The sequence below is a fragment of the Microtus oregoni genome, unplaced genomic scaffold, assembly GCF_018167655.1.
Source record: "Microtus oregoni isolate MIOR12 unplaced genomic scaffold, Mior012 000015F_ref0000493, whole genome shotgun sequence".
Classification (NCBI taxonomy): Eukaryota; Metazoa; Chordata; class Mammalia; order Rodentia; family Cricetidae; genus Microtus; species Microtus oregoni.
In genome coordinates, this window is record NW_024543074.1 from 23,169,340 (window position 1) to 23,286,188 (window position 116,849).

At 48.5% G+C, this 116,849-nt stretch overlaps 4 protein-coding genes across 9 annotated transcripts in view; all 4 read right to left on the reverse strand.

Moving 5' to 3' along the window:
* The window catches only part of Crk (CRK proto-oncogene, adaptor protein), a 27,405-nt gene extending 23,752 nt beyond the window's left edge, over positions 1-3,653 (reverse strand). For both annotated transcript variants that reach the window (XM_041664075.1, XM_041664076.1), the window contains exon 1: positions 3,253-3,653. In XM_041664075.1, the coding sequence (XP_041520009.1) occupies positions 3,253-3,493 (241 nt within the window). In that variant the 5' untranslated portion in view covers positions 3,494-3,653. The remainder of the gene's footprint in view (positions 1-3,252) is intronic.
* Positions 3,654-11,737: 8,084 nt separating this feature from the next.
* On the reverse strand, positions 11,738-35,184 carry Myo1c (myosin IC). 4 transcript variants are annotated; one of them, XM_041664374.1, is made up of 32 exons: positions 35,019-35,184; positions 28,426-28,581; positions 28,215-28,330; positions 27,612-27,810; positions 27,445-27,525; positions 25,638-25,817; positions 25,459-25,557; positions 25,140-25,253; positions 24,985-25,056; positions 24,549-24,668; positions 24,346-24,428; positions 24,039-24,144; positions 23,852-23,932; positions 23,528-23,619; positions 20,036-20,130; positions 19,913-19,959; positions 19,737-19,817; positions 17,159-17,264; positions 16,938-17,055; positions 16,292-16,405; positions 16,139-16,215; positions 15,777-15,845; positions 15,608-15,692; positions 15,348-15,507; positions 15,035-15,118; positions 14,353-14,446; positions 14,195-14,250; positions 13,935-14,070; positions 13,782-13,852; positions 13,600-13,697; positions 13,412-13,511; positions 11,738-13,048 (listed from the first exon to the last, which is right to left on the reverse strand). In XM_041664374.1, the coding sequence occupies exons 1-32, from the start codon at positions 35,091-35,093 to the stop codon at positions 13,022-13,024; spliced, it is 3,192 nt and encodes a 1,063-aa protein (XP_041520308.1). In that variant the 5' UTR covers positions 35,094-35,184; the 3' UTR covers positions 11,738-13,021. The 4 variants fall into 4 exon arrangements, with proteins under 4 accessions (XP_041520308.1, XP_041520310.1, XP_041520311.1 ...); XM_041664376.1 differs by lacking the exon at positions 35,019-35,184 and adding an exon at positions 34,153-34,292; XM_041664377.1 differs by lacking the exon at positions 35,019-35,184 and adding an exon at positions 34,149-34,268.
* Positions 35,185-37,813: 2,629 nt separating this feature from the next.
* On the reverse strand, positions 37,814-59,337 carry Inpp5k (inositol polyphosphate-5-phosphatase K). Of its 2 annotated transcripts, XM_041665568.1 has the most exons (12): positions 58,950-59,337; positions 56,568-56,675; positions 56,172-56,280; positions 52,391-52,507; positions 51,871-52,046; positions 51,203-51,314; positions 49,849-49,958; positions 39,905-40,091; positions 38,806-38,943; positions 38,489-38,572; positions 38,255-38,359; positions 37,814-38,069 (listed from the first exon to the last, which is right to left on the reverse strand). In XM_041665568.1, exons 1-12 carry the CDS (start codon positions 59,003-59,005, stop codon positions 38,010-38,012), a joined length of 1,362 nt encoding a protein of 453 aa, XP_041521502.1. In that variant the 5' UTR covers positions 59,006-59,337; the 3' UTR covers positions 37,814-38,009. The 2 variants fall into 2 exon arrangements, with proteins under 2 accessions (XP_041521502.1, XP_041521503.1); XM_041665569.1 differs by lacking the exon at positions 58,950-59,337 and having other exon boundaries at positions 56,172-56,273; positions 56,568-56,649.
* A 2,806-nt stretch (positions 59,338-62,143) lies between these two features.
* Positions 62,144-103,813, reverse strand: Pitpna (phosphatidylinositol transfer protein alpha). The gene is made up of 12 exons (XM_041664400.1): positions 103,542-103,813; positions 99,385-99,415; positions 92,754-92,902; positions 85,237-85,328; positions 80,355-80,362; positions 79,293-79,367; positions 75,670-75,753; positions 72,994-73,071; positions 72,738-72,848; positions 71,904-72,026; positions 65,491-65,557; positions 62,144-64,224 (listed from the first exon to the last, which is right to left on the reverse strand). Exons 1-11 carry the CDS (start codon positions 103,559-103,561, stop codon positions 65,513-65,515), a joined length of 816 nt encoding a protein of 271 aa, XP_041520334.1. The 5' UTR covers positions 103,562-103,813; the 3' UTR covers positions 62,144-64,224; positions 65,491-65,512.
* Positions 103,814-116,849: the final 13,036 nt, after the last annotated feature.

A 116,849-nucleotide genomic window follows, 5' to 3' on the forward strand; every position in this document is an offset into this window, starting at 1 on the left:
ACCTCCACCTCCCAAGTGCTGAGATTACAGGCCTGTGCCACTAAACCTGATCTGTGTGATACAGGGGATTGAAATCGGGGCCCTCAGTTTTACTAGAATGAAGGCTTCTATCAACTGAGGTACATCCCCAGCTTCTCATACAGTTTAGGACTTTATCAGTCAAAATCTAGTCTTTACTGCTTCAAGCAGAAGAAACTAGTGGATCAATTGTTCCAAGTCTTCCCAAGAAGCTCACCTTAGAGACTATGACCCTTAAACTTGAACGAACTTTCCCCTATGGCTCTGGGGCAGTCAAGATACTCCCAGGCTATAGCAGCAGAGGAGATCATCTGTGGGAACTGAAAAATCTATGGTAAATTCAAATAGGTTCATTGAGCTGGGCCCAATGCCTATAATCCCAACAACATCAAGGCAGAAGCAGAAGGATCTCCGTAAATTAGAAGTTAACATTATCTACATAGTCAGAGCTACAAAATGACCCCATCTCAAACAAAAAGTTATTGGGATAAGGTGATAATCCCCAGCCTATCTTACATGTGGCTTACCCACATGCCTCTTACAGTGTGTATGCACAAGTGCATGAGGCATACATGAATTATGTGTGTGTGTAGGTCAGAGGATAACTCTCTGGAGTTGGTTCTCTTATTCTACCCTGGGATCAAAGGATCAGACCCAGAACCTCAGGCTTACAAGACATGTGCTTTTACCTAGTGAGTCATTCCACTGGCTCTTATCTTTCTTTATTTATTCATTTAAAATTCTGAGCAGAATGCTAGTGAACACCTTTAATGCCAGCACTCAGGAGGCAGAGGCAGGAGGATTTTTCAAAGTCAGCCTGGTTTATATATACAGTTTCAGGCCAGTTAGGGGTACACAATGAGACACTGTTTCAAAACAAAAAAAAAAGCAGCTTCCTATGTGCATTTCAGGGATCCCAGCGTAAATAAACAAAGAATAACAAAACTATATAAGGAGTTGGGTCAGTTCTCAAGTCACAATGTCTACCTCAAATTCTGGTTCAATTATATACTAAATTTGTGACCTTACAAGTTACTGGATTGCTAGCTACTTTTCCAAAAAATAGAACTATTTTAATAAATGAGAATTGAAATATTTCACTTACTATATTGTTATTGACAGTAAATTATTACATAAGGCACACAAAGCACTCAGCAAAGCATCTGGCAGACAAACACCAGTCAATAGTGCTAGCTATTAGTATCATATATGCCTCTCTAAAACTCAAGTCATTCCTGTGTGGCTTTAAAAAAAGGGCTTAATGGGGAGAAGAACAAAGATTAAGTAACCATCATAAAAACAGCAAGTGAACTGACCTAGAGAGAAAATGGGGTACATGACATAACAAATTGCCACAATGCCAATGAACTTTCCACACCTCACCCACAAACTGGCAACCTTTCTCTTAGGCCAACATCTATTTTGAAAAGGTGGAGCTGATGCGATATAAAACCACAATGCCCAGGTATAGAGAAGTACCAAACTAACAAGCCTGCCTGCTACTGGTCCCAAATTTTATAACAAAACACACAGAGAGAAAGCTGAGGACTGAAATTCCCCACTATTGGGAATAAAACCTAGACTGCCCAAATGCTAGGTAAATACCACTGAACTATATCCCAGTCCCACCGCAACCTAACTTTCTATTTTGAGGCACTCTTACTGAGTTCTCCAGGATCGTCTTGCCATTGCCTCCTAGGTGCTGGGATTAGAAGCATGAACTATGAAATGTGGCTGAGAACTGAATTTCAATGATAACACACCATCCTAGTGCTAGTACTGCACTTAACACAAACAGTAGATGGCACAAAAACTAGAATGTATCTAGTTTAGGGCAAATATGCTACATTAATATTCCTGTTTTATTTTATATTATTAAACCAATGAGACCTAGGAAGATCTGATGTGTGAACTAAAGAGACCTCAGCACTGTTTTCCCCTTAACTTGCGTGCCAACCAACAGAACTGTCTATTCCACCGCCTCATCTCTGGCCAAGGTGAGTAAATCTAAGTTAGGACTATCCTAAAAGGGCAACTCTGCTAAGATTACACAAGGAATCTTCATTCCCGAGACTGGCTCAGATATAGGAGGAAAAGGCTTCCACGTCAAACATCCAGAAAGCAAGAAGCTTGGTGCTGTTACATACATACACAGACAAAGGTGATCTCAGAATCACTTTGCATCTCAGAAACCTCAAGTCCTAAATGCATGAACTTCCTTAACATTGCCAAGACAACTCCAATAATAAGGGGAAGACAGTTACAATTCAATGGCCATTGTCAAGGAAGACCCAGTTGGATAACTCAAATTCTTCTTGTTATCTTCCAGCCAGGTCTGTTCTTGTATCCTGAAAGACTGGCCACAGCACCAACTTACTGAGCAAGAAAAGACCCAGGTACATGACTGGCACTGTTTAAACTCAAGGAGAGTGAAGCTCCATTTACTTCCAGGGTTGTTTCCACTGGCTTATACCTGGTTTATTTTCTGAAGGAAAAAAAATCTTGCCTCCACTAATCACTTTGAAACTAGAAGTTCTAGATACAGCTGACAATCTTTTGGACACTTAAAACCTCCGGGACCCAGTTTGCCATCTAGGTTTCAATTACGCTGGGCTGGTCACAGAAGACTTTTTTTCTGTTATCAAGTCACTTAGTTCACCACCTTCGTATTCCATAAGGGAAGAGCACGGTAAAAAGATTTTGGAAAAATGCCCAAGAAAGGAAAAAACCGACCGGCTTCCTGAGGGTGTCTCCATCCCTCTCAGCCAGCCAGTACGTGGTGACTTCCTACCGAAGGCCACCAGGGGAGTATGGCCAAACCCGCTCTAACACTGCAGGAAACGTTTCGAGCCTAAAAGCCACTTGTAGGATTAGCAGATCCATTCTAGGCACCTCTGCCAAATTATGTCCCCGCAACATCCACCTCCCCCCATTAACTCTTTGTCCCCAAATTGCCTGGCCCTGCCCTGCCCTTGGGACTGACCCTGGCGCCCAGCCCCACCCCGGGGCCGCAACAGTTCCCCTTCCCCGGCTCCCAAGGCACACCCAGAGGCCTCGGTGAGCAGCTCCTCCTCCCCCACAATCCCGCTTGTCGGTGGGAACCAGCCTGAGTAGAAGGCAGCTCCCCCGTCAGGGTCACTCCTGCCCTCTCTGCCCACATCCCTCCTCCTGAAGCAGACCAGAGTTCCACGGCCCTCACCCCCGCCCGGGGCCTCCCGCCCGTCGGTCCCTCACCCGGCGGAGGCTGAGCGGGCGACGGAGGCACTGGAGGGCGCGGGCCGCTGCTGTTGATGATGTAGTGAGAGACACGCGAGTTCTCGGAGACGCTGAGCACATAGTCCCCGGGGCTGGTGCTCGAGTCCCGCACCAGGAACACCCCGTGCCGCTGGCCCTGCAATAGCGCCACCGCCTCCTGCCGGCTCAAGCGGCCCCAGTACCAGCTACTCCGCTCCTCCGAGTCGAAGTTGCCCGCCATGGCCGACTCCGCGCCTTCACGCTGGGCCGCCGCCGCCACGCGCGCCCCTCCAGCCCTGGCGCCCGCCGCCCAGCGGACCGGCTCCGGTAGCAGCCTCCCAGCAGCGCCCGAAATGGCGGCGGCGGCCACGGGCCTTCCCCACCGGAAATGACGCGCTCTCTACCCGAGGGAGACTGCCGGGAAGGGGACCGCCGCCCGCCATTGGGAGAAGGGAAACGGAGTCCTTGGGGCCCGCAGTGCGCATGCGGCTTCATGGGCGTCGCCTCCAGGTCCAAACCCTGACAGCCAAGGACCGGGAGGCGGAGTCTAGGACTAAGGGGTGGAGCCTCAGTCTGCAGGCTGACCGATCTGTGTTTGACAGATTGGTGGTAAAGGTCTTTCGCCCAGGACCTACCGAGAGCAACTCCAATGCAAAGGACTGGAGTAGAAAAGATGGTGTGGTCCCGGGATGTTAGCCTCCATCAAAGCTCCCTGACAAGTCTGTCTTCTGCTGTTTGCTTCAGTTTCCCCCGAGACCTGCTGAAGTTCTCGTTATTCAGTAACCATCATAGATATTGTATTTGCTTTGCAGGTGCAGTGGTGACCCAGACTGGGCCATAAGTCACCGAATCCGCAGACCAGTGGGGGGAACCAGGAAACAATTAATAACAAAGGAACATCAAATGCTGTGATGGGAAGCAAGGATACACAGAAATCAACTAAGTCGTCTGTAGAGGGATCCAAGGGACTGGGCAAAGTGACTCATGACTGTAATCTCAATACTTGGGAAACGGAGACAGGAGGATCACTGCGAGCCTGAGGCCCTACCTTACAAAAGCTAAACAAATGACAATAAACGGGAGGACCACAGATGAGGTGGAACGGTTGGGTGTTGAATGGCAAGTGGGGAAGACTCAATACAAAGAAAACAAACTACTCAGCCAGGCAAAAGAATGGTGTTCTCCCTGTTGAGGTTCCCATGTCAACTAGCCAGTTTCTTCCGCATTCTCAGAGGGAGCGATGGCATCTCCTGCTCTCACTTCCTTCGTGATCATGATCATCTTGCTCAATTTTTTTTTCAAAATCATTTTTTTTTTTTGAAGCAGGGTTTTTCTATGTAGCCCTGACTGTCCCGGAACTCACTTTGTGGATCAGACTGACCTCAAGTTCAGATATCTGCCTGCCTCTGCCTCCCAAGTGCTGTGACTAAGACCTGGGCCACCACCGATGCCCTGCTTGAATCCAGGCCGACTCAAGATCCTTTCACTCCAGCCCCCAGTACTGGGATTACAAGAATGCACCACCATGCCTGGCCACAATTGCCAGGATTCCTGTGCACAGCCTGCCTGCTGCTATCTCTTAATTTGGCTTGCCGGATGATACTGCAACAGCCATCAGTATAGATTTTCTAAATACAAATCTGTTGTTACCCCACATAAAACTTTGAAAAGCTTTAAAACTTCCAGTTTAGAGGCTAGAGAGATGACTCAGCGGTTAAGAGTGTTCTTCCAGAGGTCCTGGGTTCAATTCCCAGCATCCACATGGCAGCTCACAACTGTTTGTAACTCCAAAATCTGACACACACACACACACACACACACACACACATACACACACACACACTTTTTTTTTTTTTTGGTCTTTTGAGACAGGGTTTCTCTGTAGCTTTGGAACCTATTCTGGAACTAGCTTTTGTAGACCAGGCTGGCCTCGAACTCACAGAGATCCATCTGTCTCTGCCTCCCAAGTGCTGGGATTAAAGGCATGTGCCACCACCGCCTGGTGAAAATCTGACACCCTTACACAGATATACGTACAGGTAAAACACCAGTGCACATTAAAAAATTAAATTAGCCGGGCGGTGGTGGTGGCGCATGCCTTTAATCCCAGCACTTGGGAGGCAGAGACAGGTGGATCTCGGTGAGTTCGAGGCCAGCCTGGGCTACAGAGATAGTTCCAGGACAGTCATGGATGTTACACAGAGAAACCCTGTCTTGAAAAAAAAAAAAAGAAAAGAAAAAGAAAAATTAAAATTTAAAAAAAAAACCTTGTGGTTTAGCACCCAGCAGAGAATTGGAACCAGCCTCGCCCTACCAACTTCTACTGGACCCCATGTTCTTTCACCCTTCAAGGGCCTCGATCTCAGTGTGTTCTTTTGGGACCACCCTATCACTCCCTTAGCACTACATCCACATTATTTCCAGTATAGCTTTTACCCGTTTTACCCCTGTTTCATTTACAGGCCCATCTGTGGCTCATGCCAGAGTTCTTGAATGGCCAACTGTCTAGCTACGTAAGTCCCACTACTGGAGAGGCTGAAGGAGGAGCCAGAGGCCAACCTGAGCAGCACACTGAAACTGTACCTCAAAAAGCCCAAAGATCTATTCTAGAAGGCCCTATAATATTTTTAAATAACACCTACTTAGCTGGAGAGATGGCTCAGTGAGTAAAGGCACTTGCCACCAAGCCTGAGTTTGACCCCTGGGAACCACATTGTGGAAGCAGAGAACTGACTCCTTTGGGTTGTCTTCTGACCCCTGCGTGTTCCACATGGCACATACACGCATACCTGATGTGGGATTCCCCTCTGTGTACTGTGAATACCGTTGGTTAACAAACTGCCTTGGCCTGTGATAGGGCAAAAGAGTAGAGCTGGGGTGGGGGGAGATGCGACACTAAACTGAATGCCTGGAGGAAGGAGGCAGAGTCAGGGAGAAGCCATGTAGCCCTGTCAGAGACAGCCGTCAGAACTTTACCCTGTAAGCCTGTAAACCACAGCCACGTGGCAATACACAGATTACTAGAAATTAAGATATAAGTGTTAGCCAATAAGAAGCTAGAGCTGATGAGCCAAATAGTGTTTTAAATAATATAGTTTCTGGGTGATTATTTTGAGGCTGAGCAGCCAGGGACAAACAAGCGGACTTATTACAACACATACCCACAAACACACAAATACCAATAAGTAAATGAACTGTAAAATAAATTTTAAAATGTTAAAAACACAACCCAGGTCTCGTTTAGTCAGGTATTACTACCTGGCAAGCATGGATGCTTGTCTAGAGACCTTCACCTCGTTTAGCCCTCACCCCAACCTGAGGGGCTAATATCTTTAAATTGCCTAACTTTAGGCGATTTAAGAGAAGAAAAGTGTAGATCAGAATTTAATCATTGTTTTCTGAAGTGTGGGTACATATACCACAGCACTCACATGGAGGTCAGAGGACAATTTGGTGGAGTTGGTTCCTCCTTCCACTGTGGGGGTCCTGGAGATTTATCTCAGGTCATCAGGCTTGGTGGGCAAGTGACTCTACCCATGACCCATTGAACCATCTCAACAGCATATTGTTGTTTGTTCAGGTTTGTTGGGTTTTTGAGTTGTCTTTTTTTGGAGGGTCCTGTGTATGTGTGTGTGTGTGTGGTGTGTGTGTGTGTGCTACTTTTATAAGATACGGTCTTTCTGTACTCCTGGCTGTTCCAGAACTCACTGTAAACCAGGCTGGCCTCTGTTTTGAGGATATAACATAACAGAGCACTCTCCTTCCCATCTGAATTCTAGCGCTGCACTTAGCAGCTGCAAATATCAAGACAAATTACTTAAACATGGGGTTAAGCTCACTGGGGTAGTGCTTGCCTGGCACGCTAAAGGCCCCAATGTCACTCTCCAGGATCATCTCAGCATGCTGGCACACACCCATGATTTCAGCACTTGAGGTTAGCCTAAGCTACATGAAACCTTGTCTGAAAAATAAGTAACAAGCCCCTGTGTGGCAGTGGAGGCAGATGCAGGTGGATCTCTGTGAGTTCGAAATCAGCCCAGTCTACATAGGGTATTCCTGGCCAGCCGGGGCTATACAGTAAGACCTTGTCTCAAAACAGACAAACAGAAAGTCCAAGACAAAACTAGTTATCCTTGGCCTAGTGGAGACCTCAGCTCTTTTAGGGCTTCCGCCCATTGCCTGGGCCAAGCCTAGGAAAGACCTGTGCTATCAGTGACTCATCTCGACTTAGCTTAGTCACCAGGAACCAGCAACAGAAGTCATTCAGCGTGAATGCTGGCCCTTTGGGGAAAAGGACTATTGGCTCTCCCTTTTCAGGAAAGCTGGACTTCAAGTTGGAAATTTACCCAGAGACTGTCTGGGAAAGCCCAAACCTGCTTCCTAGGATAAACGAAAAGAGAGATTTGTTTCGTTATGTTTGATTGTTTAGACAGGTTGCACTATGCAGCCCTGGCTGTCCTGGAACTTGCTGTTTACTTCAGGCTGGCCTCAAACTCACAAAGATCCACCTGCCTCTGCTTCCTGAGTGTTGGAATCACAGGTGTGAGCCACCACTGTCAAGTATTTTTTTTCTGGAAATAAATATTAAAAAATAAAAAAGCTCTTTCCTAACCCAAATGTACATACCTGTACCCTTGCACTCATAAATGTGGTGCACACACCTGTACCCTAGCACTCATAAACGTGGTGACACATACCTGGTCGGGAGAGAAGGCTCTGCACTCAAGAGCACTTGCTCTTGCAGAGGATCAGAGTTCTCGATTGCCAGCACCACATGGTGGTCCACAACCATCTGAAACTCCAGTTCCAGGGGCTCCAATGTCCTCTTCTGACCTCCACAGGCACCGAGCATACATGTGGTGCACATTCATGGTTGATGGCAAAACAAACACACAAAATAAAACAAATCAAAATTGAGCTGCAGGGAAAGACGATCAATAGAAAAGACTTAGCTGCTCAACTGTGACCTTCCGTGACACAAAGAATCTATAACTGCAAAGCCAGCAGTGCAGGATCAGAAGTCACTCCAGGAGGAAAACTTAGTACAGTCACCTACTCCTTCCTCCTCCTTCCCTTCTCCTCAGGAGCCACAGGATTGCAGTCACAGTGGCAGTGGCCTTTTGCTCCTTGATAAGCCTGAGACCTTCCCTACAAATGGCCTCTGTAGGAAGGGCTCCGGACGTGTGTTGGGGCAGGGAAGGAGGAGAGGGAGAAAAGCGGAGGCAGAGGTGAAAGGAGGAGAGAAATAGAAGACTGTGTACTACCAGGGCAAAATGCACCAAAGCCTTTGACTCTCTACTGTCTAGTAAAAGAAAGCCAGTCCTTATTCTAGTGACAGAGAAGCAGGAGGTGCACCAGTTTGTTTTGTGTCCCCTAAAGTCACCAGGGCTGCACCCACAGTTATGCAACACACAACCCGGAATGTCGGCAGTTGGAGTACTAGTTAAAGTGGTTTCGGGGATAGCGAAGTGGAACAAAGTTAGGACAACAGAAACATAAGGCTAAAAACAAAATATTCGTTGTCAAGGTTAGAAGAAAATATGTGTATACTCACAAAGTTATCACTGGGCAGTGGGGGCACACACCTTTGAGCCCTGAATTTGGGGGGGCAGAGTCAGGCAAATCTCTAAGTTCTCTAAAGTAAGCTATACATAGTGGCTTTAATCCTAGCCCTCAGGAAGCAGAGACAGGCAGATCTCTATGAGTTTGAGGCCAGTCTGGTCTATACACTGTGTTTCAGAACATCCAGGGGCTATTGGAACTTCTGAACCAAAAAAAAGTGATGCCCCACCCATGAAGTTGGTCTTCGTTTTCTTTGTTTGTTAGGGTTTTTTGAGACAAGGTTTCTGACTGTCCCTGAACTCACTCTGTAGACCAGATTTACAAAGATTGTCTTTAATTCTCCCATCTGCCTTCCTTCTTTTCTTTTTTTTGGCCCCCAGTGCTGGGAATCAAACCCAGGGCTTTGTGTTGCTAGGCAATCTTTTACATTCACGTTACAATACAAGACTACCCTTCCCCTTTTTCAAAGTTTCACTGTGTAGCCTGGGTTGGCTTTAAATTGGAGATCCTGCTGCTCAGCTTCCTTAGTGCTGAGATTACAGGTATACTCTACCATGCTTCCCACTCCCCTTAAAAAGAAACAAGTAGCCGGGCGGTGGTGGCGCACGCCTTTAATCCCAGCACTCGGGAGGCAGAGGCAGGCAGATCTCTGTGAGTTCGAGACCAGGCTGGTCTACAAGAGCTAGTTCCAGGACAGGCTCCAAAACCACAGAGAAACCCTGTCTCGGAAAAAAAAAAAAAAACAAAAAACAAAAAACAAAAAACAAAACTTCTTTAAGGTTTGTATTTTATGTATATAGGTGTTTTGCCTGCATGTATGTGTGTGTGTTTACCTGGTATCTGTGGAGGCCTTGGATCCCCTAGAATGGGAGTTACAAATGACTATGGACCATCAGGTCAGTGGTTTTTTTTTTCTCTCTCTTAAAATTTATGTGCATTGGTGTTTTGCCTGCATGAGGGTGTCAGGTACCCTGGAACTGGAGTTACAGACAACTGTGAACTGCCATGTGGGTGCTGGGAATTGACCTGAGTCCTCTAGAAGAGCAGCCAGTGCTCTTAAACACTGTGCCATCTCTCCAATCCCCAGGCCTATGCTCTTAACCACTGAACCATCTTTCCAGACTCTATTTTGATGATTTATTTATTTTGTTTTTCGAGACAGGTTTTTCTCTGTGTAATAGCTCTGGCTGTCCTAGAACTCACTTTGTAGACCAGGCTGACCTCAAACTCAAGAGTTCCGCCTGCCTCTGCCTCTGGAGTGCTGGGATTAAAGTCATGCAACCACTATCACCCGGTGTAAAAAATATTCTTAAGCACTGAGCCAACCTGAATCTTTCCTTTTTTTCTTTTCTTTATTTGGATTTTTGAGACAGGGTCTTACTACATAGCCCTGGCTCAGCACTTGGGAGTTCAGAACACTTAGGAGACTCAGGAGTTCAAGGTCATCCTCTAGTACATACAAAGTTATAGGTCAGCCTGTGTTACAGTGAGACCCTGTCTCAAATGAAAGAGATCAACCAAAATCAGTCATTTTTGCTGACTGGCGGGTTATATATATGGCATTACCAGCATACCTTCCAGTTTACTACAAGTATATAGTTGTAAAGCTGTAATTGCATCTAATTCAGTATCTATCTCATCAGCCTCTTAGAGTCACTATTACTGTTGGCAGAAGGGACAGGTTATTTTGGTGCCTTCATTAGACTAGGCAGCAAGTACCTCTAACTGCTCAATCATCTCATTGGCCCCTCCCTGCCAATTTTTTTTCTGGAAATTAGTTAGGGAGAGGTATTAAATGTAGATATGCTCGTAAGATGCCATTGAGCCCCCGAGAGTTGTACCCCGTGTACCATATTTTCTGGGAACTTGTGCCTTCCAGGCCCTAAGTGGGCAACACTATGCCTTTCCTCTTGCCTCTTCCCCCTGAATACAGTCCACAGCCTCTTGTCAGGCTCCTTAGTGTTCTGCTGCCCAGCCGGGAGCAGGTGGCACTCAATCTTTCCTTCTGCAGAGAGGAAACACGGATTTTCTTTGATGGAGTCATCCCATTCCCATTTTTGGTCCTTGTTCTTGGGTGTGGATCATGCTTTCCTTCTGGATGCAGGGCAGGCATGTGACCCGGACCCAGCCAATCACTATGTTCTAACTACAATGGCTGGGGGGAGAACATCCCATTCACTCTAGTGAAGAGAAAAATCTGTTCAAACTTTCCTTAGAGAAGAAACATTCCCGTCTGCTCCTGATAGAAGCCTGGATCTGCTGGCAGTAGTTGCTCTCACCAGGGTGTGGGGAGCGTGGGTGATTCCTTCAGTCGCACCCAGAGGTTAAGCCTAGATCTGGGCCGGACATGCTTCTAACAATGTCTTTTGAACACCTGGAAGCAACCCTCCCCAGGACAGTAGAATGGCTATTGCTGACAAATGCCCTTTTCCGCCCAAACCACTTTGTACGGGTTCATCATCCACAGGGCTGTGACCGGGACAACTCTCTGAGCTATTTCAAACACCAGCTTCTCTATGAAGCGCTAACCCTTCCTCACCCAAGTCTGTCTAGCACCAGAATAGGCTCTTGTGCTTGTACCACCCATGCTAGGCCTCCTCAGTCAAACCATCCCAGGTGTGTGTTTGCTTAAAGCCAGAGCCCTGTGCTAAGTTGAGCCGTCTTTGGTGGACAGTCCATAACACAGCCACTGGCTCCTCTCTCGTTTTTTAGAGACAGGCTCTTTCTACTTAGCCCTGGGTGTCCCGGAACTTGGTATATAGACCAGGCTAACCTAGAAGTCACAGAAATAGAATCCACCTGCTTCTGCCTCTGGAGCACTGGGATTAAGGCATGCAGTACCATACCCGACTTGGTTTCTCTATTGCTCCTAAGTAGGGCTCCCTCTCTCCCCCCTCCCCCCAGCACTCACAGGGAGACTGTGTTGGCAAACACATATTGCTTTATTTAGTGTTTCTCTGGATTGCAGAAGTGTCAGCAGTGGGCTGAGAACCCCAAAGGGCACAGAGGGGGCTGGGCACACCCAAGGCCCTCTGGGATAGAGAGAAGCAGCAGAAAGAGGTGATGCCCCTGCAGCTCCTCCAAGGCTAGCCCCATAATCCCAGGTCACAGAGGTGTCCAGGCCAATAAAGACCCTACCATCCTTAAATTGGGTCCAGAGTGTGTGTGTGTGTGAGAGAGAGAGAGGGGGGGGGGGAGGGGAGGTTGTCATCCTAAGGCATAGACCCAGGCAGCAGACCCTCTCCCACCTGGTGGCTCCCAAGGGTGATTGCTGGTCAGGGAGCCAGATGCACAGTTAAGACAGGACTCTCACTTTAGGGGCTTCCCTGATCCTGGGAAAGGCAGTGAGGTGTGCTGAGGATAGGGCTTCATTTTAGGATTTGCCCCAACCTGCTAGTAGGCAAGCCTTCCTTTTGTGGCTTGCCTGTCTTCAGCTCTGTGATTCCAGGCGTCTGGACTAGACGATTTCTCTGAAGTTTTCCAAACTCTGAAGACTTTTTCCCACTCCAGATGCCCTCAGACTGAGGTGGAAATATTAAAACCTTTTTTTTTAACGCTGGGAATTGAACCCAGGGTCTCACGCATGCTTAGCACCGGTGCTACCGCTGGGCTACACCCCAGCCCCTAAAAGGGCATTCTTAAGGCAGGAGGATGGGGTAGGCGAAGGTGGTCTTAGCCTCCAGGTGGAGGTCAGAGTGGGCCACAGAAGGTATAGGTGGGTGGACAGACAGACAAGGTGCCAAGGGAATAAAGAGAAGAGGCTTGGCCAGAGAAGAGGGCCCCACAGTCCAGCCCACCCAATCTTTTCGCTACACTCCTTGCCCTGTTTGAGTCAGGAAAACACATCCAGTGTGTTGAGGGTAGGAAAATGGCTTTTTTACAAAAATAGTTTCCTATAAAGCATCAAAAACTCTCAGAGAAAACCTCTGTTAAAATTCCCTTCTCTCAGAGATTTGGCATCAGCAGAGGACTGGCCTGGTCTGCTCAGGCCCCTGCTTTTCTATTGCTCTGGCCCGGCCTGGCCCACTCCTGGGGTAGCTTCCTGGCCCCCATCACCTCAAGAGAAGGTGAGCAAGAGGCAGGAGTCTGCAGGTGGGCTTTGGGGGTGTCTCTAGATCCCTGACTGGAAGCTCAAGTCTTTGGTAACTGGGAAGGGAGGAGGGAGATAAGCAAAGCGTCAGGAGTCGGGGGTCCACTGGTGCCTTCATCACCGCGAATTCAGCCGTGGGGCCACCTATTGGGGAGAAGCCCACTGGTGAGTGGAGGAACTGCAGGTACGTACAGCTCGGGATAGGCAGCCCTGCAGCAGGCTGGGGAGTTGTGTGGCCTTGCCACTGAAGACTTTTCTATTTCCACAGCAGTACTGACTGCTCCAGTCAGAGAATCCCCCCCCCCCACGCCACCACTCCCTGCGTCTTTCCCACACCTCCCACTGCCATTCTTATTATAGCTCTTTTATGGCCACCATAGGGGCCCACGAAGCCCCTCTCCAGCCTTCATGGGCAGGCAACAGGGGAAAAGGGACAGACACATACTCGAAGGAGGACTTGATCCTCAGTGGCTCTACCTTAGACCCAGGCCAGCAAGTCCCACTCACCACAGCCAGGTGGCCGTTCTTAGCCTTGGTGATGAGAAGCTCCGAGCCAGATGTGAAGTCAATGATGCCATCCCTGCCTGGACCCCCTGCAAATGTGATGCTGGAAACAAGGAAGAACACAAGGGCTTGGTCACAGAGATAGATCCCCAGGATCCCTGGGGTCCCTGAGTCACCCTGATGAGCTTTACCTGCCCTGGTTGATGTTGATATTGTTCACACGATCAGCACTGAGGGCCGTCTTGGTTAGCGTCTCAATCACGTGGTCACTCTGCAGCACCACATCCCCCTGGAGAGCGAGGTGCAAAGAATGAGTCAAGTCTTGTTTAGGGCTAGAGGACCCCCCTCCACCTCCCATGTGCTAACGGGATACCTTCTGCTTATTGTCCTCACGCTGCACGTGAAGCACAAACAGGCTGTCACTGAGGCTACTGACGGAGATTCCTGAGAGTGGAGGGCAGAGGTTAGGGAGCAGTGGTCAGAGCAGGGCTCCTTCCCACCCTGGCAGTCCTCAGCTCTGGCTAACCCGTTAGGTTGGCATAGTCAATCCTCTGTTTGACTTTGGCATCCTCCACGATGACCACAGCACTGGGGGTGAGCAGCAGCTGTCGGGAGCGAGGTTTGTAGCCCTTGCGGTCGTATTTTACCACTGGCACGGCATACTAGAGACACAGAACAGTGTGAGGGGCAGGGCAGGGTGGAGGAGTTCCAGGGACAACTTCCTTGCCCACTGCTCTGACCCCTGGGCAAAGAACTGTGAGGGCAAGAGTTGCAATGAGTTCCTACCTGGATGGGCTCAGAGCCCAAGGCCTGCAGCACTCTGGGGCTGATCTCCTCTGTGCCTGCGATCAAGATGGGGAGAAGTAAGTAAGTAAGTAAGGTAAGGCCAGGAGACAGAAAGGTGCTGGGAGGCTCGAGGGATAAAAGGGGGGGGGGGGGCTCACCAAGACGTGTGCTGATGAAGAGTCTGGGGACACTCTGGGGGTAATTGTCCTTCTTGCCCTTGAAAATCTCACTAGCCACAGCCTTCTGCTGCAGCTGAGAAGACAAAAGAAATACAGTGTCAAAAGGCTGGGACCACCTAGGGGGGCATACCCAATGGCGCCCTCATCAGCACCCTAGTGTCCTGCCACCAATACTCACTCCCATCAACTCCTCCCTTCCTTACCCACCGTCCCCACCTAACAGGGCAGAGAGCTCCCCAGGACTGTCAAGTTCCAGGCCTGATTAGGGAAACAATTCCCCTAGGCCCTCAAGTCTGAGACTGGGGTCCAGCTTAGAATCGTGCAGGTAGCTCACTGCTATGCCAGGTTATCTGACCTGGGTGGGGCCTTCCTCCTCCAAAACCTTGTTGGTAAACACAAGGCACATAGACCACTGACCCTAATCATGAGTGTGCATGAAGCTGGGCCAATGAGGCTCCAGACAGCTCCTATCAACCAAAGCAACCTGGCCCACAACACAGTTTTCTTTGCTTCTCCAAACTCACTGCAGCCTGCAATGAGGCTCCAGCATGGAGCAGGCAACACTCCCTCACTCCAGCTAGCACAGGCTAGCACACCTCCTGCTGTTCCCAGGGCCCCTACAACAACACTCTACAACACTCGCTGCCTGTGCTCCCCACACCTGCTGCTTCCACTCAGGGCTGATACTCCGGCAGTATTTCCACACCATGTTCTTCATGCACAGCTCCCGCAGCAGCTCTGAGGCCTGTGTGAAGGGTAGAGTCAGACATTTTCCAGTCTGTTTCCATTCCCGCTGAAAACCTCAACAGGGCCCTCAAGCCTGACAGTCCTTTGGAGTATTTTTTTCTCTGGGAAACTCAATTTCATGGCCCAGATCGACTTCCTCACCCTGCTGAACCCTCCCCTGGCCACCTCTCCAAAGACATGGTAAGAAAATTCCCCCTGCTAAGTGCTCAGTATGGAGGCCCACAGACCTCTCTCAGGGCAGGTGGGGGTGTGGGCCAAGAAGTGTCCAGAACATTCCGGGGTAGTTGCTTCCTCAGGTTAAGCAAAAATGATGTGCGCACGTGGTCCAGGAAGAAGGCATTCTCAGGGCAACGGGGTGCATGGCGTAAGATGAAGCCACGGATGAGTCTGGAGGGCGGGCCAGACACAGCTAGGGTGAGAAACCTGACAACCGATCCCCATATTCACCTTGATCTGTAGCTCCCCTTCACGGCATCCCAGCACTCACCGACGGATAGTCTGGGCTGCCCACTTCCTCTTGGTTGCCTTTCTTCGGCCCAGTGTGCCACGCCACCATGACTGGATACAGATGGCTGTGGATATCACATATGGCTGACTTCTGTCTTCTCACTATGGTGGCCCATCCATCCCTCCAAAAGACCCCTGGGACCCCAAACCTGATCGCTTCACCCGGAGGAATTTCTGCCGCCAATGAAAGCCCCTCCAGGCCGCCTGGATCTGGGTGGCTGTGGTTGTTGAAGAAAATTGATAAGAGTTCAGAACCCCTAGGTAAGGGCCTGGCATGGTCAGGGGCATGAATGAAGAACGGCTGAACAAGGGAGGGACCGTGAGAGGCAAGATAACGAAAGACAGCAGGGAAGTGTGGGGATGGTTTTGGACTGGGGAGGCTGGCGGTCTTCACAGGGGTGGGGAAGGAGGAAGATCGCTGAATGGAGATGGGCAGGTTCCCCGGAGAAAAAGCCCAAAGGCTTTTCTATTCCCCAAGACCCCCATGGGATAGCAGGGGCGAGTCTCTCACCTAGGCTCTGCCGTCGAACTTCCAAGGAATCCTCTGTGGCAAACAGGGTCTTGGGGAATCGGATGAAGATCTTCGTCCTGGGAGGACAGCAGTGATAAGCCTCTGGATGCCACCTCCTCCATCCCTCAGGCACCAGGCTCAGGCCCCACTCACCTGCCCATTTTGTACTCTTCTGGCTTATAGCCGAGGTGTCTGACTAGCACCGCCACCCCATCCTGGGGCTGTCCTGCCCACGTGGGCCACGTCTCTGGGCACAGTGACTTGTACCTGGAGAAGGGACGAGCAGGAACACACTCAAGCAAAGGCAAGCCAGAGTCTGTTCTGGAGGCCCCCTCCGCTGTGCTGGGTATCTACAGGTGCTCCCACACACTGGTACATGGTACATGTGCCTGAGGGCCCCTACTGTAAAGATGGGGACTGAAGTATTCCCATCTGCCTAAGGCAGAGATGGGATTCGTATCCTGGTTGGCTCAGGTCCTGTCCTCTGAATAACTACAAAACCACAGTATCTTCTCTGAGCTCTTGTTCCCAGTCTCTGGTGGCAGCCTGTCAATGTGCTCCTCCTGTGCCCCTCACCAGAGGCTTCAGGAGGGTGGGGTTGTGTGTGTGCCTTCTGTCTTCTCTTTCAAGACTAACATTAGGCCCACAGCATAAAATGGTTCCTGGCCAGGGTCCCACAGCAGCTGAGGACCTCTGAACCCTCATATTTAACTAGAGCTATGAATGCCCCTCCTTCCTCGCAGGTTCCAGAACCTCATTCTCCCACCTCACCCATTCACGGTGGGCTGACCCCACCCACCTCTGTAGGAAAGCCTCATATTTGCGACGATAGGCAAAGCCAGCTCTACGCACGCGCAGATTCTCCATAAGTCCCAGGTACTTCACCTGGTGTCGGATAAGCACCTCATCAAAGCGACCTGCGAGATAGACAATGCAGATGGTCTCAGGCTTTCACTGAAAGGTAGTATCACCGTCCAAGAGGCACAGCTCAATCACTGCTCATGGGGCCAGAGAACCTACCAGGCTGTTTGGCATCATTTGGCTTGATGCAGCGGATATAGGCAGGCTCCTTAGACTTCAGGATCTCCACTAGCTGCAGGAGGCTCGTCTTGAACTGCGTGGCAACCTGGTGAGCCAAGGGAGTATAGAATGTTGGCTGGGGCTGGGGTGAGGCCACCCAGGCCTGCGCATACTGCCCCCTTCCTCACAATAGCAAGGGCCCAGACTTTACCACACTTCCTTTTAGTCAGTCAGAGACCTCAGCTAAGAAAGAAATCCAGCTCTCCTACTCCAGACTCTTGGTAATGCCACAGCCTACCTCCTCTTTTTTTTTCTTTCCTTTTCTTTCTTCCTAATGCTGAAGAACAAAGTAAGGGCCTTATGCTCATTGGGACAGAATCAAACCAGGGAGACATCCTTCTCCCCTCCCCTTATTTTTGAGACGATTGATCAGTCTGAGGTAAAGTGCACTGGGGAAGATCTGGAAATGACCCTAAGGTGAGCCTGTGAGTGTCAGGAGGAGACAGCAAGAGAGAAAGGCAGCCCAGGCAGATGGATGGCTGAGCAAAGGCTTGACACACAGGAAGCTACAATCCTTGCAAGGAAGGCAGAGGCAGTATATCAAAGAGTTACACTGGAGAGACTAGATTTTATCTTTAAGGAAACTGAAAGCCAGTGAGGAATTTGGAGCAAGGGAGTGGCAATGAGATCTGTATGTTAGATTATTTCTACAGCATTTACGAGGAAGATGGATTGGTAGGGGCTGGTGGGAAGCCAGGAAACTAGGGAAGAGGTTGACTGGCTCAAAGGACCGATAACAGGGACTGGCCTGAAACAGTGGTTATAGGGCCAAGGAGCGGGAGCTGAGAAGTATTCAGACAACAGAAATCAGCATCACCCAGCTTGAAAAGTCCCTGGCCCGAGGGACTGGGTGGAGAATGACCCCTGTCCCGAGTCAGGAACAGAAGAGGAAGGGGGTTGGACACGAAGGGGTCCACTTGGGACATCAGTGGATACAGAAACCGGAGGCACACTACAGAGGATGGGTAAGGGAGGGTGTGTAGGTATCCTGAGTAGGGAGATACTGGAATATTACATTAACTGTATAAATATGTGTTACATTTGTTTATCTTGCAGAATATTACTTTAACTATGTAAAGGTGTGTTACATTTGTTTATGCTGCATTTGCTTAATGATATAAAGATGTGTTGCTCTGTCTGCCAAAGGCACCTGATTGGTCGAATAAAAAGCTGAATGGCCAACAGCTAGGCAACAGAGGAATAGGTGGGGCTGGTGGGCAGAGAGAATAAGTAGGAGGACTCTAAGCTCAAGGAGAGAAGAGAGAATGAGGGAGAAAGACAGCGGGATGCCTGGGGCCTGCCAGCCAGGCAGTACCAGCCAGTGAAGATGTGGAGGAAGCAGTGAAAGCAGGACATAAGAACAAAAACAGTCCAGAGGGAGAACACAGACGGGGAGCAACAGGTTAAATTAAGTTATAAGAGCTAACAAGAAACAGGCCTAAGAGCTAAGACCAAGCATTAAGTCTCTGTGTCATGATTTGGTGGCCCAAAAAAAGCCTGCTACACTGGCTGGAAGAGAACAAGGCTCAGGCAGAAGATGGGGAGGAAGAAGAGGAGGCTCAGGCAGAAGATGGGAAGGACAGAGTTAGAACAGCAGAGTCAAGGCCTGGGGAGGCACCACAGTGTCTCTGTGAGCCAGCTGGAAGCACTCTGGTCTTCTCTCCCTCCTGACCTGGAGCTGTGATGCCCTCTTCTGACTCAGCCCAATCATTGCATGTCTGCCCTCAGCTGGCTGAAAGTCCCCTGCATCTGGCACCACCGACCACATATCTGCCTTTTCCAGCCTCTTCATGACTAAACTGTTCTTTTCAACTGTCTAGCTTTCCCTTGGCCTCTGGGTGCATGTGTTGACCTTTTGCTGCCTAAAGCGCCCTCAGACGGGTTCACTTGACAAGCACCTACTCATTTTCTCACCTCAAAAGCTGCCTTTGCCTTGGAGCTTTCCAGAATCCTACCTCTCCAACCCCTCAGGCAGTTTGCTCCCTCTTTCTGGTGTCCAAAGTGCCCATGCACCTGATTGTGAGAGCGTCTTTTTGCTTCTGATATCTCAGAGAGGAGAGATGTCTGCTGACTAGGTAGATACACATAAATGCCCATGTAGGCTGGGGTACCCTGGGTACCCATACAGAGAGTCTACATACAAAGGTGGACACATAGGTATGCACTTAGAAACAAGACATAGAAGGACTAGAGGTGGCCCAGTGGGCAATGACACTTCCTGACAAGTCTGACATCCCGAGTTTGATCCCGGAGATTCATGTGGTAGAAAGAATCTTCAGCCCTCCACTCACACCATGGCACATGTACACACACACACACTCACACATACACACACAAGTAAATAAACGTAATAAAAATGGGGGGACAGAACTAGGCAAAGACAGTCCTGAGAGCAGCCTCTTGTAGACACCTATGCATGCACACACTGGTGCTAAACACGCTCACAGTTGCAGTGCCAGGGAGGCTCTGGTCTGGGCTCAGACACACACACACCACCCTGGTGTCACAGCCTCCGCACCGTCTCTGGCCGCTTCTTGTCACTGAGCTCATTCCTGTCAAAGCACTGGCACATGATGGGGTTCTTTGAGCTGCACATGATCTGCAGGGCAGAAGAAGATGGAGTTGAGCACAAAGCCAGGGACACACACAGAGCTAAGGGTACCCAACCCACCTCGGCCTGCCAGTCTGCCTCACCTCCTTCAGATTCCGGAAGAGAAGGTCGTTGTTTTTATCCAGAAACCCTGAAAGGGGAGAACAGATGAGAGGTGAGGGAGTGTCCCCTCCTTGCCCCACGGGACCCAGCATCAGGATCCTCACCGGTCACACTGTAGGTCACCTCTCCAGCATAGTGAAGAAGGCGGAACTCCCCTCGGCCTAGGGATTTCCTGGTCTTCTGGTCAGCGAGCTTGTGCCTAAGGGTGACAAGAACAGGAAACTACAGAATTCTGACCTGGGGCTTGCCCCTGCCTGTTGAAAAAGCTTTATGAGCCATCCAGGAAGGAGCCAGCAGGCCCTGGGCTGTCCCACAGACTGCACACCATGCGACAGACTGTGCAGGCCTGAGGCCTGCTGCAGAGTTCACAGACACTCAGAATAGACAAACTTGCCTAGAGGACGGCCTAGCTCCAGGAGCGAGGAGCAGGAATTTGGGCTTAAGCCTGCCAATCAGTCCAGGCATAGGGCTATTTTCATTGCCTCTAGCCACTGCCCAGCTGTTTAGAGGGTGGTAAAGCTGTCCTCTCCATTTTCAGAATGGAATCTGTCCCATGAGATTATTTAAATCTTAAACATGCTTGTACCCCCTAGTCCGTGTTTTACTTTTAAGAACTATTCTGAGAAAAAAAAAAAGAACTATTCTGAGCACCTATCCAGAGATACGGTCGCCTTGCTCTCACATCGGAAACCTGGAGGGTGGGCTGCTAGGTAGCTCACTGACTGGACGGGACGCTTGTCTAGCATGTGTGAAGCCCTAGGCCCCATCTTCAACACCACACAAAAACAAAAAACAAAACAGTGGTGTGGTGGTGGCACATGCTTCCAAAGCAGGGGTAAGTGAATGTCTGTGAGTATGGGGCCAGCCTGGTCTACACAGTGGGTTCCAGGATGGCCAGGGCTACACAGAGAAACCAAACAACCACTGGGTGTAGTGGTGCATGCTTTTATCCTTTTACTCTAGAGGCAGAGTAGGCCAGTCTTTGTGAGCTTGAGGCCAGCCAGGCAGCCTGGTTTACCAAGTGAGTTCCAGGACAGTCAGGGCTGTTATATACAGAAACCCTGTCTCGAAAAACTACCAAAAAACAACAACAACAAAAAAAAAAAAAACCAAATCGACCAACCAACCCCGCCCCCCCCCCCCCAAAAAAAAAAAACATAGAAAGGCTGTCACTAGGGCCTTCAAGGCAGGGTAGGAGCTGCAAAGTCCCCATGGGTTGTAGCCCTCGAAGGACAAATTTTGAAGAAATTTTTCCACTGGATACAGGAAAAACCTTAGAACATAACATTATCCCGAGCCTCATACACAGTAAGTCTTTGACTTTGGAAAAAAATGTATAGGAAAAGGCAGGAAGGAAATGCCTGGAATTGTTAACAGTGATGACCTCTGGGTAACAGGGTCACAAGTAGTTTTGCACACATTCCAACTCTCTCTAATGAGCAGTATTATTTTCTTTTTTTTCTTTTTTTTTAAAAAATATTTATTTATTATTATGTATACAATATTCTGTCTGCGTGTATGCCAGAAGAGGGCACCAGGCCTCACTACAGATGGTTGTGAGCCACCATGTGGTTGCTGGGAATTGAACTCCGAACCCTTGGAGGAGCAGGCAGTGCTCTTAACCACTGAGCCATCTCTCCAGCCCCGCAGTATTATTTTCATAATCAAGTGAATTTTATTGTTTGGTATGATGGCCATGCCTGTAACCCTAGCACTCAGGAGGCAGAGGAAGATAAGATCAGGAGTTCAAAGCCATCCTTTGCCACACAGTGAGTTCCAGGCCAGACCGGGCAACATGAGGTCCTGTCTCAAAAAAAAAAAAAAAAAAAATCAAAGCCAGCCAGCTGCAAACACCAAAAATCCCAGCACTCGAGAGGCAGAAGCAGGCAGACCTCTAAGTTTGAGGCCAGCCTGGTCTACAAAGTTAGTTCCAGGACAGCCAGGGCTACACAGAGAAATCTTGTTTCAAAAAACAAAAGAGAGGTCTGAAGAGACAGCGTAGTGGTTAAGAGCACTGGCTGCCCTTCAAAAGGTCCTGAGTTCAACTCCCAGTATCACACGGTGGCTCACAACCATCTGTAATGAGATCTGGTGCCCTCTTCTGGCATGCAGACAGAACACTATACATAATAAATAAATAAATCTTAAAAAGAGAGAGAGAGAGAAAGGCTAACCAATACCAGATATGGTGGTGAAAGCCTTTAAATCCAACACTCCAAAGGCAGAAGCAGGCAGATCTCTAAATTCCAGGGCACTCAGGGTACTATGACATTTGGTCTTAAAACAAACAATAAACTGCCCCACCAAAAAATCCCTTCAAATGTTTTGCCTGCTTCCTTCCTTCTTTCCTTAAGTTTTTCAAGACAGGGTTTCCCTTTGTAGTCTTGTCAGTCCTGGACCTCACTCTGTAGACCAGGCTGGCCTCGAACTCACAGAGATCCATCTGCCTCTGCCTTGAGAGTACTGAGATTAAAGGCATGTACTATCACTTCTGGGCCCTTTCTTTCTTTTTAGAGATAGGAGCTCATACTGTAGCGCAAGTTTGCTTCAAACCTGAAGCCATCCCTCTCCCTCCACTTTTTGAGTGCATGAACCATCAAGAATAACCAGAAACAATTTTTTTCATGTACTGTTTGGTTTTTTTTGAGCACGGTCTCTCTAGCGGTCTGTCCTAGAACCAGGCTGGCCTGGAACTCACAGCAGTCTGCTTGCCTCTGCTCCAGAGTGCTGGATTAAAGCCGTGTGTTTCATGCTTGGCTTCTTGTACTGTTAAGCAAACAATGCTTATGGTGTTTGAGTCCAAAAGCCTGGGACATTCATTCCAAGATCTACAACCTAAATAGATAACCTTGACCAAAAGAGTGAATTTTTCTGAGTTTTGGTAAGATAGAACACAAGCATTATCCTTACGGGGTGTTATAGGCTCAGAGATGAGTGTGCCCGGTTGTGTGCTGAGCTTCCCCACTTCTGTTTTTTTTTTTTTTTTTTTTTTTTTGGTTTTTCGAGACAGGGTTTCTCTGTGGTTTTGGAGCCTGTCCTGGAACTAGCTCTTGTAGACCAGGCTGGTCTCGAACTCACAGAGATCCGCCTGCCTCTGCCTCCCGAGTGCTGGGATTAAAGGCGTGCGCCACCACCGCCCGGCCCCCACTTCTGTTTTTTGTTTTGTTTGTAAATAGGATCTCATGTAGTCTTGAATTTGCTATGTAGCCAAGATGGCTTTGAACTACTAATTTTAATGCCTCCACCTCCTAAGTGTAGGAGATTCCTTATATAGGAAGCAATTTACAAATAAGGAAGCTTAAAAAAAAAAACACAATTTAACAAGTTTCATTCTCAAAAATGATTCAAAGAGGAAGGTCTAACAGTGGCTTTTGGTAACTGTCCCATCATCACTTTCTCTGGTGACTAACTTGTGGCTAGTGGTTTATTTTGTTTTAGGTGCTGGGGATCCAAAAGGAGTCCCGTGCATGCTGGGCAAGCCCTCTATCACTGAGCTATGCCTTCAGTTTCATGGCTGGTGTTGGCACTTTGCAGGGACCCCAGCCCTTTCACAGGTTCTGCCGAATGTGAGCCCCTTGCCCCAGCAGCCCACTCACGTCAGGAAGTGGGGGTGGTGCTTGATAGTGTCCTCCAGCTTCTCCAGGAAGGTCAGGTCTGTGGCCTCCCCAGGACGCAGACACTCTTCATCCTGCAGGGCAGGGCACAAGGTGATAAACATAGAGGACACCATACAAGAAGCCATAGGCACAGGAGAAAGGGGCAGAGCTTAGGGAGCCCTGATAGAGCCGGCAGACTGGGCCAGAGCCTCACCTTACCCAGCCCAACCCCACACACTGCCCCAGCGGACACACTGGGGAAAGAAAGGGGGGAAGGCTTTCCTGTTGCCTCCCAAAATGAGGCTAGAAGAGCAGACTACGTACCAAGATGGAGATGATGCCCTTGAACTTCTCCTCCACCAGGTCACAGATGATCTTGTTGTTGAAATACTGGACAGGTTCCCACTGCACAGAGAGAGGGGGACAGCAATTAGAGGGCTCCACACTCTCTCCTGGGAGCCCCAGGGCCTGGCTTCCCATGACATGCAGGGTGCGCCAGGAGAGCACGTACCGCAATGCCCTCTGCTTCATATTCCTCCTGCTCAGACTTGAGAGTCAACTCAATGAAGAGCTGCTGCAGCTTCTCGTTGCAGTAGTTGATGCAGAACTGCTCAAAGCTGAGGGGCAGTGGAAGAACCCGCAGCAGTGCCAGGAACACAAAGCCGGGGGACAGGGAAAGGACAGGATCAGGCACAAGCAGCCGGGCTGAGAGATGCAAAGCAGGACCATGGCTGGGAATGAGAGGCAGGGGACAAAGGAGGGGGCAGAACACAAACATTAGCAGACAGACCAGCAGGGATTAAAAGTGAAGGACTGACCTGTTGTGCTGAAATACTTCAAAGCCGTAAATGTCCAGGAGACCAAGAACTGTGGTGCTTCTCCAGCTGGGGCTCTCAGCATCCTAGGGCCAGCCAGTCAGCAGAGAGCATGCGTCTCCAGGGTCTGCCCCGGCTCCCAGCCACAGGCCTCTCTGACCACTCTCCCTGCCTTCCTCGGAAGCAGCATGGGTTTGAGTACTCACCTTAGAGGCCAGTGACCTGTTGATCTTTGTGACCAGCCAGGTGAAAGTGCGACTGTACACGGCCTTGGCAAGAGCATCCCTTGCATATGCGGCCTGCTCAAGGTTCAGTGGGCTCAGGAGCTGCCACAGAGGATAAAACAGGAGATGAATGCCGGACACCCTTCTGTCCCACCTCCCCTCAGACTCAGGCATCAGACAAGGATGTTCTCACTACCCCGCCTTCCTAGTGCTATTAAACCAGAGTGGTAGTACTATTTAGGACACCATAGGGAAACTGTTACAGGGGCCTCATTCATGGAGGTGGGAGTCTCTAGGCCCTGCATCATGTCCCTCCGGCCCTACTGAAGACCCTGAGTAGACAGCAGAGAAGAACAAAAGGACAAGGCTCCCCAGGACTGCCCACATCTCCTGTTTCTGCAGCCAAGCCGAGTCTTACCTCTTCCCCCTTGGCGATGATCTTTCTGTGAGTCAGGGCTTCCCTCAGCGTTGTGCCTTCTACACCGAGTAGCTGCCAAGGGTGGAGTGGGCAAGATGAGGGGCTGGTCCTCTCGTCTCAGTTCTCCCTTTCCTTGCCCTCTGACCACCACTCACCCTAGTCAGATACTTGAGCTGGTTCTCAGTAGTAACCTGGGCATTACTGTCCTCATCAGCAGCAAAGTGGATGTTGCCCAAATGTAGGACACTGGCCACGATGCTTAGCAAGTCCTGAGGTGGCAGCAGGGGCATGTGGTGGTTATGAGGTCAGGGAGGTCAGGGCAGCCCATAAGAGCAAATAGGAGATGCTCAGATACATCAGGGGATGGTTGGGAAAGCACTCAGGAAGAGAAGGGAACCTGAAGTAGAAATGGGCTCCAAAAGAAATGGGTGAATTTGGGGTGTGGGGGAGGAGGGTCCAGAGAAGAGCCCTAACCTCCACTTCATCCTCAGTGAAGTCAATGACTGACAGTGCCTTCCTGACGACCTTCCAGTCACTCTTATCATTGATGGAGGAGACTTTGGCACACTGGCCCTGGAGAGAGAGCATAGCTGACTGCCAGCACTGGCACTGTGCCCCCTGGGTGGCGCCAATCCTGCCTGCCAACCACTCACCTTCACCAGGTACAAGTAGCTCTGGGGGTTCCGTTCCAAGCCCAGGCGACGAAGAGTCTCCTCCTCACCCCCCTCCAGTAGCTGGTAGAAGATGTGGAAGTTCCGTTCTCCATGATTCTGGTGTACCACTCGTGACTTTTCCAGGAGGTAACTGAGGATGTGGCCTCCCACAGGGGCTCCCTGTGGGTAAGGTGGGGAACAGGGATGGTCAGCTAGAACCCCTCTTCCTCTTTCTCTCCCATAGTAGACCTGGGCTCTCATTCCAGCTCTGCTACTAGATCAGTGGGCTCAGGCACCCACCCTGGCCTCAGTTTCTTCACTTAGGAAAAAGAGACATAGCTCAGTGGTTAAATGACATCTGTTCTTACCTCTGCGAGTATACACACATGCACACATACACAATTTAGAGAGAGAGAGAGAGACTCAACTCTATCTACTTCCGAGGCATACTTGTATGCCTGCCAGGCACTGCAAATTTAACAGGCCTGACAGTGCATTCCAGCTTTTTTCTCTCCCACACCAACTCCTGCTTGTGCCCTCCCATCTCGATCAGCGGCAGCTCCATCCTGCAAGTTCTTCTAGAGGGTAGGTTGCGGTCCTCCCAGAAACCCTTTTTTCACCTACTTCTTATATCTAAACAAACAGCCGATCCTGCTGCTTTAACCTTGAAAACACCTAGAATCCAACCTCTGCTCTTCACCTGTGACTACCACCACGACCTGAGACGCCATCATCTGTCACCTACATTATTACATCAGCCTCCGAACCGGTTTCCCGGCTTGGCTGGGTTCCTCTATCATCCACTCCCAACAAAGGCAAGAATGACCTTTTCAGTAGGAAAGTTGCATCATGACAGGCTACTATTCAAAACCCTCTGATAATTTCTTTTCACTTAGTTGAAAAAATATTCTCACAGGGCTTTCTCTGACCAAAGTTCTCTATGTAGTCTGTGTTCTTAATATGATTTAAAGTCCTTGGTTTAATTGCCACATTAAGGATGGGGAAAAAAATCTGCAAAGATCCAAAAGGCCCTGGTTCCCCGCTCCTGCTTCTTGGTACCATGCTTCCTCCTCCAGTTTCTGGCTTCACTGTAATCTCTAAACACCCTAAAAACTCTACCTCTGCAAGGCCTTGGCCCTCACATCGACCTGGCTTCCTTCTCCAAGGCATCTGCTATGCCTGCTCTCCACTGCCACCAAGCATTACTGAAATGCCACCTCCAAGTGAGGCCTTCCCTGTCTGCTACAGAACTGCAGGCTCAGATGTGCTGTGCACCCCTGCAATCTCAGCGGCTCAGGAAGATGAAGCAGCACAACCGGAAGCTTCAGAGCAGTCTGGATGACAATGAGACTATCTCAGGACCCGAGAGATGGCTCAGTGCTCAAGGGCACAGCTGCTCTTCCAGAAGACCTGAGTTCAATTCCCAGACCCCACATAGCAGCTCACAACTGTCTGTAACTCCAGTTCCAGGGGACCCGACACCCTCACGCAGACATACCAGAAGGCAAAACACCAATGCACATAAAATAAAAATAAAAAAATAATAAAAAAAACCCACAACTTGAGACTATCTCACTAAAAAAAAAAATCGCAGCAGATACCACCTTTATCTTATTTTATTTCCTGCTACGGCCTAGATTATTCTGTTTCTGTTTATCACCCATCACTCCAGGAGACAAGACTGATTTCACTGCTCTAACAGCAGCACCTGGGAGAGTGCCTGGCACACAGTAAACACTCAACAAATACCAAACCGACTGAATGGCAAGCCCGACCACTCCTAATGCTTCACTCCACCCACAGGTACCTTGAAGTCAAACTGCACATCCATGTACTTCCCGAACCGGCTGGAGTTATCGTTGCGGAGAGTCTTGGCATTTCCAAAGGCCTGGGAGTGGATGGGAATGTGAGAGAAGCCTGGCATTTTCTTCTTCTCCTCCCCTTTCCAGAGATGCTGCCGTCCAGTCCCCTCACCTCCAGCACAGGGTTGCTCTGCAGCAGCCGGTCCCGCACTGCACCACCCCGCTCAGGGGCCGGGCACGTCTCTGCATAGAACTGTAGCAATCTCTTGGTGGCCTCTGTCTTGCCTGCCCCACTCTCTCCGGAAATCATCACCGCCTGGTCCCGCCGCTCAGTTCGCAGCGCCCGGTACACAGTGTCAGCAACCGCAAACCTGGGGCAGAGGTTTGTCAGGGAGTTCACAGGGTGGGAAACCCTTACAGGGTAGACCTCCCCAGCTGAGGATGGGGGCTGGGTTCACTATCACATGGAAGTCTGATCGGGTCACTCCAGGTGGGGTGCTAGCCAGGTGGAACACTTTAGCATAGTTAAAGGAATACATCATGAGTGGGGACTGAGGTTGGGAGCTGAGGGTCCTGGAGGATGGAATCTAGAGACTCGTTCGTCTAATGAGAACGGAGGTAACTCTGGGGTGAGCAATCATGGGATTCCTCACAGTTGTGAACAGTGAGTCACCCGAGGCAGGGGTCAGGAATCATTTCCAAGTGGGGGTAGGGTGGGGTCATCTTGCATGACGATGGGGGAGGTCATTCCTGGAAAGGTAGGAGAGCCACTTACAGATGAGGTGGCACTTCATAGAAACTGACACCACGGTAGCGTTCCATATGCTGACGGCTGTAGATCTGTAGGTCTCGGTAGGGGTTGACAGAAACCAGGACAGGGCCAATGTAGGTCTGGGGGACAGAGAAGGGTCAGCAGCTTTTCCCGAAGGCTCCTGGTGTCTCCTTCACCCTAGGTCTGTTCCCCCAGCGCCACCCACGGTTCTCACATAAATGAGGTTCTCCCGGAATCGTCGCCGCAGGTTCTCAATGAAGGAGGCCTCACTGGTGAAGTTCTCCAGGAGAACAAAGTCCTGCACCCCCACGCGGTCCCGGGCTGTCAAGGCGTTCTCCATGGTCACCCGTACCCCGTCACTGCCTAGGGCCTGTGGAAAAGCATCCACAAGGCAAGGTCAGAGTCTGCAGGTTAAAGCAAGGCCACGTCTCCTACCCCACCTGCAGGATGTGGCAGGCAGAGGCACCTGGACACAGGCTACAGAACATGTTTGGGACATATGTTTGGGTCACATGGGCCATGCACAAAGCCTACAGGAGCACCAGGGACCCAGCAGACACAGAACAAGTGCACGGAATTCAGAGAGGAGTAGTATTGTGTGGAGAAAGGTGGGTCAGAAGGAACTCAAAGGAACGGCAGAAAGAAGGCTGTGTTGACCTTGGACAAATCTCCTTTCTCCGGACTGTTTCCTCCTTGGGAAGAGGAATGAGCTAGTTCAGGTGACCTCAGATCCCTCAGCTGAGTGTTACAGGTGCTTTGGAGAACAAATGGTCTGGAGTGAATTCTGCAGACAGGGACGGGCCATTTCTCTTGCTCCCACAGACCCAAAATCCCCCAGGGGCAGAGTTGTTTAGGGGTCAAGCACCTCCCAGGAGAGGGTTTCCCCATGGGCCACCACCCCAGCTGGACTTGACACCCACCCTAGAAGTGGGTGGCCTGCCCTCCTTCAGCTGGAGCCACTCCCTCCACTCCAGCTGCTACGCTCCCCACACAATTCCTCCATGGTTGAGAAGCCTCAGGAGGTTGGGGGTTCTACCAGGGGAAAACCCAGCTGCCACCCAAGGGTGGGGCAGGTACAGGCTTGGCTAGCCCCTTGTGCCCTGTCCGAGGCTGAGGTTTTCCTTTAAAGAGAGTCTGCGGGTTCTAGAAAGTGCTAAGAGTCAAGGAAGAGGAAGGTATTGGGAGCGGCTGTAAATCCCAGAGAGGTCACTAAGTCTCTCCTGACCCTAGTTGCCCAGGAGCTCTCTGTTCCTTGGTCACCCCTAAGAGTCTGGGGCCTGCTTCCCTCACACCTGCCCACCCATCCCAAAGCTGTTGCCCAACACGGCCGCAGCCATCGCCCCCTTGCCCTTGTGTGAGGGGTCTCAGCCGTCAGCAGGGGCGACCCGCAAGGCTCTGGGTCCTAGCGTTCTGCAGCCTTCTCCGCCTCGGCCTCCTGCCCTAGCAACTTTCAGGGACGTTTTCCACCGAAATTCCTGGGCCGCGCCTGCTTCCTAGCCAGTCCAGGAGACGCTGCGGGCCACCGAGCGACACCCAGGACCCCCCCACCCCACCCGCGCCCTTGCTCACCGACGCCCGGTAGCGCATCCTGCCCGACCTGGCTCCCCGCTCCGCTGCCCGCGCTCTTGGTCGGGGAGCTCGGTCGCGGCGTCAGCGAGGGAGGGGCCGGCCCGCCCCCCGCACCGCCCCCCGCGCCGCCCCCCCCCCAGGCCCTGCGGCTTCAGGGGCTTGGACCCCGGGGTCTCTCTGCGGCCGGTCAGGCCCGGGATGGGTGGGAGGGGGCCACGGGACCTAAGAGGGGGCGCGCGAGGGGCGGGGCCTCCTGCGTGCCGCGGGCTCCGCCTGAGTCAGGTTTTCCAGGAGGAACGTCGTTAGTTCCAGGGTGGGGCCCGGAACCCGCTCGGCCGCCGCGTCTACATGGCCCCGGAACTCACTTCCGGGCTCGTGTCTACAACACGGGCCTGACACCCCGCGAGAGACCAGGACTGAAGCCGGTGGGTCACCGAGGAAGCAGGATTTCCCTCCCCACCCCCAACCTCGAGTCCCGGGAAAGTTAAAAATAGAACGAAATGTCCAAATACGGCCGGCGCGCCTGGACAGGCGGAGCCTCTGTGCGGGGCACTGTCCTCCCCCGTACACACTCCGGGAGGACCAGTTCCATTCTTTAAATCCCTAGGAAAAAATTGTTTGGGACAGGGTCCCACTACGTAGCCCAAGCTGGCCTGGAACTCCAGATCCTCCTGCCTAAGACTCCTGAGTGCTGAGATTACAAACCTGTGCCAGGATGCCCAGGGAGAAAATCTCTCGAAAAGTCTCTTCCTCAGGAAAGAACACAAGCCCTAGGGCCAGGGATGGCAACAGGGTGTGTGCCCTTTCTGCTCAGCATGTACCCTATAGAAGCCTGAGTTTCTGGGTGCGCAGCCACCTTCTGACTTTCCTGCATTTGCAGTCAATACCCTTATGCTCCATCCTGAGCATCTTTCTTCGGACTCAGTGTCCTAGGGGCTTCTCTCATCTCTCTTCCTTTCTGGTCCCTCTAGATCTCCCATTCTCTCTACCCAGGCCATCAGCTGTCTCTCCAGTCTGGCTTCCAGCTGACTCTCTGAAGGCACCAGACCCTTTTAGGCCAGAGGGGTGTGTGTGTGTGTGTGTGTGATGTGGGGTGGACTCTGGCTCAGTTTGCCACCACTTGTAGCATATTGATGTCTAAGGTAAGGCAAAAAGAAAAAGATTCCCGTAACTTCTTAGGAGACAGACTGTTCATCTTTAAAACGAGGTTAATATCTGCCAGAAGAATTGCTGGGTGGCCTGAAATGAAGCACCAAGGCACCGCCAAAGTCCCCAACACCACCACCCTCTTCCTCTTTTTCCCAGCCACGCTCATTCTAATACACATGCTTTGGGTGTGAGTTCACTCTTCTTGTCTAGTGGAGAAAGTCCCCCCCCCCCCCCCCCGCGCGCCTCTATCTGTGACTTGCAAAGGGTTCTCAGGTGCCTTATCTGTTTCTCGCCCGCTGTTAACCTGAAGAATGTACCGCGGATACTGACTTGTTCTAGAGAGGCGAGGCGGAGTAAGAACCCCAAAGCACCAAAGCGCCCCACTCCTTGGACAGGGACTCCCTAGGGAGGTGAGCTTGCGACAGGTGCTGGCTGCAGCCTCGAGGGGAAAGATGGTTCATTACTTCGTGAACAACAGCTCAGCCTGAGCCGCAACCCGGGGGTGGGGGAGGCGTGAGGCGCCAGCTGGGAAATGGGGCCTTTTGGAGAGGGCCAGGGGAATGGGTGCCGCAGGTGGAAGATGGGTGAAAGACACAGGGCAGGGAGAGCGCCCTCTACGATGCCCCGGCTTTAAAAGCATGAAGACACGACTTTCAGCCCACCCTAGAGCATCCGAAGATAGAGGGCGGGAGAGCTTGGAACTGGGCTCGTTCCCCTCCCCCTGCGGCGGCCTCACGGAGCTCCCGCTCTGGCCCGTAAAGTCTGGGTGGGAGTGACGGGCTTGGGGGCGGGGCTTCGAGGTCGCAGTGCCCGCCCCGCCCCGCCCCGCCCCGCCGCGTCAAGCGGCTGGAATGAGGGGAATCCGCGCGCGGAGGGGTCCGGCGGCTTCACCCGTCCCGAGCGGCGCAGTCGCATTCCTGGGATGCCCGCTGGCGCCCCCGCAGCCACCGCCCCGCATCGGAAGGAGGGCGCGTCGCCGCCGCCCTGTGGGCCATAGGCCAGCCACAGTCCGGGCAACCTCTCCTGGCCTGCTCCACCTCTCTGGACAGAAGCGTGAGTCCAGAGAGGGGAAGTGAAGTGGAGGTGGAGAACCGAGGCGACACCGCCACGCCAGGCGCTTCCTGCGTTCTGAGCTTGTGTCACTCCCGTCAGTGCGCGGCGCCACACCATGAGTTCTGTGTTGTTCTATTTTAGAAGGGGGAACTGAGACTAGGTAGGTGAGACGCCTTGTTTAAGATTTCTATACATCTAAGAGGGATGGGTCTGGTACCCAGGACCCCAATACTACCTCCCTGACCCCTAATACTTCCCTGATCCCTCCCAACAGTTAACAGGACTGACAGTTTTCCTCGGTGACCTAGGGCAGGGGCCTCTGTCAGGTGACTACTGATGTGTGTGCTTTAGGTGTGACAATTGAGGAACAGGCGAAGGTCGTTGGGTCGCACAGTGCGACCCTGGGCTTAAGACTCACTGTAGGCTGGAGTACACCTTAAGCCAGTGAGTGACCCAAGACTTATTTCCTAAAAAGCACCTCTGGGTCTCCTCCCACCTGGGCAAATGTGTACTGGGAACTGCAGGGACTAGGACTGACATTCTGGGTCATTCGGTGGGCCCTTCCCTAGTGTTACCAAGCCTGACCTCTGGTAGAGTGAAGGGCTGTGGGCAGCCCCAAATGCTCCTCCAACCTCCAGGGCTACACTGATTTCCACCGAGGCAAACATGGCCTCACCGAGCAGGGAAAACAAAACCACTCAGTGCTGGGCACAAAGCAGATGCTCTTACTTGTTTCATGGCGCTGCCCCATCAGGGACTGTTGGAGGCTTCAGGGAACTGTGAGCAGGGATGGGGAGGGTTTTACTCACAGGGCCTGATACTTTAGCTCCAGAATCATGGATCTTTTGGTCTGCCGGAGACCTTTACCTGTGAGTCCAGCAATAATGAACAAAGCTCCTTGCCCCTGACAGTTTTCATGTTCACTGTCCTAGGTCCTGACAGCCGGTAATCATGAGCCTGCATTCCAGGCCGGTCCTCTTCTCTCCATCCCTTCCACCAGTCGCCACCTCCTAAGAACCTCACTCCTGCCTCCATCCTGCTCTTCTTCTGGACCAACATGAACAGCCCCCTAACTGTTCTCCCTGTCTTCCTCCCAACAATCAAAGTTCCGGTATCGGCCTGTGGCACTTACAAATGCAAATCTGACAGTTAACATCTCAAGTTAACGAGGGAGGTTTATACCGCATAGCTCCCCACGTGCAAAGCCTGCCTTCACACTCACAACTTCCTGTCAAGCCCTTGCGAATGGACTCGGTTTACTCCACCGCTCCTGTATGAATCCATGACTGCACAGGTAGTCAGTCCCCTTCAACCCCTTCTTTCTCCACACTTCCCCCACTGGTACAACCACCACACACAGGAGGTGCTGCTTGTACCAGTGCTGCCAACCACCAACCACATGGAACTTCATGCGTCTGTGGCTTTGCACCTGCAGCTCACTCGGCCTCCCCACCTCACAGTCATCCCTGAAGAATCAGCTCAGACATCACCTTCTCCACAACACCTTCCTAATTTCCCCTAACACACAGCCTCCTCCTCACCAAATCAAGTACTAAACGTCCGTTTCCTTGTTAGACTCTGCCGGGAGACGGCTCCGGTCTTAGGCAAGCACTCAGCTAGGCTTTCGCTGGAGATTCAATAACCCCCCCCCCCTCAGTGGTGGGCGCCTGCATGAATGAATGAATCTCAGAGGCCAGGAGTGTGAGCAAGAGGCTGGCGCATGCCGGAACAGAATAAAACAGTGGGCCAGCCATTCATTCTCCTATTCATCTCTGAGCCCCGCACCCGCCTCATTTCCAGAAACGGCTCGCAAGGATCACGGGCACGCCTGGACTCCCCCGGCGAAGGACGGGAAGGGGCGGGGCTCGGCCAGTTTCTCCGGAACCCAGAGCAGGGGCAGGGAGGGCTGCGGGAGTGGCCCGGAGGGAGCACCGGGTGCCTGGATCCCGCGCCCCCTCTTTACCCGCGTGTGTACCCAAGAAACTGAACCCTAGTGCCTCTAGGTCCAGTTGGGCTGAGCGAATCTTGTCTTAGCAATACCAGGCCAGAGACATCACGGCCACAGCTCTGGTCGCTGAAGGCGCCCAGCCGCCTGCCCCTTCCTCTAGCCAGCTGGCCAACGGAGGCCACCCGGGACCCTGCGGCCGCGTCCCCTCCCGCGCGTACCCACCGACTCTGCTCTTCGTGTGTTCGGGCGGGGGCTGGGCTGAACAGTGTGGCCGCCTCGGGAGTCCGCGGCTCCGGTACGCTCTCCCCGCCCAGGGCCCGCTAGGGGCCGGGCCGCCGCCTATCGTCATTCCCCCGCAAGGCCCAGACTCAGGCGCGCGCGCGCCCCTGGGCCCCGCCCCGTGTTGGTGGCCCTCTCCAGGGCCCAGGCGAGCACCCGCCAAGGCTTAGTGCTGTACTTCTCTACCAACCCGCAGGACAGACAAGGCGCAGCAGTTACACTAGTTCGCGCACACACTCCTCCAGTAGAAGACCAGACTCATGGTGTAGTGCTCGATGGGCGAGAACACTAGATGCGGTTTCTCCGTCCCTAGACAAACTAGACCTTCATTCCACTGCCTTGCGTGCTAGGCCAGTCCTTCCCCATTTCTAATTTTCTCTTTGTCTTCACCCACCTTCTCGTTCCATGCTGCTTAAGTTGAGCAGTGCCAGTTCTGCGTGCCCGGCGGGGAAAGGGAAGACATTATTTGTACTATGTGCCCGCAACTTTTATATGTACTCGTCTTTTGGCATTAGAGCACTGTCCTCTTGTTATCTATGTTTAGTTTCCAGCTAAGCACATTTAAGTTCAGGGAGCTGGCGGAGGAATTCAAATCAAAACCTCCGTTTAAAAAAAAATTCCTTCTAGTAGCCCACAATCCCTTACCCCTTCTTTCCACTTACTCCGTGTCCTAATAGTGTCTGCCCCCATCAAAGTTCAGAACAGGTCCTCACTGCTCATCCCTTTCCAGATGAATGTACTGGAGGCCGCCCAGTCCAGAAGAGACCCCACCACCATTCCTCCCAGCCCACAGTATCACCCCAGCTTACAAGTTTGCATGGCCTGTGGGGGTGAACCACGCGGATGATCTCCCCTGTTGGTATCAGTTCTACTTGGAGTGCCATTCCGCTGTGTGGAGAGCCAGCCTGCAGAAGGCAAAAACTGTCCAGCGTCCACTGGCTTTGGCGACTCAACTGGCTTACGCTGGGACAGCCAGTTGGTTCTGCTTCAACTCCAGCCCCAGGGGATGTGACTGGTCCAGCTTCTCAGGACACAGCTGGAGCAGTCCAGGTCTGATTGGGAGGTCTCTTGGCCAGAGGGTTGGGACAGGAAGAGGAGGGGCTGAAGGATGGAGGAAATGCCTGTTGTCTCAGGTAACCAGAGGAGCTGATGCATCCACCCATGAGACCCTGGGTTCCAGGTCAAAGGTTAGGAGACAACCCCCCACTCCCTTCCCAACAGCTCCTTGGCAGGGCCTCTCAAGCTGCCCTCTCTCAGAACAGCTAGAGCGCCAACTAACCATTCCTCTAAGCAGAGGACACGCGCATCTTTCCACAAGCCAAGAGGATCCGTTACGTGGCATTGCCCCTCTCTCTTGAGGTCCCTGCAACTTGGCTGCTTGTGAAGGTAATGAGTCTTACCCCACTTTTTTTTTCTCTTTTTTTAAAGTTTGAATGTTGTCTAGGCTAGTCTAGAACTCCTGCTTCATCTGAGTGTTGGGAGGACGGGCATCTGCCGACCATTTGACTATACCTTTTTGTTTTCCAGAAAGAGTTTCTCTGTGTTGTTAGGCTGTCCTGGAACTTATTCTGTAGACCAGACTGGCCTTGAAATCAGAGCTCCACCTGCCTCTGCCTCTCCAGTGCTGGGATTTAAGGTGTGTGCCACCACTTGACTACACCTTGTTTTAGAGGCCAGGGCTGGCCATGCTAGGCAGTTGTTAGGAACAGCAAGAGGCCTCTGCCCTACCCACCACTGGAGCCTCAAGGTAGGTTCCTGAGTCCCTTGGGTGTATACTCCCACTGTTTATTTTCAACTGCACCCCCCCCCATACACACAAACACATACACAGTGTTCCTGTTTTTCTGTCTTCATTGTTGCTAAATCATAGCTGACATTTTCCTGGCCTGGGACTGAGCTCTGGGTCTCCAGCCATTCCTTATAGGAAATGAGAATGGGGAAGTCAGGGGGAAACAGACTTTTCCACAAGGAGAGGCTGGCATGGGAGGGGCAGAGGACCCCTGGGACTGTGCTGACACTGATGACCGGGCACCTTCCCTTTTCTCCCTCAGCTTCCCCCCGCCCAGGAAAGACCTATAAAGCTTCCTTCCTCTGGGAAGCACATCTATCCAGGGCAGGCTCATCCCAGTGGCCACACAATTGCTCTTATCAGTCTCGGAGCCAGGCACAGAGACCCAGCACACACCAGGTCTCACATGTTTCCTGTTTCCACCCACCGGGTCAGGGGTGGGCCCAGAACAGCCATATCCTGCCTGGGGCCTGAGAGGGAGCAATCCCCTTCCTTTTTCCGCCTCTCAATCACAGCTGAATTCACCCTTCTCAGTTCAGGAGGGACCCTGCACCGGGACATCAGGGCAGGATTTCTAGTATAGGAAGGGTAGAGGTGAGTCTGTGGAGAAGTATTGGGACTCCTAGTCCCCAGAGCCAGCCCCAGGGCTCCATGAGTCAGAATAGCCATGCTGCTAGTGTCTGAGGAGTTCGAGGTTTCAGCAATGGTTCTTTCACTGACTTGTCAATAGTATATCATTTCTATTTTTCTAGACAACTCAGACTCCTGTGGTGAGGTAGGGTAGGAAGGATCACAGGTGCAGGTCCAGTCTCTAGGCCCATTCCTATACTCTGGTCCTCTCCCCCATCAAAGGAGTCACATACAAGTGTAAAAGCCACATTTATAATTATCCCTCAATGTAACAACTCACACAGAACAGACAGCCGTGGCTCACTAGAAGCCTGGGGGTGGGGGGTAATTCTTAACACATGGTGGCTCCCAGAATAGAATACAGAACCTAGAGTAACTGGAGTGCCTCTCAGGCTCAAGTCACAAGACAGATGTGTGAATTACAGGGCAAGACTCCTGAGGTGTCTTCTCTTGGGAGAAAGGGTACTGAATCACTATTGGCAGTCGGCAATCAGCAGGAATAGGGACAGGCTATATCTGCATGGCACCTGCAGAATGCTGAGGCCTATTCCTGCTAGGTCCTTCAAAATGTCTTGAGCCCAGCTACTCTGCTGCTTCCCATCTAGGTCCCAGTAGGGCCCCGAGAGAGGAGCAATGTTTTGTCAATGACTCATGATAGGAATGGCAGCAGACGAGCTAAAGGACCACCCAACACCTGTCAACCCTTTGTAAAGGCCAGGGTGGGGACATGGGGCCTTACTCACCTGCAGAAGCTAACCTGGATCTATACAATCCGCTGTGCTTAGGCCCAAGAACTTCCTGCTCAGACTCTGCATTACACGGTAGAGGCAGATATACCATCTACTTAGTGCCTCAGCTGCAGACAGGGATCTTAGCCTCCATTCATCCCCATGGGGACAACTATGAGATGCCAAGACTTTTGGAACCCAGTGCCACCTAATTTATGGGGCCTGTACAAATGTGAACACCCCCCCCAGGCCCAAAGCCCAGGATGGCGTGATAGGAATGTAGGCCTGTGCCAAATGGGGCATGTGCCTGGCACAATTACTTGGGTGTGAGAGCGCATGTTTCTGTGTCGGGGAAAGGAAGAGTAAAGAGATGGTATGCAAGCTAGTGGCCTTTTCCGTATACAGTGGACTGCCCCAAGTCTTCACCATTGACACACTACTTTGTTTCAGTCACATCTCAGTAACAAGAACCTGTATTAAATGGCCTGGGGAGAGCAGAGGAGTCTGGCTGAGCTCCCCCGGAGGTGGGGAGCTAGAGGATACTCAGCTGCCTCCTAAGGGGCTGGGCCAGACCCAGCGCTCCTGGCAGTGCTGAGGCAGAGCTGGCTTCCAGCTCTAGCCTCCGCCCCGGATTCATTCACTCCCATCTGGACTCAGATCTGTGGCCCAGGCTCATACAGTGCGTCATCCCTCAAAAAGCAGCGAAGCGGGATCTGCAGGAGTGAAACAAATGGCAGAAGAGGTAAGCAGAGGTCTTACCCACGTTCCTAATGCCCACCACTCAAAAGATACAGCTCCACAGGCACAGGGTGCTTCCCAGGTCTGTGGCCTCAGAGCACTAACAAAGGGCTCAAGTCCTTCAAAGAAACCCTCCCCTTCTCCCGCCAACACCCCTTACCTTGAAAGGCTGACTTATCCCTACTACAGAGTGCAGATTGTTGCTATAATAACAGAGAAGAAATTGATCCTCAGTTTCAGGGACATCACTGATGTTGATGTATACCTGGAACAAAAGGAAACAGTGTCAGCTGTAGGGCCCTAGGCCCTTCCCAGCATAGTGGTAAATTATCCAACACTTTCTTCCTTCCGGAAGACAAGAATATTTAGTCAAGTTTGCAGGATAGAGATGTACCTGGTTTGGGTTGTTGCTAAAGGAGACTTGGTTGTCGCCAACCCAGACATAGGACACATAGTCGTTAATGTGGCGCATCCCTACCTGTGAGCGGAGATGAGACAGTCAGTGGCTGAACAGGGTATGAGAGCTAGAGAAATCCTACTGAGAAGGTGGTCTTTCTGCTGGGGCTGGCCGCTGCACCCTTTCCCTTCCCGGACAGGCCCTAAGTTGGTAAGGATCTCTGGGGTGAACAGTGATCTCTGCCCAATTCCTGTGAGCCCAAATGATGGACAAACCAGAGGATGATGAACTCCCTGCCAAGCTTGCCACATCACCTTGTACAGTCCGATCCAGTCCCAGGGGCTGCTGAGGAACTCTGGAGTGGAGGTGTAGCTAATCAACATGTCGTTCTCCATGGTCCACAGGTATTCAGGCATCATGGTGACCAGTGGGACAGACATCAGGGGGTTCAGCTAAACACAGGGGTAGGAGGTAGACTGAAATCCTTAAGGCACCTTTTCCTTACTATGTCCTTCAGTGTGGTGGGGGCAACAGAGACACCCAGAGCAGTGGGCACAGAACTTTGCTACTCTAGCTGACCCTAGCTGACCAACAGGAAAAAGAAAGGGCCAAAGGGGCCTGTCAGAGGGAGAGCTTGCCCTGCCACAGGAATGGGGTCTAGAAACAGGTAGACAGCCCAGAGCCCAGAGCTGAGGCTGAGTGTGAGTGAGGAAGCAGGAACTGCTCTAAGAAAAGAGATCTCGGGGGCTGGAGAGATGGCTCAGAGGTTAAGAGCAATGGCTGCTCTTCCAGAGGTCCTGAGTTCAATTCCCAGCAACCACATGGTGGCTCACAACCATCTGTACTGAGATCTGGCACCCTGCTCTGACGTGCGGGCATACATCGAGGCAGAATGTTGTATACATAATAAATAAATAAATCTTTAAAAAAAAGAAAAGAGGTCTCAAAGCCGCTCTTTCCCAAGGTTTTCGCTCTGTGGAGAAATGCTGTGGGGAGGAGCTGTACAAAGGGGGAAGGGCCAGCGCTGAGGCTGGGGAGTAGACAGTTAATGTGGCCATGGTAAAGGATGGAGGCTCCCTCTGCAACTCGATCTAGACACAGCGAGGACAAACAAAAGGGAGTTCTATCATCTCACATAGTAGGTAATAAGCATGATGGAACTCATTAGCCTCCAGGGAGCACCCAGAGGAAACAGAAGCCTGCTCACAAAGCACCTAGACACGGGTCTGACAGAAAGAGCCGTCAACAGCTCCTCAGAAACACTGGCTACCTGACCTGAGAGGAAAGGCAATCACGTCTTCCCACAGGTGTCTCCTGCAGATTACCTGACATTACAGCTCGGCCCTAGAGGGCCTGTGGGACAGCCCAACACAGTTCTCCCTCTGCTACGTTTTGGGAAACCCAGAAGCTCACCTCCAGTTTGAAGGTCCCAGTGACAGGCTTATGGTCACTGATGCTGTATGACATGTGGCTGACGTAGCTCTTTAGCGTCAGCGAGAAGTAGGAGGTTGGCAGGCTGGAGGCCAAGGGGCTGGCCTGGGGCTGCCGCTTCAGCCTCCACAGGATGCGGTCAGTCCATGCAGGCTTGCGTTTTTTCTCACTTAGGGTAGAAAAAAGAACGGGAAGAAAGGAGTTGATATAACAGCAGAAATGTGCTTCCACGGACTTGCTTAAAAGTCTACCAGCAGCCCAAGACTTCTGGGCCACAACTGGGAGAAGCACAGTGGCAGGTGACAGGATCCAGTAGAAGCAGCAGGAATCAACCACAGACCCTCTACCTAAGCCCACATTTTGTGAATTAAACCCTGATTAAGGAACATTCCATTCAAGGCACTCGAAAGAAAGAAAGAAAGAAAGAAAGAAAGAAAGAAAGAAAGAAAAAGAGAAAAGCAGAAAAGAACCTAGGCTGGATTTTAGAGTTGTAGAGACTCAGCCATGACTGGGGAATGCTTACCACAGGCCTGTGGTTAGTCTGGTTACCACTCACCCTTTACAGTAGGGAGACTGAATCTGAGAATGGGAGTAACTTTCCCAGAGTTACTAAGTGGTGCAACCAGGACTCAAGGCCAAGCAAGCAGCATGACCACAGAGCACATGTTCTGAACCACCAAGCTAACCCTCTGAGGTTCCAGCTTCCTCCTCTGCAAATGGAGATGAGAACAGTTGTTACCTCACGGGGCTGCTAAGATGTTGAGGTGAGCTGAGTCACTTCTAGATCTAGAGTGAGCTTCTGCATGAAGTAGGCTCTCTGTAGACCTGAGTCACTGTGCTTAGACAGGGGCTCCTGAGTCCAGGCTGGCCTTAAACTCCATAAAGGTTAGGATGAGTTTGAACTTCTCATCCTCCTGCCTTCATCAGTGCTGGGAGTTCAGGTGTGTGCTACCATGCCCAGTTTATGTGGTGTTGGCGATCCAGCTGAGGGCTTCTGTAAATGCTAGACAAGCACTCTACCAAATGAACTACATGCCAAGCTCCCACTGCGATTCTTTGTCCTCAAAAGCCACCAGAAAGTGCTTGACATATGAGCACAAAGGTCTGAATTCAAATCCTTGTAAAATTCAAAACAAAAGATACACAGCATACATGTGTAAAGCCAGTGCTAAGGAAGGTAGAGGGCAGGAGCCGGCCAGTATAACTGAACTGGTGAGCTCCAGCTCAGTAAGCGACCGTTTCAAAAACTGAGGTGGGAGTCATCTGTGGTCGTGCACACTTTTAATCCTAGCACCGAGGAGACCAAGGCAAGTGAATTTCTGTGAGTTCAAGGCCAGCCTGGCCTATGTAGTGAGTTCTAGGACAGCCAGGGCTATAAAAAGAGACTCGTGTAAAAAAGAAAAGAAATTACCGGGAAGTAAAACTATTTGTCACCAAGCCCGACAGCCTGAGTGTGACCCTCAGAACCCACAGGGTAGAAGGCAAAAGTGGGTGGTGGCTCATGCCTTTAATCCCAGCACTTGGGAGGCAGAGAAAGGCAGAGCTCTGTAAATTCAAAGCCAGCCTGGTCTACAGAGTGAGTTCCAAGATAGCCAGGAGTGTACACAAAGAAACCCTGTCTCAAAAAAAAAGTAAGAACCAATTCTCAGGAGCTGTGCTGTTTGCCATTCCAAGTGCATCCCCAACATACACTAAAAATATAAAATGTTTAAACACTAAAAAATGTTTAAAAAAACTTTTTTGGGGGGTTCTTTTGAGACAGGGTTTCTCTGTAGCTTTGGAGCCTGTCCTAGAACTAGCCTCTGCCTCCCGAGTGCTGGAATTAAAGGCATGCACCACCATCACCTGGCTAAATTATTTTAAAAAACGTAAAAATCAACTGAAGAAGACAACAGACACAGACGTCTGACCTACATGCATTCATGTTTATTCTCTCTCTTTCTCCCCAGAAAGTCAATTCAAAGAGTCAGGCATGGTGGCTCATGCCTATAATCCTGGCACTCAGCTGGCTAAGGCAGGAGGATCACTTGAGGTCAGTCTGGGCAACATAAACTTCCAAGCCAGTGTTAACTAAGATTGAGTGCCTGTCTCAAAGAGGGAGGGGAGCACTGGAGAGATGGCTCAGTGGTTACCACAGGCTGTTATTTCAGAGGACCTGGGTTCAATACCCAGCACCCATGTGGTTGTTTACAATTATCTATACTCCAGTTCCAGGGGATCTGATGCCCTCTTTTGATGTATGTGGATACCAGACATCATGTAATGCAGGCAAAACACACATAAAGCTGTGCAGTGGTGACACACATCTTTAATCCCAGCACTGGGGGGGCGGGGCGGAGGCAGACGGATCTCTGTGAGTTTGAGATCAGCCAGGTGTACAATGCAAGTTGGGTCTATAAAGCAAGTTCCAGGACAGTCAGGATTGTTACATAGAGAAACCCTGTCTCAATGTCTCAAAAAAAAAAAAACAAAAACAAATAAAAACCTACACATAAAATAAAAATTAATAAATCAAAATTTTAAAAAAGTATAGAGTGATGAAGACATTGATGCTGGCCTCTGGCCTCCACAGACTCATGCATGGGCAGTGGGCAAGTGCACCCCCATACATGTATGTACACAAATACAAAAACCCAAGCAAAAAAAATATAAGCAATAACAGATAACAAACCCCAAATTTAAAAAAAACAAAAACCACTTTCTGGCCATGGGTGGGGCAAGTGGTACACACCTTTAATCCCAGCACTCAGGAGGCAGAGGCAGGCAGATCTCTGTGAGACCAGCCTGGGCTACAAGAGCTAGTTCCAGGACAGACTCCAAAGCTACAGAGAAACCCTCTCTTGAAAAACCAAAACCAACCAAACAAAAAAAGGCTTTCTTCCTCTAGTGACTTCTGTCACTAGTCAGGCGAGCCTCTGACCCTGTTCAGCTCCACTAGCAGCTTCTGGGTTGGTCATTCACTACTCATCCAGCAAACCGGGACAGGAGGGTGGTCAGGGTCCTGGGAGGGTGGAGGGCCTGGGAGGGAGGAGAGCTGTTAAGAGGACTCCCTTCCCCCACAGTAGTAAAACCTCATCTGACAATTCTCTACTTAAAATCTTTAGATGGTTTCACTGCCTCTAATACAAGTAGGGTTCCAAGGGATTCAGAAGGCTGACTTCCCACCTGATGTACAGACTTATTCTATTGTTGCCGCTCTCAAGTCTCTGCTGGCTAGAACACCCTTCACCAAGGAGAGGTGAAGTACATCATCATAAAGCTGTCCCTATCGTCTTAATCCTGCTTCCAAAGCATTTAACTCCAGTACTTCCACGATATTCTACCCTGTGACTTTGTTTCCCTGGAAGAATATCAGCTAGTGTATGTCTCTGGCGTTCAGGCTTGGCTTCTTGCATCTTCTGGATAGCTTAAGCAATCAAACTTCAGTTTTAGACTCTGGCCCTAAATGTCCATCAGTCTCCTAACTATAAAACCACAAACTCAACCTTTTTCCTCAAAAACGTCCATCCAGAGATAGGCATGGCAGCACATATACACAATCAAGAGGCAGGGGAAGGCAGAATGATTTGTCTCCGAATTCACAACAGCCTGGTCTACATGAGATGCTATCTCAAAAACACCAACAAGATGGGTCTGGTGGCTCACTTCTGTAATCCCAGCAGTTGGGACGTGGGCAGGAGGATTAGGAGTTCAAGGTCAGCCTCTGTGGCCTGGTGAGGTGGCACATGCTTTTAATTCCAGCATTCGGAAGGCAGAAGCAGGCAGATATCTGTGAGTTCGAGGCCAGCCTGTTCTACAGAGCAAGTTCTAGGACAACAGGCTCCAAAGTTACAGAGAAACCCTGTCTCAAAAAACAAAACAAAACAAAACAAAAAAATCAGTCTCTACAATAAAATGATAAAGTGAGTTTGAGGGTTAGCCTGGGTTACGTGAGAGCCTGTCTCAAGAAAACAAAACCAGGGCTGCCAATATGGCTCAGAGGGTAAGGACACCTGCCACCAAGCCTAAAGATGTGAGTTTGATCCCTGAACCCATATGATAGAGGAGAACCAACTTCTGAAAGTTGTTCTCTGATCCCCATGTGTGTACACACAATAAATTAATGTAAGAAAAAATAGAACAATTAAAAATAGAGCACAATGAACAAAAAATGCCTCCAGTTTTAATGTGCAGTCTCCTATGTCCCACTCATTTTGAAATAGTTTGTCTCGTCAGTCGGTGGTGGCGTATGCCTTTAATTCCAGCACTCGGGAAGCAGAGGCAGGCAGATGTCTGTGAGGCCAGCCTGGTCTGTAGAGTGAGTTCCAGGACAGCCAGGGCTGTTACACAGAGAAACCCTGTCTTGAAAAGTCAAAAGAAAACAAAAACAAACCAAAAATCCCCACAAAAACAAGTTGGGTGGTGGTGGCACATGCCTTTAATCCCAGCACTTGGGAGGTAGAGGCAGGAGGATCTGTGAGTTCGAGGTCAGCCTGGTCTATGAGAGCCAGTTCCAGGACAGCTGCAAAGCTACAGAGAAACCCTGTCTCGAAAAACCAAAAAAAAAAAAAAAAAAAAGAAAACAAATAGTTTGTCTCCTGCTTCCTTCAGTCCTGTTTTTTCTAACTCCATCCAGTGGACTGCTGTCACTTATGTAGCAGCACATCTTTCAACAAGGGAGGATGATACCATGGTGAACTGACTCTGGAATCAGAAGCCCACTGGAGGAAAGTTCTGCTCTGCTGACTGGGCGCTATGCCCTCAGGCGAGTGATGCCACCTCTCTACAGCTCAGTTTCTTGAACTTTAAGATGGGACGATAACAGCACTTACTTCAAAGACGCTGAGGCATCAAGGAGTAGTCCAAAAGTGGAAACTCTGGCTAAACCACATTCTGCCCATCAGCTCCTAAGGCTGTTTCCGGACTTACTCCTCTGGCTTTCTGTTGTTTGTTCAGAATCAGGGTCCTGCTATGGACCCCTGCACAGCCTGGGACTCACTGTGGCCAAGATATCCTCAAACTCACAAACTATCCACTTGCCTTTGCCCTCCACCCCCAGTGTTGGGATCACTGGAAAACCACTGATCCAATCTCTCCTTAGTCATCATGAACATGAGGTGCCCAGCAAGGCTTACAACTTGGTAAGAGTCACACAAATGCACTTCTCCTTTAAAGGACACTCTCTGAGATGGCTAAGAACTCAGACCTGAGGCTAGACAGATGGCTTAACAGTTAAGAACACTGTGTGTTCTTCCAGAGGACCCAGGTTCAATTCCTAGCACCCACATAGTAGCTCACAACTATCTGTAACTCCAGTTCCAGGGTAACCAACACTCTCACACAGACATACATGCAGGCAAAATAACAATGCACAGAAGAAATAAAAACAAACCATTACAAAAAAAACCCCAAAAAATTCAACAACAACAAACCTAGACCTTCAGGATTATGATTATCCTCAATCCTGAACCAGAGTCTGCCTCCTTCCTCCTCATTACTCAGGCAGCCCTTCTTATCTTTTCTTTAACATCTGCATTGTTCATCTTTTCCACCAAGGCTTACCATCTGTCAGGTAAACTAAGCAAAATTAAGAAGCAGTGTCAGCCGGGAGGTGGTGGCGCACGCCTTTAATTCCAGCACTCGGGGGCGTGGCAGGCAGATCTTTGTGAGTTCGTGGCCAGCCTGGTCTACAAGAGCTAGTTCCAGGACAGCTCCAAAACTACAGAGAAACCCTGTCTTGAAAAACAAAAACAAAAACAACAACAACAAAAAAATCCTAGTAGAGGTAGGTAAATCTTTGTAAATTCCAGGCTAGCAGAAGCTATACAGTGAGACCCTATCTCAAAATAAAAATCAACCAACCAAACCAAATCAATGAGACTGTTTTTTCCGTCCAGCACAGAACCCAGGGCATGCAGTAGATAACTATCACTGAGCCACACCCCCCAGTTCCCTGAGCTTCTTTGACAAACAAGACAAGAAACAAAAGACAATAAAACATGTTACTGTCTCTATTCTTCAAGTCTACATTTCTTATAATCTGAAGTGGATCTTTAATGCACAACACACTGGCATTGTGACTTCTGTCTTATCAACTGCTTCAATCACTCCAACGATCCTGTCTTTTGTCTTTAAAACAGACTTATTCATTTTTATTGGATGGGTGCTGCCTGTGTGTATTTTTATGTACCACATACATGCAGTCCTCACAGATGCTGTGACACTGGAGTAGCAGACAGTGCAGAGGGGCCAGGTGGGTGCTGGGAACTGAACCTGGGTCCTCTGCCAGTGTAACAAGTGCTGTGAGCCTCTGAAGCTATCTCTTGAGCCCCAGGGTCCTGTCCTACAAGTCACATTTTTTCTAAAGCTGAGAGAGGCTACTCTGTTGTGGTGGAAGTAGGATGCTTGCCCAGACCTGCTGACTACAAAGTCTGTGTGCCTTCGCTGTGCTCCGTTCTGTCCCTCACCTCTGTGAACATGCTAACTCCTTTCAGAGAAGCCAGAATGCTCCTACAGCGTAGATCAACCTCACTAAGGTTTTCTGGATAAATAGTTATAAGAGTATAACTTTCTTAAATGAATGAACATGCCTTCACATTCAAAAAACTAAAGTGACAAGACTCTGCAAGATTCTCTAGAGATTCTAAAAACAAAACAAAACAACACACCAACCACAGAACCAGTCTACTGACCCAGAGTAGCTATGGCCCAGTAGTCTGCTCAGTTTCTGTGTGTGAGAGCACTTCACTTCAGCTCCCTGTGGACAGCTTTAAGTGCCTCACTGGACCCTGGAGCATGGTTAACTGGTCATGCACTTAACATGTCCGTGACACAGTCTCGACTAGCTTTGATTAGAATACCCTCTGCTCCATAGCCAATCTGTATCCATGATTACTGTAACAAGACCCGGCACAATCCCTGACTCTAACAGGATTTCCCGCCCTGCTCTCAGCCCCTCCACCCTCCCCTGTAATGGAGCCAACCTCGTTTCTCATTACATCTTGGCTCAGGGACACCACACAGCCGATGAAAGCTGTATTCTATGTTCTGTACACAAATCATTCACAGTCACTTTGTAAAGCTAGACAGACACATAAGTCACCTATAGTCACTAGGACAGCTACCCAGGCCAGGGTCTTACTCCCAAGGTGCCACTCACCAGTGCTACGGATGGACTTAGAGGGCCTGTCCCTCTTCTCTCTGCCAACATTGTTGCCTCCTTCAGTATACTTTCCTAGGAACTGAGGTGCATATAGCTCAGAGGCAGAATACTTGCCTGGTATACGTGGGGCTCTAGGATTACCCTATCACTGCAAACACAAACAAACCCACCTTTCCTTGACAAGTATAATTGACCCTTCCTGTCTCTGGCTGCCAGCTTCCTTTGGCACTTCGAGTTCTGGAAATGTATTGGCTGACTCCTAACCAAGCTAATCGTGACTATTTGGCTCTCCTTGCCATTGGTAGGTCCCTTTGCTAGACTGGCTTGAATATTCTTATCAGGCTCCCGATTCAAACATAAGCCAGGCACTGTCTTTCTACCTGGGATGAACATTAATTAGATCCAGGTTCTGCGCTGGGTATCATGAGGACAGAAATGGTTCACTACAGGTTTCTTTTGTTTGGCAGTGTTAGGTACCAAACACATAAAGGTCCTACCACTGGGCTACATCTCCTGCCCTTTGGTTTTTGAGAGAAAATTCCATTATGTAGCTCAGAAGACATGATCCTTATGCTTCTGCCTCTCAAGTAGCTGGGATTATATATTTGTGTGTATATATGTGCATGTATGCGGAGGCCAGAAATTGGTCTCTCTTTTCATTGCTCTCCATCATGTTTTTTTTTAAATATTTATTTATTTATTTATTATGTATACAATATTCTGTGTGTGTGTGCAGACCAGAAGAGGGCAGCAGACATCGTTACAGATGGTTGTGAGCCACCATGTGGTTGCCGGGAATTGAACTCATGACCTTTGGAAGAGCAGGCGATGCTCTTAACCGCTGAGCCATCTTTCCAGCCCGTTTTTGTTTTGTTTTGTTTTAAGTTTGCATTACTCTTCTATTTCTTTTGTTACATAAGAGAGAAACTTTTTTTTTGTCTGTTTTTTGTTTTTCGAGACAGGGTTTCCCTGTGGCTTTGGAGCCTGTCCTGGAACTAGCTCTGTAGACCAGGATGGTCTAGAACTCACAGAGATCAGCCTGCCTCTGCCTCCCGAGTGCTGGGATTAAAGGCGTGCGCCACCATCGCCCGGCTCCGTTTTTGTTTTTTGAGACAAGGTTTTTCTGTGTAGCCCTGGTTGTCCTGGAACTCACTCTGTAGACCAAGCTGGCCTCAAGCTCAGAGATCTGCCTGCCTCTGCCTCCTGAGTGCTGAACTTAAGGCATGCTCCACCACTGCCCGGCTTCAGTCCTCTTTTTTGAGGCAGGATCTCTTATTGAATCTGGCAGTTACCATTTGTCTGACAGTAGTCTGGCTGATCAGGTATAGACTTTAAAATGAGTGCTGAGAATCTAAACTTATGTCCTTATGTTTAGACAGCAGGCACTTCACCAACTGAGCCATCTCCTGAGTCCTGGGATTACACAGCACATCTAAGGCTTAGTGTGATATGGGGCAGTGGAGCCCCCTAGCACTTAATGTCTCTACTGTTCTCCAGATGGGTTCAGCAATGTCCAACACAGGAAGTAACGGCTATCACTGGCCCTAAACAGGAGTATTTCAATCATGATATCCACTGTTCCTGCCTAGACATCTTTTTATGGGCTCTAAGCACCACCGAAAATTCATAGCTCTCCATCAGGCAGTCTAGGGTTCAGATTCTTCCTAAATCGCAAAGCTTCTTACTACCTGGCTTAGAAGTACCTGAAATCCATTCTCCTTATTTAAATTTACTTATTATTAGCCTGGTGGTTGTTGTTGGTGTGTAGGCCCATGTTTTTATATGGTATGGCAGCCAGGCTCTCAAGCCATAGTTAGTACCTGAGGTGGTCATGTAGCCTTCCAGACAGGTTGTTGCTACCCTAACAAAGGGTCAGGCTGTTGTTATGCTCCTTTTTGTAATGTGGAGAATGCCTGAATAGAGATGCTAATTCAGCCTATGTGTCAGAGCCAACATATAGAGCAAAAAGATAAAAAGATGTGAAAAAATGGACATAAAAAGGTGTGGTCAAAGGTGTAGACATGACTAAAGCCATTTACCTGGTTACCTAGGAAACAGAATTCTAATGAATTTCCCCCTCAGTTTACATTTTGGTATAAAGGCTGTTTGAAGAATAAATGAGAGAAATTTTTCAGGATGTGAACTCAGGATTTCATGAGGGATTACTGGAATCTCCCTCCCAATAAAGCCATGTGAGTTGTGTCTTTTTTTTTTAGCTTTGGTGCCGTTCTGGAACTAGCTCTTGTAGACCAGGCTGGCCTCGAACTCCCAGAGATCCGCCTGCCTCTGCCTCCTGAGTGCTGGGATTAAAGGCGTGCACCACCACGCCCGGCCTGAGAGTTGTGTCTTTATCCCCACACCTCCATGATGGTCCAGAGAGATAATTTAGGATCCGGGCTGGGGAGTGACCCCGACATAATGGCGCCCAAAGTGGTCCAGGCTGCCACCGGATCACGACAGTGGTGCATGCCTTTAATCCCAGCACTCAGGAGACAAGGGGTCCCTGAATGCTCTGGTGCCTTCCCTTCTAAGTTAGGGCCGTGTCTGCTCTTGTCTACACCTTCCCCTTCAATAACCTTCTACCCAACAGAAGCCTTCTCTTCCACTCTCAGACCAATCTGGGAAGCTCCCACAGCCAGTGCCTCAGGGAAGGGCAGGAGGTTCCACTCCTGAGTTGATGTCTGGGTCTATTCCTGCTTCCCTGATACCTCTGTTTTGTGGCACACCCCGACCTCCACCCTGCTCCCAGGGCTGGCTGGCCTCCTGGGCACCAATTCTTTCTCACCTTGTGTCATAGTTGTTGGAGTGCCTGTCAAACTTGTAGGTGGGTGGGAAGAGCAGGGCACCTTCCTGGAACTCCCGGAGCAGCGGGTCATGTCTCTTGGCAATGTAGAGCTGTGGGTAAAGACACAGTCCCCATCTTCCCAGTCCTGATGCAATAAGTCAGCACCACCCTCTCTCTGTCACTGCTTCAGCAGTCCCTGTAATCTTCTGAAAATGTGGCTTTACAGGACTAGTGGAGGCAGATGTTTGCCATTTTCTATCTATCCTTCCTCTGTGGAGAGCAGACCTTGATTTCCAACTGTCTGGAGATCACTAGAAGGCTTGTGTCAGAGGACATAAAAAAGTCAAGGCCCTCAAAGGGGTTGTATATTATCCTCCAGAGGTAACCTTGTTTGAAACGGGAGAGGCAACAGGGATACAAGCAGGCTGATGCATGTTAGAAGACCAGCACTGGCCAATGCTAATCTGGACCCCCTTCCATGCCTTGTTTTTAAGGAGATGCTAGCATTTCACACTGTAATTTAGACTTGGCTGGAACTTGTGTAGCCAAGGTGGAATCAAAACCACGACAATCCCCTTGTCTGACGTCTCCTCAGTGCTGAGATCACAGGTGTGAGCTGCCAATGCCCAGCCTGGCTCCCTATGCTTGAGAATGCCAATGGTTTCTCTAGGTCAAGATCAGTACTGACAGTATGGCTGCCCCACGCCTCCACGTGCAAAACCTTGCTGGACTCTTCCTACCCAGAGAGAAAGGAGAACAGATTCCAGATAAATGGAGCACTGCTGGTCTCTGAATATTTCACAGACCTCCATGACAGATTCAGATAACACATACACAGCCCAGACCCTCTGCTCTCGCTCTCTCTCACACACACACACAACCCAGACCCTGTGCGCGCCCTCTCTCTCTCTCTCTCTCTCTCTCTCACACACACACACACACACACACACACCAGACCCTCTGCTCACTTCACACACACACACACACACACACAGCCCAGACCCTGTGCTCTCTCTCTCTCACACACACACACAACCCAGACCCTGTGCTCTTTCTCTCCCTCTCTCTCTCTCTCTCACACACACACACACAGACCAGACCCTCTGCTCACTTCACACACACACACACACCCACACATACAGACCAGACCCTCTGCTCACTTCACACACACACCCCCCCACACACCCACACACACCAGACCCTCTGCTCACTTCACACACACACACACACCCCAGACCCTCTGCTCACTTCACACACACACCCCAGACCCTCTGCTCACTTCATACACACACACCAGACCCTCTGCTCACTTCACACACACACACAGACACCAGACCCTCTGCTCACTTGATACCTGGTCCTTCTTCCACAGCTCGTGGTAGTACTGCTTTGCTACACACTCCTGAACAAAGAGCAACCCAAAGTCCTCAATGCGAAAGTTCATGTCTCCAAACCACAGAATGAGGCTTCAGGAAAAAAAGGAGGGTAGCCTGAGGTTTGTGGTGAGGTCAGTGAAGAGCCACGGGTCTGCTGAGCACAAGGGCTGCTGGGGAAGAAAAAGCTGAGAGGACAAGTGAGAAGCTAGACTCTAGGGCAGCAGCAGATGAAAGCAGGGCATGCATGGGTCCAGCAGGACAGTCCTTGGCACCAATGCTATAATTTAAGTTAAAGGACTTGCCCAGATAAGCATATGGCAAATACAGAGCAGGCTCTAGCCCTATTCCCCAACTGGCCACCTGGACAAACTGAGAAATAACCCCTGTGGAAAACTTAAGAACCTAGGTTTTGACCTAGAATGTTTACAAATATCCAGGGTTTCTAGGAAGGACAAAGAGGCCAGAGGATGGTAGACATCAGGCGGGCAAAACTGGGTGGTACAGCAGATGGAACATCAGGAAAGGGGTTGGCAGGGGCTGGGAAATGGAGCACTACTGACTGGTAGCGAAGTAGGCTCAGCAGTCAATGCTAGCCTGGGCTGGCGTGGGGGAGGGCAGGGGTGACAGTTTGCAGCTTCAGGCTCACTCATGGTCCAGGATGTTGGGGATATTGTTTCCCTCAAAAGTCTGACTCTCCAAGATTCGGTCGAAGTGTTGCAGCCGCTGATCATTGTTAGACATATGGGGAGGCAGGTGGCAGTTGACGATGCTGACATAGTAGCCATATAGCTTCAGGCAGATGTTGACTCCCCCTTTGTTCCCCTAGTAGGACGAGTGGGAAGAAGGGTGGGGAGAGACTCTGGATTGTATAAACACCCCTCTTTTCCCATCCTAGGTCTGAGGGGAGCCAGTCTTACCTCCCCCAGGATCTTAGCCATAGACACCGAGCTTCTCAGCTAATTCTTCCATGCACAAAGCCCAGTACCCCAATCTAAGATTTCTGGAATATCCAAGCCCTGCTGGGATGGCAGGCTTTGGGGTGGGGTATGGGGGCAGGTATGCAGGGTCCTAGAACACCCAGACTCAGTTCATTGCCCCTGTTTTGCTTAGCTCCAAAACATCCAGTCCTTGCCAGCTCAAGTCTCAGAAGAGAGCTCAGTCCTTACCCAGTACCCGTAGAGGCCAGTAGGGGTGGATCTTGTAGAGATGATCTGGATGTAGGGCAAATGCTGATACTTGGCAAAGACCAGTAAGAGAAGCCCCTGCATGCGGACTTGGGAGATCTGCAGCAGAGGACAAAGGTCATTCATTAAACTGCAAAGGTCAATTGTATACCTTCTAAGCCTGATCAGGGCTTTTAGAAGAGTCTGGAATCACATGCAAAGCCCTGTCCAAGAGTCTATGGAGCCCAGTTTGAGTCTGAATTTCACTTTTTTTCTTTTTTCTCTCAGCAGCCCAACAGTGCATTCTGGAAGCTACGGCTTTGGTTTCTGCTTATGGTCCTGGGGATTGAGGAGAAGGAAGAGGCTTCCGAGGGGGCCTGCCACTACAAAGGCGGCTCTTCCAGCCCAGCCTGTGCGCAGCTGGTGCTCATTTCACACACGTGGTCCTAAGATCCTCTGTATACGCCCCACCTCAGCCTCTTCTCGTGGATGAAGCAGGAATAATATAACGTTATATACGCTGTGAAGATATTATTTGTTGGCTCAGTGATAACTGAGTGCTTTCATCTGTATTCAGGTGAACACTGCAGAGGTTACTGGGTTGCTGCTCTGTCCATTTCCACCTTATTCCTTTGGGACAAAATCCCTCACTGAACGTGGAGTTGGGTTAGTGACCAGCAAGCCCAGTGATCCTCCTCTGTCCACTCCCTCATAGCGCTAGAGTCAATATGACCATGCCTGGCTTTTCATGTGGGCTGGGATCTGAACTCAGCTCTCGAGGCTACTGCAACATGTGCTCTCTCTTCACCCCACTGTCTTTTTGGAGACAGGGTCTTGATACATATCCTAGGTATACCTAAAATTGACAATCATCCTGCAAGGCCTCAAGTGCTGGAATTACAGGCATTTTTGCTTAGGGATTCTATTTTTGATACAGGGTCTCTCTGTGTTGCCCTGGCTGTCCTAGAACTAGCTCTGTAGACTAGGCTGGCCTCAAACTCAGAGATCTGCTTGCGTCTGCCTCCCAAACACTAGGGTTAAAGGTGTCTGGTACCACCACTCAGCAGCATGGGGATTCTTAAATGTAAGCAAGAACAAGAGAGAAGCTTTCAGAGTGCTGTTTTGAATCCTGAGTTGACTGATGGTAACTCAAATACTAAAATCCACTGACACAACACTTACTTACTGTGCCCATTCACTTTTCTTCCTTTCCCCCCCACAATACTGAGGACCAATTTCAGTGCCTGATACATGCTCGGTAACCATCTGAATATTTTTCTATACATGTCCTAGTTCAGCAAAAAATCACCATGAAATTAATGGTGTGTGTGTGTGTGTGTGTGTGTGTGTGTGTATGTGTGTGTGTTACACATAACTAGAAAGTTAGGCATGATGGCATATGCTGTAATCCTAGCACTCAGGAAGTGGATGCAGGAGGATCAAGAGTTTAAGGTTAGTCTGGGAAACAGGAGACACGGCTGCAGAAATGTGAATGAATAAATAACTTCAGAGTCCGTGGTTCAATGTCCATGAAGGCAATGTACACGGGATGCAACTGAGTACTGAGGACAGGCTCCAGAGCTGGGGAAAGCACCTACACCCACAGAGTGGCTCAAGCTTTCCCACAGCTGTCAGGAATCACTGGTCCTGGCTTGCTAATGTACGGCTGAGATTCTGGTAGGCAGGGGAACTAGGAAGACTGTTTCGGGATTGCCAAAATGTCTACTATTGCTAGCTGTAGAGGTGGGGTGGGAAGAGGCCATCCCTAATGACCCTGCCTCTCAGGCCTGGACTGTGTACACCCACCACTCCAGTAGCTGTTTCCGGAGCATGAGGTGCAAAGGCCAAGGAGGAAATCTCCGGGTGGAGAACTATACTGGGGCCTTCCAGGAATTATGAAACTTGATCCCACAGTCCAGGAGCAGCCCTAGTACAGCAGTAGAATCAAAGTAGGGGGAACCCCAAAGTCAGTACTGAACAAAAGAGGTCTGGGAGCCTGAGTCCTCTGAGGCCACTACAAACATATATACTAATTTACCCTCCACCCTGTCTTCATTTTTTTTTTTTTGTAACAAGAAACAAATCTCTGGCCTAGCATATGTGCTTTCCCACTGACTACATCCCAAGTTTTCTATTTTTCCCCATTCACAACTATCTATAGCAACAGAAGTCTAAGCAGGACTATACTATGAGGAACCAAATTCCGGGTCAGGACAGAAAGCAAGAAACCAAGATTCAGGAGAAGATGTGCATTTACTTCTAACTAACAGAGCAGGTTTAGGCCACTGGGCCTCAACACAAAGTCTAGTTTACTTTATGAGAGAGCAGCAGGAAGCTGGGGAAATAGAAGGGAGTGAGGGCAAGACCCACTGAGACTGGGAGAATGGGTGGGGTTGTGAGGAAAAGCCAGAGCCTTCCAGGGAAAGTTTCAGTGGGAAGAAACTAAGTAGGAGGAGCTAAAGGAGCTGGCAGGAGGCAACTAGACATGGGGCAGCAAAGAGGGCTCCCTGAGTTCTCAACACACAGCCGCCAGTAAATTCCTACCAGGGACTGGCTGTATACAGCGTTTTCAAGTCCAGGTCAGCAAAAGGAAGGAGAGGCATCGGCTTTGGGTTTTAGACCTCAGGCTAGCTCTCAATTTTAGGAGGCCACATGAGTAGAATGGGTTGTGCCCCTGCCACAAGCTGAGCTAATTTCCTTGGCTCCATTTCACCCTACCAATCCCTTGCCAATTAGTCAAGGCGTGAAGACTCATGAAGTCTTGGGAAGAAATGAGCACTGAGAGAGGAGGCTCTTCCCTCCATGAGGAAATAGCTCCAAATCTCCTTGGAGAGTCTTTTCAGTTTGTTTGGGGTGGGGGTGGAGGGAATAGGGAGAAAGGGGCTCTGGGGCTAACATCACCTAGTCTTGTATCTCTCCTCCTCAGAGGGCCACACAGCTCTTGCTCAATCATCCCTGAGCAAACTAGGTAATAGAATTTATACTGAAGAATAAAACTCTCCTAGAAAAGAAACGGAGAGAATTCTAGTGTTTCCAAGCAGCTGGGAACTGGGGACCCTGGATGGATGTTTGTACATTCATTGTGGGTGCAGGGCAGAAATAAACCAGTGACCTAAAGCCTTCACATCATTATGCTATGATATAACTGGTCCCTCAGATTAAGAAGTACTTTCCACTACTCCTTGTCTTCTCTTCCCCTCTCTCAACTTGATATTCATGTCGCCTGTGATATCAGTAGGTTAGCCTTGGGATTTCCTGCCAGACTTAGCATACTCTAGTACAGCAGTAAAATACGACACTTTAGATCACAAGTTCTGAGGTTTGAAAGATCTGGATTCAGATCCCAGAGAGCCTGTGTGATTTCTGAGCTTGGGTTTATCTGTAAAGTATTTCTATGTCAAGATTTAGGATCGTAAAACAACACACACCAGGAGCTTATTCACAGTCTACCACCACACTGAGAGTTCCTGCTGGGCAGCTGCTGAGACTGGAGGCTGGGACAGGAGTAGGCACTGAGATATTAATAAGCCTTGATGCGTCTCCACTAGGAACTCTTCCGGGGTGATAGATATCTAGGTGTGAAACTATCCCTGGAGTCACAGCTCAGACTGGGGCACGAGGCAGACAGAAGGTCTAGGCAGCCGAGTGCAGAGTGAGGTTTCGACCTTTTAATGAATGGGAAAGAGCAGGAAAAGCTAAGTGGAAGAGGAACACACCAGACAAGCGACTGGGTGTCAGAGAAGGGAACACACAGTCCTCTATTGCTCATGAACTTTTATCTCACCTTGACAAAGTTCAGGCGGGAAAGCACATCCATGAAGAAACCGCTCCATGGGTCTTCAAAAGCAGCGTCAGAAAGAAGGCTTATGAGTCCAGAATTCATTTCCTGCAAACTGACCATTCCATATCAGAGGCTCATGCCCTGGCCTGGAGGATACTGCTTCTCCCAAAGACATTGGGTACAGCCTTATCAGACGTTCAGACCTGGGTTCTGATGGCCACAATTCCTCCCTTCCCTAGCTGTGTGGCTGTTGCTGACCATTGCTGACCCAGGACAAGAAACATGAGGCTAGGCCCAGAAAGAATGAAAGTACCTCACCTCCAGACTCCAAAATGAAGGGAGGACAGGTTCCAGCATCCTCCACAGGGGCAGAGGACGAGGAGCCCTTCAGATACCTACCCAATGATATACATGTCCAGATTCAGGTCTTGGTTGTTCAGCTGAAGTAGGTCACTGAGGTCCACAGTGGGAGCTGCTGAGGCCACATTCCATGTCAGAACATGTATACTGTGGAAAAGATATTAAAGAAAGTCACAGAGAACGGAGGCTAAGACCTAGGCTGTTAATGGCTTCCACGGCAGTGATCATGGGAAATGTGTCTGCATGTTTGCTAGATTGTTGTTGTTGTTGTTGTTTTTTAAATATTTATTTATTATGTATACAATATTCTGTGTATATGCCTGAAGGCCAGAAGAGGGCACCAGACCCCATTACAGATGGTTGTGAGCCACCATATGGTTGCTGGGAATTGAACTCAGGACCTTTGGAAGAGCAGGCAATGCTCTTAACCTGAGCCATCTCTCCAGCCCCCTAGATTGTTGTTTTTGAAACAGAGTCCCACTATGCAGTCCTGGCCTCCAACTCCTTATGTAGATCAGGATTGCCTGGAGATCATGGTGTGTGTGTGTTGGGGGGGGGGGGGGAATCAGCCTTCCTCTGCTGCCTAAGTTCTGGGATTAAAGTTGTGTGCCACCATGCCCAGTTTGTTTCTCCATCTTGTAGGAAAAGGGGGAAAGGAGCAATGAACTATAAAGTCTTTGCCTTCCCTTTTATCCCTGAATCAGGAATCTCTTCCTTTGAACTGGCTGCTCTACTCAGGTTCACAACTGCTCATACCCCAGCAGCACCTGACACAGAGGTGCCAAGGGGAACACAAAAGGAGCTTTGGGCCGGGCGGTGGTGGCGCACGCCTTTAATCCCAGCACTCGGGAGGCAGAGGCAGGCGGATCTCTGTGAGTTCGAGGCCAGCCTGGTCTACAAGAGCTAGTTCCAGGACAGGAACCAAAAGCTACGGAGAAACCCTGTCTCGAAAAATCAAAAAAAAAAAAAAAAAAAGGAGCTTTGGCCAGGCAAAGGAACGAATGATGAGTTGGATAGCCAGCAATTTGTTAACGCATTAACTCTTCCAGCTATCTACACCTCATCCATCTTCTGTGGCTCAGCCGGCAACTTTGTCCTCCTGCTCCTCAACCTATAGCTTCCTAAGAGCACCAAGAAGGCATTGGTGGTTGATTGTACCTAATCATGCCTCAGAGCCACTAGATCAGAAAGTTCAGAAAAGAACAAAATAAGCAGCACACTTATTTTATTTATTTATTTATTTCTCACTCCGATCTCACAGATCCCTGGAACACTGCATATTCTCCCAAGGCCTTCAGGGAACCTAAGTACAAGTTTCTAAGGAACAGGCTTATCTATCTCAATAGTCTATTGGGAAACGTCATCAACTGGGGAATAACATTCCAATCTCAGCTCCCTACAAGTCCCAGAGCATCAGGAGAAATAAGAGCAGCTCTAAAAACCATGATATTCTATCAGAAGTTCAGGAAAGCGAAGACTCGCAGAACCCTTGAGTGAGCATGTTGCTATAGCAACGCTCCAAGAGGCCCACACTGTTCCCAGGACAGAGCAAGCAGGAGCTCAGACTCTACAGAGAGGAAGCGTGTGAATTCCAGAAATACTGAATGTCCTGAAGGGGAAGGGCAGGCCGTTCTGTAACAGCTTCTGTCCACCAGACCCTGTCTTAGAGGTGCATGTTCTAAGAAGCATGACTTGTAAAAACGTTTCTTGGCTAGCTTAAAGCAACTTCCTGCCTCTCCCTGTGAATATAAACAAAATACAAAAACCACCTTCTCAGGCCCGCTGAGGGACGGTCTCCCCCTGGTGTCCAACAGAGGATTAAGGCAGGTTTTACTCAATGGCTTCTTGTATCCTCAGGCACTTAAGCTAAGTGGATCAAGAATAAAATTCGGTATTTCTTATCCCTGTTCTCAGTTTTGATCATTAGTAGCAAATCCATGCGCCATGATTTACGCTCACTTGGATGATTAGCGGCGTTCCTCGTGATTAAAGAGCAAGCATAAGACCAGGCTTCTCTCCTAAAGGATCTTATCTAAATCTGATTTCGGATTTCTAGAGATCATAACCGGCTCAAGAAGACCCCGTGATGTACTGCTGATGAGAAGTAGGAAGAAAACGTCTGTTCTACAGCTGAAGAGACGAATGTCTTAGACACTTAGTAGTTTGTGTGCTCTAAAAACCAACTGGACACTTGCTTAGGAAGCTTCTGCAGTGACCAATTCGGCAGTCCAAGTTTAGGGCGGGCATCAGGTCTAACAGCCCATCAACACTGGCCTGGCAGAATCTGGGGGTCCAAACTAGGGTAGCCTTGTGGTCCTGTCCTCTTGATCCCACTGTGGTTCCGTACCCAGCCCCACAAATCTGACTGGACCGAAGACAGCGAACCGCCAGAAACCAACCGGCCTACAACTGCCTGCTTACCTGAGTACACAGCCTTTAGGAGCGTTCGGCCTCCGTGGACACGCAGCCGACATCATTCCCAAGCGGTGACCCCGTAGGCTCGTGTCTCCGCGCTCCAGCCAGTGCGGGCCGGAGCAGCCCTAGGTCGCCGGTAACAGCGGCACTGTTCCCTCCAGGTTGTTTTTCTTCCGGATTCTGACTGTGCGCTTCGGCTTCCGTAGGAGGAGGATCGTGAGCACCCAGGACTGTGGGGTGCGGTTGGGGTGGGAGGAACAGAGGCGAGACTCTCCGGCAGAGTGTGACGCCCAGAGGCGGAGTGGAGACGGGCTCGGAGACGAAGAGAGGCGTGTCCTATGTGTCACCTACCCCCGACGCCACAAGACCCGCATTGACGAGCGAGGGGGCCGCGGCGCGGCCGCCGGGCCCGCACTCCCAGCCTGCCTTGCGCGAGGGCGTTGGGGGCGTTGCGGACGGAAGTTACTGTGAAGCGCGGCCTCGGCTGCCTCGAGACGATCTCTTGGCGTGCGGTCCTCACTGTTGTCTGCCCACCCTCAGACTCGGGGAGTGCGCAGGGTGCGGACGCTGGCCTCACCCCGTTCGTTGGCAGCCTCCTAAGGGTCACAGAGAACTTGCTTTCTTTTAAGTGACTCGCTGGTCATCGCTTGTTGTTATTTCCCCGAGAGTCTCGCTGCTAGTCCTGGAGCTTGTTCTGCAGAACAAGCCGATCTTCCCACTTCAAAGCCGAGGTTACGTGAGTGCAGCACCACGCCCAGCTCGAACCTAGTTTTGCTGAATACAAAGCATGTTTTGGGGCTCCTGGGCTCGGAAAATTAGCCACCAGTGAGTGAAAAACAAGTCGTGGCTCCTATTTGGTGTATACTCGACTGGTCATGATTATTTACTCTGCCAGACTCACTTCGACTTATTTCCTTTAGGTCTTTGGTTCTTAGGGTTTTTTTTGTTTGTTTGTTTTTGTTGTTGTTTTTGAAAGCAGAGGATTGTTTTCAGGGTTCTGACATCCCCCCAGGAAACGCAGTTTTACCAAACTTGATGAGATTCACTCTGGAAAGCCAAGTTAAAGATCCTGCTTTTTTGGCACCTCACGGTGGGTGGGCCACACCTGCTCTATAAAAGTATGTTCTCGTACTAGGAGTAGTGGTGTGTATCTAATCCCAGGACGCTGAGGCAGGATGTTACTTCAAATTTGAGGACAGCTTGAGCTGTCTTAGGTTTCTCAAAACCGACGGGGAGGGGACAACTTCTGCTACCAAGTCTTAATACCTGTGCTTGATTTACTGTGTGTGGAAGGGTAGTAGCACTCCAAGTTGTCCCCTGACTTCTACACGCAGCCATAAACACAGCACTGAAACTTAAAGGACTGGAGAGGATTAAGAGCACTTACAGAGAAACCTGGCTTTTGTTCCCACTACCCACAAAGTGGCTCAAAATCACCCTAACTCCAGTTCCAAGGGATCCAAGGCACTTTTGATCTCTCTCGGTACCAGGCATAGGAAAAACAAAAACAAAGACAAACCAATAATAGTCTTGTTACTGTTGTCTGTCCCTGCTTATAGTGAAATTAGTAAACCTGGTCTAGCACTCTCTTTACACCAGGCTGACCTCAAAACAGATTCACCTGCCTCTGCCTCCCAAATACTTGGAAGAAAGACCTGTGGCGCCATGGCCAGCCTTTAAACAAGATTTTTATTTTAATTATGTGGGTGCAGGTGCCTCTGAAGGTTTGAGGCATCAGAGCCCTGGAGCTGGAGTGACAGACAGTTGGAAACTGTGATGCAGGTGCTGGGAACTAAACTCTGGTCCTCTGAAAGAGCCATCTTTCCAGTCCCCAAAGTGATTCTTTTCCAAAGCCAGGCATGTGTCCCCTGGTTCTTTGGGTTTTTTCACCCTTTCTACCTAACCTCTACACCATGTGGCTGCTCACAGAAGGGTTTTTTTCTTCTTCAAACAGTTCCCAAGATTTACAGCTTGCCTGCCCTGTTGTTCTTCTCCCTCAAAATAAAACTGTCCACTACTTTAAAAAGAATAATAATAGCCAGACTGTGGTGGTGCACACCTTTAATCCCAGCACCTAGGAGGTAGAGGCAGTCAGGTCTCTGTGAGTTCAAGGTTAGCCTGGTCCACAAAGTGAGTTCCAGGAAAGTCAGTGTTACACAGAGAAATCCTGTCTCGAAAAGCCTGATTGAATGAATGAATTGCTTAGTCTACTAAAAGAGACAAAAGTGAAAATGGCTAATTGAGATATGTATTGTTGCTTAAGTAAATTGAACTGACAAGGGAATATTTTAATGTGACTTTTTCATATCTGCTAGGTTAAGTAAGTACTATCACTGAGTTGTTGAATCCCCAGCCCGAATGGAAAATGTAATTGTTTTTTTTTTTCCTTTTTGGACAAGGAATACTTTATTTACATAAAATAAAATTTCAGAGACACCAATTTATCTTTTCATAATCCTACCCTGGTAAATTGGGAAGACATCAGTAGGAGCTTGAAGAGTGCCTAATTTGAAAAATGGACATAGGAACATCACTAATAAGCTGGACTCCAGAAAACTCTGTCTAGGATTTTATTAGACTGCTTTTTCCCAATATACCTGCATTGGAAGATTGAGACAAAAAGGCACAAACTCACATTAAATCAACACGGTTATCTAGTCAGTTCTACAAAGTGTGGTTTGTAAAAGAAGCAGCACTAAGAACCACCCCAAGTAAGTCAGGGTCCCAGCGGGGGCTGGAAAAGGAGAACTTGGAAGGATATACACACGCCCACAACTCTGACCCTGTCCTGTCCCTCCCCAATGCTTCTCCACAGGGAGGCCAGAGGCAAGAGGCCTTTAAAAAGAATAATAATAGCCAGACTGTGGTGGTGCAGAGGCATCACTGCTTTTAGTTTGCTGTAGGGCCCTGGAAGTCTTTTTTTTTTTTTTTTTTTTTTTTAAATATTTATTTATTTATTATGTATACAATGTTCTGTCTGTGTGTATGTCTGCAGGCCAGAAGAGGGCACCAGACCTCATTACAGATGGTTGTGAGCCACCATGTGGTTGCTGGGAATTGAACTCAGGACCTTTGGAAGAGCAGGCAATGCTCTTAACCACTGAGCCATCTCTCCAGCCCCCGGCCCTGGAAGTCTTAATGGGAGTATCACAGACTTGAGCCTCTGAGTGAGAGTCAGGTCTTTTTGTTTTGTTTTGCGGGGGTGGGGTGGGGTGGGGTGGGGAGGGGATAGTTACAAGCCAACCTTGCCCAGCAGCAACACCATCCATGGGGATGGGACAGACCAGGGACATCCCTATTTTGTGTTTATGTGGGCAGGAGCCCTAAATCCAGGCTGATCTCAGGAAATTCTAGTTTGTAACATTTGGATGCTTTCACAGGTGGGCAACAGGTGGGAGGCAGGAGGAGCTAGAGCAAAGGCAGATAAGAACAAGCCTGACTGGAGCTGATGGGACTGATGTGTGGATCACAAACAAGTGCTGAAGGAGACAAACTTCCTCCGACTTCACACCACATAAACAACTGTTTGCTTAGAGTTTCTCTCAAGATAACCCACATCTGGACTTTAACCTAGTCAATGAAGAAGGAAAATCTGTAAGCACAAATATGATTGGCAGGAGCTTGTAGGAGAACTTCTATTTTTCTCTGTTAGGAATGCCTCTTCTCCAGTTTTCCCATACTACTATAGCAGCTGAGATGCTAATCACCAACCAAGATGCCCCAAGTGTGTTCCTAAAGACTCCACAAGGTGAGGACTAATACAGAGGAGGCTTCTGTATCAGGACATCTGGTCTCAAAAGAGCTAACCATTCTGAGGGGCCCAAATCTGTCCACCCTTGCTCCAGGATCACAGGGAAGCATCAATCTGAATGTCACAGGTGCAGTCCTGTGAGATACCTCCTTATTGCACTTAGAAATGAGTAAGGCAAACAAACTGACAAAAACAAGGATCAATTACTCCATTCTACTTCCTCCCTAAGAGAGGCTTGGTCTCTAACAGATACCTAGGCTAGCAAGGGCTTGGATCACTACAGGTTGGGCTGACTGACTAAACAAGGCTTGGGAAATGTCAGGTGACACAACTATATCACATTCTCCCACCAGAAAAGCATACTCAGTTTCTGCCAATCTAGAAAAACTAGAATGCGCTCTAATAGCAACTAGTAGCTTCTATTCCCTACCAAGCATGGGCTTCACCAGCCTACTGTGGGAAGAGTTCTAGGCTACAGTCACCGCTTGCTTTTGATTGTCCAGCACAGAACTCAGCATGGGGCAGGACGAACTGAGTTCTTAATCTGCAAACTCCTCTCCAGGGATTGGAAACAGGAAGAGATGTGTTTGCTAGGGAAGAAAAAGCTTTCGGCATGCTTGTTTTGTGCAGCATGAAAAGACCAGGACTCTTGTATCCTAACCAGCCTCAAAGAGGAGAGGGACCTAAGAAAGCACAGATAGGATTATTGCTGAGTGGCAGCACCAGCCCAAAAGGGAAGAGGAGCATGGACATACAGAGCTCCTCAGGGGTCTGATCGGCGTCTACAGGCCACACTGGACATTCTCCAGGTGGGGACTGATGGGTTTCTTGTAGGCTCTGCAAAGTGATTCAGACAGAGTGGGCAACAGGAGGGCTGAGAAGCCAAGATATCTAAGAATATTAACCAGAGATGCAATGACTTGTGTAGGGGTTATTTATTATTTGCTAAATTTCCTTAGACTGGCTGGGCCTTGGGTACCTTCTTGATACTTAGAGCACTCGAACAAGAGATTACGAGGAGCAGAGGTCAGGATTAGGAAGCCACATTCCTACTGTGTGGAACTGGGGGCAGGTATCTCTGAATTTTTAACTCCTCCTCTCTCCCCAAGTGAATACTTAACATTGCCAAAGATCTGCCCAGGAAGCAAAATAGCTCAGTTTATCCCAAGGCTGAAATAAGTGAGCTTAAATAATATCACAAAAGGCAGCTAGTTTGAAAGACTAAAAATGTCACTTGGAAATAAAGGGGGGGAGGCATACAGAAATGGATCAGGACACAATGGAGAGGGGGTGAGCTGTAAATACAGCAGCGTACACCATATATCTTAGAGGATCAGGCTCCCGCACACACAGGCTTTGTAATACCAGACGGTCTATTTGTTCACAATGTTAAAGGGCATCTAGAAATAGCTACAGTAAGGGACTGAAAGTTGCCTGAAGAATGAGCACAGAAAGGCTGCATCCAAAGACGGCCTGCCACTCAGGAGGGTGGAGCTGCTGGGCCTTCCTGTTGACCACTGTCTTGCAAAACTAGAAAAGAAATAGAAATTATTAAGGAAGCAACAAGGAAAAACAGAAGCATACAATAAATCATGCTGAGTGGAGGAATTTCAGGAGGAAGGATGCCAATTGGTGGAGGCCCTAAGAAGAGAGGGTACTAAGGCTCTGATAGTGACTGCAGAACTGGCATCTACTTAATCCTCCCCCTTTCCATCTCCCAGAAACTACTAAAGAACATGGGTTAGGCTGGGGATACTGCTTGCCTAGCATGCACATGGTCCAGGGTTTGATCCTCAGCACTGAAAGAAAAAGACCACAGAACAACCAGAGAGCAAAAATGCCCTAGGTTTCCTTAGCCTTTTGATGCTACAGGGTGCTCAGTCTTCTTTAATCAAATAGTTTTCTCACAGTCTAACTGGGGGCAGAGTCAGGTGTTTGATTCTGTGTTGCAGAATAAGTCTTGAAGTACACAGGCACATTGGAGAAGAGTCAGCATTGGGCTCTAACAGAAGGACAAGCCTTGAGGAAGAATGACAGGTAAAACAAGGGACACCTATCTTGGCCCTATGACCTGGTAACTAGTCTCACAGCATCTGGAAGATGCTGCCTTTGTTAAGACAGAGTTACTTAGTGTATTAGTACCAGAGGGTATCAAATGTGAATGAACACTATGAAGTAAATGCTACAGCTGCCCAGCTAGTTTTCCAAGGGAAGAGTAGGGAATGCCAGTGTTAGGGAGCTAGAATTGATGCTGGCATGAGTATAGGAAGTACCCCAGCATGCCATCTTGAACTTAGGGTGACTCAAGCTACAAGTGAGGAAGAGTGATGAGTGGCAATGAACTGACCTCCACTGCACACCTCCACTTGTCTCACCCTGCCATGTCCCTCTGCACTGCTCTTTTTAAGCATGCCCTCCAGCTGGGCAACAGTGCCATAAACCTTTAATCCCAGCACGCAGGGAGGCAGAGGCAGGCGGATCTCTGTGAGTTCAAGGCAAGCCTGGTCTACTGAGCTAATTCCAAGACAGACTCCAAAGTTACAGAGAAACCCTGTCTCGAAAAACCAAAACCAAAACAAACAAAAAAGATAAACAAAAACAAAACCACATCTCTGAAAGCTAACAGCCATAATTCCTTTCCACAGAAACCCAGGAGTTCAGTCTTTAGCAAGCAGTCACCACTATTACTAAAGCAAAGGATGAGAAATGATGATTTTCTCATTCCACAGTGAGCTCCGGAGACCTCGAGGACTGTGTTTTAAGGCATGCACAGTGACAATGAAATCCAGTACATACAGTGCAGAAGGGGTGGGTGGCATTAGTCATCTGCTGTCATTCCTTTCACGGGGTCCTTTTGTCTCATCTACAAGAGAAAAAGCAGAAATTTAAAGCTTTTGTTGCTGATAGAACTCCACCATAAATTCACCCTGACTTGTCAGTCTTACCAGTAGATAGGACAGAACATTTGTGTGTGCACACACAAAACAAGAATAGAAGCCAGATAGTAGTGGCATACTCAGCATGCGGGAGGCAGACACAAGCAGATCTCTGTGAATTCAAGGCCAGCCTGGTCTATGAAGCAAGTTCCAGGACAGCCAGAGCTGTTACCAAAAAAAGAAACTCTGTCTTAAAAAACAAACAAAAAGAAGTTTGCATAAACACCACCCCAGACCATCCATTTATAGAACTGTCACAGTCCTACCAGCCACCACAACTTAACTTAGAGTTTGCTAATGTAAAGCCAGGACCTATTTTCTCTCTGCTTTTATTTATTTATTTACTTAATTTTTAATTTTTACTTACTCTTATTTTTGAAGCTCAAGGAGAATTTTATTGGAGTTTAAGAGAAAAATATACTATGGTTTATGTGAAGATCTGGCATTCCAGGAAATGGAGAGAAAAATCATGCCTTTTAAGTTAGGGACAAAAATAGAATAGACTGCTTATTTTATTTTATGTGCATGAATATTTTGCCTACGTGTATATACAATGTGTGTACCTGGTGCCCACATAAACCAGAAGAAAACATTGGATCTTGTTACAGAGGGTCCTGAACTGCTATGTGGGTGATGGGACTCGAACCTTGGTCCTCTGCAATAGCAACAAGTGCCTTAAACCACTGAGCCACCTCTCTGTCCCCTAGACTACTTATTAAGAAAGGAAAAAGCACTCTTAAGGGTGGGAGTGGGCTAGTAAACTGAGGAATTAGCCCCACTGTTTTGTGGGATGTGAGGGTGGCAGTGGGGAATGAAGAGGTAAGAGGACCGCTTTCAGCAGTGGGGTTCTCCCGTTTTTGCACCCACATGGCAGCTTGTAACCCTCTGTAACTCCAGTTCCAGGGACCCTGAATTCCTCTTTTGGCCTCAATAGGCACCCTGTGGTACACATACGTGTAAGCAAAGCTCTCAAAATCAATCTAAAAAAACTGAAAAAGATGCAACTTCCTACCAAAGAATGTGGTGACTTCCCTTCCTGTCAAGGAATGAGGGAGCTACTGAAGTAACGCACTCTCTCATTGTTTGAGGCTTGCAGTGAAATGTCCTCTTCCTGGAAGCCCATATGATATGAAGATTTGTGTTTTGTTTTGTCTTGTTTATTTATTTTCCAAGACAGGGTTTCTCTGTATAACACCCCTGGCTGTCCTGAAACTCACTTTGTAGACCAGGTTAGCCTCAAAGAAAGAATGACCTTTAACTTCTGATCTTTCAGCCTTCGCCTTACCAAATGCCCGGATTATAGGAATGTGCCACCATGCTCGTGTTTGGCTTCAGTTTTTGTTTGACACTTAAATATCACAATAGTTCCAAGAAATTATATTGTATTTAAAAACAAAGCTACTACTGTGTTTTAGTATACTGGTTGGCGTTACATACAAATGGTCTGCTCTGGGATGCATCTCTGCAGAAGCTATGGGGCTCTTAAAAATATATACTGTGTGCGTGTCCCTGTATCATAACTCAAAGTAAGGTCAGAGGACAATTTTTTTGTGTGTGAGTCAGTTCTCTCCTTCCACCATGTAGGTAGGGTCCCAGGGATGGACTTGAGTCATCAGGCTGGCAGCTGGTGCCTGTACTCACAGAGCTCTGCCCACCTCTGCCTCCTACATGCATAGCCATAGCCACCTCCGCCAGGCAAGTCACTCCTATATTCTCGTTTGTCAGCTGCTCTGAGCTAAGTACAGAGTGGATTCTCCTAATCAGCCTAGCCCTGAAACAAAAGTCCCTCCTAACTCAAAGCTTTGGACTCCAGATGTGGTGTCTGCTAGATACTTCAATACAGAGAGATTTGTGTGCTCTCTGGGTAACCTGCCCAGAGGTCAAAACCTAAACTCAAACTAATAGAGAACTAGTAGTCAGAAAGTCCTACACACTCAGAGACAAGCAACCAGAAAGGGACAGCCATGTTGTCCAAGCCTACACACAAGGAGACGGCTACAAGTAGCCTCCCATGTAAGTCACGTGAGCAAGGATGTCACGCAGTCTTTTAGTCAACTTCAGAAGGAATGGGTTGTAGAGGGATGAGAAAAATTATGGGACAAGTGGAGAAGACCCATAGTAGGAAAGAAAACACTACAGAATCTTTTGGGTTTGTTTTTTTGTTTTGTTTTGCTTTTCTTTTTTCTTTTCTTAAGATTTTTTTTTAGATTTATTTATTTATTATGTATACAACATTCTGAGGGTGCCAGATCTCATTACAGATGGTTGTGAGCCACCATGTGGTTGCTGGGAATTGAACTCATGACCTCTGGAAGAGCAGCCAGTGCTCTTAACCACTGAGTCATCTCTCCAGCCCCATTTTTCTCTCACTACATAGCCCTGGCTGTCTTGGGAATGCTCTATGTAGACCAGGCTAGCTTTAACTTAGAGGTCTGCCTGCCTCTGCCTCCCTAGTACTGGAATTAAGGCCATGTACCCCTATGCCTGGCTACTATAGAATCTGAATCACGTTGTTAACCTAAGAGATTTTAGAGTCCAAAACACAGATTTCTTAACATTTTTAAGATTTATTTATTAATTATGTATGCAGTGTTTTGCCTGCATGTATCCATGCCTGCCAGAAGAGGGCACCAGATCTCATTACAGATGGTTGTGACCCATCATGTGGTTGCTGGGAATTAAATCTCTGGAAGAGCAGCCAGTGCTCTTAACCTCTGAGCCTTCTCTCCAGCCCTCTTAAAATGTTTTTAAAGGATTACCAGTGTCAATGCATACAGAACTAATAGCCAAAGGCCCAAGAGGTGTTACTCAGTGAACTACAAGGTGTCCTGAGCTCCCCATCCTTACTTGTTGCTGGCTATAAATCTAACTATGACCTATACTTATGGGTTCATGTTGCCAGCGGAATTTGGTGACATAACTTACATTGCCATGTCAGTCATACAGTAAGAGCTCATTAAACATTAGCATCTATTAATAAGAGCAAATTTATTACTCAGTGGGTAGTGAGTGTCCTAAGAGGTCATCAAGCAAGCATAGCCTGATGGGGAAGCTGCATTGAGAACCCAAGTCTAGATGTATGATTGGACCAAAGGACTCTTTAAGGTGTGCTTCTACTTTTGTCATTTTGAGCCTCCTAAGAGAAGGCAAGGGAGTAAAAGAGGCAGAAGAAAAACGAGAGGGAAGGGGTTAAGGTGGGGAGGGAAGGAGAAAGGGAGGAAGAGCTTGCTTTCTTACAAATAGAATATCCTGGTATTTTTCTTTTTAGAGAAAAGAAAAAAAAATCTCTAAAACTAATCTCTTGATTCCTTTCTCAAATCTTACTCTCACCCAGGAATGATGGTGCCACCTGCAAAAGGACCAGACTTACATCAGTGGTGACTGTGACCCCTAAAAACTAACCCCACAAGCTAGAAAAGAAACGATCCTCTGATCTCCACATGCTGTATACATACATATAAAATAACTAAGTGTAATCTGAGGGGGGTTGTGACAGCAAAAGCTCCTAAAAATATATCTGTATTAAGACTATTATGTATTGGTTTGAAGACAATTGACATGAGACAGTGGAATGAATAAGAAATAATAATGCGGGGCTGGAGAGATGGCTCAGTGGTTAAGAGCATTGCCTGCTCTTCCAAAGGTCCTGAGTTCAATTCCCGGCAACCACATGGTGGCTCACAGCCATCTAGAATGAGGTCTGGTGCCCTCTTCTGGCCTGCAGACATACACAGACAGAATATTGTATACATAATAAATAAATATTAAAAAAAAAAAGAAATAATAAGGCAGGCTGTAAATATGGCTCAGAGGTTAAGAGCATTTGCTCTTGTATAGGACCTGGATTTGATTCCCATCATCCACATGGCAATTCACAGCCATCTGCAACTCTAGTTTCCAGAGGATCTGATAACCTCATCTGATCTCAGACACCAGGTAACATATACACAACCAAAACACTCATAAAATACAATAAATAAATAATACACCTAGCTGAGCTTGTGGAACCCCCCCCACTTTGTGTGTATGTATGTGTGGTTTTTTGAGACAGGGTTTCTCTGTTTAGTTTTAGTGCCTGTCCTAGAACTAGCTCTTATAGACCAGGCTGGCCTCAAACTCACAGAGATCCTCCTGCCTCTGCCTCCCGAGTGCTGGGATTAAAGGTGTACGCCACCACCGCCCAGCAGTGGAACTCACCTTTAATCCCAACACTCAGGAGGCAGAGGTAGGTGGATCTTGAAGTTTGAAACCCTGTTTTGGGGGAAAAGAAAAAGCTTGAGGCCAGCTTGAACTATATACCCTGTCTTTAAAAAAAAAATTATTTTTTCTTAAAGCTTTGTGTGTATGGTATTGCAAATCAAACCCAGTCTTGTACCTCCTAGACAAGTGCTTTACCACCAAGCCATTTCCCAGCCTAACAAATATATTTTTAGATGAGAAAAAAACAAGCCAGGGCTTGAATTAGCACACGAAGGCCTGTGCAGTTGCTAGAGGTTAAAACATTCCATGGTGACATGGATTTGGTTCTTTCTCTGCCATTACAAGTCAGTTTTAAAATTCTAATTCCAAAGAGGTCCCTTGCATCCATACTTCCCCTGGAGGGCAGCAAGAGTCTCAGCTACTGGCACAACCCTGTATAGAATGAAGGGCCATTTCCAGCAGGAGTTGGCATGTGTTAAAACAAAGCCCAACTCTGTGGACTACCAAGTTTGAGCTGTGATGAAGGCAGATCCTAAGATCATCTGGAGACTTCTTCCAAGGATTAGAGCACAGCTAATTTACTGTTTAATTATTTACTTTTGTTTGTTTCTTTGTTTGTGCTGTGGATTAAACCTCAAACCTAACCCATGCTAAGAGTGCCAAAGAACAAAGAATAGTAAATGCTTCCATGAAGCCCAATTACTTTATCCTGGTCATTGCCAGGCAGGAGTGACTGAATATTCCCTGCCAAATCCCAATTAAAATCTTTCTGTTGCTCCATTTGCTAACCTCTCTCTCTCTGTCTCTGTCTCTCTCTCTCTGTCTCTCTCTCTCTGTCTCTCTCTCTCTCTCTCTCTCTCTCTCTCTCTCTCTTTCTTTTGGTCAAGACTAGAGTGACCAAAAGATTCAAGACTCTCTCTCACACAGAGAGAGTCAGCAAAGTCACTTAGGTCTGTAACTTCCTGAGGACCCTTATCTAAGAATCTAAAGACTGTGCCCCAAATCCCGCCACCTGCCTGTTATATGTATGTGGCTAAATGAATAACCAGAGCATCCACCTTCAGCAGGAACCAACTTGCACGCCACTTACCAGTGAGTCAGCCTAGGAAGAATGTAATATCATCCCAGAAGGTAAAAACAGTTCCCTGAGAGGCTCTAGAAGAAGGAAAGGCTTCTGGGCCCTGGTTCAACCCTAGACCAGCGTTGTGAGGTACTGAACATGTGTGTGAGCCAGGCCCTCAGCTGAGGCCCAGCAAGAGAGTCAGGTGAGGCAAGCACATCCTGTCTGGACATGCAGCCAATTGAAGAGTGGTGAATGAACCACAGAAATGGGAGTTCCTGCCTTGAGAGGGCAGAAGGGCCCCGACTAGCAGCTCTGAGCTTTTATGCTGTCACTGCAGGTCACAGTGCAGCAGTGCTTAGGTCTCGGAGCCCCCTTCTCAGCTGACGATACCTTCTCACACTGCAAGGCAGCATATGTACAAGTGCAAAACCAGTGCCTCTAAGTGGCTCTCTTGGGGAAGCTTCCTTAAATGAGGCAAGAGTGCTGGGTCTTCAGCTCCCAGAGAGCAGACTGCCCTCCTCCTGGGATCCATGCCAAGCTCAAAAACAAAACTCCTAAACAAAAGTAAAAAAAAAAAATCCTCCACCCTGCAAAAAGAGCTCACAACCACACACAGCAGTGAGCTTCTGTGTGTCTGCAGCTGACCTCTCTGGGTAATGTGGGTGGCACTTGTAGATCAGCCTAGCCTGCCTGGCCCCAGAGTCACCTCAAGTTCCACAGCCCAGCCCCATCCCCCACACTGAGAAGAATCTCTGCAGCAGCGGCTGTATTACTCACTGGCATCAGGCGCAGACTACCATATTTGTCTCTGTGGCTGTGCCAAGACTTCAGCCACACTATATTTCCACACAGGCTGTTCTCATTATAGTTCCAATACTGCCTAGCTGTAACCTTATCCACAAGAGAGCTGGACTTGTCCTTTAAACAACAGGGTGATGGTAATGATGCCCTTAGACATTCCCAAAGCACCTTAAAAGTCACACTTCTGAGTTCCCTGGCATCCCACTCACCTCATCCAGCTGTCTCTTCGTCTCTTCTTCCATCCTCCGAATGTCATCCATAGTCAGATCAACCCATTTATCGAGCCAGCAGAAGAGCTGCCTGTGAAAGTTTGTAAACAGACGCTTCTCTTGCTATATAAAAGGAGGAAAGGGAGTCAGAACCCAGAAGGTGAAAGCTCCTGCTACAGTCCCAGCTCAGGGGATCCACTAACACCCACAGTTTAATGGGGTAGAGGGTAGGCGTGATGGCTGGCTGCCTAATCTGGATCAGACCCAGTCAGTGACCTTTGCCCTCCTGTTTCTGGCAGATAAGTGTTATATTATAGTAAGGATGGCTGTCTACCTTCTAGTTAAGTCCTCGGACCAAGCCAAGGCCCCTAACAGCAGCATTTCCCACTGTCCCTAGTCCCTAATGCTAGGTTATGACAGCCAGCCACTATGAGATGGGATTCAAAAGTGTGGCTCTAATACATGTGAGAATTAAAGGGCTAAGGACTGTCCAAGTTCTGTAATTCAGGACACTGTGCCTCTTGGCTCACAGTGTGTCTTGCTTTTTTGACATCAAGAAAAGGGAAATGAGTTCTGTTTGTAGTTCAACCACAGCAAATCCTTTCCTGTTTCCTTCTTTCACCTCAGTTTCTTTCCTGGTCACACATGGTGCCCGGAGATGGACAGCATTAAACCGCAGGACAGTATGTGCAAGGGAAAGGAAGGGACCAGCAAAGAGAACCAAAGATCCTACTAATGCAGCAACTGAGGAGACAGGTCACAGTTACTGGGCCAAACTGCTCTTCCCAACACACACAGACACACACATGGGAAGGCCCCATCCTGCATACTTACCTTATGTATAAAGTTTTCCACTTTGTTCTGCAAGCCCCACCACTTGAACTTGACAGTAACCAGTTTGTATGCACACATATATGGGCAGTCTTTCTGATTTACAAGTTCTTGCTGCATTAGAAAAATACCCAGAGGCAGGCTGGTAACTAGAAAGAAAGACCCCAGGCTGTCCGAACCCCACTCACACCCTCCTCCATGAGGAGAGGCCCACCCACAGCATGCCTAGTCCCCTGGTGGTTAAGGGTGCAAACTATACCTTCCAATTTGGGCCCAAAGGTCCTCGTCCTGTTTTGGCAGATTTAAATTTTGCTGGGTCTTCTTCTGCCTTGTAATCCTGAGAATAGTGGAAATGGGTTTGGAAGAGAAAGTGAGGAGAGAGGGAAGACCAAATTTTTCATTAAAGAGCTTTTCATACCAGTTCTTTTTAGTTTGTTTTCTTTGAGACAGGGTCTATGTAGCCCTGGCTGTTCTGCACCAACTAATTAGACCAAGCTGACTTGGAACACACAGATATCCACCTGCCTCTGCTATAGCAATTGTTGAAGTTGCTGGTGTACTATGAGTATGGAAATACTATAGACAAGATATAGAACTGTGTTGTGCATAGTTCTGTTACTGACACAAGCTAAAGTCAACTGAGAGAGGTAACATCAATTAAGAAAATGCCTCCAAGCCGGGTGGTGGCACAAGTCTTTAATCCCAGCACTCGGGAGGCAGAGGCAGGCAGATCTCTGTGAGTCTGAGGCCAGCCTGCTCTACAGAGCTAATTTCAGGACAGCCAAGGCTACATAGAGAAACCCTGTCTCAAAAAAAAAAAAAAAAGAAGGAAGGAAGAAAAAAAAGAGTGCCTCTATAAGATAGGGCTATATTGACAAGTCTTATTTAGTGATTGATAGGGGAGGGCCCAGCCCGTTGTGGACGGTGTCATCCCGGAGCTGATGGTCCTGGGTTCTGTAAGAAAGCAGGCTGAGCAAGCTATAAGGAGCATGGCAGTAAGCAGCACACTCCATGGCCTTCACATCAGCTCTTGCCTCTGGGTTCCTGCTCTGTCTGAGTTCCTGTCCTGGCTTCCTTAATGATGAAGAGTGATACAGAAGTGTAAATCAAATAAATAAAAACTTTTCTCCCCACATTGCTTTGGTCATGGTGCTTCAACACACCAATAGAAACCCTAACTAAGACTGTTTACGTTTGCCTCAAAGTAGAGGTCTGGGCGATTTTCTCTGCCAGGGTTTGTTTGTAACTCTATCAGATTCAAAGTGTCAGCAGACTGTCTGATCAAGCATGGTGTTAAAGACGGTAATTTTTCACCTTAAGTGAGCATCCAAGTTTTTAGGGAAGACTTTCAAAACACAAATTTCTGGGTCATATTACCTAAACCTCAGAGACTTAGAATATCTTCAGTTAAGGACAACATGGATTTTTCTTAGTCCCTGTAGTTAAAAACTATTAATAACTCTAACTCTGCTTCATGCAATAAAACCTTTAAACACAATGGTAAGATGGAGTGGCAGGTAAAGGCACTTGTGGTGGCCAAGTCTAACTAAGCTTCATCCTGGGATCACTCAGTGGAGGGAGAGAACTGGTTCCAGAAGTTGTCCTCTGACTTCACACGCCTGCTGTGGTATATGGATGCCAATACTTAATACACAAACAATAAGTAAATAATGCGTAAGTAAGTGATCAAAGATAAATTTAAAAATAAAAAGTAATTACTGGAAGTGTCCAGTGCACCCTCTTGTGTAAGACTGGGCAGGCTTCATTTACTGATATCTGTACATTCATTTACCTAGTTTGAATTTTCTTGTTGTTGTTTGTTTGTTTATTTATTTATTTTGAGACAAGATTTCTCTAACGTAACTCCAGCTGCCCTGGAACTCGCACTGTAGACCAGGCTGCCTTCCAGCTCACAGAGATCCACCTGCCTTCTGCCTCCCGAGTGCTAGGATTAAAAGTGTGTACCACCACCTCTGGCCTCTAGTTTTGGATTTTGTTTTAGAGGCAGGACCCAATGTAACTCAGACTGGCTCCAAGTTCTCTACATAGCTGAGGATGACCTTTAACTCCTGAGCTGCCTTCTGCCCCTTCCCAAATGACAAATAGGAATTACAGATGTGAACCCACCAACCTAGACTTATCTATTTTTTTTAGATTTATTTATTTTATTTTTAAATGTATGAGTGTTTGCCTGCATGTATGAATATATACCACATGTGTGGCCTGTAGTCCACAGAGATCAAACCACCTCAAACTGAAGCTACAGATGATTGTAAGTCACCATGTTGCTGGCCCAGAAACTTAAGTGTGTGTGTGTGTGTGTATGAGAGTTTTACTTGCAGGCATGTATGTGCACCACGGGCATGCAGTGCCCATAGCAGTCAAACCCAGGTCCTCTGAAGCCTCTTAAGCCCTGAGCTACCTCTTTGGTTCCATGGCCTGGGGAACTCCTAATATTGACTTTAGAAATAGTCATGTCGGGAAATTTAGTGGGACCCAGCATTAGCTGGGCAGTGGTGGCATAGCCTTTAATACCAGCATTCAGGATGTAGAGGCCAGCCTGGTCTACAAAATAAATTCCAGGAGAGCCAAGGCTACACAGAAAAATCCTGTTTTGACAAACTAAAAACAAACAAACAAACAAACAAACAAAACTGTTACCAACTTTAACCCCAGCACTTGGGAGGCAGAGGCCGGTCTCCGAGTTCTAGGCCTGCCAAGACAACAAAGGAAAAGCGCTGGGCAAGTGTCGAGTGCAGAGTTTCTCTAGATGTGGGAGGCCCTGGGATTACCCAGCAGTGCCATAAAAACAACAACAACAAATAAACGAATGATGCACACTAGAGGATGTTCTTCTGATACTAGCTGGGTGAGGTTCCCTATCTCTAACACTTGCAAATCACTTCTGCACGCCCAAGTCTCTTAAGGAGCCCACCTTGCTAAGTACTTGGCTTCGATCAGCAATGTCTATATAAATAGCTTCCACATGTTTCCATGTCTCAGGCTCCAGTTTATGCACCTGCAAGAAAATGGGAGACCACTTGTTAGGCATGTATAGTTCTGTTAGAGACAAGCATCCTCTACCTGAAACAGACAGCTAGAACCAGATCTTCCCATGCCATTGTTGGGCATTCCTACTAGTAAAGAATTACACAAGGGTTAAACATCTAAAATTTGAAAATCCAAAATAATCCAAAATCTAAAGCTCCCTGAGTGAGCTGCCATGATGCCACAAGTAGAAAATTCTACAGCTGATCTCATATGATGGGTCACAGTCAAATATAAGCAGACTAAAATGTGCAAAATACCTTCAAGATGCATATATAAAGTATATATAAAACACAAATGAATTTCATCTTTATACTTGGGTCCTTCCCCCAATATATCTTGTTATTTCCATACATTCCTATGCAAACATTCCAAAATGTAAAGTCTGAAACACTCCTGGTCCCGAGCATTTGAGATAAGGACCACTTAAGCTCACAGTTGGTACAGTTATTCAAAGGGCTAGAGACTGGACAGCAGCAGGACCTGTCTTCAGACCAAGTTCACTCCAGCAGGCTCTGCAGAGGACCTGCCCTGTTCCCACTGCAGCCTGGGTGAGGACTAAACACCCCAGGACTCACTGCCTTTTCACAGATTCAATGTACAAAATGTTACTCTAAAGAGTAACACTTCCTCTGCCTCATCCCCCCAGCCCGACTCCAACTCCAGGAACAGACAATACAGTCTATGTACAGATTTTCCTTTTATACCAACAGTGGCACAAATATATACATGGGTTCATATCTGCTCTTTTTAGATTTACTTAATTTTCATTCATATGTATGTTTGTCTGTGTATCTGTAATATGGGCATGTGTGGGAGCCATCAGAGGCCAGAAGAGGGTGCTGTATCTCTTCTTAGCAAGCCACCCAGTATGGGTACACGGAACAGAACTCAGGTACTGTGAAGAGCAGTAAGAGCTCTTAACTACTGAGCCATCTCTGCAGTTCCATGTCTTGTCTTTTCACACAAGGTCTCACAGCTGGCCCTGACTACAGTGGAACTCACTCTGTAGACCAGGCTGGCTCAAACTCAGAGATCTGCCTATCTCTGCCTCCTGAGCGCTGTGATTAAAGGCATTTGCCACCACGCCCAGCCATATCTTTTTTTTTTATTTCTTTTTCAAATTTTTTAACATACTCATTCCCCAACTCCTGTTACCACTCTTTGCACCCTTCCCATCCCTTCCCACCCAACTTTGAGATTATTTCTTCTTCTTTCTTTATCCAGTCCAGTGTGTTGACTATTCTTGAGGTTGGGAGGCTGCCTGCTCTACTATCTGGTCAACCTACGGGGGTCACATCTTTAGAGAAAATGGGTGGGGCAATGAAGACACACGCCTTTAATCCCAGCACTCAGGAAGCACAGGCAGGTCGATCTCTTTTGAGGCCAACCTGGCCCACAGAGCAAGTGCTAAGACAGCAAAGACTACACAGAAAACCCTGTCTCAAAAAACAAAAAAAGAAGAAAAAGAAAATTGATTCCTCGTGATAGTTATTCTTGGCTGTCTACTTGATTACACCTGGAATTAACTAAAATCCAAATGGCTGGGCACACCTGTGAGGGATTTTCTTTAATTAAATAATTTGAAGTGGGAAGATCACCTTTAATCTTCTGGCGGCAATCTATCTAAACGACGTGGAAGAAGCAAGCTCCTGCTCTTTGCCACTTGCCCACACTTTCTCGCTGGCAATCGGTGAAAGGCCACTGCTTCACTGGCATTAGAGCCTATTCCTCAGGATTCCACGGCATACTGAAGACCAGCTGAGATCCAGCCCTGTGACTGCATGACCACTGGATTCTTCGGCTGTCGTTTGGTAGACAGACATTGCTGGCCTAGCTGGACCATAGCCTGTGAGCCATTCTAACCCCCTCTCCGCTTCTCTTCCCCTCTTGATTCATTCTACCAGTTCCGTTCCTCTACAGAACCCTGACTTCCAGTACTCTCCCCCTTTCAGTAGCAATCAAATGCCAATACTCCTCAGTACGTGGAGGGCAAATCCATGTAGTCCTAACTGTCCCAGAACTCTCTCTGTAGACCAGGCTGGCCTCAAATTCAGAGACCCGTCTTCTTGTGTACTGGAATTAAAGGCAGGCCCCCTCATTCCTGGCTAGTGGTGGGAGTTTTGTGCCTACCTCCCTACCTCTATAATGGGATTTTGTCTGGTTAGAGCTTTCACAGGTCCTGTGTATACCGTCAAAATTGATGAGATTGTATTTGCATCTACCCTTCAGTGTCTGGAAAACACTGACATTATCAGCCACTTTCGGTTCTTACAGTCTTTATACCCATTCTTTGGCCAATACCACTGAGTCCTGCAGGGAGGGATGCAAAGATCCCATTTAGGGCTGAGCACTTTGCAGTCTTATTCTCCGCATACTGACTAGTTGGGGTCTCTGTGTTAACTGGCAACTACGGAGAGAAGCTCCTCTGAGGAGGGTTGAGAGATGCTTTGATCTACGGGTATACAAATAAGTCATTTAATACTATGTCTATTTAGTGGAGTAATAATACTAGGTTCTCCCAGGGCCTGGGACCTGGTTCTAACCCTTTAGTATCCTGTTTTATATACCGAACAATTCTTTTTTCGTTTTCATTTTGGAACAAAGTCATTCTGCAGCCTTGATAGTCCTGAACTTACTCTGTAGACCACACTGACCTCAAACTTACAAGATTCACCTGTCCCTTCCTCCAGAGTGCTGGGATTGTTCACCACCACACCTGGCTTCCTCTGCTTTTTTATTTTGTGTTTTTCAAAACAGAGTTTCTCTGTGTAGCCCTGGCTGTCCTAGAATTTGCTCTGTAGACCAGACTGGTCTCCAACTCACAAGAGATCCGCCTGCCTCTACCTCCTGAGTGCTGGGATTAAAGGCATGCAGCAACCACCGCCCAGCTCCTTCAGTTTTTTAATGGCTACATAGTATGCCACTGCTTGGCTGCACAATTTATTGGTGTCCCATTGATAGGGTCTTACATTGTTTTAAATTTGGGCTGAATCTCTGCGTATGCATTACTTCACATGTGAGAAAATAGTCTCACACACGCCTAGGTGTAGGGTTCTAAGTTAAAGGGAACAGGAGTATACTTTAAATTTGGAGAAGTTCCGCTTTGTTTATTTGTTTGTTCATTATTTGGCTTTTCATGACAGGGTTTCTCTGTGGAACAGCCCTGGCTGTCTTGAAACTTGCTTTGTAGACCAGGCCTGCCTCTACTTCCCAAGTGGAGTACTGGGATTAAAGTGTGGGCACAATTATGATGTTTTAAAGACAGTTTCTGGGTCTTTGAAACTGCATTTTAGACTAATCCTAGCTCTACAAGAAAGCCTAACAAAGAATCTTAGAAATGACATTTTGCAAATCAACTGTATTGTAGGACAGTCTGGAGAAGCATTCTTAGCCAGGCAGAAGAGAAGCGCAGAGAAGAGCCTGGGGCAGGGAACCAGAAGCTACAGGAGCAGAGCCTAAGAGATCCACCAAGGACCTGGACCCCGGGGCTTGAGAGGTGATACTTACATTCTCCTGGGTGCCAAGATCCGGCTTGTGCCAGGTTTCAATTTTAATCAGAAAGTCTTCCTTCATGTACTCATTCTGAAAGAGGGAACAAATAACTTAGTTACCAACAAGGTTGGCACTGGGGGGTCACCACCTCCCATTACTGGGGATCCCACAAGCCTGTAGCTATGAGATTCCAGCTGACCTGACAATAGCTGCCACGCCTGGATGGTCCCAGGACCAAGTCTGTTCACACATATGATCACCTGAGTTTCCAGAAAAGCTTAGGTGACTTGGCTGAGGCTACAGAGCTCACAGTGAGGTCAAAAGTCCCGTTTGACAGAGTTTAGAATTCAGTATTTAAGCAATCTTCCATTTTACCTTATGCACAGCATGCAAATATAACCAGTAGCCCAAAGTCTCCTAGCTGTGGAAGTCTTCATGCTGGCCCCTTTCCTGCATTAAGCCCTCTGTTGTGGCTAGCCCTCCACACTAATTTTGTCCCCTTCCCTTGGTGCTTTTAAAAAATTGCTAACACCTGTTCAAAAAAATTTAGTAAAAGGAGCTACATGAAGGAGGAAAAGAGCCCATTGTTCCCTGACAGGGATTAGTTCTGCAGCAGAGACATGAATTTGAGGGATTATGCTGAAGAAGAGTGAGGGCTTGGGGAACAGGGGCTGGTTCTGGAAGAGCAAGCTTAGTGATGTCACAACATTGCCAATGGTCAGTGCTCAGTGGGGTCAAAGGATGCTAAACTTGGATAGGGATGTCACATTTAGGCTGGCTGTACAGCACGGGGTAGGCATGACCCAAGGGAACAAGGAAGAGCCTCAACTAATTCTGAACCTCTGAGACCCAGAGTCAGGTCTTACCTGGCAAACCCACGAGTCAACGCAGCTAAAGCATTGACTGGCAAGATCAACATCAGCAACATCAACATCAGCAAAGGGAGCCCCAGCATCACCCGAGAGGAACAAGAGAAGAGCCAGGACATCTAGTGCAGGTACACTTTTATTTATCCTTTATTATAAATCATCTAGAACTCCAGTCCTTCTACCCCCCACCCCTGCTGGATATACTTACTGTAATCACTGTTCCACGGCAAGGACATGGAAAAAAGAAAGAAAGAAAGAAGATTAATAAAGTTGAACAGACTACGAAGAGTAAAGACTTCTCCACTCCCCATGACTTCCCCATAGTGACCTCTAGACCCCAGCTTGCAACAGGAAAGCCTCAGTGCATCAACCTCCCCTTCCCCAAATTCATTCAAAGTCCCAAGTGACCAAATCTGGGATTTAATTAAGATGACACCCATGTGGGCTTCTTAGGATTCTCTCTGATAGAACAAGGGATGTTCTCTGATCAGCTGAGACCCTGAGGCCCAATCAATCTCCCAGGAGAGAATTACTTGGGTGCCCCTGCCTCCTGGGGGACACAGAAAAGGGTCTTTTGAGCCAGGTTATCTTTTAATGGTGGCACCCTTCCTCACACTGTAACCAAACCTCGCGTGCTCCATGCTTCTGCCGCGGTAATGCGATCCCTCGGAAAGCACAGGTCAATTATTTATCAGAGAAAATGACTGCAGCTGCCATGTCACTGGGGAAGAGCCCAGCTCTCCTCCTGACGACAGTTCAGTTCATTCTGTACCCTACCTCGTGTGCGATCCCAATTTCTGGTAATGCATACTGCTCTTTTGAGTATACAGAGGGCCAACAAACTCCATCACTCCAAAACCAAACAAAACAACGAACAAAAAGGTAAAACTAACACTCGTGCGAAGGAATTGGGAAGCTAGCAGCATGAGGGCTATAAGTCACCGTGTGGCACAGAGCCTTAAAGAATGTCAGTAATTTCCCCAAGCCCAACCAAAGGCACCAGATTAGGGCTAAACCAGCAATTCCTCTACTAGCATCTTGAGAAAGTCATGTGGGGACAACAGAATTGGTACAAATATGCATCCAAAGATGCCAGTCTGGCAGGGACTCTGTCACACTGTCACAGAGACAGTAGCTTCAGGCTGGCCAGGTGTGATGATCCTGGCCATTAAGCTTCTCCAACCAGCTACCATATTCGGACTCCACATTCTCTAAGACATCCTCTCCTACTCTGCCTCTGTAGGACACAAGAATCTGCTCCCCTAACCAAGCTGACTGCTTGCACCATCACACCGTGTTATCCTAGTTTTAATTTCATTTCCATGTGGAAGATTCCCAAGAGACAAAAGGTCCTGATCGGCAAACAGTATCTAGTTTGAACCATAATTCTGTATTTCACTGTAACTGCAGCTTCCTGAATGCTGGGTTAAAAGTATTTACCACCATGCCCAGTTTCTTAGGGGGATATTTGCAAGCCTGACTGAGTGGTACTGCCCACTGCTGAGGGAGAAGGCAGGGAGACCTATTTCTCCCCTTCCCATTTCCATTGTCAGCTTCAGGAGAAAAGAGATGGAAATAAAGTAAGAGAACAGAAAGACTTGACGAATGGAGCTCCTGAACCTGTTTTCATGGCCCAGAATAAGGCTGGAGCCATTCCAAAGGCAAGGGGAGAGATAACTCCATCTCCTTTATCTACCTTTCCTCAAACTTAGATGTACTTAGGCCAAACTAAAATGTTGGCACTAATAACTTCTGTCCCATCAGCCTCCAGGGAGGATTAGAAAGAAGCCCCCTCCTCTGTTCTGTCTCCTATTTTAAAAGAGGAGGTACCCAAATGAACAGGTCTAGGAGTCAGCACGTTCTTCAGTATCGAGTGCATTCTACTAGGAAGTTGGCACTACTAAGAAAGTAGCCCCCACCCAACCACTGCCACTTCTCTTCATGGAGGACTTAGAAATTATATTTTTCTTTCTTTTGTCAAGGATCAATATGTAAACTAACATTTACTGAGTAGAAAACTGCCATGCCCACTGCAGCACATACTTCCAAGCAGACAGTGGCATTCCTCAGTTGGCACAAGCTATGTACCCAGAAACCCATGCTACGTTTGCCTCAAGCTGACTAAGGTTCTTACAATGCACCTTCAACGTGCCTATTAGACATCAAGTAAAGTCACCTTTGTTCCTATACCAGACACACCCTGCCACACCTCACCGTCTTTTTTTTCCTTTCTAATTTGCTATGCTGGAGATCAAATCCAAGGCCTTGGGCTAGGGTAAGCACTTTAAAACTGAACTACACCCCAAATCTGATCTGGGCTTTTAGGGGTGGGTTTATAGGGAGGAATGGGGACATGTGGGGTTTGGGGTTAATACAGAGTCTTTTTACATAAACCAGGACTGCGGGGCTGGAGAGATGGCTCAGTGGTTAAGAGCATTGCCTGCTCTTCCAAAGGTCCTGAGTTCAATTCCCAGCAACCACATGGTGGCTCACAACCATCTGTAATGAGGTCTGGTGCCCTCTTCTGGCCGGCAGACATACACACAGACAGAATATTGTATGCATAATAAATAAATATAAAAAAAAAAGAAATAAACCAGGACTGGCCTTAAATTTGCAGAAATCCGGTTGTTTCCCAGATGCTTGGATTACAGGATTGTGCTTCCACACCTGGCTCTTGCACATTGCTCTTCAAAATCATGAATCCAAGCTCTTAGCATGGTGCTGCGGGCCTATTACCCAAGCACTTGGAAGGTATGAAGCAAGGAGGATCAGGAGTTCAAGGCCAGTACCAAAATTTAAGGCCAGCCCAGGCTACTTAAGATCTTCTTTTAGGACTGGTAAGATGGCTTAGTGGTTAAGAGCACTGGCTGCTCTTAGCAGGGTGGTGGTGACACACACTAATCCCAGCACTTGGGAGGTGGAGGCAGGAGGATCTGTGAGTTTGAGGTCAGCCTGATCAACAAGAGTTAATTTCAGGATGGGCTCCAAAGCTACAGAGAAACCCTGTCTGTAGGGGAGAGGGGGGGTAAGCACTGGCTGCTCTTCCAGAGGTCCTGAGTTCAATTCCCAGCAACCACATGACGGCTCACAACCACCTATAGTGAGATCTGGTGCCTTCTTCTGGCCTGCAGGAATACGTGCAGGCAGAAGACTGTATTCATAATAAATAAATCTTTAAAAAAAAACAACCTTCTTTCAAACATGCACACACACATACACAAACATGCACACACTCAATTCTAAGCACATAACAGCTTCCTGTCCAGTGAAGACAGTAGTGATATTTGCATTTTCAGTTACAACAACAAAACTGTCCACAGCCTACATTCCACCATTGATTGTGTATCTCCTGATACACAATCCTGATAAAAGGTACTTGAACCTATATAGGGCCATGGAAGACTGGAGTGGGCAATGATTTCAGTTACTCCCAAAGTCCACAAGATAATAACACACCTGGGTCACATAAGGATTACGCCTATCAGATACAATCTAGGGAATAAACAGAAAACAGCCAGTGAAGCAGGACAGGTGAGCAAAGGTAGGACCAGAGCCAGTTACCTGTACCAACAAATGAAGGCTAGCAGGAGCAAAGAACCCCGACCTTGAAGGGGGGTTCAGTGGACATTTAGGGCTCCCTGGCATGTGCATCAGTGCCAGCATAGTCTAAGAAACCTATCCCTAAGCCAGGAGTTGTTGCTCACATCTGTAACCTCAAACAAGAGGTTACTACAAGTTTAAGGCTAACTGGGGCTATACAACAAGTTCTAGGCTGCTGAGCTACAGGCTGAGACCCTTCCTAAGAAAGGAAGGGGAAAGAGAGAGGGAGAGAGATGGGGGAGGGGTCAACCTCTAGATAGTCCCTCAGACCTCAGAATCTTGGAAAGCTGAGTCCATGCTACTCAGAAGGAATCCCAGAATGTGTTCTAGAATAGAAAGTATCTGTACAGAGGCTCCACTCTTTCCTTTCGGAAACTCGAGACCAGATAGGATTTGGCCCCCCTGCTACATAGTGAACTTCCTATGTAGACCAGGCTGGCCTCAAAAGCACAGAGATCCAACTGCCTCTGTCCCATAAGTGCCAGGATTAAAGGCAAGCATCACAAAGTTCAGTGTGTCAGATATTTCTGATCTGTAGTTTATAAAATTCATGGATGCAAAGCCCACTACTGGCCAGCTAAAGATTCATGATAGGTTATTATGATGCTATTATAAATATTAACAAACAATAGGGGTGCTGGAGAGATGGCTCAGTGGTTAAAAGCATTTGCTGCTATTGCAGGACCTGGATTCAGTTCCCAGCACCCACAAGGTAGCTAGTTCATAATGATGTGTGACCCTAGTTCTAGGTGATCCAATACCTTCTTCTAGCTCTGTAGGCACCAGGACTGGACATGGTACAAATACATACATATGGGCAAAACAACATACATATCAAAAAAAAAAAAAAACCTAAACTTTAAAAAAATATCAGCAATTTTTTGCCAGGTAGTGGTGGTGCACAACTTCAATTCCAGTACTTGGGAGGCAGAGGCAGGCAGATCTTTGAGGCCAGTCTGGTCTATGGATCAAGTTCTAGGATAGTCAAGGCTACACAGAGAAATCCTGTCTTGAAAATCAAAAACAAAAAAAATCAGCCGGGCCGGGCGGTGGTGGCGCACGCCTTTAATCCCAGCACTCGGGAGGCAGAGGCAGGCGGATCTCTGTGAGTTCGAGACCAGCCTGGTCTACAAGAGCTAGTTCCAGGACAGGCTCCAAAACCACAGAGAAACCCTGTCTCAAAAAACCAAAAATAAAAGAAAATAAAAAACCCCCCAAAAATATCAAAATTGTCAAAGTAATCCAAATTAGAGGGGTTTATTCTGTGCTGTCTCTGGCTATGACTATCAATTTAGGTAAGTAGTATGGATAACACCAACACACCTATCCAAGCCTTAGGGAGCCTCCTTTAGGGAGCCCCCTTCATCCCTCCACTGGCATATTCTAAAAAGTAAACACAAAGCCCTGGCTCACCCTGCCTCCAGTCTTACTATCCACTTCTGTCCACCTTGGGTCCACATCTCAGCTCTGAGCAGCTCTGTACTCACCGGTTCTGCAGTAAGGGTAGGCATTCCAGGCTTTCTCATGTATATTCAGGGCTCCTTCTGGGGCCAGCATTCGAACAAATGTGGGTACTTTGCTGTAGCAAAAAAAGAGGTGATGAGCAAAAAAAAATGGAGGCAAGATAAAGTAGGTAAAAGGTTTGCACCACAGTCTTCAGCCCACAGCTCCTGCCTTTCAGTGTTTCAGTGACTAAGTTGATAAGTACTTTTCCACAAGATAAGCAGGCTACTGTGTTTAAGAAGCCACCTGCCAGAGCTTGACACCTGGGTTTGACCAGCTACAGATAGCATCAACACCTGCTCTGGCCACTCACCATAACCATGGGCTTAGGAGACCCCAGGCTGCCTGCTGACACTTTACAGACATTTCTTCCTCATTGTAGTCTCCCAGAGCCCACTGGGAAGCAGTACAGCCAGGATTCAACTCACCAGCCTGAGTCTACTGCTGGTGGGGGCCAGCTAACTAACTTAGAACGTGGGCTCCGAGGGCTGGGAAGACGGCTCAGTCAGTAAAGTACCTCCCTAAGTTTGGAGCCCCAGCACCCACATAAAAAGCTAGGTATAGTAGCACTGGTAACCCCAGTGTTTGGGGTAGGGACGGAGACAGGAAGATTCCTAGAGATCACTGGACAGACGGTCTAACCAATTAGTTCAGTTAGAGATCCTACCTCAGAGAGTAAGTTGGAGCTAGGAGCAGTAGCACACTCCTTTAATTTCAGCACTCAGGAGGCAGAAGCAGATGGATCTCTCTGAGTTTGAGGCCAGCCTGGTCTCCACAGTGAGTTTCAGGCCACCCAGGGATACATCTTTTAGGTAATAGAGGAAGGCACCCAATGTTGACCTCTGACCTCTGCCTACACATACATACATAGTAGTATGATATTCAAACCATCTGGTCTGTTTTCCTAAGTTCTCGGAAAACGAGGAGGCCTCGTGGTCATTGACCTCCCAGGAGAAGTACTTCCTTCTCCCTTCCTGCTTCTCCCCTGCTCCCATGTTTGTCTCTGTCTCCTCCCCTGCCACAGAGTCTCATGTATCCGACACTGGCCTCAAACTTCTGATCGTTCTGCCTCTACTACAGGCATACACCACCACACGCAGTGTACATGGTGCCAGGTATTGAAGCCAGGGCCTTGGCATGCTAGGTAAGCTTCCTACCAACTAAATTACATATACAGCCCTTCTTTTAAAACAAAGTAGTTTCGGGGCTGGAGAGATGGCTCAGTGGTTAATTTAAGAGCATTGCCTGCTCTTCCAAAGGCTCTGAGTTCAATTCCCAGCAACCACATGGTGGCTCACAACCATCTGTAATGAGGTCTCGTGCCCTCTTCTGGCCTGCAGACATACATACAGATAGACTATTGCATACATAATAAATAAATAAATAAATAAATAAATAAATATTTAAAAAGTAGTTTCACTCTGTAGCCCAAGTATGCAAGGTGGTTTCTGTCAACTTGACACAAAACCTAGAAATATCTGGAAAGAGGGACTCTTGATTAACAAAACACCTCCTAAAGACGGGCCTGTGGGCAAGTGTGTAAGACACATTTCTTGATTGATGGTTGATGTGGGAGGGCTCAGCTCAATGTGGGTAGTGCCATCCCTGGGCAGGTGGTCTTAGATGTTATAAAAACAGACTGAGCAGGGGGCTGGAGAGATGGCTCAGAGGTTAAGAGCACTGGCTGTTCTTCCGGAGGTCCTGAGTTCAAGTCACAGCACCCACAAGGTAGATCATAACCATTCACAATGAATATATGGTGCCTTCTTCTGGCCAGCAGGTGTACATGCATACAAAACACTGTATACATAATAAATAAGTCTGTTGTTTTAGGAAAAAAAAAAACAGACTGAGAAACCGCTAACCTCTACAGCCTCTGCTTCAGGTGCTACCTTCAGGTCCTTATCTTGAGTTCCTGCCCGGACTTCTCTTGATGACAGACTATAATGTATGAGGTGAAATAAACCCTTTCCTCTTCAGGTTATTTTGGTCACAATGTTCATCACAGAAAAAACAAACAAAAAACACCCTACCTAGGATCCAAGCTACCCTTGAACTCACTATGTAGCCAAGGCTGGCCTTAAACTTAGATGCCCTTGTCTTCTGTTTTGTTTTTCAGGAGAGGGTTTTTTTGTAACTTTGGCTATCCTGGAACTCGCTCTGTAGATCAGGCTGGCCTCGAATTCACAGAGATCCGCCTGTCTCTGCCTCCCAAGTGCTGGACTTACAGGTATGCACAGGCACAGTCATACCTAAATAATATTTTCTTCTCTCCAATTTCTCCACTGTTTCTTTTCTTTTTTTTTTTTTCTTTTTCTTTCTTTTTTTTTTTTTTTGGTTTTTCGAGACAGGGTTTCTCTGTCCTGGAACTAGCTCTTGCAGACCAGGCTGGTCTCGAACTCACAGAGATCCACCTGCCTCTGCCTCCCAAGTGCTGGGATTAAAGGCATGCGCCACCACCGCCCGGCCTCTCCACTGTTTCTAAAGATTTTTTTATTATCTTTATGTGTATTAATGTTTTGCCCATATGTATATCTGTGCTCCATATACACCCACCCAGGAGATAAGGGGGCTTTAGTCCACTAGAACAAGAGTTACAGACAGCTGTGAGCCACCATGTGATGCTAAGAAGCAAACCCAAGTCCTCTGCAAGAGCAGCCAGTATTGTCAGCTACTGAGCCATTTCCTCAGCCCCTTTTATTCAATTTTCCTCTAATGTTACAGGACAACGTATGTACCTAACTTTCTGTAAGTACATAAATTCCTTTTTTAGTCTGTCTCTGTCTCTCTGCCTCTCTCTGTGTATGTGTGTGTGTGTGTTTTATTGGGTCTCACATGGCAGGCAAGTACCCAGGCACTGAGCTACATTGCAGCTCCACCATTCCTAACTTTTAGATGGGAGCTTACATAATCTTCAATAGGCTCTAGCAAATTCATCACCTTTATTCATGCCTCAGGCCTAAGGGAAAGAGCTAGCCCCACAGCAGACATCTAACTCCGAGCCCCCAGAGCAAGCCTCGGAGTCTTTACACATAGATACACATTCGTCTAGGTGATGCTTCTATGTGCCAGGCACTGGATACACAGGAACCAAATGGTCCAGAGGCAGACCACTACTGACAGGTCTGAAAGAATGTGTTCTAATAGGGTGAGCACAGGGCTCTGAGGGAAGGGCACTGCGAACGCATGGTGAGGGAGGCACAAGATTCAAGGCAGGCTCCTCAGGGCAGTCAGAACACAAGAACACATGGAGCAGGGCATGTGCAGGAGGCCAAGACACAGGATGGGAGTGGGGCAGAAAAAGCTGGGAGAAGGAGGAGTTACTGCAAGGTAGGGTGGAGTGCAAGAGAATCCTAGGGGCAGAGTCACAGGCGTTTGTAAATTAAGTGAGCCACTTGAACTTCATCCCAAGGACAAAGAGAAGCTTTACAGCCACAGCCCAGGAAGACAGCACAGATCCTCAGACAGAACACTTGCCACACAGAGAAGTGGAAGGCCAGAGGACAGCTGGAAATTGCTGAAGCAATCAACACCAGGGAAAATGGAAAACAATGTGGATCGTAGAGATGTTAAGGAGATAGATGAGGGATCAAAACCCATTCCAAAAGGCTGTTGTTCTCATGAGGGCAGCTGGTGATGAGCACAGGAACACGCCCCCTTTGGAAATAAGGTGTTCTGGGTTAACAGCGGTAACAACTCGGTGTCTATACTCTTTCGTGCATGGAAGAAGCAAGGAGGGTTCACTCCCCTCATATACAGATTTCTCCTCTGCCACTGAGTTCAGCTGAGTTCACTGAGCAGACAATGGAGGATTCATGCAGACCTCATGGTTTACACTATCCTTTCACCAGAGTGGCAACCAAAGAGAACCCAGGATTTCACTACACAAAAATGAAACTGAGTTCAGCTATATTTAGGGACTAAAAATTAAAATTCAGCTTCTTAAAGTCCGATTTAACTTAATTTAATTTTATGTGTTTGAGTGTTTTGCCTGCATGTATTTTTGTGTGTCTGGTGCCCATGGAGGTGAGAAGAGGGATTCAGAGACCCTGGAACAAGGGTTATCAATAGTTGTGAGCTGCCGTATGGGTGCTGGGAATTGACCTCAGGTCCTTTGGAGAAGCAGCCAGTGCTCTTAGCCACTGAACTATCTCTCTAGCCCCAAGATCCAGGTTTAAGTGGCATGGAAATGTGAATGTACTTAATGTCATTAAACTGAACAACTCAAAATGGTTACAATGCTGAATTTTATGTTACGTGTACTTGACCATAAAAGAAAGATTCAGATTTATTTTTCTCAGTTCTATATAGTATTTTTGTTTTGTTTTGGGTGTGTGTGCATGTGTGTATACAATACATATTTGCTTGTTTGTGTGTGAGTGAGGTTATATGTAGGTCAGAAGTCAACCTCAGGTACCAGTCCTCAGCTTCTCCCTTATTTGAGGCAGGGTCTCTTTGATGTTTGTTGCTGTTTCTGCCATGCTGGTTCGCACATCCGTTTCCAAGTCTCTCCCATCTTACTGTGCACTTTCCTTTGTCCAGCTTTTACATGGGTTCAGGAATTTGAACTCAAGTCACAGGCTTGTAGGAAATGAATACATAGCTCCTTATCCACTAAAAACATTTACTTTATCATTAATTATATGCATGCCTGTGTGTAGGTATGTACACGTAGGTGCAGGTGCCCACAGTGGCCAGAAGGAGACACTGGATTGTCTGGAGCTGGAGTCACAGGCATTGTGAGTGATCAGACATGGGTGCTGGGTACTCCTCAAGAGCAGCATGTGCTCTTAGCTGCTGAGCTATCTCTCCAGCCCTGCTTGACTCATTTCTTAAACAGTCTGGTCGACTCCCATTCCAGCTGGTAAACGCTTACAGCTGGTTTCAAGGCCTTGTGGGTCAGCTCATGGTTTGCTATAAAGTCGTTTAGGTTTGGGATTCAGCAAATAGGTGTGGTTTACTATAAATTCCAGTACACAAGTGAATTCCAAAATTATTTGAAAATACTGGGAAAAAAATCTTTTAAAATTAAAAAAAAAGGGGGGGTGTCTAGAAAGGTGGCTCAGATGTTAAGAGCAATTGCTGCTTTTCAAGAAGACCCAAGTTTGGTTCCCTCTAAAGGCAAGCACACAAATACACACATACACAGAGAGGGTGAGAGAGAGGGGACAGACATAAATAAAAATAGGCTATCTGGGCATGGTGGCACAACCTTTAATCCCAGCAGTCAAGAGACAGAGACAGATGGATCTCTTTGAGTTCAAGGCCAGCCTGGTCTACATAGTGAGCTTTAGGCCAGCCACTGAGACATTTTTGTCATCTCGGAAAAAATATTCAGCCGGGTGGAGGTGGCGCACACCTTTAATCCCAGCACTTGGGATGCAGAGGCAGGCGGATCTCTGTGAGTTCAAGACCAGCCTGGTCTACAAGAGCTAGTTCCAGGACAGGCTCCAAAACCAGAGAAACCCTGTCTTGAAAAAAAAAAAAATTCAAATGCTGAACTAGAGAGATGGCTCAGTGGATAAAGGTGCTTGCTACCAAGCCTGATGCCCTTTGTTCCATCCCCAGACCTACGAAGTGGAAAGAGAAAAACAACTCCTGAAGGTTGTCCTCTGACCGACTCTACACACAAGTAGTACACTACAGTACTACACACACACAAAAAAAAAATAAATGTAAAAAACAATGTTAAGGTGCTGGAGGTGGCCCAATGGTTAGGAAACACTATTTTTGCAATGGACCTGAGTTTGGTTCTCAGCACCCTCATCAGAAACCCACAAGAGCACAGTAACTGCAGCTCCTCCAGGGGATTCAAACCCTTTTTCTGGCCTCTACAGACACCTGCATTCACATGCACATACCCACACATACAAGTAATTCAAATGAAATAAACCTTAAAATGTATTATCTGGACATAGTAGTATGTACCTTTAAACCCAGCACTGGAGGCAGAGGCAGGCAGATCTCTTATCTCTGTGAGTTCAAAGTCAGCCTGATCTACATAACAAGTACCAGGTCAGCCAGGGCTACATCCTAGAGAGACCCTACCCTGTCTCAACTTTCACACTCACACACACACAAACACACATACACACACAAAATTGATACAATTTTTTTAAAAAAAATATTTATATATATGCCTTTGATCAAAAGAGAGGTATTTGGAGCTAGAGAGATGGCCCAGCAATTAAGAGCACTTGCTGCTCTTCCAAAGGCACTGGGTTCAATTCCCAGCACCCACATGGCAGCTCACAACTGCCTATAACTTCAGTTCCAAGGGATCCGACACTTTTACACAGACATACACGCAGGCAAAATATCAATGCACATAAAATAAAAATAAGTCTTTTTTTTAAAAAAAAAAAAAGTGAGTAGCCCAGCAGTGGTGGTACACGCCTTTAATCCTAGCACTAGGAAGGCCGAGGCAGGTAGATCTTTGTGAGTTCAAGACCAGCCTGATCTACAGAGTGAGTTCTAGGACAGGCTCCAAAGCTAGAGAAACCCTGTCTCAAAAAAACAAAAGGAGAGAGTGGTACTAAACTTTCTCTGGCATCTGATTCTACAAAATTAGAATTTAAATACTATGTGACCTAACAAGTACACTTTTTACGCATTTACTACAGACTTATAGCTATATCAAAAGAAGTGTGCAGAAGTAGTTCTGTAGGACTCTTATGTATCTGGAAATCACTATAACATGGATCGCAAGAATGAGCTTCTCAAACAGCTTACAGCGCATGTACAAAATACTATGAGCAACTACCTTCTTGGGTGGGTAACTACTGGCTGTAGGATTTCCTACAGCACTGAGAGATTTTTGTTGTTGTTATTGTTTGTTTGTTTTGTTGGTGGTTTGTTTGTTTTTGAGACATTTTGTAGCCTAGACTGATCTGTAACTAGTTAAATAATCTTAAATGGCCTCACTCACCTTTCTCCTGTCTCAGCTTTCCAGGTGCTTAGATTCTGGGCAAGCACCAGTATGCCAGGTTCTTATGCATGCTTTGAAAGAATAAGGCAGGAGGGAGGGCTCGAAAGGGAGCTAAGGGGCCGACCATAGCCGAGCATAAGTGAGGCTCTGGGCTGAATCCCCAGCAAACAACCAGGCAGGAAATACTGGGAAGGCAGCTATGACATGAAAGCTAACTACAGAGGAAAGAACAGCATGTATAGTATGGTACAATCAACACAAAATATAGGAAAGAGTGCCTGTTTATACACACTCCACACATACTTCCTGTACTTAGGACAATGGAAGAGCTCACAAGATGCCAAAATAGCTCAAAATAGCTTCTAAGGACTGGGAGCATGATAGGGTAAGTGGAGTCACTTTTTTTAATAACAAAAAAAAATCTTTAAATAAACAAAGAAGTACTGCTCACACCCAATCTGAGAGATGAAGCAACTTGGGCTACCAGTTTATAACCTGGGGACACTCCCAATTAGCCAGCGCCACCACTGACAAGGTAGGCCACGTTCCCACCCAGCCACCTGGGGCACGTACCTCTGTAAGTGGTAGATCTTGTGTGTGTACTGGCCTTTCTCACCGTCCTCCTTCTCATAGGGCTCGTTCACCAGGACCTCCACTCCTTCCCCACCACCAGTTTCATTTTTACTGGCTTCAGCCACAGAATACAGCTGCCCCACTTGATACTAAAGAACCAGAGAGACAGGCATTACTTGCAACAGTTACACATGGCCCCACCTCCACCTGTGCCTTCTTCCCAGTGGTCCAAGACAATGGGGAACTCTACACTGCTGCATCTCTCACTTGCTTTCACTTTTTCTTTCTTCTACTACTACTTTTTTTTTTTCTTTCCAGAACTAAGGATTGAACCCAGGCCCTCAAGCATGCTAGGCTCCTCGGTAAGTGCTCAAGCCCTGAGCCTCTCCTCAACCCTCTTTTTTGTTTTCTTACATCAACCTCCCAAGTAGCTGGGACTGCAGGCTCTCTTTAACCATCAGAGGTATTAGCCGGGCGATGGTGGCGCACGCCTTTAATCCCAGCACTCGGGAGGCAGAGGCAGGCGGATCTCTGTGAGTTCGAGACCAGCCTGGTCTACAGAGCTAGTTCCAGGACAGGCTCCAAAGCCACAGAGAAACCCTGTCTCGAAAAAACCAAAAAAAAAAATAAAAATAAAAATAAAAAAAAAAAACCATCAGAGGTATTCAATTTCATCTTCCCATTTTTACAAACCCATGAGTTTAAAGAGAGTACAGACTATACTTAATCTCACAGAACCACCCAGAAACATTATACAGTCCAGGGTGTCTCTTGGCCAGGACCCAGCTCTGATATCAGACCCCAAGACAGGATTTCAGTTAGCTACAAATCCCTCCATTTCACTTATTTAAGCAGACCTTAAAGCTAAGCATAGCATCTCATCCTTGGAATGCAGCACTCGGGAGGCCGGGGCAAGAGACCTGCCATGACTATACTTCAGCCTGGGCCAGTGAGTCCTTGGGATCTCTGGCTACAGTGTGAGACCCTGTGTCAAAAAAACAAAACAGGGCCGGGCGGTGGTGGTGCACAACTTTAATCCCAGCACTCGGCAGATCTTTGTGAGTTAGAGGTCAACCTGGTCTACAAGAGCTAATAGTTCCAGGAGAAGCTCCAAAGTTACAGAGAAACCTTGTCTCGAAAAACCAAAAAAACAAAAACAAAACAAAACAGTCAGGCGGTGGTGGCTCATGCCTTTAATTTCAGCACTCAGGCGGCCAAAGCAGGTGGATCCCTGAATTTGAGACCAGCCTGGTTTACAGAGTTCCAAGATAGCCAGGGCTACAGAGCAAAACCCTATCTTGAAAACAAAAACAAAACAAACAAAAAAACAAAACCCACAAGCAACAACAAAAATAAACACATAAATGATCAGAAATCAAGACTCCGACTTCCTGTCCAAGAAAGCTGTCCAGTGCTGTGTAGCCCACAACTTCTGGCAAAAACTGGCTCAGTTCACTTGCTTTTTCTCCTGGGTGGCTTTTCCTTACCATACAGGGACCTCAGAACCTCTCAAACAAGACATCTCCAGATTTTCCCCATTCCTGGCAGACCGGTCATGCTCCTGCTCCCTGCATTACAGATCCCTTTCCATGGCTATGGTGGCTGTGTGCCCCTCTGTCTTGGCAGCTGTTAGATGGCAAAAGCCTGGTTTTCCTTTATTTGGGTCACATGTCACCCTATCAAGTCACTGGCCTCCTCTAAACCCTTAGGACAGTCTGGCATAGGACTGCTGACTTAGAGACAGTGTCCAAGCCTACCCTACCCCTATTTCTAAGAAAAATTGTCTGGAGGCGGAAAACATACTGAAGACTCTGGCTTGGTGGGCTGTAATCTCAGCACTGAGGAAACAGAACAGGTGGATCTCTGAGTTCAAGGCCAGCCTGGTCAACATAACAAGTTCTAGGTCAGCAGCAGCTAAATTGTGAGATCATGTTTCAAAAACAAAGCAAAAGAAAAAGAAAAAGAAAAGAAAGAAAATGAACTGTACAGAGAAAATGAGCTGTGACCGAGCAGGAAATTACATCTCTTCCAAAAGATGTGTCTTCCTCATGGCTGCCAAGGGCAAGAAGGCCAAGGAAAAGACAGACAACTCCATCACCCCACCTGCGAGGGGTGAACATACAGCTTTCCTTGCCCTCTACACCCTCCCCTGAATCCTGGTACCCCCAGGGGTAAGACTAGTGGTGTTCTCTCCCTCAGATTAAGATCATCTACCACCAACTCTGCTGCAGCACCACTGCCAGCAAGAGCAGTCACGGATGCTCCAGCACAGCCTGAGCCTTCTCCACCTCACCCTAAGCATTGCCAGGAGACACCTGAGTGACACCCAGCGGGGAACACAGTGGCCCACAACAGTTCGCTGCTAACCACAAGCCTAAGAAGCCCGAGCCTCCAAAGCGAACATCACCAAGGAATGCCAAGGTAAGGCTCAGATACACTGTGATCAAGGCTCAGTTAGTTCCACCCAGAGAAACTTCTCTGAGAGAGTGAGAGCCTAGATCTTGCTAATCTTGAGCAATACCAGCGCGGCTTTGGTGACTCATGGAATTCCACAGTAGACCCTGCACCTCTCCAGTCCTATCACCTGCTAAGGCACACTTGAAACCCATATCAGGTGGGTCGGGGACTGGCTGAGCCAAGGCTTCCTCACGTGAAACAGCAGGAGCTCTGCTCCAGAGAGAGTCCTAAGGACACTGAATGTCTGACTCAGCAAATCCTAAAGGGCAGGCTGGGGAGAGGGCCTGTAGACAAGACTAACGCTCCTTGAGGAGGGGCCTGGGGCTGGCAGAGACCTTGGTCTTCAGGGATTCCCTTCAGCTGCAGGAAATCACAGGGCGGGCTCTAAGAGGATCAGTCTGCGTGCTGGCCTCTTACCCTTTAATCTCTCTTGATATTCCGATCCTTTAATCCCAGCGAGACAAGTGAGGCAGTTCGGTTAATCCAAAGAAGTAAAGAAGACAGATCTGCACAAGGCACAAGGTTCCCTCTGGCACAGCGGGCTACATCCTGGGAAGTTGCCAGACTCAAGATTGGGGGGCAGTAAGGGTGGGAGTCAGACCACAAAATCAGATACAGAGCTCCAGGAGACCAGGATTCCAACTTCTTTAGGCTGAAAACAATGTTACATTGCCCTTGAGAGCTGTCCCCTTGTCCCAAAGACTAAGTCACTCAGGGAAGCAAAACAGAAGACTCCACCACTTGGCTAATCAGGGAGCAGGAACCGAGGGAGGTGAAATGTGGAGCAGAAACACTGAATGACACACATAACAAAAACGGCAGTACATCTAGGCTCAAGTGGCCCACACCTGTAATCCCAGCCACAGGAGGCTGTGCCAAAAGGACTGCCATGAATTTAAGGCCATCCTGGGTCAGGTTAGCCAAGAATATACAGTAAGACTCTGTTTAAAAAAAAAAAAAAAAGAAAAAAAAAAGGCAAGAAAAGCAGCACTTTGTTGGTCCACCCATAGAGTTCTGTCAGGCCAGGTTCCACAGAGGAATGATCTGCCCTGTCCACAGAAGGTGGCCAGGAACCGCTGGTGGACACACCCATATCAAACAGCCAGAGCTTTCTTGCTCTGCTACAGGATGCCTGGAAACCCAAGGTAGTGTTATACTAAAGGCTCTGGCCAAACAAGCTAATTCTGCCCCCAAATATCGATTCAGGCCATCAGGATGACTATAAGGCATGACCTTCTCTGTTTCTTTTTTTTTCTCCCCAAATCAGAAGCTCCAAGGAACTCAAGACAGTCTCCAATATAGGAAGTGAATGAGCAGTCACATGATGCTGGGCCGTTCTCATGGGAACGGTGAGTCAGAAAGGGGTTACCGGCGGAGACACTGTTCCTTACTTACTTCTTCACTCTCCCCATTCTAGAATTTTCTGATTATCCAGAACTAAGGTTCAAGCTACCGATGGAGCAGCTTCACCCCTGCCGCCCTGCTGTCTCAGTGCTTTTTTGCTGAGAACAGGCTGACCACACCACACAAACTCACCCTGAACCAGCAAGCACTTCCCAAGCTTCTGCTTGGCCCAGGCTCTCATTACCGAGCTCTGTCTCACCACTTCCTCCATGCTCCAAAACCAAGGCAGCTAAAAACTGCCAGGAGGATGTTCTCGAGGTGGGTATCTCCCCTTCCTGTCACCCATGGCCCACCGTTCTGACTGGGAGAAGACAGTCATTGGACCGCCTAAGTTTCAAGGTAAGGGACAATCAGGCTTTCTGTTAGGAAATCATGTTACATACCCTTTTTGTTTGTTTTTCAAGACAGAGTTTCTCTGTGTAGCTCTAGCTGTCCTGGAACTCTGCTCTGTAGTCCAGGCTGGCTTCTAACTCACAGAGATCTGCCTGCCTCTGCCTCCCAAGTGCTGGGATTAAAATCATGTGCCACCACTACTACACAGGCTTTTTTTTTTTCTTTTTAGGATAGGTTCTTACTATGTAACCCTGGCTAGCCTGAAACTCCCTATGTAGACAAACATGGCATTGAACGCGCTTACTATTCTTAATATTGACAGCAAGGCCCTCAAAGGAGGCCAACTCTCTCAAAGCTATACCCAGGCACATAGTTTGCAGGACCCAGGTCTTTCTCAGGGGGCTCCGTGTATCACAGCATCTACCTAGCCATTTTCTTTTTTCCTTAGGTTCCTCAATGTATGCATGTGTGTCTGTCTCTTCCCTCCTCCCCACTACTTGTTGGTTATTGCTTTGTTTTTCTTTCTCTTTTTTCAAGACAGGGTTTCTCTGTGTACCCATGGCTACCCAGAACTAACTCTGTAGACCAGGCTGGACTCAAACTCAGAGATCTACCTGCCTCTGTCTGGAGTGCTGGAGTTAAACTCAGGCACCACCACACCCAGTCGGCTTTATTTTGAGTCGTTTTTTTTGTTTGTTTGTTTGTTTGTTTTTTTTGTTGTTGTTGTTTTAAGATAGGATCTCACTGTGTAGCCCTAACTAGCCTGGAACTTGTCAGGAAGACCAGGCTGGCCTCAAACTCACAGAGATTCACCTGCCTCTGCCTGGATCTAAGTACTGAGACTAAAGGGCATGTGACACCAAACCCAGCTTCTTTATCATTTTCTTGAAACAGGTTATCACTCTTTCCTAAGACTCAACTTGTAGCTCAGGCTGACTTCAATCATCCTGCCTCAGCCTCCCAAATGCCAAGATTAGAAGTGTGAACTACTGTTGTTTTTGTTTTTTGTTTCTCATTTAGCCTTGGCTGTCCTAGAACTCTCTCTGTAGACCAGACTGCACTCAAACTCCACCTGCTTTTGCCTCCTGAGTGCTGGAATTAAAGGTGTGTGCCACCATCACCCTGCTTACTATTTAATTCATTTATTTTATTTTGAGATGGAATCTTGCTGTATGCCCAAGCTGGCTGCAAACTCTTGATGTTAATTCTTCTGCCACTGGCACCTAGATGTCTCTTTTGTCTCCTAGATCTCAGACCATGTTCAAGTTCACATCTGTCCACTCTCTCCCAGATCTCTGCAGCTTCTATCAAGTACTCAGCACCCCATTGGAGACAACCCTCTCAGAGCTGATGTACAGACATCACTCCTGGGGGTGACTGGTTTCATCTAAAGAATGCTCCCACCACAGGGCTGGAGAGATGGCTCACTGGGTAAGAGCACTTCACCCCATTAGAGGACCTGTGCTTGACTTATACTGGGCAACTCGCAACTGCCTGTTACTCTAACCCCACATACATAACATACACACAAAGAGAGAAACACACACACATTTAAAAAAAAAAAAGTTTAAAGAATGCTCCAGGCTCTGCTATTCTGCTTTCATTTCTCAGAGGCCCAGCTCTATGGAGCTCAGGAGTTTCCCATTGGTCCTACAGGGAAAAGAGATGGTGCCAACAACCGGGGGCTCAGGCTGGCTTTCATTTCACTGGAAGCTGGGGTGGAGCTATGAATTCAGAGGAAAGTCAAGAACAAGCTTGGCCAGGAAAGGAGAAGAGAGGAAGTTCAGAGAAAGGGTGGGACAAGGGAGGCTCCATGACAGTTTTCTGCTATCCAAGAGACAGCTCTGAGTCACAGAGCCTATGGACCTTCTTGTGGCAATGATTGCTGCCAGCTCCACAAGCACAGGGCTGTCAGACCTAGGAACCATAAAAGGGCAGAGGGCAAGCCAAGCCCATTTGTCATCTTCTGCCCTCCATAAAAGGCGGTTTCTGTTCCTTGGTCTTTCCAGCAGTCACCTAACATGTGTCTGGGGACTCAAGAGATTTCTGGCCTTGCTGGTTTGCTTCACAGCCAGAGAGCACCAGTGACTAGAAAACACTGTCCTCGGCCTAGGCATGGAGGCCCCAGACATTCACACACTGAAGCTTGTCAATCACATGTCCCACAGGGTTCAGTCCCAGCAGACGAAGAGCTGCCTTAGTCTCTACACAAAGCTATCCAGCAAGCTTGAGACTGGCTATACTCAGCTACCAGACTCACGACAGACATGCCCTCCTTTAGCAGAAAGTGGCATCAGGAATTTAAGCTGATCTTTAGCTCTGTATTAGAACATAAATGAAAGCTACACAAACAGTGTGGCCACTCCCAGGCCAACTAAGCTAATGTTTTCACAGTATTTATGAACTATGGATGAGATGAGAAGAAAAAAGGACTTACCTCATCTACAGACACAGGCAGGATGACTCGACTGCAAAAGAAGGAAAAGAGCATCAACTCCAGACTCTGAAGCATCACCTCAGTACAGTGGCCCATGCTCTGCTGCATCCAATTCCCCACTCACTGACAAAGTAAGCAGGGAATGGCCCTCTGGATGCTGCGAGACCAGGGTCCCACATGCCCTTTTGGAATCCCATTTAGAACTCTATAATTCAGAGCAAACCTGAAATCCCCACTATCTACTTCACAGACCACTCTCTCACACCTTTCTCGCCTACTCCCTCAACCATCTCTCTCCAACAAGACTTGCCCATGCATCTAGTGGAACGGAAGCTAACTGAGAAGGCTTATCATAAGGTATCAGACCAGAAGAAGGTGGCCCTGTGGATGTGTGCCGGTGGCCCACTTCAACTTCCCAACATCAATCCTCAGGGTCAAAGGCTGTGAAGCAAACAATAGCCTAGAGTGTTACCACTTCTGCTCTCTGCAGGATGCTATCTCTGCAGGATGCCACGCAGCAAAGTTTCCTCTGACCTCCAGGAGCCACCCAAGGCACTTCAGCCCATCACTTTCTTTCCCCCTGCATCTTGACCACCTTCAGTTGTTGGAAGGTACCACAAATAAGCTGATAGAGAAATTGTGGCCAGCAAAGTCCTCAAGAGGGTCAGAATTTCAGAGAGCTGAGGAGACTAGAGGCACTTCCCCAGGTGCCTTGAACTTGTGACAGACCAATGGCTGACCCCCAGTTCAATACTTTGAGGTCAAAGAGATGAAAAGAAAGGCCTTGACTGGACTCAGAAGTCAAGCCACAGCCGGGCGGTGGTGGTGGCGCAGGAGGCAGAGGCAGGCGGATCTCCGTGAGTTCAAGGCCAGCCTGGTCTACAAAGGGAGTTCCAGGAGGCTCCAAAGCTACAGAGAAACCCTGTCTCAAAAAAAAAAAAAAAAAAAAAAAAAAAACCAAACAAACGAAGTCAAAAGCCACCCAGTACTGACAAGGCAGAGGCAGGTGGATCTCTGTGAGTTTGAAGCCAACCTGGTCTATATAGTTCCAGGCCAGCACAAATTACTTACATGGTAAGACCCTGTTTAAAAAACAAACAAGCAAACAAAGCAGGGCACATCTTTAATCCCAGCACTTGGGAGGCAGGGGCAGGCAGATCTCTGAGTTTGAAGTCAGCCTGGTCTACAGTGTGAGTTCCAGGACAGCCAGGGCTACACAAAGAAACACTGTCTCAAAAACAAACAAACAAACAAATCCAAGTAAGGCAAGTGGAAACAGGCCTGGTGGCACACACCTTTAATCCCAAGGTGAGGAGATCTCTGAGTTTGAGGCCAAACCGGTTTATAGATTGAGTTCCAGAACAGCCAGGGCTACACAGCCAGGGCTATCTGCCTCAAGATAAATAAGTAAATAAGATAAATAAATAAACAAACAAATAAGAAGGCAATCAAGGGCCAAAGCTAAGAGTCCCAGTTCTCACAGCCTTGCTGGAACCTGCTGGGCCCTTTGCATCTCTGTGCTCTCACTTAGTAAAGCATGAGCACACCCTCCCTAAGCAGAGGTCCAAGCAGGGCTCTTTGCTCTAGGCTGCAAAACAGTGTGCTATCCCCTCGTTCCACAACGTTCTCCTGGGCAACAAGAAAACACACAGTTTTCTTAAGACCCGAGGAAAACAGCACAGCAAAAGCCGGGCATCTGGCAGAAAAAGCAGCAGGGGGAAAAAATGGGCTTCAAGTTCTTTACTGCCTTCCTCCAGAAAGACTCAATAATGTAAACCCTCCCATTACAGAAAGCCAACAGTGCAGAGAAGTACTTCCAACTTAGAGAGCAGAATTTCTGCACCCTCAGAAGAACCTTCCTAGAAAACAATACGCCTTTTATCTTCAAGAATACAGCAAAAAAATCACATCGAAGAATTTGCAGAAATCAAATCAGGGAAAATTCTATTGGAGGAAGTGTCAGCAAAAGCAACAGGGACAACCTTCAGATCCAAACCTCTCCTCAAACGAGACTAGTTCTGGCCAGTGCCTTCAAGGATGCTCTGAGCCTGCTTCCATTACAGCCACATGGGGACATTTCTCCCTTATTTCCTCAGAACAAAACCACCTTGGCAGCCATGGGACAACTTGAAAGGAGAGGGCCCCAGCCGCCCAAGATCGGAGCCATCCTCACCATGGCATGACCTTCACGCGCATCCTTTGCAAAGCTGCAGCATTGCAACCACAGCCCCTCACTTTGATGCTCTCACCTGCCCTGTTTCTCATCTTGCCCCCCACCCAGAGATGCATGCACAGGGCACAGGTATATCAGGGAGGAAATAGAGATGCCAGACAAGTTCTGCATCACCAGCACCTTGGGCCTTTCCCTGGCCAGGCTTCAAGAGGCGAGAGCAAAGAATGGGAAAGGACTGCCTGCCTCCCAAATTCGCTTCAGCTCCTCAGAAGGCCCTTCCCTCCCTGCCTGACCAGTTCAAAACTACACAGCTCTACACATTGGAGGATTCACGTGGGGATTTTTTTTTAAATCTGAAAAGAGAGAGAAGTTCACTCGTTTGGTCGCTGAGGATTAGAATGCAAAGAGCACCGTGTTCTCCTTGGAGAGCGCTGGCACCCGAGCGGTCCTGTTCTTTACCACATAAAGCTCTGAGCGCTGGCTGGATCAACATTGGACATCAAGAGAGGCCGTCGACAGGCCTCCAAATGATGTTCTTCACAAAAGAGCCAAGGTGGGAGGCCACCTGGCTCGCTGCTTCATTTGCCATTCAAGCTGCACACTGTGACATCTGTGGGGATGGACAAAGTGCCTTCACTGGCAAGAGGGAGAGAGTCCTCTGAGCACCTGCTTGGTCACCGAGAGTTTTACAAGTTTCTATTTGGATATTTTCCATTTCTGAACTTCTGGGGCTTAGGACCCAGTGCTGTCCCCTTGCCCTCTTCTTCAGGGAATCTTAGTTTCCCAAAGATCTGAGAAACTATAGACACATTCAGTCTAGCCTGGAATGTTCACTTGGAACCATGATCCTCAGGAAAGGGTCACACTGTGACCTTTTTGGTTTAGCAATCCAAATAACTCTACCTGTCAGTCAAGACCCTGGGTTTCAGGAGCAAACACCTAGCAAGGCCTGCCTGTCCCCCAAACCAATAGTTCCTCACCGCCAAAAATATTTGTGAGGACCCTCTCAATTCCTCCAAGCAATTTCCTCATCTCTTTGCACCAAGACCCAAAATCCACTAGAGATTGGATGTCCCCGTCCTGGTCCCCACCACCTCTATTAGCAGGCATATCCATTCTTATGCTATGTTTTCTATGCTATCTTTCTGGATGGTCTTGTGCCTTGCTAACTTCCTGCCTTTTCAATCACCGAAACTCCTCACATCACTTCAGAACCTGCCGGTATTTTCTAGACTCCTCATTCAAGTGTTGCCAAGTCCCAGGCAGGCATCCCGAGCTTCTTCCAAAAGCCTCCTCTTTTGTACCTACTACTTAGGGTACCATGCCACTCCAGCTATCCCCGCCCAGCCCTGTTATCTCAGTCCCCTAAGTTCTTTCTCCCTTCCCATCACCTAAGCCTGGCCCTGACTTAAGTCCTTTTTTTCTGCAACCAATTATTACAATCCTTCCTCTGCTGCCTAGGGCGGCCACTGTCCAAGCCCCAGGTTCCGCCTCAGCACTCCTCCTCACCACCTCAACTCCATTCTAGGAGCTACCTAATCTGATCTTCCCTGCCCCTTGGTACGTACAACTCAGCCCCAAACCCCTCCCCACTGTCAGTCAACTCGCCAGCGCTGCCTGCCCTTGTCCCATTGCTCCTCGGTCCCTTACACAACTCCTTCATCCCCCAGCGCCCACTATAGGGCCACCTAACATCCAGCGCTCTCCATTCCTCGGGCCCCACCTCAGGCTCCCTCTGGCTCTCCCTGTCCCCTTGACCCCTCCTCAGGCCCTGTCCGGCCCGCGCCGGTTCCTGGCCTCCTCTCTGGCCTATTCGACCCCACCTCAGGTGCTGTCTGTCACCCTCTGGCCCCTCCGCCCCTGCTAGGCGGCCCAACAGCCCCATCCGGTGTTCTCCATCCCCCACGGCAGGCGATCTGCCTTCGCGGCCGTCATCCCGACCCTCCCTTCCGCCTCGCTTCCGCACAGCCGACCCGACACTCACTACTCCTTGAGCAGCACCATATCGCTTCGCGGCTCGGCGGCTGCCAGCTGCCAGCCCGGCCTTCTGCCCGCTTCCCGGCGGCCGCTCTCCCGGTGGCCCGGCCCGGCCCGGCTGCCTGTGCGCCTTCGTCGTGGTCTGCTCTGTCTCTGCTGCTCTCGCTGCGGTCGCCGCGCGGGCTCCTGCCGCCCTGCCCTGGCCTCGCCACCTCCCGCGCCTCTGCCGACGCCGCCCGGAGCTCCGGTTCCGCAGCGCCGCGCGGGGGCGGGGCGTCTCTGCGGCAACCAGAGCGTCAGACGCAGCAGTGCGCGCTGACCTCACGCGGGGCGGAGCCTTCCCGGGCCCGCCCCACTACCCTTAAATGGGCCTTGGCTCCGGGTCCAAGTGAGCATCCGATCTGGGCCCTTGGCAGGTTCAGATCTCGGGGAATTAAAGGTACACGTCAGGTGTCAATCTCTTTTGCAGCAGCAGCTGATGCGCCTGTATGCCTGGACTTCTCTAGTGGGTGTGTTGAGAGCCAAGCGTGTCAAAAATAAAATGAGAGGCTTGGAGATTTAGTTCAACTGGGAAGCACTTGCCTAATTTGGATGCCCAAAACAAAAGTGTGTATATATGTTCTCTAAATACCTGATTCCACAACTCCACCAGAAAGGTACTGTTGCTGTCCTCACTTACAGGGAAGAAAGCAGCAGAAGGAAGATTTTCTCATTGCGGCTTCTTCATGAGTTTTTGTCTCTTTTTTTCTTTTTCTTTTTTTCCCCCTTTTTTGAGGCAGGGTCTCACTATGTATGTAGTTCTGGCTGTCCTGAAACTCACTATGTAGACCAGGCTGACCTCAAATTCACAGAGATTCACCTGCCTCTGGCTCCTGAACGCTGACTGTAGCTGAGATTCTAACCCAGTGTCACCTTATCCATCCAATAACCATTGGCTGAGGAGCTGCTGTGCACCAGAGCTCGTGCTACCAGGATAGAGAGAATAAGACTGGTACTATCTTGCCCTGAGGGACCGGAGATCAAATGGAGGGGAGGCAGGTGATGGCTAAAGGTAGCAGGCATTTAGAATGAAAGAGCCTGCCACGCCTGTAATCCTAGCTATCTGGGAGCTGAGGCAGGAGAATGGAAAGTTCAAAGCCTCTGTCTCATAGAAGGTATGGAGAGGGCCGGAATACAGCTCAGTGACTGAGCACTTGCCCAATGTGCAGGAGGCTCTAGGTTCAATCCCAGAACCACAAGAAGAAAAAGGGAAGAAGTTATCAGGCAAGAGGGTGAAAGTTGTACTCGATGGGATTAGACAGGAGGGCACCTGATCTGTGTGAGGAATCCCAGGGAAGGCATTCCAGAAGACACGATTCAAGAGGAGGTCTGCAGATGCTGGGGAGCAAAGGACAGCAAATAGGTGTCCCAAGCAGATATGTAAAGGCTGCAGTCCGAGAGGATACACGTGGGGACTGGTCCTAGTCTGGTTTCTGCTGCTGCGATAAAGACCACGACCAAAACCGGGCGGTGGTGGCGCACGCCTTTAATCCCAGCACTCGGGAGGCAGAGGCAGGCGGATCTCTGTGAGTTCGAGACCAGCCTGGTCTACAAGAGCTAGATCCAGGACAGGCTCCAAAACCACAGAGAAACCCTGTCTCGAAAAACCAAAAAAAAAAAAAAAAAAAAAAAAAAAAAAAAAAGACCACGACCAAAAGTAACCTGGGGAGGGAAGGGTTTATTACATCTTTGAGGTTAGAGTCCATTTTCAAGGGAAAATCGGGCAGGGACCTGAAGCAGAGGCTATGGAGGAATGCTGTTTGCTCAGATTGTTTTCCTGTTCAAGCCAGGACCACCTGCCCAGGTATGGTACCACCCAGAGTGAGCTATGCTCGCCCACATCAATCATCAATCCAGAAAATGCCACCACAGGCTTGCCTGCAGACAGATTTGATGGGAACATTTTCTCAACTGAGGTTCTGTCTTCTGACTAGAAGAGATACCTGGAGCACCGAGTTTGGAGGCTGGAGCGCTGGGAAGGGCTAGGCTCCCGGTGGGTGATGGTAATGTGGGCTTCAGGCCATGGGAAGGCATTTGAGGGTTTCAGCAGTGAATCTTGGGGGTGGGGAGGGAAGAGGAGAGGACTGTGTCTGGACAAAAGTGATAGGCAGTGACACCAGGAAGGAGACAGCCGCAGAAGTCCAGGAAGCATTCAGGAAAGAAAAAGAAGGGAAAAAAACCCAGGTGGTGATGGTGGCGGTAGCGCACACCTTTAATCCCAGCACTCAGAAGGTGGAGGCAGAGGCAGACAGATCTCTGAGGCCAGCCTGGTCTACAGAGTGAGTGAGTTCCAGGATAACCAGGGTGACACAGAGAAACAAATTGGCCAACAGGGCGAAAAAGCAAGACAGGAAGTGAGAGACACAGGCAAGGCTCAGGCCTGGGAGCTGTTCTCAGTGACAGCACCACTGACAGGCAGATGGGCTCTCTGAGAGCCGGTGCTTGAGGAGGATCTGGCTGCAACAGCGACTGAACTACCCAAGATGGTGGCTCAAGAAGTTAACTGGGGAGCAGGTGGCCTTACTGCTACCCAGCTGTGACCAGTAACCAGGGCTGCCCTAAGTGTTCCACGTATTGGCCATTCATTGGTCAAACTGGCATGAGCAAGGATAGCTCCAGAAATCCAAGACAGGACCCTGAGAGAAATCCAAGATGGAGGAATGGCCTGACCCGTAGTGTGTGTGTGTGTGTCCCACTTCAGCACAGGGCTCTTTCTCCACAGTATCAATGGATAGTTCTCTAGAAAATGCTGGCTCTCTCCAGGAAGTAACCAGATCCTGCCCGCCCTGGGAACGTGCCACCTAGTTAGGGAGACTGCATTTACTCATTCACTCAATAAATATTGATTGAGCACCTGGCCCTGTCCTAGGCCTTTTTCTAGGCACTTAAGACACAAGGGATGACCACGCAAACGCTGTCTCTCCCGTGCTGAATGGAGGGGAGCCCGCTACAAACATCGGGAGTGGCTTTCAGAAGAGACCAGCGCGAACTGCGGGGCTGATGGTGGGCGCAGCACTAACTGTGGTTGCAGACAGGAATTGCTGCTAATTAGTTGATAACGACTGAAGCATGAGATTGGAGGGCAGTGCTGCATACTAGGGGAACTGAAAACACAAAACAGCATCGAGGCCGGAGATACAGTTCCCCTGGCAGAATGCTTGCCTGGCACTCAGATTCCTGAAGTCAGCTCCCAGTAGCACATAAACCAGTTCTGGTAGCTCATGCCTATAATTCAAACACTTCTGAGACAGAGACAGGAAGTTTGCGGTCATCCTCAGCTACCCATTCAGTTTGAAGCTACCCTGGGCTACACAAGACCCTGTCCAGATATAAATAAAAAAAAAAGTAGAAACCAAAGGGCTAGAGATACGGCTTAGCTTGGTTAAGAGTGCATGCTATTCTTCCAGAAGACTGGAGCACCTGTGTCACCTGGCACCCATGTCAAGCAGCTGGTAACAACCTGTATCTGATGCCCCCGGCCTCCCCCTGCTTCTGTACTCACGTGCACATAATCACACACTGACACATGTACATAATATTTTAAAATAATAAAAAAAAATTGGGGGCTGGCGAGATGGCTTAGAAGTTAAGGGCACTGGTTGCTCTTCTGGAGGTAATGAGTTCAGTTTCCAGCAAGCACGTGGCGACTCACTACAATCTATAATGAGACCTTGTGCCCTCAGGCAAAACACTGTGTATGTAATAAATAAATTTAAATATTGTAAAAACAAAAAATAAGGTAGGTGATGGTGGCGCACACTTTTAATCCCAGCACTCAGAGGACAGAGGCAGGCGGATCTCTGTGAGTTTGAAGCCGGCCTGATCTACAAAGCTAGTTCCAGACAGCCTGAGCTACACAAAGAAACCCTGTCTTGAAAACCAAAAACAAATTAAAATTAAGTAAAAGCCAGATGTGGCAACATACACCTTTAGTCATGGCGCTTGGGAGAGAGGCAGAGGTAGGTTAATCCCTGTGAGTTAGAGACCAGCCTGTTCTATGTAGAGAGTTCTAGGCCAACCAGGGCTATCTAATGAAAACCTGTCTCAAATAACACCACACACACACACACACACACACACACATACACACACATACACACACACACACACAATTATCAGAATGTGTGGAGCTTCCTCACACCTCGAGCTCACAAGCATCACTTGAAGTAATTTGTCACAAAAGTGACCGTGGATGACAGGAGGGTCAGTGCTGGTTAAGATTCCAGATAGGGGGCTGGAGAGATGGCTCAGAGGTTAAGAGCACTGGCTGCTCTTCCAGAGGTCCTGAGTTCAATTCCCAGCAACCACATGGTGGCTCACAACCATCTGTAATGAGGTCTGGTGCCCTCTTCTGTTCTACAGGCACACACACAGACAGAATATTGTATACATGCCGGGCGTGGTGGCGCACGCCTTTAATCCCAGCACTCGGGAGGTGGAGGCAGGCGGATCTCTGTGAGTTCGAGGCCAGCCTGGTCTACAAGAGCTAGTTCCAGGACAGGAATCAAAAGCTATGGAGAAACCCTGTCTCGAAAAACCAAAAAAAAAAAGATTCCAGATAGGGCCAGGCAGTGGTGGCACATGCCTTTAATCCCAGAATTTGGGAGGCAGAGGCAGGTGGATTTCTGAGTTTGGGGCCAGCCTGGTCTACAGAGAGAGTTTCAGGACAGCCAGGGCTACACAGAGAAATTCTGTCTCAAAAAAAAAAAAAAGATTTGAGATGTGGAGGCAACTTGAGCTGGGAAAGACTAGGAAGGACAGACAGCCTCCACAGAGGGAAAGCATTGAGGGCCCAGGTGAAGGTCACAACTGGCCTCTGGAGTTGGGGACCAGAGTCCAGATCAGCACATACTGGTTGCAGTGACTGGAAAATGAGATAGCCTACAGACAGCGCTGAGCTTGGGACTTTGAGTTCCAGTGGAGAGGTTGCAGAGATAAGGGAGCAATTAGGGGGCTTAACAAAGTCCTAACTTCCTGTCTAGATTCAGCTTGGGAGGCTTGCCACTCCTGCTGGTCTCTTTCGTTTCTCCAAGCATTTCCAAGTCCCCAAGATAGGTCAATCCCACCCTTCATGCTTCAGTGTGTCTACTCGGAATGCTGAGTTTGTCTTAGGAACCCACAGTGCTGCTATCAGACTTAGCTGGATGAATTGTTTCCTCTCTTAAATATTTATTATTTGTTTTTATGTGCATTGGTGTTTGACCTGCATGTATGGCTATGTGAGGATGCCAGATCTCCTGGAAATGGAATTACAGTTTTAACAAGTCATGTGGGTGCTGGGAATTGAACCAAGTTCTTCTAGAACAGCAGCCAGTGCTCTTAGCCACTGAGCCACTCCCTCCAGTTCCAATCTTTTATTATAAATTATTTTTATTATTAAAAGTTGTGTATGATAGGGGCCAGCCCAATGGCTCAGTGAGTTAAAGGTACTTGAGGCCAAGTCTGACCACTGGATTCTCCAAACTGTCCTCTCAATTCCACACATGTGCCATGACATGCGCACCAAAAGTGTGTGTGTGTGTTCATGTGCCACAGTGTGTGAGTGGAGGTCAGAGACAACTTGTAAAAGTTCTTTCCTTTCACTATATGGGTCCGTTGGTTTGAACTAAGGCTGTCAGGCTTAGCAGCAAGTCACTATATCCACAGAGTCATCTCACCAGTGTTTGATTTTGTTTTTTGTTTGTTTGTTTGTTTCGAGACAGGGTTTCACTGTAGCTTTGGAGCCTATCCTGGAACTAGCTCTTGTAGACCAGGCTGGCCTCAAACTCACAGAGATCCGCCTGCCTCTGCCTCCCAAGTGCTGGGATTAAAGGCGTGCGCCACCACCACCCGGCCTTCAGGCAGCAGTCTTGAACCTGTTCTAGAAGTAGAACTCTGACATTGGGCCATCTGTTCCTACCGGAGATTTCTCAGGTGGTCTTCCTTAATCAAACCTGATTTTTCTTAACTCAGAATAAATCCAATAATTTCTTTAAAGATTTATTTATTATGTATACAACATTCTGCCTCCATGCATGCCTCCACGCCAGAAGAGGGCGCCAGATCTCATTACAGATGGTTGTGAGCCGCCATATGGTTGCTGGGAATTGAACTCAGGACCTCTGGAAGAGCAGTCAGTGCTCTTAACCATTGAGCCATCTCTCCAGCCCTCCCCCCCTTTTTTTTTAAGAAAGGGTTTCTCATCGGGGGAGGGGGAGGGAAATGGGAAGCGGTTGTGGGGACGAGGCAGAAATCCTTAATAAATAAATAAATTAAAAAAAAAAAGAACATAAATATCAGGGTTATTTCATCTCATTTCATGACAGAATCTCTAAGTTGAATTTTTATAATAGCCGAGAATATGTATAACTATTAAATAAACGCAAAACATCTTGGTCAGTATTAAAAAAAAAAAAAAAAAAAAGAAAGGGTTTCTCTGTGTAACAGCTGTCCTGGAACTTGCTGCATAGACCAGGATGGCCTCAAACTCACAGAGAACCACTTGCTAGGATTAAAGGTGGTGTACCACCACAGCTAGTGACCTTGATTTTCTTATCCTACCTCCAGATTACAGCCCTGAACCGGGTTCCTGTAGTGGTGGAGGTTGAAGGCACGGCTTCACGTATGCTCAGCAAGCACTCTATCAACCAAGCCATATACCCAGCCTCTCAACTCTGCTTCCTAAATCATTTTTTTACCCTAGCAAGTTTGGTTCACCCAGACATAGACCTTCAGATGCAAGGACCACACTGTTTTCCAGCAGCGCCCCAGTCCTTACAGCTTCTCCCCCAACAGTCATCCCTGGAACCTGATGCCTCAGAGTCCCAACCCTAACACTCTGCTACCTCTGTGACATTGGCTGAGTTATTTAACCCGTTTGTGCCTTGGCTCTTCATTCATGAAGTGAGGACAACCACAAATGCGTAAGGAGCTGGCACACCTAAAGCAGTGTTTGCTGCGTGTGATATGCGTCCATGTTAGCTTTAATATTTTATTATTTTCTGGGCATGTGTGTTTTGCCTGTATGTATATCTATGTACTACTGTGTGCCTGGTGCAGAGTAAGTCAGAAAAGGGCCTCAGATTCCCCCACAACTGGAGTTATAGACAGTTGTGAGCTACCACGTGGGTGCTGGGACCCAAACTCAGGTCCACTAGAAGAGCAGGCAGGGCTCTTAACTGCTGAGCCATCTCTCCTGCCCAGAGCACAGGCTGATCTAGAGAACTTGAGTTCAGTTCCCTGAACCCATGTCAGGTGAGTCATCTATATGTAACTCTGCTCCAGAGGGGCTGAGATGTCTAGCTTCAGAGAGCAGCCACACTTGAATGCACATATCCACGGACAGACACACACACCTACACACAAGTAAAAATGATAAAATTGGCTTTAAAGATTTCTAGCCAGTCCTTAATAAATAAATAAATTTAAAAAAATAAAAATAAAAAAAAAAAGATTTCTAGCCAGGTGTGGTGTTGAATCCTTTAATCCTAGCACTCAGGAGTCAGGGGCAGGCAGATCTCTGAGTTCGAGGCCAAGTTGGTCTACAACGTGAGTTCCAAGACAGCCAGGGCTACACAGAGAAACCCTTTGTCAATTTTAAGAATTTTATCTCATGTATATGAGTGTGCCTGAGTATATGTAGCATATGCATGTGTACAGGTGCAGGAGGAGGCCAGAAAAAAAGTGCTGGATCCCTTAGAGTAGGGGTCATAGGTGGCTGTGAGCCTCCTGACATGGGTGTTGGGAAATGAACCCGGGTCCTTGGTAAGAGCAGTCGGTGCACTAACTGCTGAGCTGTACCTTCAGCTCCTATTTATTTCCGAGACATGATCTTATTGTGCAGCCTGGCAGGCCCGGAACTTGTTAGCCTCTCTGCCTTTAAGCACTGGATAAAGCTGGGCACCTCTACAATGAGCTCCGTGTTATTATGGGGAAAGTGTTGTGAGGAAGGCTGGACCTTACTACACATCAGAGCTGCTTCTGCATGATCCGACAGGGAAGGCAAGGGGCACAGGCTCTGGCCGTGTCTCTGCCTCTCTGGCTCCATCCATACCTCTTGGCCTTCTCTCCATGTCACGAGCAGACATCCCCCCATTTCTCCTTTCCCTCTCCTTTTCTTTTTTTAATCTCCTCTTTCTCTACATCTTTCTCTCTCTGGTCTTACCCATCTTTCTACGTTTCTCTCTCTCTCTTCTCCTGTGGGTGCTGGGAATTGAAACTGAGCCCTCTGGAAGAGCAGCTAGTGCTCTTAACTGCTGAGCTGGTCCCCTCCTCTCTCCATTGTATGTCTTTGTTACTGAACTCTGGGGAGTATACCTTCAGCCTATGTTTCTTTTTTTTCCCCTTTTTGTTTTTTGCGTTTTTGTTGTTGTTATTTTGTTTTTTTGAGAAAGGGTTTCTCTGTAGCTTTGGAGCCTATCCTGGAACTAGCGCTTGTAGACCAGGCTGGCCTCGAACTTACAGTCAGCCTATGTTTCTTTTATCTTCTCTTTGCAACTGTCTTCTTTCTGCCCTCCCTCCCACTATGCCCTGTCCTTCATCTTTGTGTCTCTGGATCTCATGGCTCAGCCCTGCAGTCTCCCCTCTCTGGCTGGCCCTGTTTTACCGCCTCAGTTACAGCCACACCTGTAACCCATCTCTGCGTATCTCTGGGAGACTGTGTTTCATTGTTTCCATTTTCCACCCTGCCTCTGCCTGGCTGGCTACAGGGCATAGGGTGCGCTGGTCTGCTAGCCTGTTTCCCCCACTCCTCTCTCTGGCTTAAGACAAGGTTCTCCCTCTGTAGCCCAAGCTAGCCTCAGTCACGGCCCTCCAACCCACTCCTCCTGCCTCAGCTGCTGGGATCACAGGGAGACACTGCCATGCCTGGCTCTGTCCTTTGAAAATTTGGGCAGCTATTTCACACCAGTGCCATCTGAGTCCCTGGAGGTATAGTGATGACCAAAACAGGGCTCATGCCAGCTCTCAAGGAACATTCATTCTGGTGGTAGACAGACAGCGAGCAAAGAGCAGACCGAGCTGCAGGTGGGACTCGGTGGAGGTTCTTAGTGGGCTTGAAGCCCTGAGTTCTGTCCCCAGTACTACAAAAAAAGACAAAATTAAAATAACCCCTATTATTCATGACTCTAGCTGCCCAGCTGATCCTCTCAGGAGCAGGCGTCGGCAGACTTGAGGGCAAGCTGCTGAGTACCCCTGACAATTCCCTATCACTAAATAGGGACTTTGTGTTTAACCCGTTTACTGTCTTGGAACAGCATTCATTATGATCCAGACTGGGAGAGACCAAAATAAATAGAAGCAATTAAAAAATACCACAAACAAACCAACCCTTGTGCTGGAGGGAGGCAGCGTCTGTGCTGAGCCTTGTAGGACGGGCAGGAAGGAGACTCGGTGTCCCATGAGGCAGGGGGACCCTTCACCACGCCCTCTCCTTTTCCTGGCTGCTACAGGGTTAAAACAGAGCTGAGCAGCTGTGATATTTTTCTTTAAAAACTCATTTTGAGCTAACATTTGAAAAGGACAATATTTTATGTAAAACTCAAGATTCCTAGCTTCTCAGAGGGAAAAAAATATCAGAAGATCTGGCCCCATGGGGCGCATCTCCACCTGACAGGAACTGGTTGTCTCTCTATGTGGGGGTGGCAGTCTCCACATCTTGGTTCCTCCTTAAGGTAGAGGTCAAAGTCAAGCTGCTCCTGCCTGGCCACAGAGCTTATGCTGTGGCTCTGCTTATCCTGGAGAAAGAGACGTCCCTGCTGCCTCCATCCAGAGCGGGGTGGGGATGGGGATGGTGACAACTCAAAGCAGGGGCAGGGGGCACAGCCAGGCTTCCAAGTTTACAGCCTCACCTCCTAGCATCTCTGCCCACCCATCCCTCTGACTGCCCCCTCTCCTGGGCTTCGGGGCCCCTCCCTCACAGGTTACCAGTAGGGAGTCTGAGCAAGGGTGGTGCCATCCCGGCAGAGAGAGACATGGGAGCCACCGGAGTCCTCAGTCATCTCAGCATACATTTATTAAGTGCCTACTGTGTGCCAAGGAGTATGTTGAGGGCTAGGAACAGTAAAGAGCCAGGGAAGAGCCAAGGTCAGCTGCTGAGGTATCAGTGATACTCTGTGACCCTGGTGAATGGAAGAAGAACACACCTTCAGGCCTCACATCCCGGCCTGGATTCTGATCTGCCTAGATGCTCCTAGTAACAGAAAGGGGCGCAATGGGCCTTTCTTTCCTTCCTCTGCCTCCAGGTGTTACAGCACACAGGCACCCCTACACAGGTACTCAGACACACCAGAACACCTCAGAACACACACACACACATACACGCAGGTGTTACAGCACACAGGCACCCCTACACAGGTACTCAGACACACCAGAACACCTCAGAACACACACACACACACACACACACACACACACGCAGGTGTTACAGCACACAGGCACCCCTACACAGGTACTCAGACACAGCAGAACACCTCAGAACACACACACACACACACACACACGCAGGTGTTACAGCACACAGGCACCCCTACACAGGTACTCAGACACAGCAGAACACCTCAGAACACACACACACACACATGTAGGTGTTACAGCACACAGGCACCCCAACACAGGTACTCAGACACACCAGAACACCTCAGAACACATACACACACACACATAGGTGTTACAGCACACAGATACCCCTACACATCTCTCTTGACACAGGGACACCACAACATCTCAGGTCAGCACACACGCACACATGTCCCAGCCAAGCAGTCATTCACAAAACTGGTATGGAAGGGCCACTCCAGGGCTGGGATTTTGACCCCAAAACTCTTTGGCCAAGCCTCTTACCAAAGTGTGAAAGACAAAATGGAAAAGTGGGGAAGGAGAGAACTTAAAACTCCATTATAGGAGACGTCCTGAGGGGACCGAGATCAGTGGTACTGACCTTACCAGTCAGTATCCTGTCATAGGAGGGAGAGGGTCCCTCAAAGTTGAGTTTCGGTATCATGCTACACACTGTGCTCATGGGATTTAGCAACAGGTCCCCTGAGCCAATCTGTGAGCGGACAAATGCATCCCTTTCACTGGAGGAAGGGACACCTGAGCTTTCCCTGAAAATGACGTGTGGCTGCCAACCTCTGAGCTTCCCTCGGAGAACACTCAAGGTTAAGAAGTGACCCCTGGTCCTGTCTTGGATCTGTCCATGTAAGAATGACTCACTGCAAGGACCAAGGAGCACAGGTGGCGGCTGTGCTGGCAGGGCCATGATGTCTTCCTCAGAGGACACTGACTCCTGAACACTCAGGAGGCTCTGGCCACACCCTAGGGCTCAGGATGAGTTAGAGCATGGGATACAGTCTCACCGTGACCCAGGGAAGGGTACAGCCCGAGGGTAAGCCAGTTCCCCTGAACTACTCGGGGACTTTTATCCTCACGGACAGCGGTCTGTGTGTAAGGGCAGTAGTCAGTGCACTTAGGTTGGGCCCTGGTAACTTGCACTGATAAGGAACCTAACTGCCTCAAAGCCCTGGGAACCTATCTTAGTGCCCTTCATAGCCTGGCTCTTTGGGGACAGCTGCAGAGCTCTGAGCAGCATACCTAACCACAGGCTGGCATAAGCTTGTCCCCACCAGGTGGTGCATCTGCCCAGGTTCACACAGGCTGACAGGAAAGTACAACAGATCTCACTGAGCAGGGCACATCAGGGTACACAGGGTATACCTACAATCCTAAGCACTCAGGAGGCTGAGGCAGGAAGACGGCCAGGACAAAGCCAGCTTGAGACAAGTGAGATCCTGCTTCAAAGCAAAACAAAGAGACTCTCACGACTCTACTTAGCTGAAGGTGTTTGTGCTGCTGTCTGGGATAGTTCTTTCCACACGAATGCAATACTGGGTATTTTCAGTGCACATGGGGCCTAGGCCAGTCCCTTTAGACAGCCTAGGATGTACAAGATGTACAAGACCATGTCTCTTTGGTTTTTCAAGACAGGGTTTCTCTGTGTAGTCCTGGCTGTTCTGGAACTCGTTCTGTAAACCACGCTAACCTTGAACTCAGAGATCTGCCTGCCTCTGCCTCCCAAGTGCTGGGGTTAAAGGTATATATTACTATTGCCTGCCTGGCTATGTACAAATTTTGACCAGGACTTCTGGAGGTAGGCATGGGGTACAAAACAGGGAAAGCAACCCCCAAGGGCCTTGTCTTTGACCTTAAGGTTGGAGGCAGCTGTGAATAGGCCCTAGCAGTGAGAGACGAGAGCACAGGCCCAGGGGAAACTATTCTTGACGAGGGAGTGCCTAGACCACAAAGTAAGGGCTTCCAGAAGAGCAAGTGAGACTGGCTCTGTCCTCACCAAATGAAACCACAAGGCCAGGTGTCACTTCCTGCTCCTTCCACCCCCAGAGCTTGCAGGACAAGGGAAGAGATGAAGAGGCCTCTGCCTGTGTCTAGCCTGTGGTTCTGTCCCTATCTCAGGGTACCTCTCTTGAGGGTGAAGTGATCAGGGAATTATTCCTCCAAGTACCCGTCATCCTCCATGGTCCAAATGACCCTTGTGGAAACAGCTTGCCCCATATCTGAAAAAGTTTTGACCCCAGCACACGGAGACCATCCTGAGCTTGCATCCCACCTCCCTTGGGTTTTGCTGCTCTATTGGAAGCCTGGCAACCCTTGGGCTGTTGCTTCTGGCCTAGAGGGCCTTGGCTGCTTTAGCGACTGATACCCACGTGAGAGTTTTCGCTGTTACACTGTGAGCCAGTTACTCTTCCTCTCTGGGACTGTTTCTCTAAGTGTCTGCTCCACTCCAGGCTGCTACCATGATTCAAAGACACTAGGAAAACGTTGACTTTGTGCCAAGTCAGGGCAGAATGGCCCTTGACTGGGGAGTTTCTAGCTCATCTGGCTTGCCACACCTCTGTTCCCTGCTGCCGGCTGACGCCTCTGATCCTCAAGCAACGTTGACTCTGGGCTCTTTCCCATCCAAATGTCTAGTTTCTCGATCCTAAGATATTCCCTCAAATTGTCATGCTCAAAAGGTGTGGCCCTTCAGTATTGTTGGGGACAGCATAGGTCATGTCTAAGCAACCTCAGCATGTCCCTAGCAGGGAAGGCTTTGTCAGTCAGCATTCTCTCAAGCTAATATCCTCCTTCCTTGTGCATCTAAACCTCTGGGAGGTACCAGAACCAAACCAAGACACAGGTGAGACCCGCAGCCAACAGGTTTTTTGTTTTGTTTTTCTTTTTCCTAAACAAGGTTTCTGTGTGCAGCCTTGGCTGTCCTGAAACTCACTCTGTAAACCAGGAACTC

What these genes read in the sequence shown, in the direction of transcription:
- Myo1c (XM_041664374.1), bottom strand. Translation starts at nt 35,093, where the DNA reads ATGGCACTCCAAGTAGAACTGATACCAACAGGGGAGATCATCCGCGTG. An exon ending in AGGGCATCATCTCCATCTTG is followed by an intron (nt 23,620 to 23,851) that starts GTACGTAGTCTG and finishes CCTGCCCTGCAG; the next exon opens with GATGAAGAGTGTCTGCGTCC. An exon ending in CTTCATCAGCACACGTCTTG is followed by an intron (nt 14,251 to 14,352) that starts GTGAGCCCCCCC and finishes TCTTGATCGCAG; the next exon opens with GCACAGAGGAGATCAGCCCC.
- Inpp5k (XM_041665568.1), bottom strand. Translation starts at nt 59,005, where the DNA reads ATGATGTCGGCTGCGTGTCCACGGAGGCCGAACGCTCCTAAAGGCTGT. An exon ending in CCCAACATCCTGGACCATGA is followed by an intron (nt 51,315 to 51,870) that starts GTGAGCCTGAAG and finishes TTTTTCCTGAAG; the next exon opens with CCTCATTCTGTGGTTTGGAG. An exon ending in GGATAAGTCAGCCTTTCAAG is followed by an intron (nt 38,070 to 38,254) that starts GTAAGGGGTGTT and finishes TCACTCCTGCAG; the next exon opens with ATCCCGCTTCGCTGCTTTTT.
- Pitpna (XM_041664400.1), bottom strand. Translation starts at nt 103,561, where the DNA reads ATGGTGCTGCTCAAGGAGTA. An exon ending in ATGGTGCTGCTCAAGGAGTA is followed by an intron (nt 99,416 to 103,541) that starts GTGAGTGTCGGG and finishes CTTCTTTTGCAG; the next exon opens with TCGAGTCATCCTGCCTGTGT. An exon ending in AAGATCTACCACTTACAGAG is followed by an intron (nt 85,329 to 92,753) that starts GTACGTGCCCCA and finishes TTTTTGCTACAG; the next exon opens with CAAAGTACCCACATTTGTTC.